Here is a 144,179-nt window from a genome sequence, read left to right as displayed (position 1 = left end):
CCTCTGGAGCTGCAGTTAGAGGCAGTTGAGAGCCGCTAACATGGGTGCTGGGAACTGAAGTCAGGCTCTCCTCTAGAGCATTGAGATATAACCACTGAATTCTCTCTCCAATCCCATCAGGTGTGTGGTATGTTTAACATTTTTAGGTCCAACTGGTGATTCAACGACCCTGTTAGGAGGTTTGGTTCACTCACCAAACAGAAAAGACAGTCATTTTCATTTTTAATTGAACAGACTAGCAGAAACAACAATAACAACACAGGTTTAGTTTCATCCCCTTCTTCCCCAAAGGATGAATTTGTTAATCTCTGTGTAAGTGGGGAGGTGTACTTGGTGAAAAGGTTAATTAAAGTACACTGGGTGAGAATTTATCATCTCCAACCTGTCCACCTACAGTAAGGAAATTTCTTCCAAATTAATTTTAAACACAACAGATGCAGATAAAGGTGTGGCTGTCAGAAACTTAGCACATGAAGTATAACGGGGTGTCAGCTCCTCCCCTAAAGGAGAGTCATTTTAGTGCCCTGATTAGTTCTACCATTAAAATCAAATGCAGAATATAATTAAGTAAATCCTCCAGCTAACAGCCTCAAAATTCCTCTAGCTGAAGGATTCGCCAGAAGGAGTAATATGCACTTTACTAAATGATTTAGACCGTAAGTTTAGTTCAGATGGGCTTTGAAGTCGGCATCCACCCACAATAGGCAGTTTGCAGCCTTTGGAAGGCAGTGAGTGGTGTGTGTGTTTGTTGTTTTTGTGTTTTGGTTTTCTTTCTTTCTTTTTTTTTTTTTTTTTTTTTTTTTTTTTTTTTGGTTTTCACTGAGCTACCTCTTTGTTTGTTTGGTTTTGGTTTTTGGTTTTGTTTTCTTGAGACAGGGTTTCTCTGTATAACCCTGGCTGTCCTGGCTCTCCCTCTGTAGATCAGGCCTGCCTCAAACTCAGGATCTTCCTGCCTCTTGAGTGCTGGGATTAAAGGAGTGTGCCACCACTGCTTAGCCCCAATACAATTCTTATTTCTACTTTTGTTCAAGTTGATTTGTGTATGTATGAGTTGATATGTATATGCCTGTATGTGAGATAAGGTTGAACATGCTGATTTAAGAGAAAGTTGCTGTGATGGTTTAAAGGAGTAACACCCCCCCCCACACACACTGATATATTTGATTGCTTGTTCACAAAAAGTGGAATTGCTTGAAAGGGTTACAAGAATTAAGAAGTGTGGCCTTGTTGCAGTAGATATAGGTTTGTTGGAGAAAGTGTGTCATTGGGAGTGGGGTTTTAAAAGCCTTTACCTGGTCCAGTCTCTCTGTCTCTGTCTCTCTCTCATCTCTCAGACTGCTGATCAGGATGTAGCTCTCAGCTATTGCTCCAATGACAAGTGTGATGCCAATGATGTTGGACTAAACTTCTGAAACTATAAGCAAGCCCCCAACTAAATGATGTTCATGGTAATTAATGATGTCCATGGCAATTGAGGGGGAAAGAGACTATCAAATACAAATATATAAAATAAAGGAGAGACAGCGAATGAATTCTTTCCCATAGCACATTTGCTTCTTCCTTTTACAGTGGTCCTCAACCTTCCTGATGCTGTGACCTTTAATACAGTTAGTTCCTCATGTTGTGGCGACCCTCAACCATAAAATTATTTCATTGCTACTTCATAACTGTAATTTTGCTACTGTTATGACTCATAATGTAAATATTTGTGTTTTCCAATTGTCTCAGGCCACCCCTGTGAAAGAGTTGTTTGACCCTTAAAAGGACTTGACCCACAGGTTGAGAACCACTGCTTTAGAATAAGAATTAAGTGAGGTTTGAAAGATGATTCAGCAATTAAGAGCTCATACCACTCTTACAGAGGACCTGGGTTTGGTTCAGAACAACCATGGCTTACAAACATGAGTAACCACAGTTCCAGGAGCTCTGCTGTCCTCTTCTGAATCCAAGGACACCAGGTATGCATGTGGTGCACACCTGTGTAGTCCAGACATCCATGTCCAGCACTTGGGAGGCAAAGGCAGGAGGATCTCTGTGAGTTTCAGGCAAGCCTGGTCTACACAGTGATTTCCAGGACAGCTAGGGACATAGAGAATACCTGTCTCAAAATCAAAAGATGGCAGTCCTGGCCGGTGGCTCTTAGATACATGAGGTTTTATATTCAGGCATTGATCATAGGGAGGTTTGAAGTTCATTAGAGCAAGACAGTATTAGAAACCCTGGAACTCCAGGCCAGCAGGAGAGCCTGTAGGTTAAGACGCTTGCTGTATAAGGCTAATGACCCAAGTTCCATCCCTGGAACCCACAGAAAGATGGACAACAACCTCCACATGCATGGCATACCAGGTGTGCACATGTACCCCCAACTCAATAACAACATGTATTTATTTCAAAAGCTCCAAGACTGAAAGAAACATGAAGGCGGACAGAGGAAATGAGCACGGAGTCCCAGGGTGCTCCACATTTAGAGACCAGGAGGAGAGGGGAAAAGAATGATGGGAAAGTAAATGGAGAAAGAACTGAGGTGAAGAAAGTACTTTAAAATTGTGTGTTTTGTGTGTGTGTGTAAACAGAGGTGACTGCAGAGGCCCAAAGAGGGCATTAGATCCCCTGGAGTCACAGGCAATTGTGAGCCACCAGATGTGGATGCTGGGAATCCAACCCAACCCAGGTCCTTATCCACAGAGCCATCTCTCTAACACCAAAGAAGACATTACTTTAGGGAGTGATTAGTACCATAGAAGGTGCTGGTAGCAGAGAGGAGACCAGGAGGCCGGGGAATCTGTTCCTGGATTGAAATGTGGTGTTTTTAGCGTGTGTTATCTTGCATGCTGTCTACTGGCCTTCATTTTTTCCCTGCCTCTTCCTGGATGTACAATGGTCTGACACACGGGTGTGTCCCTAGGATCTAGAACAGTGTCTGGTGCATGGTAAGTGTTCAATGAGTAGTCATCAAGTGTGTCTTAAATAGAAACACTGTGGAAGCTGGGTGTAGTGGTGCACACCTTTATTCCCAGCACTTGGAAGGCAAAGGGGAGGTAGATCTCTGTGAGTTTGAGGTCAGCTTGGTCTATATATCAAGTTCCAGGCCAGCCAAGACTACATAATTAGGACCTATCTCAAAAAGCAATCCACAAGACAAGGAAAATAAAATTATATTTCCAAGTTTCTCTTTGTATAAAGGAAACTTGATTTTGTCTCAATTCTTCTGCCTCAGCCTCTTGATTATAGAGGAGCATCCCAAGCCCAACTAAGATTGATTTATTAAAAATTAGGCAGGGGTTTAACCTCACTGTATCTGTAAGAGGGGATGGCTCAGTGGGGAGGCACTTGCTGCCAGGCCTGAGGACTTGAGTTCAGTCCTTTGAACCCATATGGGAGAAGGAGAGGACTGACTCCCAAAAGTTGTCCTCTGACCCCTGTCACACACATATACACTGTGACACATGCACAATTTCTCCAGCACAAAACAAGTGTAAGTAAATAAATGTAAAATGTATTTTAAAGAAGATGACAGCAATTTGATAATGTTTGACACTTAGAATGGTGCGTACCATTTAGTAGGTATTCAACATGTGCTTTGTAGATCTGAAAGAGTCACACAGATCAGATCCCCCAGCAGCATGGCAGGCTGTTCCAGATAAGTAAACCCTTGGTATAGCCAGTTCCATCTGCTTAGGAAGGGATTTGCTGTGCACCCTCCACCTCCCCAGTCATGTTTCAGTCTCATGGTTCACTCGGTCTCACTTTAAATACCAGAAGAAAACAAAAACAGAAAAACCTGAAATTTTCTGGGGTTTAGGTTTCCAATCAACAGCACTCATATGCCTTTCAGGGTTGGTTGGAAAAGGGGGCCATAATATATCTGGACCAGTGTTGCTGTTATCCTTGTTGTATAATAAAATGAAATAACTCTGAGAGCCACACATGCAAGGTGGCTCACACCTGTATTCATAGCACTCCAGAAGCTGAGGCTGGAGGATGACTAGCCTGGGCTACATAAGAAGTTCCAGACCAGCCTTGGCCATAGAATGAAACCTTCTCTCCCATCTCTCCCCTTACACTTTGTGCATAACACCTCGTTTCTTTGTTTAGACTCTGTAGCTCAAACATCACTTCTCGGTGGACCTACAATGGATAGACAGACCTCTCTAGACCTACATCTTTTTCTCAGTTATCCTGAGCAGAGTGGAGTTGATGCCAAGTCTTGGAAAGGCCACATTGTTGCAATCTTGATACTTGGCTCCAAAGGTTAACCAGGAAGCTCCCAGGAGCTCCTTTAGGTTTAAAGCCGGTAAAGAGCCTATTTTCAAGGAGATCGGCCTTTAACAAGGGGAAAAAATGTGCTGAGTGGAGATGGTTAGGAGGGGGTGGGATAAGCAGTTGGAGCCGAGAGTCCATCTGGATTATCGTTAAGCAGCCTTGGCCTGTAGCCAAGGCTTCTGAGTTAATATTTCTCCTTTGTTGTTCAGATTAGGCAACAGGCAGCCTTCTGCTAGTCTGCAGTTCTTCCTGCCCTGGACCCCAGAACATTTGACCCTGGTCTTTTCCGTTTGTAGATGGACGGAACTGATTACACTTTGGCTCTGGTGTATTGATAACCAGATATCAAGTAGGCGATGCCAGCATGGCAATTTAGGTGAAGGTATTTTGGAAATCAGCATTTGGCGGAAGCTACTAAACGTTACAAAATGCTAAGAGCTTGAAAGACAAATATCTAAAGAAAAGCTTTAAGGACAGACTTTTCCAAATAGGGCAGAGTTTGCATTAGTGTGCTGATTCTATTTTATTATTATTATTATTCCATGCAGGTTAGTATGATGACAAGGGATGAACAGCTGAATCACAGAGGACGGATATTGAAGTGTGACAGCAGGAGGGTTCTTGAGTCTGCAAGTGTGCCCTTTGAGATGACTCAAAGCAGTCATGCTGCAAACTCCCTCTTTTGTATTCTTGTCTTCACAGGGCAATAACATCTCTGCAAAGTGACTGTGCCTGATTGGCCTGTCATTATTTTTATCACATTCACTTGTCACTTCCTAATATTAGACATTGTGCTAACTGCTTTGCATATGTTACTCCCTTTTATTCCTTACTTTTGTTCCCCCTCCCCCAAACAAACAAAAACCTCTGCAGTCAGAGTTATTAACGTCCTTACTTCCTACAGAGAAAACAGCCTTAATCCCTTGGTCAGGCACAGCATCCGGAGAGTGGGCAATAAATCACCAAGGAGGAGGAACAAACACAGTTAAGGGCAACTTCACAGAGGTAAAGTGTACTTAGCTGGAATAACAGGATGCTCAGGTCAGGGAGGGGCTTTCCGATTCGAGAGCTCTTTGAATACGAAATAAACACAGGCACATTCCCATTTCCATTCACATTCTGTTTCCTTCCATGAGCTGAGTATTGTGATGGGACCAAGAATGATGAACAGATGCAGGTCGCATGCTTAAGCCTTTGTGGTATAATAAAACAGTGCTTCAAAAGCCTTTCCAAACGGGGTGATCTCCTACTTCCTTGGACATTCTAAGGCTCTAAAATCTATGTTTCTTTTCTTTCTTTACTTCGCCCACGGGTTCTGAGAAACCAAAGGTGAGGTGTTTATCAGGCCTGGGGAGTTGCCATGGCTTCCCAGGGAGAGGTGACAGGTGAGGTGTCACATCAGCAGTTATTTCATCTTCCTGCAGTAGGATCCTCGTGCACCAAGGTGTGAACAAGCATTGGCCCATTTAGGATGCTGAGACGCCATGGGAGCACAAGATGAACGGGACTGGGGTAGGGTAAAGAGAAAGGTAGGGGCCAGGTGTGAGGATCCGAAAATACCATGGGAAGAACCTGAAAGCTTTGGGGATGCTTTTTAAATGGCTTTGGTTTTTGTTATTTTAATATTACTTATAATATCATTTGTAGATGCATTATTCATTTCTATATTAATATTAAATAGCCTCACACAATATGTATGTTTTATAAATACGATTTGTTTGGGGGACTGATAAGGTCTTAGGCAGCTGAGGCTGGTCTTGAACTTCTGATTGCCTTGCCTCCTTGCCAGCTATGCCCACCCTGCCCAGACTGAAAACTGTTGCTCTTTGTCTCATAGTCATCAAATCTATTATTTTAAATAGGAAACCTTTAAAAATATTTTCTATTTTTATCTTTAATTTGGTTGGGCCATGATTTTGTAGTCTGGCTCTATATCCAGTAATTCAAAACAATGAAATATTTTAAAAGCACTTTCCTTTTTGTGAAACACTGGGCACATGGAAAACTCACCCATACTTCCCTTTCATTGGGCCACTTTACACTTTCAGGACATTTTGAAAACTTTCTAATTGATTTTTGTTTTCATGGTGCTAAGGATCAAATCCAGGGCCTTACATAAGCTATGCAAGGTCTTTACCACTGAGTTAAATCCCCACGCTCACATACTCACACACACACAGTCAGTTTCAATTAGCAACTCAGGATGGCCTGGAACTTGGTGTATTTGATAAATATGGAATAGTGTAGACTGGCCTCAAACTTGAGATCTTTCTGCCTCAACCCCCCTGTCAAGTGATGAATCTAATTACCTTTAAAGCTCACAAATGTATTAGCTTAAAATAATTTTTATAAATAAAATATACTTATTCTATAATCATTAAAGTAAAGTAATAAAACCTTGAGTTTAAAACTTATCTGGGCTGAGTGTAGAGGCAGAGGCAAGAGGATTTCTATAAGTTTGCAGCCAGCCTGGTCTTTGAACCTAGAAGTGGGCACACATCTATAATTCTAGTACTTGTGAGGTTAAGGCAGAGGTTAAACAGAATAAAATAAAACAAAACACATAGCCTTTAGAAAAGACATATCTTGTTTATATAGGCATACAGCATTCTCACAGGAATCTGAATTGAGTCACTCATAAGAAATCTTAATTGAATGCCAAATAAAATTTGGCAAAAAAGATTAATTCATTTTAGGGAAAGAAGAAAATTAATAAACAGAGAAGGGTAATCTAGAAAAAGCATTAGTGTATGTCTACCAGCCATTTGGATTCAAACAACTTACCCAGTGAAGCAGTTATTTGTGTTTACAAAATTGGAAGAAAATGTTGGCAACCTTTATTTTTCTCATGTGGGTCATCTTCTTTAATACCCTGGATGTTTGAGGGAAAACAGAACACTAGCTGAGTGTATCGCTCAAGCTTGTAATTGCAGCACTCAGGAGGCTGAAGCAGAAGGGAGACGAGGTAAAGGCCAGTGTGGAATACTAGTAAAACCCAGTCTCAACAAACCCCAAGCCCCAGGGTCAGGGGTCTCTAACCTCATTGTGTTTAAGACTCAGAAACTGAAAAGCATCCATGCTCGGCATTTTGTTCTACCTGCTACCCATCTAATACAACTAACTGGTTCTGTGAAGAACCCAGAATCACATTTTTTTCTTATTGCGGCAAAAAATGTATAAAGAAGGGGCTGAGGATGTAGTATTGTTGGTAGAATGCTTGCCTGGCCCTAGTGAGGTCCTGAGTTCTGTGTAATCAGGCGTGGTGGTTCACTCCTGTGATGCTAACGCTTAGGGAAGAAGGCAGGACCCAAAGTCTAAGCTCATCCTCGGTTACATAGGCCTGCCTTCCGTGGCACTAAATTCACTAACGATTTCATAACATCACTGCAGTCACCCAGCTGTAGCACTCCGGTAGCATCTCTGGTGGGAGTGCAGCTACAGCCAGTCTTACAGTGCTTGCCCACCAAGCAGAGAACCCTAGGTCCAATCTCCAGCACAAAACCAAAATAAAACAGCAAGGAAACCAAACATAATTTCTGTACCTGGCAATCAGGAGCCATTCTCTCTTCCCATCCTCTTTGGCCACTACTATTCTGCTGTCCATCTCCATGAGTTTGTCTGCCTCACACTGTCCTGCACAACGTCTTGGAGACCCGTTGCACCATGGACCAGAGTGTCCTTTTTTCTTTTACAAGTTGAATAACGTCTGTTGTATGTATTTCCATATTTTGTTTACCAGTTTGTCTATCAGTAGACATTTGGGTTGTTTCCATTTTTTGGTTGTTACAAACAAAAATGTCATAATTATCTAGTCAAGTCCCTGATCTCAATTGTTGTTGATAGGCACTTGTGAGTGGAAATGCTATATCAATATTGTGCCATAGGCTTAATTTTTGAGGCACTACCATTTTTTCCCCATAGCAGCTGCACTTTTACCTTTGGTACACAGACTTTTAATTTCTCAACATCTTCCCCCAATTTAAGTAAAAAATTAAATTTTATGTAACATTTGATAACTACTAAGTTTTGTAACCTCATCTGGTTTAAGATTGTTTCTTAAACAACCAAAAGATTTGTTTATTTGTATTTTATGTGTATGAGTGTTTTGCCTGCATGTATATTTGTACGGTGCACATTTGCAGTGCCCATGGAGGCCTTAAGAGGGCATCAGATCCTCTGGAACTGGAGTCCCATTGGTTGTTACCAACCATGTGGATGCTAGGAACAGAATCTGGGTCCTCTGCAAGAGCAATAAGTGCCCTAAACACCGAGCAACCTCTCCAGCCCCATGTTGGTTTTTTTTTTTTGGGGGGGGGGGGTTTCAGTGTAGCTCAGTCGGGCCTCCAATTTACTGTGTAGCCAGGGCTGTCCTTGACTTCCTGATTCTCCTGCCTCCACCTCTTAGATGCTGGGATTGCAAGTGTGCCACACTACATCTGGTTAGTTATTCTCTATGTCTGGATTTTGTGATTCATTTTAGAACAGTACAACCACTACATGCACCTTCTCCAGCTATCAAGGCAGTATGTAATTATTGAAAACCTACAGTTCATGCACTCCATATTTTTCCAACTTTCACAGAATTGAGATTACTAGTGGAGCCACATTGGCAGCAGGACCTGAAATGTTGCTAGCTCGTTTGCTATACAAATCTACTTTTCTCTGTCCTGCCCTCCTATGATTCTTGATGGCTCTGCATGAGCTGTGCAGTCACTGATGTAGTTACCGTAGAAGCCACTGGAGGGCAGCAGCTTCCTCTCACCTCTGACCCTGTTGTCATCAGGCCAGGAACATTCCTGAAGCAGCAACTTAAAGGACTTGTTTGACAACTGTACAGAAACAGAGAGCTTCTTCTTTTTCACAGTTAGTTGTCCTTGGTCACATGGGTTTTTTAGAATTCCTAGATTAATATCAGACTGAAAAAATCCTGGGGGTGAGGAGATGGCTCTGAGGTCAAGTGCTTTTGAGCAAGCATCAATGCTTAAGTGGGGAAGCCAGGCACACCAGCGAGCATCTCTAATCCCAGCTCTGTGAGGAGAGGGCTTGAGACAGGCAGATTTGGAAAACTCGGGCCAGTGACCTGCCTCAAGCAATAAGGCATCTAAGGAGGCAGAGGCAGGTGGATCACAGCAGTCTGAGGCCAGCTTGGTCTATCTGGCGAATTCTAGGCCAGCCAATGTTATGTAGTGAGACCCTGTCTCAGAACACAAACAAAACACAACAAACAACAAAGCTGCAGGGGCTGGAGAGATGGATCAGTGGGTAAGAGCACTGGCTGCTCTTCCAGAGGTCCTGGGTTTGATTCCCAGCACCCACATGGCAACTTACAACCATTCAAAACTCCAGTTCCAGGGGACCTGATTCCCTATTCTGGCCTCCAAGTGAACAGCACAAACATGGTGCATAAGTATGCATGTAAATGAAACAGTGAGACACATACAATAAAAATAAAGAAAATATTTTAAAATAAGGTTATACAGTTCAAGATGTGGCTGAGTTGGTAGAGCACTTGCCTAATATCCATCAAGCTGTGGGTTCAATCCCAAACACTTTCTAAAAGGTGGTGGGGTGGTTTATACCTGTAACCCCACTTCTCAGAGAGTTGAAATAGGACCTGGAGTTCAAGGTTATTCTTAGCTACATTGTGAGTTCCAGGCCAGTGTGATCACCATAAGATTCTAATAACATACAAAATAAACAACGAAACAGTAAGGTGGAGAGAGACTGAGAAACACTTTTACAGCCATGTGTTCACATACACATATATAAACACATGCAAATAGAGGGGAAAATGGCCCTGAGACCCTATAGCTGGCCCCTCACAGCTAGCCTCGCCACTGAGTAACAATAGTCATCAAACGCAGCCACTTGGTTGCCTTGGGGAAACAAGGCAATGCAATTGTATCTACAAGAACACAGAAAAGGACATTAAGCAACCACAAAAATAACCTGCTCTGCTAATGTGAAAGGTCCTGGTGTTCTAGAGCTTTATGGGTTGGGGCCTCCAGCTGTTACTTCCATCCTCATTCTTTTTACCTTCCACACTTCCCACATATCTCCTGCAAGTGGATGCCTGTGCAATGGCTGAGCTTTCAATGGCGATGCTTCAGTTCGCTGACTGTGCAGGGGTGACTTTCTATTTTCTCTTTTTGGTTCTTTGAGACAAGATTTCTCTGGCTGCGGTGGAACTCGCTCTGTAGACCAGGCTATCCTTGAATTTAGAACTCTGTGTCTGCTTCTGCCTCTCTAGGGCTGAGACTAAAGGCGTGGGCCACCACCTCCACTGGCTTTATGGATTACTTCTATAATGAAAAGAATTATGCCTTATAAATAATAGTACTTAATATACTCTTTCTGCTGGGTGGTGGTGGTGCATGCCTTTCGTCCCAGCACTCAGGAGCAGAGGCAGGTGGATCTCTGTGAGTTTGAGGCTAGTATGGTCCACAGAGTGAGTGTCAGGGCAGGTTCCGAAGTTACAGAGACACCCTGGGGGTAGGGCGTACTCTTTCCCTTAGAAAGAAAACTATCTATTGCACCTCTCACTTTTCCTTGGCCCCCCCCTCATTTACTCTCCAAATAGTCTTATTTTTGCTCCTGATCACATTCCTACTCCTCTTACCCCATCCTTCCCCTGTGAATCCTATGTAGAACCCTAAGCCCTAATGTGGGTTTGAGCTTCTGGCAGACACCACAGAGCACATGGCGCTCTACTAAGCTTGGCAGAAAACACTTGATCTTATCTCCTCCCTCTGTCTCGGAAAGAGGTCTCATAACTGCACCCATAACTGCACCCAGTGTAGGTGGAGCTCCACAACCCAGCCAATGGGTGCATCTAGACCTCTGACCTAGGAAACAGTCCTGAAAAACAAACTCTTCCTTTGTAATATGTGGGACAGTCCTTGGCTATGTAGCCAGTTTGGGGCCAGCCTGGGATACATAAGGGCCTGTTTCAAACAACAGAATAAACAAATCAGTGAAATTTTCATTTTTATTACATTTATGTGTGTGTGTTCCAGTGTGTGTGCCATGGAATGTGGAGGTCAGAGAATAATCTTCCCAAGTCAGGTCTCTCCTCTCACCACGAGGTTCCAGAAATCAAAGCACCTTTACTTGCTGAGCTATCTCACTGTCTATAAAACTCTTTTTTTTTTTTTTTTTTTGAAACTACAGTGGTGGTTCAAGCCTTCTATCTCAAACCTTGGACTCAGAAAGCCTAAGGCAAGAATTCAGGTTGAGTTGGAATTCAGTCAGAGTTACATAGTGATACTCTGTTTCAAAAAACAAAAACAGAACATCTAGGGAGAGTATATTTAGCCCTATTTTATATATGTGCACATTGAGCAGAAGAATAGCTCAGTGGTAGAGTGCTTGTCTAGCACATGCAAGGTCCAGAGTTCAGTCCCTAGCATGGAAAATAACCATGCCCCAAGCTTTACTCTATTGTTCACAATATCCTGAGATAGCTATCAGGGACCCCTGTGTCTTCTCTGATCCAAGCTGGGCAAAGTTGAGTCAACTAAACATTTACTCATAGTAACTCATTTCCAGAGCCAAGGGGCAAACATAAATGTTTGGTTTCTAAGCACCAGCGCGGAGGGGTCTGGAGCAGAACACTTGTCCCTGTAAGGTCTTCATAGTTCTTGCCCTCAACTCTGCCCTGTCTCCAGCTTCCACGCAAGCCTTCCTTCCAGTGAATTCTGTAGTGTCGTCACATTCTTCTAGCAACTTCTTTTCTGTGTGAGCTGCCAGAATTTATTTGTGTGTGTGTGTGTGTGTGTGTGTGTGTGTGTGTGTGTGTGTGTGTATTGTCACTAAAAAGACTTAATAGCTATCTTTGGAGGTTAAAGATGGTTTGTAAATTGTCTTTGTTCTGCATTTGGTAATACTTAGACTGAGAGAACCTGCTTTAAATCTTGGTTGCTCAAATGTGAGCCCAGTTTTAGCACTACTAGTTTCTTATCTATCACATGGTGATGACCATAGTAGCTACATCAGAGGCTAGTTGAAATGTAATATCTGTGAAATAGCACCAGGCACGTAGACAGTGAACAGATAAATATTATCCCTTCCTGTTTTCTCCCATTCCCCCCTCCCCCCGGACAGAGTGTCTCTGTATAATAGCTCTGGCTGTCCTAGAACTCGATTTGTAAACCAGGCTGGTCTTGAACTCACTGAGATCCGCCAGCCGCTGCCTTCCAAATACTGGGATTACAGGTGTGCACTACCACCCGGTTTACCTCTTCCTGTTTTTATCGTCAGTATTCTAGACAGTTAATATTATTCCAATTATGAAGGGGCTGTACACTAATAATGTTTCTTAGACAGGTTCTTTCCATCTAGTCCACAATGGCCTTTAATTTGCAATATTCTGCCTTAGCCTCCCAAATTCAGGGATTACAAGCATGTACAACTGCACCTGGCTTTTACAGAGACAATTTTCAAAAATTGTTACATTTGTTTTTGAGGGGTGCTGGTGTGTGTGTGTGTGGGAGCATGTGTCACAGCACTTTTGTGGTGGTCAGAGGACAACTGGCAGAAATTGGTTCTATCCTTCCACCATGCAGATCCCAGGAATTGAACTCAGGTCATCAGGATTGGCAGCAAATGCCCTTCTTAATTAAGCCATCTCGATTGCCCTGCAGTGGTAATTTCCAAATGTGATCCTAATAATTCTAACTCCACTTTTGAATGCAGTTGTGGGGCACACATGTGTAAATTCAGGTTTTGGAAAGCTGAGGTGGGAGGTTGAGAGTTGGAGACTATCTTGGCCTCACAGTAAGACCCTGTCTCAAACATGATCAAATAGCTGGGCGGTGGCACTTGACTTTGATTCCAGCTATTGGGAGGGAGAGGCAGGCAGGTTTCTAGTTCAAGGCCAGTCTGATCAACAGAGCAAGTTTCAGGCCACTAAGACTATTTAGTGAGACTCTGTCTCAATACACAAAGAGGGGCTGGGGAAATGTCTCAGTCTGTAACTTGCTTGCCAGGAACAGCTGAGTGCCTGAATGTGGAACCCAGCGCCCACATATAAACCCCTGTGTGGTGACATGCACCTTTAATCCCAGTGCCAATAAGGCAGAGATGGGTGGACTCCAGGAGCTCTCAGGCCAAGCAGCCAGATTGAGTGGGCAAGTGCCAGGCCCAGTGAGAGACCCTGAGAGTGGAGATCGATAGAGGAAGACCCCTGACATCACCCTAGCCTCCACACGCACCTGCATGCCACATGAACATGTGTACACACTCGAGAGACATGTAATGGGGGCGGTAACAGTCCCTTGAGAAGCCCACGTCCACACTTGCGTGAGTCTTATCTTTTCCCCGAGTGTGGAGTTCTCCTGTCTGCTAACTCTCATGATTAAGTCAATGCTAAAACTCTTTTTTGTGAGGACCAGTGAGATGGCTTGGGGTAAAGTATCTTACTGCTAAGAGTGATGACCTGATTTGATTCTCAGAACCCACATAGTAGAAAAAGACCAATTGCTGAAAGTTGACCTCTGACCTCTACAGGTACACCCATACCCAACACATACACACGCACCGAAATAAACTTTAAAAATTTGGATTGGAGAGATGACTCAGCCTTTAAAGTATAGGCTCACAACCAACAATTAATGCTGGGCAGTGGTGGAACACACCTTTAATTCCAGCACGCAGGAGGCAGAGGTCAGAGGATGTCTGTGAGTTCAAGACCAACCTGGGCTACATACTGAGTTCCAGGACAGCCAAGGCTACACAGAGATACCTTGTCTCAAAAAAAAAAAAAAAAAAAAAAAAAGAAAAATTAAAATTAATTAAATAAAAACCAACTCTACTTTAAAACAAGTAACTTGTTCTAATACAATACGGTTCTCATTAAAATCTACAGCTTTTTTTTTTCCCCTAAGAAAGGTTATATTCATTATGATTTTTTGGTTTGGCTATCATGGAGTCATTGTCAGCTTTGATAATTATCTAAGTGAGAAACATATTAATTTTTTCCTATTGTCCTATCTTGGCTCCATCACACTCTTCAGATAAATATGCAACCCTCAAATTGGCTTTTCTATTTTGAAGATCAAAATATTCACCAAGAATAGTTTCTGTTAAAAATGCTGTCCCATCTACAATAAGGGCAGCTGTCTGATAAATGCTACATCACCAAAATTAGGCTAGAATGGTTATAATTGGTTTTAAAATGAAAATTAAAGTTTCAATTATTTTCTTTCATTCAGTCAGGGTAAAGGACATTCATTCTCTTTCCCAGTTTATAAAACCATTACTGAACAAAGTTACTAAAATTTATGAAGGATAAAATGCAAAAATATTAATGAATCTATTTTTTCTTATTGTCACTAAATATTACCAAATACTAAGCTTAAACTATATGTATATTTTTTTCAAACTGGGTCATTTTCTCAGACTATGTGCTCTGTCAGGGTGGATAGTAACTTATTTCTTTCTCTGGTGTTACAAGAATTGTCCAGAACACTACTTCGCTCTATAGAGAATAATTTCTGTTGTTGTTCTTTTTGAAAGTTTCATGTGCCCAGGATGGCCCCAAACTCACTATGTAGCTGTCCCTGGCTTTGAACTCACAACATTCCTGCCTCAGTCTCACAAGAGCTGGAATTACAGGTGTGTCCAGTTCCTTATTTAATTTTTCTATTCATACAGGATCAAACAGCATCAAACTCAAGAAGAACCTTGAACTTCTGATCCTCCTGCCTCCATCCCGCAAGTGCTGGTATCACAGGTATGTGCTGACACACCCAGGTTGTGTGGTGCTTGGGAACAAACCTGGTGCAGTGTGCACACTAGACAAGAACTTTTAACAACTGAGCTACAACCTTGTTTTCCCTTCAGCTGCACCTGGATCTACGGCTGTTTAAGCCAGTAATTGTGGCTCTGCAGTTACTGTGGCCTGGCAGAACTTTTACATCCTGTCTGATCTACCTCCTCCTGACATTGGTACCAAATGTAGTTCTTAGCTTAATCTCTGTCATTCTATTTATCAGTAAGACTCAATAGTCAGAGGTTGGGGTGAAGACCTGCTAGCTCAGAGAGGTTGAGGAGCAACTAGCTGACCTTCCCTCTTCACCAGTGTCTCAGATCAGTGCCAAATCAAAGACTGCCACACTCAAAGTCTGTCTGACTTCCAGACTTCCTGTAACGATGGTTACATTCTGTCAATTAGTTCCTGGCTCTGCCTCCTGACCCAAGGTTGATTTTAATTAATTAATTAGTTAATTAATTAATGCAAATTCAGGATTCATAGTATGATCAAATATTCTGAAACATCTCCCCCCTTTTGTCAAGATAAAGAGGGAAGGCTTTAACTCTAACATAGTTAAACTATATACAATAAGATCAATTATCAGCTAAGAGTTACATTCGTAATGTTCAGTCTATTTGTATTTGTTAAATTCAGAGAAAGTACTCTATTAGCTATCCTGTCCTGATGAGTCCAAAGTTTTATCCCTAAAACACTTTCTGTAATACTTATTACCAACCTAAAATATCTTTTTAGACCTTAAACATTTTCTTAGATAAACAACTTAAGCTTTGATGTTTCTCAACCATAGAAGATTTACATCTTTAAGTTTCTTTTCTGAATTGGTAACAAAAAAAACAGTATAACTATCTAGTATTCAACCCCATCAGAGTCCTGAGAAGGATAAAATATTACCTGAGTAAACAGGAAGTGCAGAGCAAGCAACTTCCAAAACTATAAGAATGGCAGAGACAGCTGGAGGCCTGGACACTTACCCAAGGTTCCCCTGCAATGTTAGGGAATCCATCTTCAGCTCACAGCCTTGGGTATCTGACAGACTTTCCCATGAGCAGGAATGTTGAAGGACTGTCCCAACTTGTCTTGGCAAAGTCCAGCAGTCCACTTCTTTTTTTTGTCCTGCTTGTACAGTTTGGACACCACACTGTCAGTAGTCCAGGCAAGGGCAATTTATTGCCCAGTGGCTAGCTTTGCCACATTAAAAACAAACTCCATATGGAAGTTCTCCACTATCTTCTTCAAAGTAGATTGGTGGTACCAGGAGCAGACACATCTCACTGTCATGAAAAGCCTTATGTTATTAAAACTTTAAATGCCATAATCTGTAGATCTCTGAAGTGTTTGAAGAACACCTATCTAAAATATATCTCTGTTTAACCTTGAAAACATACCTAACATGACTGTAAGTTTGATTGTTATAGATGGCTAACTACTAACCTGCATTTTTAAATTATCCTAAACAGTAATAATAGCTTTCAAGGATTAGAACTTTATATTACATTGGGCTGGAGAGATGGCTCAGCCATTAAAGGTTAGGCTCACAAGCAAAAATACATTACATTTTAAAATGAGCTACACAGGTACAATACCTTAAACAAGAGTAGAAATAAATACATAATTTGTTATAACAAAAATCACCACAAATTTGTTTAAATAGACAAAAATCATGCCATTGTAAAATATTTGAGACTAGTAGTTGGTTTTGAGTTTAAAAATAGATTCAATAATCTACCCTTATCATTCCTATACCCCTCTATATTTCACTAGATAGGAAAGAAAGAAATATAGATGGAAGAAAAAGAAGCCCCCTTTGTTTTGTTTTCTTCCCTTATCATTCCTATCCCCTCTATATCTCACTAGATAGGAAAGAAAAAAATATAGATGGAAGAAAAAGAAAGAAACCTCCTTTGTTTTGTTTTCTTCCTGACCATGACTGATAACAACTTGCAACTAATCCCCCCTAAACAATGACAAACCCACCAAACAATCAAAAACGACCCACCCCACCTCTTAGGAGTGTTGGTATCATGTTCTTAAAATTACTTCCTGTTTTCTGGGGATGCCCGCATCTTTAGGGGACCCTGAAAAAAAAATTGGAATAATGGTCAGATCTTGGGAGAGCTAGCTGTATTGTTTGTTGTTCAGTCTGTGGATGGGAAAGTAAGGCTTAATTGAAGGTCTGGCTGGAGTAGTCTGTGAGGTTGGACCTTCCCAGCTAACAGCTTTGAAGTTTTCCTGAACAGTTTGTAGTTCAAAACTGATGTTTGGGTTGTGTTTGTCAGCTTAATGGCATTAGGACATACCATGTGACTTTGTTGTTGCAGAGCCCCCATCTTTTTGGAGACCTCATAAGTCACTGCTAGAAATTGTCATGATTTTCCAGGCAGTGGTGAATGCCTTTAATCCCATTACTCAGGAGGCAGAGGCAAGCCTGGTCTACAGAGTGAGTTCCAGGACAGGCACCAAAGCTATACAGAGAAATCCTGTCTTGACTCTCCCCCCACAAAATTGTCATGATCCATTTCAGAAAACACAAACATTTTAAATGCCATGTACAGCAGCAGATCTCTAAAATGTTAGAGGACCACAATCTATTAAGTATGTCTGGGATACACAAACTTAGTTCCTAATTACTTGCTTCAGATTCAAACCCAAAAACACATACAGGGAGGTGGATGAAGCTTATTTCTAAAATTAGTTAGTACTTTGTATGACTACTAATATCCTGACAGAAAACTCTAATATAGAGTTTGAGATAATCTTTTTACCTTAAACAATTTTAAAGAGTCAAAATAAAACCAAAGGATTATGAGTTTAAGAGATTAGTTGCAATAGAATAGTTCCTTAATTTTGGTTTTCTTCTGTCCCATACCAGGTGGCTCTTCTGACATGAGACAGAGATTTTGGATTTTCCTTTACTTGGGTTTAGAGAAGGAGAGAGAGCCATACTCCAACTCTAAAGCTAGCTTTGAATTTAATTAAATTGGGACCACAGAGTGTCTTTTATGTTTGCAGAGAGCAGCAGAAAACAAAAAACAAACAAACACAAAACAAAACAAAACAAAACAAAAAACAAGCATTTGGGAAAATTTATGAAATTCTTTCCTGTTGGGTGTGGGCTATACCATTAGATCAACTTACTGTTTTTCTTGGAACATTTTCTCTTGATGTTTTGTCCTTTCCCTTCAGATGTCTCATTTTTCCAGTGATCTTTATATTCCTTAGTTGGATGCCTTTTATTTTTCTGGAAAGACAAAAAACAAAACCCTGCCCCAATCCTAACTTTGGGGAGTTCCTCTTTGCCAGGCTATATCTTTTTTAAGGTAAAATGTTTTGTGGCAACAGAAAAAAGAATTGACTTTTAATTAATTTCTTTAATTTTGAAATTAAATATACCTTGTTATGTATGGAATAAATATGTAGCTATATTGATCTTCCTCTCTCTCCATATATATGTGTGTGTGTGTGTGTGTGTGTGTGTGTGTGTGTGTGTGTGTGTACATATATATGTAGACATATACTTTTTCAAGCTGAAAGTGAATTCACTTTTAGATCACAAAGGACATTTTCAATTTTAGCCTGTCTTACTAGTAATCCTGTAGAGGGTTTTTTGTTTTTTGTTTTTTCTGAGACCGGGTTTTTCTGTGTAGCTTTGGAGCTTGTCCTGGAACTAGCTCTGTAGACCAGACTGGCTTCGAACTCATTGAGATCTGCCTGCCTCTGCCTGCTGAATGCTAGGATTAAAGTACACCACCCCGGCCTAACTCAACAGACTCCTTAAATGTTATAAGCTATTGTTGTTGCCCTGGATTGCTCCCGACAGCAGAAGACAGAGAACTGAAGCTGGATCTGACCCAAAAGCCTTCCTGAGAACTAGCTGTCATGGTAGCAGAAGGTATCATGCAGGCTTCCAAGCCAACCCAGCTATGAACTACAATAATGACCACCATGTCACAATAGCCGTAAGGGTGCAATCGTGGCACACATACCTTGGCAGTAACCAGCATCCTTCTTAGTGGCCTTAAGACCCACTCAACAAGAGCAAAACCATGCCTTGTAATACAAACCTAACCAACTACTTGGGTATAGTGAAGTCATAGATCTTGGAGGAGAACCTACAACCCCTACTTTACTAAGCCAGCATGATCCCTTACTATATTCTAAATATTTATCCTTTACCTGCAGATAAGTGTAGGGCTGACCCCTCATCAAGGAAATTTCTCTTTGTTACAGACAGAGATCATTACACAACCAATCAAAATGCAGATTTGTGGAGCCCAATTCCAACGGATACATCTTCAACAATTCCTGCACCTAAGGCTCAGGTATCATTGTAAATGAGGGAGCAGAAAGATTATAAGAGTCCAAGGAATGGGGGAGATTGCTGTGAGATTGTGTCTCAGAAATTGTTGGAGACACTACACCCATGAACTCATCATCACAGCTGCCTAAACATGACCTGAACATGGATGATACCAATAGACATAACAAAGTGGATGGGAAAGACCACGAGGCTTCAACCCTAGACAAAGAACTACAGGCAAGTATGGAATGCTTAAATAGGAAGAAATACTCCTCACCAAGAGAGAGTATACAAATAGGTTATCCAATACTAAATGGTCAGTCCTGAAAACATACACATTCAAGTAACTTTACATGAACTCAGCAGGTTGTATTTATACATTTAGAAATACACATGCGCATGTAACAACTGTTAAAGAAAGAGAGGGGTTAGAGTAGGAAATGGAAGAGGAGAAATTGTATTATAGTCTCAAAAAGTTAAAAACAATTTAATGAAAAGAGCTATTTCTGAGCTTGGTGGGATGGGTCAGTGGGTAAAGACACTTTCCATCAAACTGGGCCACTTGAGTTCAATCCCCAGAGTCCATGTAGAAAGAATGGATGCCTACAGGGGGTCCTGATTTCCACACTTATGTCATTGCGTATGGTCATAGATTAGTAGATACAATTTTTAAAAATTTGAAGACAAAGCTATAATAACCAATTAATTCACAAATGGACTAACTCACTGAGAAGGGCAGAACCTTTATGGGGCAGATAATTGCCAACAGTTTGCCTTTCAAATATTATTATCAAATAAATTTAAGGATTAAATTTCTAACACATGGAATTTGGGGAACATAACTAAACCATAGTAGAGAAATTACAATAGAGCAAGAAACTTCTTGAACAGCTTCAAAATAAATATCTATACATCTTTAAGAAGAGAATAAGTAGGTGTAGGTAGACATACACACAACATATAGATTTATTATTATTATTATTAATTATCAATGAAATAGAAAGCAAGCTAGAACACCTAGGAGAACACAAAGGAACAATTTAAACAGTCAGAAAATAAAACCACCACGAGTGCGGCCATCAATTTCCAGCGAAAGGAACTCAGAATTAGGGATGGAGGTCTGTAACACATTGTTTTAGGAACTTTCACAGTGCCAGACACAAAGGACCTTCAAGGCTTCTGAGCTAGCGGGAAAAACACAGCAAAGGACCAAAAGAGAGCAGCCTTGGACATCACAGGAGCAAGGCAGGTGGGTTAGACATCAGTTACGAATCCTTATTCTGAGAGTCTTTCAAGTGCCCCATGACAGAAACCTGCTTCGCTGCCCGGTAACAAAACACAATCCACTTCACATCATGTAAGACTACCTTCCCCTGGAAACACACACTTGAATTCTTTCCAGACACTGTCACAAACAAAGATCAGAAATAGAAGTTCACGGGTGACATGTTGCTGTCTAACACTTTGAGACTGGCACACTTGGTGTCTCAGCATGTGCAAGGCTCAGGCAGAAGAATCTTGAATTCAAGGCCAGGCTAAGCTACATAATGAGACGCTGCCAAGAAAAGAAGTAGGGAATTAGGTGTGTTGTGGTGTGTGCTTGCAACCCCAGCTCCTGGTGGAGGCTGGAAGGAGGAATGGGAGCAATCTAGGAAAAAGAAAGAAATGAAAGGAGAAGAACGGAAGAAGGTGTTGGGGCCTGGGAATTGGCTCAGTGAGTAAAAGCAGGAGACGCATAAACCTGATGAGCTGAGTTCAACCTCTCGGACCCACATAAAAATCCAGATGTGAGCCAGGCGTTGGTGGCTTTAATCCCACAAATTCATGACCTAAGTTGCAAAAAGAAACAGAGGACCTGGACTGTAACTTAGCACGTTACCTATGTTAAGTTAAGCTCCAGTGGTGGTTGTGAAATTATTGTCTTATAAATGAGCAAGCAAGATAGAAGTTGGACATTGACAGGATGCAAATAATGACCATCTCATGTTTCCCTGTGAGGAACATGAAAGAGGAGTCTCCCCCTCCCTCCCTCCCTCCCTCCCTCCTTCCCTCCCTCTCTGCCACCTTTCAGACCTCTGGCTTTGAGCCCTTTTGGCTAAGAGCAAATGCAGAGGCTGTTAGTATGAGTCTCTTTCAGACCTATAATGTGAATGACCTGAGCCTCCTGGGTCTGTGTGACTCCCTAAGAAGGTACTAGCTAATCCAACAACATATATTTCCTGGTAAGAACACTGATGCATGAAAGTAAAAAAACAATTAAGCACAAAAAGAAAAGGAAAAAAGCATAGATGAATGTTCTAGTTAGTGTGTGTGTGTGTGTGTGTGTGTGTGTGTGTGTGTGTGTGTGTGTTTTGGCAACCTGACATACCAGGAATCACCAGGAAAGAGGGTGGGCCTCATGAGGGCCCACATCACATTGGCGGTGGCCATGTCTACAGAGAATTGTATCAAATGTTGACTGAAGCGGGAGGACCCAGCCCACTGTGGGTGGTACTGCCCCTGGGCAGGTGCTCTTGGCTTGTGCAAGAAAGCTAGCTGAACACAAGCAAGGGAGAGCAAGCCAGCGAGCAGTGCTCCTCTGTAGGCTCTGCTTCAGTTCCGGCCTCTGGGTCCCTGCCCTGACTTCCTTTGGGACGTAATGTGACCTGGAAGTCTCAGCCAAATAAACCCTATTGTCCTCAAATTGCTTTTGGTTTTGTGTTTATCACAGCAACAGAGAAGTAAACTAGGACAATGAGCGATGTCTTTTGGGGGAGTCGCATGAGAGGTTGAGACAGAGTTCTTGATACAGAGCCCAAGAGACTTGAAATTCATTATGTAGCCCAGGCTAGCTTGAAATTTATGGTCCTCTGCTTCAGTCTTCCAAACACTGGGAATATACCTGGCTTGTGATTTTGTTTTAATGAAGTTTTCAAGGGAGACAGAAGAGAGTTATATAACACCACAAGGAGCATTTTGTGTGTCCCTGCTGAAGCACCGCTCCATCTCTCCATGCTTCTTGTCTTACACAGCGGCCTCCTGTCTTCCTCTCCGCTTACATCTGTTCAGGTTCTATCTTCTACGCACACACTTCCTCTTTCCTGCCTCCCCCTCCAATGCAAAGCAAATGGCTCTCTATGAAGGAGTTTTGAAAGAAAACGTTTATTTCTAAAGTTAAAGCTGTAGAGAGCGTGTGCACAGGTGGAGGTCAGGGGACAACTTTGTGGTCTCAGGTGTCTTCTCACTTTGTGGTCCCTGGCAATTGAAATCAGGCTGCCAGTTTGGAAGTGTCTACCTGGTGAGCCCTCTCAACAGCCGCCCAAAAACTTTTCTTTAGAAAACACAATTAGCCAGGCAGTGCTGGTTCACAACTCTACTCCTAGCACTTGGGAGGCAGAGGCAAAAAGGATCTCGGAGTTCTAGGCCAGCCTGGTCTACAGAGCAAGTTCCAGGACTGCACAGAGAAACCTTGTCTAAAAAAACCAAAAGAAAGATAAAACATAATTACTAGAATGTGGAGAGAAGACAGAATTACAAGCAATTATTTGTGTTTGTATGTGTGGGGGACAAGTGTGGGTACCCACAAAGGCCAGAGGAGAGCATCTGATCACCCGACAGAGAACCATTCTAGGTATTAAAAGGATTGTGTGACTTGTCTTGGCTTTTGTATCTCGTTAGTGCTCAAATAACTAATTATATGTCATAGAAACTTACTTGTTAAAGCATCTTTGTGTAACTCCTTAAAAAACACATTACAAATACCTCTTTTTATTTTATATTTCTTGTGTGTGTAGGCCAGATATCAACATCAGATGTCTTCTCCAATGGCTTCTGTACCTTACTTAAGAATTTTTTTTTCTCACTGAGCTGTGAGTTCACTAATTGGCTACCCTGGCCAGGGACCCTCCCAGGGGTCCCTGGGACCCTCCTTCCTCCCCCTTTCCATTACTGGGATTACAGGTGCACTGGCTTTTTGCTGAGCCATCTTCTCAGTTCCCTTTTCTCTCTTTTTTAAAATCAAGTTGTCTTATGTAATTTTATTATGCTGTCGATACACAATGCAGAACTGCATTCCAGAATGAATTGTGCCCACTAAAGAAGAGTGAGGAAGGAGAAAGACACATTTTATGCTCTAGAACTTGGAGAAGACTGAGCAAAATCCTGTACCTTCATAAATGCCACTAATAGTGATTCCTGCAAAAAGGCATAGATTTGTGATCACAGAATGTTCCAGGCATTTTTGTAATAAACTTTAAAAAGTCAAGCAAACTTCATCAAGGCAGAACCAGTACAAAACCTGTTGGTGCACAGTGTGATGGCTTTAGGTTATTTAGTGTCAGTGTAGACCAGTTTACTTACCAAGCCAACAAAAAGGCAACCCCTTGAAGTCTTCTGGCTTAGGTAGAATAATTACCTCCTTGAAGGAAAGTAAGAGATAAGGGAATGAAGCCCTGTAAAGGCTCACAGGGCATTGTGGGGAGAAGTCTTGAGAAAAGGGATGGTACATTAAAATTCATGAGATGCCAGTTAAGTTCTCTGAATAACAAAGTGATTATTATTATGCAAGGTCAGGCTCTTCTTTCATCTTTCCATAAAGACACAAAATCATTATCATGATCTGCCACGTGTCTCTCCTTTGTTATTAGATGCTGGACAGGCTTATTAAATGTTCTGCAGTCCCTGGGGGGGGGAATGGCCTGGGTGGCAAGGAATGATCACAGTGCCCATGGCTTAGCGTGGCTCTAATTGTAAGTGCATTTAAAGCAGGGGAAAGGAAAATGAAGCAGAAGGGAACACAGAATGGCAGGGTAGGCATTTTCTTTTGGTGACAAAGAAAGGAATCTTTTCTTCATTTTACTGAGTCCTGCACATGGTTTTACCTCAGCCATTTCTGGAATACATGGCAGATAACAGGTCTGGACTTTCCTTGGTCTGTAAGACCTGGGCTATAGTTAATTTCAAAAAGGGAAGCAACATATGCAAATTAAGGGACAGTATGAACGTCGGGAGGAGAAAACCAGGAATAATTATCCTGTAAAAATGTGTATGGCCAAGGCTAACTCAGTAAAGTTCTTAGAAGACCAAAGTGAGTGCCTCTGAACCCTTATAAAAATATCCAGGCATGGTGGTGCTTTAGGGAGGCAGAGACAGTCATAGCCCACACACAGACACAGACACAGATACACAGAGACATGGAGGGAGGGAAGGAGAGAGAGAGAGAGACTCATTGGCTCTGCCATCCTTCTCTGCTTGGTAAGTTCCTGGGCAGTGAGAAATCCTGTCTCAAAAAGTACCTAAGGAAAGACACCAGAGGCTGTCCTCTGGACTCTGTATGTGTGCATATAAATGTGTGTAAGTAAGCACCCACACCAGCACCCACACATGAATGTATGTATAGTGGTTCAGAAATTTACCTACATTATAATTTTAATATGCAGAGAAATTGCTGTTTTCATTTTCTTAGATGGAACCCATTTCACTTTCAAGCTTCTGTCTGGCTCCATAATGAGAAGGAAAAGTCAAACAAACTTGTTAATTTAAGGTAACAACCCTTTTTCATTCAAAGAAGTTTCTTCCTTATGAAAATTGTATTTCCTTTTGAGTGGATGCAAAATGTTTACATTTCTCCCCCCTTGGCCCTGCTCTTGTTTACAATTATATCCAGTTGTTTACAAGGATTTGTGAGTTGATGATGAGGATAAGAGAGTCCTCAAAAACGTGGAGTCTCAGGGTCAAATACGTCTCTGCAGAAGAGTGGCATGCCTGTGGCCTGCTAGTCCTTGGTGGGTCCTCTGAAGTGTCATATATTAAAATTACACTCTGTCCTCCTCAGACACCTATACTCCAGCCAGGTACACATACTCACACATAGACGTACACACACGATTAAAAATAAAATTAAAGTATCAATCAAGAAAGTTGTGAAACTATTTTGTAATTTTAAAGTATTTGTTTATTGCGTGTAGGTGTCTATGTATGTGGATGTACACATGCCAACAAAGGTGTGAAGGTCAGAGGTCATCCTGAGAGAGATGTTTTCTCCTTCTACTACGTGGGTCCCAGGGATAGAACTCAGGTTGTTAGGCTTTGTGGCAAATGCCTTTACCTGCTGAGTCTTCTCAGCAGCTTCTGCTTTATATCTATTGATGACATTGGTCACACTACTGTGTATACATGACATGATTCACAAAATCACTTGTTAAAATGATTATTTCATATTAAATCTTAATAAACCTGACCATTCAATACAAGACTTTTAGTAATGATAAGCATAGATTTTAATGATAAGAAATACTTGTCAGTCCCATTTTTTCTTCCTATGAAGAAATTGCATTACAATTGAGAAGTCAAGGACAATACAAATTAGAATATTAAAATAATGAAAAGCAGTTGCACCACTAAATGTGCATATATTAAATATGTATAAAATTTAAACAAAACATGTGGTGCATTCCTTTAATCCCAGCATTCAGAAGGCAGAGACAGATGGATCCCTGTGAGTTCAAGGCCAGGCTAGGCTACCATGTCAGACTTGTCTTGAAACAAACGTTTAAAAAATGATTACTTCGGCTTTGCTTTTTTCCCCCACTTTCTTGATTTTGTAATCCGTGCATGAAAGTTGTTTCATTTTAAAGAAATAGTACTGTTTAATTTTTCTTTTAAATAATGATGCTGTTGTAGTTTCTCAAACCCAGCTTGCCACCTTCAGGCAACTGCAAGATTTACAGAGATCATAGCTAGTTATAAAATATTAATTTTTCATCTTTCTCAAAATTCCTTAATTAATAGTAGTTTGATCTAGTAGAATCTTTGTATTCTGTTCTGTCTTGAAGTTTTCTCTCACATGCATTGGAATTGTCTCAACTTGAAATGCTTAGTTCATTTGTTGCTAGCTACAAAAAGCTTCCCCATCGTTCTAGCTCCATTGTGTTCCTCTGATCGTCTCCTTGACAATGTGTGCTCTCAACACCATGACCACAAACTGGCGAGCCACCTTGCTGACCCCTTGCTTACTTTTAAAAGAGAAGAGATCTACATCTGAGGATGGCCTGTTTTTTTGAATCCCTTCCACTGGATCTTTTCTAACAATAGCAACAATTCCTTTTCTAGCCCACTTCTTTATCCTTTCTGTCAATCCTTGCCTCTTTGGTCACACCTTCCATCCCTCTGCTTTTTCTCAAGCCCCAGACGCTTCTATCAGAGCAAGTAAGCAAGCACAGGAGGCTTGAGTTGGGTTCTTTGCCCTGGAACACCCTTGGATCTTTGTTTTTGCCTTGGTGAGAACTGGGGAGCAAGGCCCTCACTTTACCAGTCAAACAGAAAAGGGAGGCAGAGAAGGGCAATACAGAGACTCAGACTGATATTTAAGGTTTGAAATTTGTAAATTTATAATACCAAACTTGACAATTCTTGAAATGTGACTTCTTCGGTGCCTGTTTCAATGCTCCTAAACATCTTCTGCTATTTCTCAAGTAAGTTCACTGACTAAGTCTTTTCATTTTGAGGCAGGGTCTCACTTTGTAGCCTTGGTTGATTGGAACTTGATGTGTAGACCAGGCTGACCTCAGACTCACAGAGATCCTCCTGCCTCTGCCTCCAAGAGCTGGGATTAAAGGCGTGTGCCACCATGCCTGTCCAAGTGTTTCCCCAATCATCACATAGACTGTGTCAGTGGTGCCTTGCACCATCCATGTTTTCTCTTCCTTTCACTTACCTCATTCATTCTAAGCAGTGATCAACAAACTCACCAAGTACTTTTCAGTCTGTGTTCTAATTCTTTGTTCATCCATATATAGTACAGATTCTGTCTGCTTTTTTTTTACATGATCAAACAATCCTTGTTTTAATAAAATTAGTGAATTTTAAAATTCACTAATAGTACTTTGATACTATTGTTTATACTTTCTATGAACCATGAGCCATTAGGTTCTGTTACCGTGTTGTAACTCTGCTTGTTATTATATAAATAACATACATGATATTTTTGCTTCAGGTATTGCTTTTTCTTTAAAATAGTTATGTGTTATAATGAGTGTGAGTGTGTACAATGTATGTGGGGAGGGGTAGATGGGTGAGTGTGCACGAGTGCTTTTACTCACTGTGTTCTCTAGTGGATAATAATTGGAGGGCTCTTTAACCATCACAGCAAGGATCCTATATTTTCCTTTCTTTCCTGAAGATGATGTAATCATGTTATCAGATTTTTGTAAGTCTTTACAATTGAGCACTCGGTGCTCAGAAATAGATTGCTTGGAATCAAGAATGTTTTAAAAGATTGCTCACTGAAGTAAAAGCAGCAAGGTACAATTGTACTTCCTCTTTATTTATCCCTTCTTTTGAACTTTCTCCAGATTCAAAGGTAACTAGACATATATTCAATGTTGTTGGGAATGCAGACCTTTCTTCCAAAATTCAACCTACACATTTTTGATTTTCACTCTCTGTTTGTGTTTAGTATGCTATTGTAATTTGTAAACTCAGTGGTGAAGAAGTAACCTTTCTATTAGGAATAGTCCTAAATCATTAATGGTAACATTTTACTTGGCTTTGGCTGTGAAAAGAACAGTTACTATTTGGACTCTCTGCTTTCATTTTACTTCATTTTTGGCTGATGTGGGATTCCCCTCTGCATGTTATGAATATGTATTATTACCATTGGTTAATAAAGAAACTGATTTTGCTAATAGCCAGACAGAATAGAGCCAGGCAGGCAATCCAAGCAAAGATACAAGGAAAAAAATAGTTGGGTTTGGGGAGATGCCAGTAGCCACCAGAGAAGCAAGATGTGTGGAAACAAGCCACAAGCCTCATGGTAAAATATAAAATAGTAGAAATTGGTTAATTTAAATGTGAGAGCTAGCCAATAATAAGTCTGAGCCATCAGCCAAACAATTTAATTAATATTAAGTCTCTGAATAGTTATTCAGGAACAGGTGGGCAGCAGAGAAACTTTCACTAGATGGCTCTCAATGCATGAAGTCAATTCTATAAGAATTACAAACATTGGAAGAAAATGCCTCATTTAGGTAATTCCATTTCTCACTCTAGTATTATATTATTAGTCTGATTTTGAATCCTAGCCCCCCCTTCCTCTGTCACAAAGAGAAAGCTTTGAAATTTCTTTCTCAGTGTGAAAACCAGAGAGTAGTAACATCTAATCCCATCACCTTGGCAGGCAAACCTCTGTGAGTTTAAGACCTACATATTGAGTTCCAAGTCATCTAGGGCTTTATAGTAATATATTGCCTCCCTGCCAAAAGAAAAAAAATACTTTGTCTTAAACATTTAACTACAAATTGCTTTGTAAACGGTCACCATTACTGGTTTGACATTATCTTGCTTATTTTGTGAAATAGCAGATCCTGTGTTGAGATACTAAGGTAATCAATGTCTTCATAGCCTTACTATAATTGCATATTTTGCTCTTTTCTGACATAATAATTTGAATTCCCAATAGAAAGCAGAAGGTTCTGAGATGACTTTAATGCTTTGGGGGATGCTTTGTTCTCACATTACCAGGGCTATTGCTGTAGCACTCAAACTGTTAGAAGGTTACATCTATTTGCTGTCATTCAAAATACAATGAACTTGCATTTTAGGAGTTGTTGATTAGTTCAATTGAAAAGGAGTTGATACATATACACTTTAAAACAAAGTCTTGAGTTCTAATAATCTTACATCTTTTTCAACTTGGTCGAAGAGTTGGGTTGATAGGTGAAGTGGTAGATTTCTGTTGCTTTCCTGTAAAATGGATTGATTTTAGCAGCAGGAACAATTGAAAATTCGATGACATATAATTTTATTCACACCACTTGGGTAGCTGAGGCAGAAAGATCATGAGTTCTAGGTTAGAGCTACATAATGATTGTGTGTGTGTGTGTGTGTGTGTGTGTGTGTGTGTGTGTGTGTGTAAGAGGCAGTTTTCTTCACATTTTGTTACAATTGACATTCCTTAGAGAATCAGCAGGCGTTTTAACGGAAGGACTGGTCCAAGATCATCTCTCTATCCTTTTCTCCCTTTCTCCTTTCTTCCTCGCCCCACATCCTTCCTTTCACTTCTTTCTCCCTCTCCCATTCATCCACCTCCTCTTTCTCTAAGACAGGGTCTCATTCTGTACCCTAATGATGGCCCGGAACTCATAGCAATTCTCCTGCCTCAGACTCCCAAGTGCTGGGGCCATGGATGCCAATGACCACACTTCGCTTTGATAAAGTTTATGTGTGGTACCAGGACCTTCCAAGTAGATACGTACTCTACCACTTAACTATACACCAAGTCCCCAAAGTATCTTTTATTACACACAAACCACCTCAGAAACTGTATATCTGTAGAATTTTCAGCGGGTCTGTTTCCTGGGGAATATACTTCCATTAAAAGCCAGCTTATTTCTAAAACAGATGTTATTTATTCATTTATCCTCAACAAATCTTGATTGCAACCTGCAGCGTGTACAATGAAAACTAGTCTTCTTAGCTCCTGTGGACCTTCCCAGAGACTTGGAGGGTATGAAAACAATCAAATAATTATAAATGCAGAGTTCCACGAAAGAAGGGAAACAGTGTGATAATCAAAGGTTTGAAAACCACAGAACTAGAAGTTGGCTGGAAACTCAGTAACTGTGTGTCTTCATAAGGCGACAGGATAGAGTTGCCCAAGGTCACAGTGTAGGATGGCTGCAGCTCCTGGGAAAGGGTCAATTAAAATAGTGTGTGTGGAGACAGAGGAGACTGTGGTGATGGCGTGGCACCTAAAAAGCAAATGTCGCCTTGCCTTATTTCACCCTAGAATGTTTAAAACAAACAAACAAACAAACAAACAAATAAAACCGGCGAAGCAGCTGCAGGTGTTGAGATGGCTTCGCGGCTTCGTGGCTCAGGGGGAAGCACGTGGCAGGGGGCGGGGCGCCTCTGGGGGCGGGGCTTCGGGGCCCCCAAGAGCGCGGGCCCGTGTGCGTCCAAGCGGCCGCCGCCACGTCATCGGGCAGCTCCTCCTCCCCTCGCTGCCAGTCGCACGCGCGGAAGTAAACACCCCTACGTCATCAGGGCGCGCCCTCGCCTTTCCCCTCCCATCTCCTCAGCTCGGTGGACGTGCTCGCCTCTTCTCCGGACCGGGTCTATGTCCCGGTTTCCCGCCGTCGCGGGCAGGGCGCCAAGGCGGCAGGAGGAGGGAGAACGGCCGAGAGAGCTCCAGGAAGAGCGTCCGTCAGCTGTTCGCATCGCTGACAGAGGTGCGGTCCGCGGGACGCCGTGGCAGCCGGCGGGAGTTATTTGCGGGGCGAAAAGTACATCTCTGGGTGGCAGAGGGGATGGGGAGGAGGCTCAGGCGTTCTCTTGGTCTTTCAAGCCTGAAGGCGAACTTTGCGTTCAGTGAGCACTTTGGTTTAGAGGGGGGCGGTCCCAAACCTAAGTTGTGTGGAAACCTTGCCTGGGGGTAAGAAAGTGGACCCGAACGCCCAAACGCGTTCTTTTCTTCAACAGCCTCCTCATAAAGCCTTTGTTCTCCACCCGTTCATCCCCCTCCCCTTCGCCGGGCCGCCAGCCTGCCTTTGGGTACGGTATGAAGGGAGCCCGTTTCCAGGAGCCAGTTTCCATGGTTACCCACCACTTGGCCTTCTGGGATATCAGTCACTCTGAACAGGGACCTAACTTGAACTGTGAATCAGAAGCAAATACAGGTGGCTTCTTATTCTTCTGAGAGTTGTTCTGCTGTGTTCAGGTTTTGGGTCTATTGTCTAATAAAACTGAGTTTTGTGCTTCCATGTAGGAATGCATGCATGCATGCATGCATGTTGCCTAGTGCTAGACTGACTTAGTCAAGCACATTGAGTTACACGTCAACAATGTTGAAGTTGTTTGATTTATACCAAAAAGTTATTCTGAGTTTATAAACTTTCACATGTGATTTGCACCTAGGTGACCTAACTGAAAAGTCATTAATTGATCCTTCCAATTGCGTGATTCCTTTGCTTTTCTTCTTTCAGTTTTGAGATATCGGCAGGGCTTTTAATTGCACAATTGTTTTTGTGTTGTTACAGAAGAAAAAGGATGCACATCGCAGGAGGGAGGAACGACTCCAACTTTTCCTATTCAAAAACAAAGGAAAAAGCTCATTCAAGCTGTGAGGGACAATTCTTTCCTCATTGTTACTGGAAACACAGGAAGTGGTAAAACAACTCAACTCCCTAAATACCTTTATGAAGCAGGTAATTTTATTCTTGGATAAACAAAACTTCTCTAAGGTCTAGTAAAACTATGGTAGTGTATAAATGTCCCTTTTTGCCTTACTTTCCCATTTTCCCATCCTCCCAATGTCTCCTTGGCTTTGTTTCAGGCTTAGGAATGGTTGATGACTTTTTTTTTTTTTCATTTTAATTGCTGTAATAATAATAGAAGAAGGCTGGATATGGGAGTACACACTTTTGATCCCAGCACTTGTTAGACAGAGACAGAGGCTAACGTAGTGTACTTGGTGAGTTCCAGGCCAGCTTTGGTTGTATGGTGAGGAATTTAAAAACGGATATCAGATAGATGTTAACTTCTTAGAATAAGTTTATCTTGTTTATCTTACCGACAAGTGAGAGCTGAAACAGTTGTGAAGGGAAATGATAGTTGATCTCTGCTGCTGCTGCTATTATTATTATTATTATTATTATTATTATTATTATTATTATTATTCCTTCAAAGCTTTATCTGGTAAATATCCTCAGATTCTATCAGCATTAAGCTAACAAATTACCAATAAGGTGTCTGTCTCACCAGTATGACAACATTCTGAAAAGGAACAAAATCATTTTTGCTATGATTCATTGTAAAATAAAAATTAATGGGAGGGGTCTGGAGAGATGGCTCAGCAGATGAGAGCTCTTGCTGCTTTTTTAGAATTCAGATTTTGGTTCCCAGCACCCACATGGGGCAGTGCACAACCACCTGGAACTCCATCTCTGGGGAATCTGATGCCCTCTTCTGGACTCCTGGGGACCTGAATGTGCACATTCAAATACACACATATACATTTTATACATGACAGCACATCTTTTAAACCTTAACTTTCTTGAGAATGGTCTTCGTATGCAGTTCATCCTGGCAGCCATCACTCCTGGCCCTTATATTAACCTCGTGCTACATTAAACCTAATTTGACATCTGCTAAGGCACACCAGTGTTTTACATGTTGTTTAAAAAAAAAAAGCTACTGAATATACGTTGTATCTCCATTTTCATAGATATTAAGATGACTAAAATATGTACAAAAATTTAGGAAAAGGTTGTATATTAAAATACAGCTTTACCTCTTTGGCATAGAAAAATTTAGGGAGTATGTGGAGATTTTTGGATTATAGATTTACATTTTTAAGGCAGGTGCAGTATTTATGCCTGTAGTACCAGCTACTTGGGAGGTGGCACCAAGAAGATTGGTAGAGCTTAGGAGTTTGAGACCAGTATGACAACATATTGAGATTTTGTCAAAAAGTAAAACATAAAAAAAGACAAACCTACAGAATCCTCAGCTTATTATTTAATTGTTTTTAAAAACTGAAAAAAAAAAAAAAAAAAACCTGAAACCTAATTAACTTTGTACATTTAGAATGGCTATGGATGTATATTTTTAAAATTCATTTCCTTTTATATACTATTATTAGTATATGTGTGTATAGACATGGGTGTACCATAGTGTGCATGTGAAGGTCAGAGGATCACTTTGGGGAGTCAGTTCTGTGCCACTGTGGTTTCTGGGATGGAGCTTAGGTTATTAGGTAAATGTGTTTACCTGGTGAACCATCTTTTTGGTCCCTGAATGTGCATTTCTGTTTTGAATTAATAGGTTTCTTTGTAGTATATTTGCAAACATGCTGCAGCATGTTGCTAATTTGGAGGACTTTCTTGGAAACATTCATACTATTTGTATTGAATGACCAGGAACAATTTTAATTTTAGTTCAGTAGGAAGAAACCATTGCTAACTAACTTTGCCTTTCTGTTTCTGGTTTTGCTAGGGTTTTCACAACATGGTATGATTGGTGTGACTCAGCCACGAAAAGTAGCTGCCATATCAGTTGCTCAGAGGGTTGCTGAAGAAATGAAATGCACTTTGGGATCTAAAGTAGGATACCAAGTTCGTTTTGATGATTGCAGCTCAAAGGTAACAAAGTTTTACTAGTATTACATTAGAAGTACTATAAACATGCATCCCTATCCTTTATTTTGTCTTTCTGTGGTTTTGTGTATGCACATACGTGTGGAGGTCAGAGGGTAATTTTGAGTGTTGTCCCTCCAGGGCCAGTGTGTGTATTTTGTTGTTTTTGACACAGGTTACTCACTGGCCTGGAACTCCTGAGGTGGGCTAGCTAGCTCCCTCATAAAAAGCAAATAAATAAATATTCTTAAAGGAGTAGGGGTGGAGTGAAGTGAGATATGGCCTGGGGAGATAGTTCAGTTGGTAAAGGACCTGCCTTACAAACATGAGGACTCCACAAAGAGTAAGTTGTTTTGTTTTTTTACTTTTTATGAATGTATTTGCTTGCCTGTGTGGTATATGTGCACCATGTACATGCCTGGTGCCTGAGGAGTCTAGAAGAGGACACCAGATGCCTGGAACTAGAATTATAGATTGCGTCTATCTTATGGGTGCTGGGAACTGAATCTCTCTCCTCTGAAAAGAAAAGTAGCAAGTATTCTTAACCATCTCCTATAATTCACCAGCCTGTAGAATTAATTTTTGTTGCATATTGTTAAGGCTTTATCTCTTAGATAACTGTTACTCTATTTCTTCTTCCTCAACTAGTTTACCCATTATCAAATGAGAGTAATGTCTATTTTTCTTAAGATACTCTTTTTAATTCATAAATTTCTTGACATGTTGGTGGCTTTTTAAAAAAGTTTATTACTTTAAGCCAGGCGGTGGTAGTACAAGCCTTTAATCCCAGCACTTGGGAGGCAGAGGCAGGGGGATCTCTGTGAGTTCCAGACCAGCCTGGTCTACAAGAGCTACTTCAGGACAGCCTCCAAAACCACAAAGAAACTCTGTCTCAAAAAAAAAAAAAAAGTTTATTACTTTAAAAATCTATTTTGTGTGTGTGGGTATTTCTGTCCGCATGTATGTTTGTGTGCCACATGCATGACTGATGCTTGAGAAGGCAAGAAGAAGGCATCAGATTTCCTGGTCCATCTCTTCAAACCTGGTGTTGGTTGCATTCATATTTAAACTATTTTGTTGTAGTAATAAAATCTACATAAGATAAACTTTACTATTTTAACCATTTTAAATGTATAAGTCAGCATCGGATTCAGGCAGTTTGCAATGTTAAACTATCACTGCTATTTTCAGAACTTTTTAATGATCTAAACAGAAAACTGTGCATTCAGTCCCTGTAACTTTGATCTCTCTCTATGAACATGCCTAGTCAAAGTATCTAAATGGAATAATGCAGTAGTTTTATTTTGTGCCTCTTACCATACCTTGCTGTTTTCAGGTCTATCCACTGTATTAGTTTGGCTTTTATTATTGTGATAAAATACCAGCCAAAACTAAGTTGGGGAGGAAAGAGTTCATTTGGCTTACAGGTTACAGACTGCCTTTAAGGGAAACCAAGGCAGAAACCTAGAGCCAGGAATAGAAGTAGAGGCCATGGAGTGCTGTTGCCTGCTTTCCATGACTTGCTCAGTTTGCTTTTTCATACAATCTCCTAGGACCACCTGTCCCAGGATAGTCTTGCCCATATCAGTCATTGATCACGAAAATTCTGTAGACATGCCCAGTGGCTAATCTTTGGAGACAGTTTCTCAGTTGAGGTTCCCTCTTCTCAGATGACTATAGTTTATGTCAGGTTCACAAAAACAAGCCAGCATATCTAGTTGTAGATGGAATTTCTATTCTGCTTGGTCCTGTAGCCGGTTAGTCCCAAATAAACACACAGAGGCTTATAATAATTATAAACTGTTTGGCCAATGGCTTAGGCTTATTACTGGCTAGCTCTCTTTTAGTTATAACCCATTTCTATTAATCTATGTGTTTCCACACATGGTCTTGGCTTACCAGAGAATGCTCTGGCATGTTACGTCTTTGGCGGCTTCATGGTGTCTCCCTGGTAGTTCCTCTCTGCCTTCCTCTTCCCAGAATTTTCCTTGTCTGATAGCCCAGCCTATACTTCCTGCCTGGCTACTGGCCAATCAGTGCTTTATTCATCAACCAATAAAAGAAACATATATTAACAGCATACAGAAGGACATTCCCCATCATCCAGTACTCTGTGTATTGGTGTTCTTGAAGTCAACGTAATTAACCACGTCAGCAAAGTTTTTTTAGTTTGTCTGTCATGCTGGGATAGAACCTAGGGTCTTGTGCCTGCTAGAGAATGCCTGAACTGCCACTGAAGTATCCCCGTTAGCTTGTCTGTAAGTATTTATCTTGCCACATTCCAAAGACCTCTTTTTATCTCTGTTTTGGTGACTTGTTTTATCTCAAGTCACTCTCTTAGTTCCTATTTGTTTAGGTGATATGTTTTATAGTTAACCATCCTTGTTAGATGTTTTCTGTTCCTGTTAGTGTAGACCTTGGTGGTTTGTCTGTGCATTTGGGGATGGGGAATCATTGAAGTTTTGTGATGTTACTCTGCTTTCAAATATTAGGAAACAGCAATCAAATACATGACTGATGGATGTTTACTTAAACATATTTTGGGAGATCCAAATCTTAACAAATTCAGTGTCATTATTTTGGATGAAGCCCATGAAAGGACTTTAACTACAGTGAGTATTTAAACTTTTTAATAATTAACAAGAAGTTCATTTGTTTGGAATAACTGTTTACTGTATTGAGAATTGCCTCCTCGTACATTTTAATCTTTTGAAATAGAAATTCCTTGGTTATAATAGCAATCCATTTTAAATAGATTATGGCTGGGCAGATGGCATATGCCTTTAATCCCAGCACTCAGGAGGCAGAGGTAGGCAGATCTCTTAAGAGTTTGAGGCCAGCATAGTTTACATAGGAGTTCCAGGCCAGCCCATGCTACATAGTTTGCTACATAGCATGTTTGTTGAGACCTTTTCTCAACAATCAAAAAAATAAAATAGGTTAGCTAGGCTAAGGATGTTATCTCAGTTGGTAGAATGCCTTCTTAGCATTTACAAAGCCCTGGGTATGATCCTCAAAACCGCAAACAGTGGTCATGGTGGTACACTCTCCTTAATCTCAACATTCTTGAAGTGGAAGCAGGAGATTAGAAATTCAAGGTTATCCCAGACTATACAGTTTCACACCCTGGGTTACTTAAAACTCTGTTGCAAAAAATACTCCTTGTACTTAGGAGGCAGAGGCAGGCAGATTTCTATGAGTTGAAGGCCAGCCTGCTTTACTTAGTGAGTTCTAAGCCAACCACAGCTAAACACTGAGACCTGGCTTAAAACATAAATAGATAAATAAAAAGTAAAATGAATAAATAAAATAATGAAACACTAGCATTTGTGGCTTACTAGATTTTCCTTTCAGGATATCTTATTTGGTTTACTGAAGAAGCTGTTTCAGGATAAGTCTCCTAACAGGAAGGAACATTTAAAAGTGGTGGTGATGTCAGCAACTATGGAGCTGGCCAAGCTCTCTGCATTCTTTGGAAATTGCCCCATATTTGATATACCTGGAAGGCTCTATCCAGTCAGAGAGAAATTCTGCAATTTGATTGGACCGAGAGACAGAGAAAATACTGCATATATTCAAGCGGTATTACTTAGCAATCTTTTTGTCTTTTATGTGCGTGATTTTACTTGTATAATTTGGTAATTTATCATGTTATTTTTACAAATTTCATCTATTATTGCATGTGTGTGATGTGTTGCTTGGGGGGGGGGGAGGTTGTTCACATATACCATAGCATGCATGTGTGGTAGTCAGATGTCAACTCTAGAGTTTGTTGTCTTTGTCTACCTTTATGTGGGTTCTAGAGATTAAACTGAAGTCATCAAGCTTGTGTGGCAAGCACCTTACTCACTGAGCCATCTGGCCTTCATGAATGCTAGGACTTTTGGGAAGTCTGATTCAATTTTTTTTTTTTTTTTTTTTTTTTTTTTTTTTGAGCAAGAAGATACGGTAATGGAAGAATGAGTATTTTATGCCAATATATGATTATTGTCTTTTTTGTTTTTTTCCTTTAGATTGTGAAAGTGACCATGGATATTCATTTGAATGAAATGGCTGGAGACATCTTAGTTTTTCTGACTGGTGAGCATTCTCTACTAAGTTTAATAATATCTATAATTTGTAAGCCAGGTGTAATGGTGCATGTTGCTAATTTTAGGACTCTGGAGACTGAGCAGGATGATTGTTGCTGGTTCAAAGATAGATCAGGCTACAGATTGAAGACTATCCTGGGCTATATAAGCCCATGTTCAAAAACAAAGAGGTACAACAACAGACAGTCCCACCCCAAATCTCAAATAAATAAATAAATAAATAAATAAATAAATAAATAAATAAATAAAATGATTTTGTGATTTTTTTTTTTTCTTTTTGAAATGAGGTCTTTCTTGGTGTATTGCCCAGGATATTCTGGGAGAGCAGGCACACATCACTTCCAAAAGGAAGCTTTTGGAAGTAAGAAATATGACACCAGAGTGGACAGACTGCTTCTCCTATGATAGTTTTTCATCTGTTACAGTGCCTTTTTATGATTCTCAGCTAGATAATATGTACACAGAATGCCAGGCTCACCAGTAAGTACATGTGAGCTACATCACCCTTTCATAGAAAGAACCTAACTCTGGAGAGTGTTTTTTTGGGGAGGGGGGCAGTTACTGTAGACAGAGCTCTAATTTGGCTAAGTAATCCTGGTTCTGAATATTCTTTTATTCAGACATCCCAACTATCATTTCTTTTTTTGTTGTTGTTGTTTTTTTTTTCTTTTTTCTTTTTCGAGACGGAGTTTCTCTTTGTAACAGTCAGGGCTGTTACAGAATTCACTCTGTAGAGCAGATTGGCCTTGAACTCAAAGAGATCTGCTTGCCTCTGCCTCCTGAATGATGGGATAAAAGGTGTGCACCATCACTGCCTGGCATATTTTAACTTTTTAACTAGCTGCATCCCGGCAGAAATAAGTAATTTCATTTCTGATGGCTTATTCTGCCTTGTACTAATGACTAAGGTGAGATATTTAAAACTATCTCTTCACCTTTTGGAAGTTCAAGTTTTTACGATGTACCTGAATTCAGTATTTCCTGTAGTAGTTTCTCCTATGTGTAATTCAGTCTTCCTGAAACTTTGTATGAACAACATGAAAGGTTTGAAGATGATAAACACTTTTGCTCCTATAGAAATCAGAAACATACTTCTGCTTGAATTTTGTTGTTGAGGTTGGCCATGTCTTACATGATCAGAAAAGTGATTTAGAATAACCTTAACCTAATTTTAAACTGGACTTTAAAAAGATCTTCAAAATTTGTAGTTCAATTCCTCAAGTTCTTCCTTCTTATTCCAGGCCAGTTTGAAATAGAGAAGAGTTGTGAGCTGCTTTTTCAGATGGCTGAGTCTGTCGATTACGATTATGATGTACAAGACACCACACTAGATGGCTTGTTGATACTGCCTTGTTATGGGTCTATGACAACAGGTACTCCCTTACTAGGAAAGAAAATATGACAGGCATACTGTTTAAAGATGATTTAATTTAATTCATGTGTTTCAGTGTGTGTCAGTGTATGAATACACACTTGTAAGATCCAGCTGGGCCAACAGGGAGCATTGCATACCTTTGCGCTTTAGTTACAGGCAGGTATATGTTGCTTGATATGGGTACTGGGCACCAGGCTCTGGTCTCCTGAAAGAGTAGCAAGAGGTCTTGACCACAGAACCATCTTTCTAACCCCCCTTTCCAGTGTTTTTATTAATTAGTGTATATATACAGAAAAAATACAGATCATCAGTATTTGGATCAAAAAAATTTCACAAAGTGATCTCAGTTTCTAACTCCTAGATCTTAACCAAGATCATGAAGTAAAATGTTAAGAGAACCATCATCCTCAGGAGAGCCGATTTCATTTAAAGTTTTTTCACAGTAACTTTGGAGAACCTTGGATCTCTTCAGTATTTTAAGAATGTATTTTGTGCTTTCCCAACAGAACAAATTCCTTTTGAGGATTCTTTGAAATGAGGTCTCTGTCAATACTTAGTCTGCCACTGTTGCAAAATTGGTAGAGATCTCAGGTATCTAGATATGTCTTACAGTAAGCAGAGTGGATTTCCATTCCCTATTAAGTAGCCATATATTGGCCTGCTTTTCAAGAATGATCATGTCATTGAGGTGTATGTGTGTGTTCAAAGAGTAATGCAAAGTTTTATTTGGGTATTTGGCTATAATAAATATTGTTTAATAAGAGCTAGTTTTTCTGTAAAACTTTTTTATTATTGAATTTAACTTATTAAATTAAAGGGATGTTGTGTCTGGAGAGAGATGGACCATCTGTTAAAAGCACTGACTACTTTTCCAGAGGACCCTTGTTCAATTCCTAGCACCACATGGTGGCTCACGACCATATGTAGCTCTAGTTCTGAAGGATTGAAGCCTGTTTCTGGCCTCCTTGTATACCACACACATGCTGTACACAGACATACATGTATACAAAACACCCACACACAAAAATATAATAACAATTTTTTAAAAAATTAAAAATTACATTAGCAATAGACCAGGTGCTATTTTGGAAATCTTTTGTGATAGTAGGCTCCTGATCAGAGATTAAGTAGTGTTCTCCATTTTGCATCTTAAAGGCAATTATTTTTCTTTTCTTTTTTGGGAATGGGGTGTGTGGGGAGCCCTGACTGTCCTGGCATTTGCTTTATAGACCAGACTTGTCTAGAAACTCACAGTTCAAGCCAAGGCCAAGTCTCAAGACAGACACCAAAATTAGTTCATATTATGTACACTGACTTCAATGCTACAAGGTCTTCATTGAGTTCTGTCTGGTTGTGGACCTTTGAGTATAATATATAAAGTCAACTTTTTCTGTTTTGTTTTTGCTTTTTGAGACAGATTTTTCTGCATAGCAGTCCTGGCCGTCCTGGAACTTCCTTTGTAGACCAGGCTGGCCTTGAATTAGAGGTCTACCAGCTTCTGCCTCCTGAATGCTGGGGTTAAAGGTGTGCACCATCATCACTGCTTATGGGCAGTTATTAAGGTGCTCATTATTTTCTGACTTTCATAATTGACTTTGTAACTAAAAAATTCAGAAACTATGGTAAAAAAGCAGGTGTGATGATACATGTCTAACTCCTATGACTATTTTTCTGGGGCTGTTGCTAGCCCACCTTCCCCAGCTTTGGTTCCCTCACTGAACTGAGACTGCTTCTTAAGGATTCAGGTTTAAATTGCTGTTTTTTTTTTTTTTTTTTTTTTTTTTAACCATTTTTGTTTGGGAGAGGTCTCAGACTTACTTGCCTCTTCTGTAATTGCCTGTGGAGAGCCCTTTCTAGTTCTCTCTTGCTCCTGAGTTGTAAACTTCTTGGGTCTTGTAAGTCAGTGTTCTGGCATGTGCATTTATCATCCTAGATCTTCCAACCTAGGTAAATGGTAACTTGTAGAGGTGTTCTTTTTCTTTTATAATAGTGGTACTTTTTTTTTTTTTTTAAAGATACCTTTATTTTTATGTGCTTTTGCCATGGGTGTCGGGTCCCCAAAACTAGATTTACAGACAGATGTGAGCTGCCATGTAGGTACTGGGAATTGAACCCAGGTCCTCTGGAAGAGCAGTCAGCGCTCTTAACTACTGTGCCTTTTCTTCATTCCCTGTAGAGGTGTTCTTTTACCAGATCATTTCTTTCTTTTTAACCATTGCTGCGGTGTTGGTGTATTTGTGTGTTTTGAGTTGTTCCTATGGTCTACTATTCATTTTCCCTGATTTAATTTGCCATCTGGTGCTAGTGATAAACATACCCTTCTAAAAGTATACTTCTGGTTCCACCATCATTACAAACTTTATTTCTGAGTCTATGTAATTTTCTATGTTGATGTATATATCTGCATGATGAAGTTGTTTGATTGAGTGTGTGTATATAACCGTCATTGGAGGTTTTAGTTTCTTTTTTCTTTTGAGTACTATGATGGGTAAGTTATTATTGATCCATTATGAACATAATTATAGTAGCTTGTAGTAGGACAAAGAGGCATTCAGTTGGAATTGATACAATACTGGTTAATATGTTGGGTGGTTAGATATAGTCAGACTTTTCTGTCCTTCCAGCTGCTCCCCAAATAACCACACAGAGACTTAATGTTAATTATAGATCCTCATCCAATAGCTTAGGCTTGTCTCTCACCAGCTCTTACAACTTAAACTAAACCACTTGTATTCATCTCTGTGCTGCCCTGAGGCTCATTGACCTCATCTGTGAACTTCCCATGTTGCTTCTTCCTAGTCTGGCTGGAGACTCCACTGACTTTGCCCATCTTCTCAATATTCTCTCTTCCCCGAAAACTCTGCCTTGCTATCAACCAATCAGCTTTTTATTAACAATGGGAGCAACACATTGTTACATGGTACAAAAAGGATTATTACACAGCAGATCGATGAAGAGAGTACAGATGCGTGGGATCCTTTTCCTTCCCCCCCCTTTTTTTTTTAAAGATTTTCCTTATTTTTATTATTTTCAATTATGTATTTGTGTGTCTGTGTGGGTATATGCACATGATTGTAGGTGCCTACAGAGGCAGGTGTCCACCTAGACCAGAAGTATAGGCAGTTGATTATGAGCTGCCAGATGTAGGTGTTTGGGACCAAACTAGGATTTTCTGAAAGGAAAATAAGTCTATCTGAGCCATGTCTGAAGTCCGAGGCTTCTCTCAGCTGCGTTAGCCTTATTAGTGCAGCACTGTGCTTCTCTTCTTGTTGTCTTTGTGAGTTTGGGAGATACTTTTAGAACCTTATTTCTTCGTGTTGTCATGGTTTGGTGACTCGAAAGTTTCACTTGAGTGTAAGGAGAAAGAAATGTTTCTTGGTTGCAGCTTATAGAATTGACTTTTTTGTTTATTTGTTTGTTTTTGGTTTTTCAAGGCAAGCCCTGACTGTCCTGAAACTTGCTCTGTAGATCACTGGCCTCAACTCAGAGATCTGCCTGCTTCTGCCTCCCAAGTGCTGGGATTAAAAGTGTATGCCAACCCCACCCAGTTTAGAAAAGTCTTTTAACAGTGACTCATACCTAGGTAAAATTAATGAAACAGGTTCTTATGTATCCTAGGCTGGCCTTCAGCTTGGGTTTCTTCTGACCCTCTCTTGAGTATTCGATTATAGGTGTGAAACACCACATTTAGTTCAAGATGAATATTTTTTATTTAATTCTTTTTAAATGTATTAGCCATGATAATGTCTTTTAAATGAAAATCTTAAATGTCTTCCCAGTTGAGACATCTAAAATTCTCATTTGTCAAATGTAGACAGGTGCTATGTAATACCTTCCAAAAATCATAAGAACTGGCTCTTTAGCCTGGATGGTGCCTAACAACTACTTTAGGTCCCGCGCTTCAGGAGATCTTTTTATAATCGTGTGTGTGTGTGTGTGTGTGTGTGTGTGTGTATGTGTGTGTGTGTGTGTGTGTGTTTTGTAATGTGCACATGTGAATGCAGGTGCATGAGAAGTCCAGAAGAGGGTGTCAGACCCTTTGAGCTGGAGGTACAGGCTGTTGTGAGCTATCCCATGTGGATGCTGGGAACTAAATTCAGGTCCTCTGGAAGACCAGTACTTGCTTTTAACCTGCTCTTGAACCCCATATTATTATTGTTGTTGTTGTTGTTTTGAGACTTGGCCTTATGTAGCTTTGGCTGGCCTGAACTTGCTATATAGACCAAGGTGGCTTCAAATACATAGAGATCCATCTACCTCTGCCTCTTAAGTGCTGGTATTAAAAGATGTGTGAACAACTTGAATGCAGGCATATATGCTGTAAATACTGAAAAACCTTGTTTAAATATGGGTTAAACTGAGTTTCAGACTTTTCTTTCTGCTGGCATTCTTTTAACTGTCTCACCTCAAGTTCTTGCTCTGTCACACTTCTTTCTCTCTAGTCTCTGTTTCTCTGTCTCAGAGAGGAAATCCAAAAGGTTTTTGTTGTTGTTGTTTGTTTTGTTTTCAAATCATTCCCACCTTGGAGGCAGAAGCAAAGCTTCAAATGGAAACAAGATGTATCAACTGTCCTGCTGTTTATTACAGTGAACAGCACAATTTCTGCTATATTGACAAATCATTTCAGTTGTATCTACTGGGTTGGAGTTGGCAAATAAGCAGAACATTTTGGAGGACAAATATGTCCTAGAGCTCAGATAGATTATAATCAAGGGAACTGAATTATTGACTACTTTGTTCAAGTTACTTCTATCATCTGTGTGGGAAAGTCATACCCTACTGAAATATACTTGTTGTTTCATAAATGACAGATGCTTGTATGGGATTGGAAAATTTTATCACTGAAATTACTTAGCCTTTTGGGACAGTTAGAAGGAGCCTCAAATTCCTTTAAGTAGCCAGGTGGTGGTTGCACACCTCTAATCCCAGCACTCAGGAGGCTGGGTGTAATTGACGACATAGATGATCCAACTATTCAATTCTTTTGCTTTGAAGTTTCTTGATATTTTCCTATACAGTGCAGCTACCCATTCAAAATCTTTTTTTAAGGAAAATAACTTATTTGCCGGGTGTTGGTGGCATACTCATTTAATCCCAGCACTTGGGAGGCAGAGGCAGGTGGATCTCTGTGAGTTTGAGACTGGCCTGGGCTACAAGAGCTACTTTTAAGACAATCTCCAAAGCCACAAAGAAACCCTGTCTTGAAAACCAAAACCAAACCAACCAACCAAACAAACAAAAAAGCAAAAACAAAACAAACAAACAAACAAAAACCTTACTTAGCTTTATTTTATGTGCATTGGTGTGAAGGTGTCAGATTCCCTGGAACTATGGTTACAGACAGTTGTGAGCTGCCAGGTGGTTGCTGGAAATTGAACCCCAGATCTCTGGAAGAGCAGCCAATGCTCTTAACCACTGAGCCATCTCTTCAGCCCCCATTCAAATTCTTACATACTAGAACTTGTCATTACCATTATTTCTCAACTTTTAGTTTTAAGAATTTGTTATCTGATACCGTTCTATCTCTAACAACTTACTCTGTTGTTTCAAATTAATTATCAGAGTATAGAATGTATTCAGAGTTGCCCTTTACCAACTTTCACTTATTCCCTTTCCCTTATATTGCTGTATCCTTGCTAATGTTTTGTCCCACTTTCTGTTTAACCTGTTAGGTGGGTCCAAATCCATCTTTTTCTTTATTTTACAATTAAGTCTCTTAATTTCTGGAAAGGGGCAGGAAAGAACATAGAAATACTCTCTTGTCTACTCATGAATAATTGGTTTTTTCTATCTTTAGGCTAATTTTCTTGTTTCCATATATATTGGTTACATTCTTATAGCTCACAAATTTTTCTTTTCAATATAATTGCCAAATCAAGTTTATCATCTCTTGCACTTTATTTTATATTCATGAGAGAAACAGATTCGCCCTTCATTTCTATACTCTATGACCAGAGGCACAAGCTACTACACAATATGCATTGCACTAGGGCTAATCCTCCCCTCTTAGGAATGAGTGTGACCGTACTTCTTTGGAGAAGTAGTCATTAGGTAGGTAGAAACACCTCAACAGTAAAAACTGATTAGCTGATTAATTTTTTTTTTTTTTTTTTTTTTTGAAACAGGGTTTCTCTTTGTATTTCTGGCTGTCCTGGAACTTGTTCTGTAGACCAGGCTGGCCTTAAACTCACAGAGTTCTCCCTGCCTCTGCCTCCTGAGTATTGGAATTAAAGGCACCACTGCCCTTCTAGGTAATCAGTCTTTAAGGATGACAGAGATCCTTAGTTTGGAATCTGTGGTTTAGCTTCAAGAAGTCTGAATAAGAGTATATGTGTGCATGTCCTTGCTTTTTAGTAAGTCCATACTTTTATATATATATATGTCTTTACAAGGAGCTAAAGGACATTGCTATAGGTGATCTTTTTTATAGTAATAGTAGTATATATTTTTATATGTTTAGGAAATCTGTAAAGATTCATTTTAAGTTTAATTATATGTATCTAGGTGGGTCTGTGCATGTGATCAGGTGCCTTTGGAGGCAGGAATGCTTCAGATCCTCTGGAACTGGAGTTAAAGGTGGTTGTGAGCCAACTGATACGGTGCTGGGATTCAAATTTGGGTTCACCACAAGAGCAGTAAGTTCTCTTAAGGTCTAAATCCAGCCCGGATTTAGAAATCTGAAAAGTGAAACATTAAGAAATAGTTTTATTTTTTGTTGTTACAGCTTAGATTCCAGATTATTTAAGAGGTCATGAGCTGGATGTAGTGGCATACACCTTTAATTCCATTACTCAGGAGGCAGAGGAAAGCAGATCTTTGAGTTGAAGGTGAGCCTGGTCTATAGGGCTACATGAGAAAGTCATAGAAAGAAAAAAGAAAAGAAAGAAAGAGCTACATAAGAAGAAAGAAGTGATAAAAATGCAACTTCTAATGAAAAGAAATAAGTTCTTTTAAAGCTTGGTGTTGATAAGAACATGTTTTAAACTAGTATTTTTTTTCTCTGTATATTTTAGATCAACAGAGGAGAATATTTTTGCCACCTCCACCTGGAATTAGAAAATGTGTCATATCCACCAATATTTCTGCAACATCTTTGACAATAGATGGGATCAGGTACAATTAAAAAAAAAAACTTATTTGTGCATATGGATGCTTGTGGAGGTCAGAGGACAACTTGAGGCAATTGCTTTCTTGACTTCTACCATGTAGATACTGGAGATTTGATTTAGGTGGCCAGGACTTTTCATATAAGAGCCCTTATCCACTGAGCTGTCAGAAGTTTAACAACTTCTGAAAGTTCTCTAGAAGTTAATCATTAGAGTTTGGTAACTAACCTGTTTTTTTTTTTTTTTTTTTAAACTAATTCCCTTCTCATTAGCTCAGTCAGCTGGTTCTCTGGGTTTCCCCATCATGGTCTTGACTCCTTTGTTCATATTGTCGATTCTCCTTCACTTTGATTGTACTTCAGGTAATGTCTGTCTTTAAGGTAGAGGTGTGTTTCTTGTATGCAGCAGAAGGATGGATTCTGTTTTTGTATCCATTCTATTAGCCTGTATTTTTTTATAGGTGTGTTGAGAACATTTATATTAATGGATATTAATGACCAGTGACTGCTAGTTCCTGTTATTTTTATTTTTGTTGTTGGTGATGGTATTGTGTGTTCAATTCCCTTCTTTGGGATTTGCTGCTATAAGCTTATCTATTGCCTGTGTTCTTGTGGATGTAGCTGACCTTCTTGGGTTGGAGTTTTCCTTCTAGTACTTTCTGTAGAAGTGGGTTCGTGGGTAAGTATTGTTTAAATCTGGTATTATCATGGATTATCTTGTTTTCTCCATCTGTGGTTATTGAAAGCTTTGCTGGATATAGTTGTCTAGGCTGGCATCCATGGTCTCTTATTGTCTAGGGCCTTCTGGGTTTCATTGTTTCCCTTGAGAAGTTAGATATAGTTCTGATAGGTCTGCCTTTATATGTTACCTGGTCTTTTTCCTTTGCAGCTCTTAATATCCTTTCTTTATTCTGTATGTGTATTGTTTTGATTGTTATGTGGTGAGGGAACTTTTTTTTTTTTTTTTGTCCAGTCTATTTAGTGTTCTGTAGGGTTGTACTTTCACAGACATGTCCTTTAGTTTGAGAAAGTTGTCTCCTATGATTTTGTTGAATATATTTTCTGTGCCTTTGAGTTGGATGACTTCTCCTCCTTCTGTCCTTATTATTCTTAGATTTGGTCTTTTCATGGTATCCTAGACTTCCTGCATGTTTTGTGTCAAGGATTTGTTTGATTTAATATTTTCTTTGACTGATGAATCTGAAATTCTCTCTTCCCTCTTTTGTATTCTATTGTTTATGCTTGTGGTTTCGGGTCGCTTACCCAGATTTTCCATTTCCATAATTTCCTATGTTTGTGTTTTCTTTATTGCCTGTATTTAAGAGTTCAAGTCTTGAATCATTGCTTCACTTGTTTGATTATTTTCTCTTGGTTTTCTTTAAGGGATTTGTTGATTTCTTCCAATTTTTTTGTTTGTCTTTTCTTCCATTTCTTTAAAGGAATGTTTCATGTCCTCTTTGAGGGCCTCAGTCATCCTCACTAAGTTATTTTTAGGTCATTTTCTTCTGTTTCATCTTCATTGGGATGTTCAGGTCTTGCTGTTGTAGCACACTAGTTTGCAGTGTTGCCACATTGCTCTTTATATTATTGAGTGTTGTCTATGCATCGCTTCCTCTAATCAGTATAGGTGGAGCCTATGCTTCAAGGGGTCTCTCTTTCTCTAATTGGTATAGTTGGGGGCTGTGGCTCCTTTAGGAGCAAGCAGAGCCTCCAGTGATCATTCCTCTTGTTGGAAGTAGGCCCAAAGCTCAGGTGGTCACTCCTTGAGGTTCAGGCGGGGCTACAGCTCCTGTGGACACTCCTCCCCTTGGAGGCAGGGCCACAGCTCTGGTGATTGCTCCTCTAGGTGTAGGTGGGGCTGAGGTTGTAGTGGATGCTGGCTGGGACATGGGTGCTCTTGTGATAGCTGCCTGCTCCCAGACCAATAGCTCAGGTCTTCGTTGAGGGGAGTTTCTTCTCATTTCCTTGTGAAACTGAATTATGGTGCAAGTGTCCCCCCCCCCCTTTTTTTTTTTTTTTTTTTTTTTTTTGATGTAGTCAATAATAGAGTCAGATTTTGAGTAAAAGTAGTAGAGAATCACCTGCAAAGTTCAATTCTGGATTCATAGCTAATGGGAAATTCTTTCAGGCTTCTGAGCTACATCCCTTTCTGATACTTTGTCCAGTGTAATTTATATCCTTCACTAAGTCTGACTGCCTGCCATACAAAGGCTAGATCGCAGTCTCTAAGACTCAATTCTGTTTATTCAGGGTGAATGAGTAAAGAGAAATTAATTTTAATATACTAAAAAAAACCACAATGGTTTATGAGCTGGATGATTAGCTTAGAAATTAAGCCTATATACATAGGGCTTCAGTTACCAACCCCTACATGACAACTCACAACTGCTTGTAACTGCCAGTTTCATGAGAGCAGGTCACTTTTCTGTCTTCTACAGGCTTCAGTACATACGTGCTACACAGACATGCATACAGGCAAAACACACATGCACACGTGCACACACATGAAGGCATGAACACGCATGCAGAAAGAGGCAGAGATTTAAAAAGAGGACTTGCTGTGCTTGCTGGGGACCTAGCTTTGATTCCCAGAACCCACGTGGCTACACTTCAGAACTGTGTGTACCTCCAGTTCTGAGGTACACACACACACACACACACACACACACACACACACACAAACAAAACATCTATATGCATAAAAAATAAACACTTTAAAAATGGTGCATGCCTTTGATGCCAGCAGCACTCGGGAGGCAGAGACAGAGGCAAATGAATCTCTGAGTTCAAGACCAGCCTGGTCTATAAGAGCTAGCTCCAGGACAGCCTCCAAACCCTGTCTCCAAAACAAAACAAAACAAATTGATGGTTTCTTATCCAGATGTGTTGAAGTATAGTATATCTATAATTCTAGCAGAGGCTAGAAGATCTTGAGTTTGAGGACAGTTTGAGCTACATAGTGACTACAGAGCCAGCCTTGGCCGTATAAATAAAACCTTGTATCAAAAATAAAGTACAAATAGTCACTTAAAAATTAAAAGAAAAAATAGTGATTTTTCTAAAGGGTTAGAGTAGTAGAGTACATTAACTTCTGTAATTGTATATTTGCCATACAGGCAAGGGTCTACTAGCAGTTTTATAATGTTGTTTAGTGAAATGATAGACTTGGTGCTATTCTTAACTCTTTTTTTTTTTTTTTTTTTTTTTTTTTGATTTTTTTTCAAGACAGGATTTCTCTGTGTAACAGTCCTGGCTGTCCTGGGACTCACTTGGTAGACCAGGGTGGCCTCAAACTCAGAGAGATCCGCCTGTCTCTGGGATTAAAGGAGTGCACCACCACCACCTGGCCCTAACTTAACTTTGTACCTGAGTTGTTCTACAGTGGCTTTGCTAAAGAATCAAATTTTGAATTTGTTACAACAATTCAGAGCTGAGTGTGAACCCTATTTTAATAACTTTAAAAATGGAAAAAAATAATTTTAGTACATTTACAATTTTGTATGTTTTTTATATATGGGTGTTTTGCCTGTATTTATATCTGTGCATCAGATGCATGCAGTGTCTATGGAGGCCAGAGAGCTGTCAGATCCTCTTGGCCTAGAGTTACATGGTTGGGAACCACCATGTGAATGCTGGGATTCAAAGCCTGATTCTCTATAAAAGAAGCCAATGCTCTTAACTACTGAGCCATTTCCTAGTCCCCAGTCTGTTAGGTTTTCATGAACAATTTGGTGGATTTTTACTTTGTTGGCCTTTGCTATTACTTCTTGTATGAGTACTCATCTACAAATGTTTGTGTATTTGTTTTGGATTTGTCCTTGGGAATGGAATTGCTAGATCACATGGTAATTCTATGTTAGCTTTTTAAAGAAAGGCCAAAATGTTTCCCTCACTGGCTTTACCACCATTAACATGTGAGAATTTCACTTTGTCATCAACTATGTATCATGATTCCATTTCTTGACTTTCAACTTCTTTTTTTTTAAACATTACACGTGTGTGTGTGTGTGTGTGTGTGTGTGTGTGTGTGTGTGTACATACATGTGGAGGTCAGAAGACCACTTGTGTCACTTGTATGAGTTGATTCTTGCCTTGTACTATCCTAGTTCAAAGATTGAACTCAGGTCATCAGGCTTGTTGGCATATGCCTTTACTCTTCAAACCATCTCACCATGCTGACTTTCAAGTTTTATATTTAATATCAATAATGCAGTAAATATGGTAGAAAAAAGAAAATCTGAAGTGGTTAAAATTAACAACTTTTGGGGCTGGAGAGATAGTCCAGTGGTTAAGAGCACTGACTGCTCTTCCAGAGGGCCTGGGTTTATTCCCAGCACCTACTTGGTGGCCCCCAAATGTCTGTAACTCTATTTCCAGGAGATCTACTGGTGGCCCTCTTCTCGTCTTTGTGGGCAACAGACATGTGGGAAAACACCCATACACATAAGATAAAAGTAACAGTGAGCATGTCTCCCCTTATTTTCTGGATGTTTGACTTGCTTTCATTCTCTTAGATATGTAGTGGACGGAGGCTTTGTGAAGCAGTTAAATCACAACCCCAGATTAGGGCTGGACATCCTGGAGGTGGTTCCTGTCTCAAAGTAAGTCTCTTTTATCAAGCTTTTAAATTCAAAGAACACTTAGCTGATTAGAGTATTTCTGCTTGGTTAGAATATGAGAGGCAAATTATTTGGCAAACCCACAAAACATTTTGGGGACTGTTTTTGTCTTCTTTTGTAGAAGTGAAGCATTGCAGCGAAGTGGCCGAGCCGGCAGGACTGCCTCAGGAAAGTGCTTTCGGATTTATAGTAAAGAGTTTTGGAACCAATGTATGCCTGATCATGTGATCCCAGAGATTAAGAGAACTAGCTTGACATCTGTAGTTCTGACATTAAAGTGCCTTGCCATACATGATGTCATAAGGTATGTGGACAACCTCGAAAGAAATGTGGCTAGAGTGGAATAAGCCAGGTATTTCTCAGAAATCATTTTGTACTTTTTGACTAATGTGTCCCCCTCAGGAATTAAGACTATTTCCAGGGTTGATTCCCTTGTTGCTTCCTTTTAAACTAAACCAAAAATGTTAATTTATCTAAAATAAAATTCTATATTTTAGCCATTTTAAAGTATACAATTCAGATTGTTGTTACTAGATTCATAATGTTATATGAGCATTACTACTGTCAATTTCAGAACATTTTCATCAGCCTCAAACTGATAGGACTTTTTTAATTATGTGATCTGAGGACAAACTGCTGTAATTTAAGATTGAGGAGTCTAGAAGTAAACAGCGTTAAACTATTATTTGCCTTCAAGTTTTTTGAAATTTTTATTTCAAAACTTGCATTGCTTTACTGGGTGTCTTAGTTAGTGTTTCTATGGCTGTGAAGAGACACCATAACCACTGCCACTCTTATAAAGGAAAACATTTAATTGTGGTGCCCACACAGAGTTCAGAGTTCAGTCCATTATCATCATGGCAGGGAGCATGGTGACATGCAGGCAGACATGGTACTGGAGAAGTAGCTGAGAGTTCTACATCTTGCAGACAACAGGAAATGTGACACTAGGAGTAACTTGAGTATAGGAGAACTCAAAGCCCACCCCCACATTGCCACACTTCCTCCAACAAGGCCACAGCTACTCCAAAAAAGCCATACCTACTAATAATGCTACTTCCTGCAAACTTAATGGGGGGCCAATTACATTCAAACTATCATACTGAGTTTTGATATTTTGCTCATATTTAAACCTTGGCTTAATTGAGGTTTTCATGCTGATTGCCTTTAGTGACCACTGTTTTCTTGGGACAGTCTCACTATATATATCTTGGGCATTCCTGGAACTCACTATGTAGAACAAGCTGGCCTTGAACTCACAGAAATCTGCCTGCCTCTGCCTCCCAAGTACTGTGATTAAAAGACATGCACCTCAATGCGTGGTTGACCACTATTAATTTTTAATGTAAGGCATTTGACTGTAATTCTGGTTAGAAAGTATTTTATGGAGCCAGATGTATTGGTGTACATATTTTCCTGTGTTTGAGTCAGAGCCTCACTATAGTTCTGCGAGCCTGAAACTTACTATGTAGACTAGACTGGCCTTAGCAAACCTCTTGCTCTTGTCTCTTGAGTGCAATGACTATAGACAAATGCTTCCAAGCCTGACTCTTTCTAAGCCAATTTAGATGGTTTTAAATAAGACTACAGATTTCCCCCCCCCCCCCCTTGAAACAGGGTCTCATTATGTGTTCCTGGCTGGTCTGGAACATGCTATAAAAACCAGGCTGGTCTTGAACTCATAGTGATCCAACTGACTGTGACTTCCAACTAATGATATTATAGGTGTACACCAGCACATATGGCTCAAAACAAAGAATGTAGAGGAAAACATAAAATTTAACTGTATTAATAAATTATGCCAATGGAAAAAGAAGTAACAAGCCACTGAAAGAACTAAATGACCAAACAGAAAATTTTCAGATAAATCCAGATTTAAAACAGTGTCTTGATAGATTCTCATTTAGGAAGAGGAGACTCTTGGCATTAATTCCTAGTGTATTCTCAAAGAATTACAGAGTACATATAACCAAGAGTGAATACATATTAGAAAAAATAGAAATGAACAGAGATTAATTCATTTTAAATAACTTAGTGCTGTTGTTTACATTGTTACTATCCTTTTGCTTTTTTCTTTAAATTTTTATATTAGGTATAAGGATGTTTTGCCTGCATACATGTCTGTGCATCACTTGCATGCTTGGTGTTCATGGTTATCAGGAAATGTTGTTAGATCCGTATGGAACTGGAGTGACAGATGGTTGTACCATGTGTGTTCTGGGAACTAAACCTGGGGCCTGTGCAAGAGCAGCAAGTGCTCTTAATACCTGATCCATCTCTCCATATCCCATTGCTATTTTTTGACAAAGGGTCTCATGTCTTCCAGGCTAGCTTTAAACTTGCTATATGGCTGAGCCTGGTCTTGAGATCATGATCCTTTTGCCTCAGCTTCTCAAGTGGTAGAATTATTGGCATGTACTATCAAGAGTACATATATGTAATCCCAGCACTAAAAGAGCTGAGGAAGAAAGACTGTTGGGAGGCCAGAGTCAGTGTAGGATACACAACAAAACCTTGATTTGAATAAGTCTGAAAAGGAAAGGAAAGAAAGAAATAGAAGAAAGAAACCAGGTGTAAGCCTGGTGTGGTAGCACTTTATCCTCTGAGCCATTTTTCTTGTAATTAAAATAAGGGGTCAGGAGACTAAGCATGGTTTAATTTCACCTCTTTGGAGGCAGAAACAGGTCGGTCTCTTTGAAATCAAGGCCAACCCTGAGTTACTATTAGATAACTTGAAATTTTCAGCTACTGTCAGTTGCTTTTTCTCTTTATTTAGATTGTGGGTGTATACAGCACATAGGTGTGCATATGGAGGTCAGAAGACAACTTTCAAGAGTCAGTTCTCTTCTACCATGGAATCTTGGAGATAGAACTCAGATTGTCAGGCTTGATGGCAAGCACCCTTCCTGGCTGATCCATCTTATTGGCACTGGCCTCTGCTTTGTAATAATTTAGTACAAACAGTTGTGGCCTGCAGAAGAGAAGAGAGAGTAATTGGCTACAAAGTGTGAGTCAGGTTTAAGATAGAGAGAAAGAATGGGAATGTTCCAGCAAAGGAGAATAAAAAGTGTGTTTTGAATGAGATGATTTTAATTCCAGAAATAGCAAAATTTTCCTTTTGAATGTGGACCATGGTACTAGAAGGTTTTCAGGGAGAGGAGGACTTGTAAAATGGAACCAGGGCAGGGCATGGTAATGCACACCTGTAATCCTAGCATTTAGGAGGCAGAGGCAGCTGCGTCTCTGATTTTGAGACTAGCCTGGTGTACATGTGAGTTCCAACCCAACCAGGACTATGTAGACAGAGACCTTGTCCACAAAAACAAAAAGAAAATGAAGTGGAGAAGTGAAACTTTTAAGGACATTTTTATCAAGTGTGTGTAACATCTTCTTATGAATAATCCTCACTTTCCCCTATCTCATTTAAATACTCAGGTTTCCATATTTGGATCCACCTAATGAGAGGCTTATTTTGGAAGCACTTAAACAGCTTTATCAGTGTGATGCTATTGACAGGTAAAAATATAATCTAAACATATTGTTAGTATTTTTGTTTGTTTGTAGTTATGTAGTTCAGCCTGGCCTGAAACTCATCATACAGGCTATACTGGCCTTAAATACTCCTTGCCTCAGCTTCTCAAATACTGAAATTACAAGTGTGGGCTTTTGTACCTGGCACTTTGATTTGTTATTTTAAAAAAGGTTATAAGTCTTACTTTAGACGTGGAAAGGAATGTATTTCAATGTTAATGAATTGTTTTACATGCAATTAAAATCTCTACTTAGCTTTGTTTACCTCAGTTCTCAATTACTGAACCATAAAGATGTTTTCCTGTACTAGACATGATAATGCATGCCTGTAATCTGTGATCTTATTACCTGGGAGTCTAAGGCTATATAGTGTGGCATTTGAAGCCACTCTTGAGAGTCTCTGCCTAAATCAAAACAAAACATCCAAACAACCAAATGAAACATTTTTTAAACAGCCAAACTAAAGCACTTTTTTTGGGGCGGGGGCAGGGGTTTCGAGACAGGGTTCTGTATTGCTTTGGAGACTGTCCTGGAACTAGCTCTGTAGAACAGGCTGGCCTCAAACTCACAGAAATCCACCTGCCTCTGCCTCCTGAGTGCTGGGGTTAAAGGTATGTGCCACCAACACCTGGCAAATCATTTTTCTTAATGTGGTTTCAGTTCACAAGTAATTTTGAATACCATTTCAATACCAAGCATTATGCTAGCTACGTAAAAAATGCTAGGACTTGTCCCAGGTGGTGGTGATACACTCCTTTAATCCCAGCACTCAGGAAGCAGAGGTAGGTGGATCTCTCTGAGTATGAGGCCAGCCTAATCTACACATCGAGTTCCAGGACAGCCAGAGTTATTATATAGAGAAACCCTATCTTGAACAACCCAAAACAAACAAACAAATAATTCTGGGCTGACCTGAGTTTGATCACTGGGACCCACAGAGTAGAAGAGGAGAATCATTTCCCTGCAAGTTGTCTTCTGACCCCTGCCTACATATGTGCTGTTTCATGTGCATGCACATACATTAATTAAATAAAGGAAAATGCAACAAGAAAAGGGAAAGAAAAGTAAGACTTGTGACAATAGAGGATTTGTTTTTAGGTTTTTCCCAGACAGGGTTTCTCTGTGTAATCGTGGCTGTCCTGGAACTCATAGATCCACCTGCGGCTCCTGAGTGCTAGGATCAAAGGTGTGGGCCACCATCAACCAATTGTCATTGTTCTTACCAGTGACCACAGTGTTTTATTCTTTGAATTGATTTTCTAGAGATGAGTTTAAGTAATTAAATTATATCTTACTTATTCTGAATGATGAACATTATATTTGTATTGTCCCAGAGTCCTAAGAACTTTATTTTTCTGTTAAGGAGTGGTCATGTGACAAGATTGGGTTTGTCCATGGTGGAGTTTCCTCTCCCCCCACATCTGACATGTGCAGTGATCAAGGCTGCTTCTTTTGATTGTGAAGATTTACTGCTTCCAATAGCAGCAATGTTATCTGTGGAAAATGTCTTTATTAGACCTGGTAAGCACTTTATTTTTAAAGGTTTTCTTTGTATTATATTATTTTACTCGTGTGTGTGTGTGTGTGTGTGTGTGTGTGTGTGTGTGTGTGTGTGTGTATGTATGTATGTATACAGGTGCTTGAGGATACAGATGCACAGTGCATGTGTGGAAGTCAGAAAAACTTGGAGGAGTTCCTTCTATTCCACCATGTGGGTTCTGGGAATCACACTGAGATTGTGTGGTAAGCCACCTTTATCTGCTGAGCCATCTAGTGGACTCCCATGAGCAGTTTTTTTTATATTTTGTAAAGAATTTGATTGCTAGGTGTGGTGAAACATGCCTATAATATCTGCTGTCTTGAGATACAGGCAGGAGGATCCTGATTCAAGGCCAGACTGGGCAGCTAATGTGACCCCCATCTCAAACAAAGAAAACAAGACAGACACTGTTTTCCTATGTCTTCATAGACCATTTTCTTTAGAAAAGTTTTATGTTTACAGAAAAATAAGTTTAGAAGATTCCCATTCCCTCAGCCGCACTGTTTTCCCAGTTACTAACATCTTTTATTTGTGAAGTGTGTTTGCTGCTGTCCATGCATCAGTATTGGTAGATTACTAACTAAAAGGACCACTCATTTAATTGCATATCCTATAGGTTTGTACACATATCCAATAGCCTGTATCTACAACTATAGAATGCTACAGAATAGTATTATTTGCTTAAACATCCCATATTCTCCATTTATTCATCACTACATCCTTTCCTTCAGGTTGTTCCTTGGCATTCAGGTGCATGGAAAATGTAATTGCTCACACACATTGTCACATACATACACATAAAATAAACCAATCCACTTGGCAGTTGATCTTTTTACTTTATTATTTTGCCATTTTCAGAATACCTTGTATTTGTCATCATATAGTACATAACATTTTCAAATGGACCTCTGTCATTTAAGATTTAAGATTCTTAATAATAAAAACTCTGAGTCAGCTATCCGGGGTGAAAGTTGAAGGATCAGAGAGGCAGAACATCCAGCTGCTAGAGTTCTTACCTGTACCAATGCTCAGACTAAAGGGGTAATCCTATCCTCAGATTGCCTCCTCAGACTGATTGTTCCTCAGACTGTTTCAGACTGATTCTGCTCAGACTGCCTGAGCTTCTGTCTCCTCCTGCCTTGCACACCTCTCTCTGCCCAGCCATATCACTCCTGGAGTCCAGTCTCCCATCTCCCTAGTGTTGGGATTAAAGGCGTGTAATTCCCAAGTTTGAGATCACCTTTGTGTGAGCTTTGTTTCTCTTTTAGATGGATTCAGTCTTGTGTAGCCCAGGGTGGCCTTGAACTCACAGAGATCCGTCTGCCTCTGTCTCCTGTGTGCCAGGATTAAAGGTGTGTGACAACACTGCCTGGCCTCTGTGGCTAACCAGTGTGGCTTGCTCTGTACTCTGATCTTAAAGCAAGCTGTATTTTTTTATAGCATTAACAAAATATCACCATAAATGATTTTGTTTTTTGTTTTTGTTTTGTGTTTTGTGGTATGATAGTTCATTTCTTTTTATCACTAAATGATAATCCATTCTATTATATGGAGTTTATCCAGTTATTAAAGGAAATGGTTATTTTTCATGTTTTGGCTATTTCAGAAAAAAGTTGGCAACCAGGCAGTAGTGGCTCACTCTAATACCAGAACTTGGAGACAAAGGTGGCAGGCCAAGTGCTTCTCTGAGTTTCTCTGAGTTCCTGGACAGCCAGGGCTACACAGAGGAAACCCTATCTGGAAAAACAAAACAAATTAACTAACAAAAAAGTTACAATAATACCATGATTCAGTTTTGTTTGGTTTGGATTTTTGAGGCATGGTCTCTCTATGTAGCCCCAGCTGTCCTGGAATTCACTATGTAGACTAGGCTTAACTTGAACTCACAAACATCTCTCTGCTTTTGCCTCTTGAGTTCTGGGATTAAATGTGTATAGCACCTCATCTACCCCAGTATATATTTTGTTAAAAGTATTTTCTCTTCTTCATTCCTTCCTTTCTTTCTTCCTTCCTTCCTTCCTTCCTTCCTTCCTTCCTTCCTTCCTTCCTTCCTTCCTTCCTTTCTTCCTTTCTTTCTTTCTTTCTTTCTTTCTTTCTTTTTTTTTTTGGTTTTTGGTTTTTTTCAGACAAGGTTTCTCTGTAGCTTTGGAGCCTGTCCTGGAACTCACTTCGTAGACCAGTCTGGCCTCAGAGATCCTCCTGCCTCTGCCTCTCAAGTGTTAGATTAAAGGTGTGCACCACCACTGCCTAGCTGTTCAGTACTTTCTCAAGTGTTTGATTTATCCTTTTATTGTTTTGGCATTGCCTTTGGCAGAGAGAAGGTTTTGATTTTAATGAAGTTCAGTATAACTTTTCTTTTGTGGATCTTGCTTTTGGTGCTATTCAATGAGGTCATTTCCATACCATGGCCATCTAGATTTTCTCTTAATGTTATCATATAATGGTTAGGTATATCATTTGTTCAGATATTGTAGTTTCCCTGTTGAACTGCCCGTGTTCCTTTGTTATAGATCAGTTGACTATTTGTATGAGCATTTTAAGTAGTTAGGTGAGGAAATCCCTGCCTTTGCTCTTCCCCTTCCTCGTTGCCCTGGCTGTTCTCAGTCTCTTCCTCTCCATATGAACTGCAGAGTCATTTGAAATCCACAAAAGGATTGTTGTGTGATCTGGTAAATCAAGTTAGGAAGAGCTGCCATCTTAGTGTGGAGATTTCCAACTATGTATATAATGTCTGGCTGTTTACTTTGGTCTCCATAATTCACAGAGCCTTTTGGGGGTTTACCATATAGCTGTGGGAAGGAAACAGGATAGGTGGTTTTATATTTTGTTATCCTTTAACTTAGTTGTTTGGCATAGGAAATATATAACATTCCTAGCTAAAAGTTAATTTCCCTTCACGGATAAAGCTAGATAATAAGGTGAACCTTTGTTCTTTTGTGGTAAATTAGTAATATATTAACTTGTTTTTTAGAATGAAAAGAACAGGTAGTTCAACCCTTTATCCTTAGAGTATTTCTTTCTTTCTTTTTTTATGGTTTAAATGTCCATATATATATATATATATATATATATGGTTTCCTCTTTTTGTTTCTTGATGTGTCAGTATGAAACCGTTTATTTAACATGTATTGGCTTTTTTTCCATAAGGAGCTTCAGAGTAGTCACCAGACATTGTCAACAGCTAGTACTGTAACAAGAGATTGCGTACCTCACTGGCCTTTTCTTTTGTAGGTTATGATTGTTGGGTCCAGACTAGTTTTTCATTGCTGTGATTGTAATGGTGGTACATTTTTCTGTAAAAGTACTGTGTTATTGAATCAGTTTTCTGCCTATCCCCAAATAGACCTCAATTTTAACTGTCATAATTTTGATTCTTAAAAAAAAATTTTTTTTTTTTTTTTTTTTTTTTTTTTTGATTCTTGGGCTTGCAAGATGGCACATAAAGTAAGGTATTTGCTGTCAGGTCTCATGAGGTTTTTGTTTTTTGTTTGTAATTAATTTTTTATGTATATTGGTGTTTTGTCTGCAAGTATATCTGTGTACCATTTGCTTGCTTGGTGCCTACTGAGGCCAGAGAAGGGTTTGGATCCTCTGGGATTTGAGTTACAGACAATTGTGAGCTGCCATGTGGCTTCTGAGAAGAATAGCTAATTCTCTTAACTGCTGAGCTATCTTTCCAGTACTGATGTCCTGAGTTCCACAGAATTCACAACATGATAGGAGGAGAGAATTAACTTCCGTAAGTAGTTTTCTGACTACTATATACTGCCTTGGCAAATAAGCATGCACAAACACAAAATAAATTTTAAAAATGTACTGAGTTTTTTTCACACAACTTTAATTTTTATAATATACCCAATTGCAACACTTCTCCCAGTAAAAATAGTATGTGCAATAAAATAATGTTGATTGGCTTACCTTAGGATGTATCAAGGCTAAAAATACTCTAAAAATTACTGGAGAGTGTGAAGTGGAAATCAGGAGTTGAGAGCTCTGACCTATTATTACTTAAGTATCTGATTATGAGCTTAGCTTTCTTAGACTCCCGTGTTTTTCATTTATAAAACCAGAAAGTCAAGTAAGTATAGTGGTGTATGCCTGTAATACCAGCATTTTATAAGGTAACATAGGAGGACCTCTGGGAGTTTGAGGCTATCCTGGGTTATATGGTGAATTTATGATCTTGTGTGTGTGTGTGTGTAAGGAGAAAACAAAACACCACCAAAACAAAACAACAATAGCAAACTAGGGAATTGGGTTCAATACTAATCTAACTTCAATAGTAAAGGTTAGAAAAAGAATTAGATTGGGTGACAAGATGAATTGATCTTGAAGGCTTTCATTGATATTTGAAGGCAAATATTGAATATATTGAAATGCATATACATTACTATAATTCATTGAATTTTGTGAATGGGATATACCCACATAACATGCACCCCTATCAAGGTACTGTTTTGGGCTGGTGACATGACTGAGTTTTGTCATAAGCATTTGCTACCAAGATTGACAACCTGAGTTCATTTCTGGGATTCACAGTGTAGGAGAAAAGTCCTACAGATTGTCCTCTGACCTCCATTTGCAGAGTGGCATGCTGTGCTCCACTCCTCAACATGTGAAAACACTTTTGTTTGGTATTTCAAGACAGGGTTTCTTTTCTCTCTGTAAACCCATCTGCCCTGGAACTCTGTAGACAAGGCTGGTCTTGAACTCACAGAGATCTGCCTGTGTCTGCTTTCTGAGTACTGGGAATCAAGGCATTGAGACTATCACCTGGCTGGAATTTTTTTTTTTAACATTAGTTTTGCCTTTTTTTTTGAAATTACAAGTAGAAATATACAGTATAAAGTTTTGGGTGTACATTTGGCTTTTGGTGAACATATTCCATGTGAAATTCATCTGTATTGTTTTCTGTATCTGTATTTTGATCTTTTGTTAAATAGTTTCCACTGTATGAACATACAATTGATTATAAACATGTATATTATTCTTGTTTAGTATTGTTTATGAGTAAAATATTTCAAATACAGTATCCTGAGTAAATTCTTGTGTAAGCCCTTTGTATATTTTAACTTTGCTTAGCTTAAAAAAATTTTTGTGTTATTGAGCAAGTTTATGATTAAGAAACAATCTGGAGTCTGGCAGTGGTGGCACCCACCTTTGTTCCCAGCACTCAAGAGACAGAGTTAGGCAGATCTCTGAGAGTTCAGGGTCGGCACTAGGGAGGCAGAGGCAGGAGGATCTCTCTGAGTTTAAGGCTAGCCTGCTCCATATAGTATTCTTAAAAACAAAGAAAACAGCCAAATCTTACCCTAAAGTAGTTGTAGTATTTAAAATAAATATCCCATAAACACTGTTTCAGGGAGCAGCTTGAACTAGCTGTGTATGTCCTTCTGCACATTCAGTACTGAAGAACTATTTGCATGGTACACATTGTATTATGTATTTATTTGTTTTTACTTTACAGTTTTGAAACAGGGTCTCACTCAGTAGCTCCTACTGGCCTGGAACTCTCCAACTCACAGAGATTTGTCTGCCTTTTAAGTACTGGGATTAAAGACATGAGTTGTCATGCCTGTAAAATAATGGATTTTTTCATTTCATAGTATACTAGTATATTAATCAAGAGATTAGATAGGGTCTTACTATGTAGTCATATCTGGCCTGAAACTTGCTATGTAGACCAGGCTGGCTGTCCTTACCTTCACGGAGATTCACCTGCCTTTTTCTCCAAAGTTTTGGAATTATAGGTATGTGCCACCACACCTGACTTTTTTTTTTTTTTTTTTGCTTTTCCTTTAACTCTATGTCAGTATGTTTGGGTGTGGAGGCCAGAGGTCAACTTCAGGTGCCATTCTTCAAGCATTAACTTTTTTTTTTTTTTTTTTTTTTTTTTTTTGAGATAAGATTTCTCCCTGTGGTGGTGCATTCCTTTAATCCCAACATTGGGTGGGGCAGAGGCAGGCATATCTCTGAGTTCTAGGACAGCCTGGTCTACTTAGTTCTAGGATAGCTAAGGCTATGTACAGAGATCTTGTTCCCCAAAAAAGATTTCTCACAACCTGCAACTTGCCAAGTAAGCTAGGCTGACTGGCCAATTAATCTCAAAGGTCCACCCTTTTCTGCCTCCCTAGTGCTGCCATTACAAGTGGAGGCTACCACATTTGGATTTTAAATCTTTAAATTTTGTTTATTTTCATTATATGGGTTCTGGGGATTAAACTTAGGTTCTTGTGCTTGGCCAGAATTTTACCACTGATCTTCCCAGCACTGTTTGTTTTTGTTTGTTTGAGACAGGGTTTGTATAGCCTTAGTATAGTTGGTTTAACACTTTCTATATTGACAAGACTGACTTTGAACTTGCAGAATGAAGCTGCTATCTCCGTAAGAGGTTGAGCCAGTGTGTAAATGACTATTGTAGGTGAGTTGAAGGTTTGTAAGGTAGCCTACAATTAACAGAAAAATTAGGTCATACTTTTAAGCTTCTATGGCTCCATAACCCAAGAGACCCAAGCAGAATAAAGATTAATCTGATAAAGTGCTGGATGGGGAATTTTCCCAGAGAGTATGTCAGGCTTGCAATGGATTCAGGAGAAATAGGATCAGAGTAAGTAAAAGATAAATCTGAGAAATATGTTGAGCAAAAGCAACTAAATGCCTCAAGTACATAGTGTGTGATTCCACTCATATAAAGGTTAGAAACAAAGCTGGGCCAGTGGGTAATGGTGCTTACTACTAAGATGGACAACTTGAGTTTCACTACTGGACCCACATGATGGAAGGAGAAAACTAATTCTAGCAAGTTGTCTTCTAACCTCCATATTGGATGCTGTGGTATGCTCACACACACAAAATAAATAAATATAAAAACATGTTTTTAAAGGTTAGAAACAGGCAAGACCCATCTGTGGAGTTAGAAGTCAGGCTATGGTTACCCTTCTGAGGGGAGTGGATGATAGTATTATGTGATTAGGCTTCCTGATGCTCATAATACATTGTTACACCATGTTTATAACTACCTCTTGGAATATACATTTATAGCTTAAGTAGTTTTCTGTATATTTGTTATATGTTATTATTATAAAGTTAGGGGATACTTGTAATAGAGAAGCTTAATGTATATAGAGGTCCTGTTTACCTATTATTTTGAATTCATTGTACAATGTGTAGTTAAATTGTGTATGTTCTTTCTATGTTTAGGCAATGCTTGATCATTTTTTGTATGTGTATGATGTACATGTTTGCTATGGCATTGCATGTGGAAGTCAAAAGTTCTCCCCTCCCTTTACATGAGTTCTGGGCATTGAACTTAGATCATTCATTAGGCTTGTGAGGCTCGCAATTGTACCTGTTGAGCGATCCTGCTGACTTTTGACCATTGTTTTGATACTTAGAACCCACATGGTGGAAGGAGAAAAGTGGAAAATAGTTGGCAGAGCACAAACTTATTACAGATGTTCCTTGATTTATGATGGAGGTATATCCTGATTAAATTGATCCGAAATTAAAAACATCCTAAGTCAAACATACATTAAAAACACTAACATACTTTACAGTGCTGCATAGTGTACTATGGTGTATCTGTTATTTAACTTATTTATCCTTATAATTAACTACATGGCTGACTGGGAGCATAGGCTCAATATGGTACTAGCATTGGGAAGGGATTGTTGTGCTGAATTTTGGGAAAAGATTAAAATAGAAAATTGGCGGTACAGCTTTACTGAATGTGAAGTATATTGCTTTTACACCATTATAAAGTTAGATTATTCTAAGTTTGGGACCATCTGTAATAGTGTTTAGCCTTGAAGATTGTTTACATGACATAAAGTGGACATGGAACTTTTGCCTTATATCCCTTTTAACTATGGGCTACTCTTATAATATACAATGGATTTTTTAGAATAGTAAATTCCAGATACTATTTTAAAGACAATTGAATTGAGAAAAATGGTGTTGACTATTGTAAATCTCTATCATGTGTTTAAAAGAAACATAGCTATGTTTTGTGGTACAGTTCTGTAAACCCAGCGCTTAGAAGGCAGGGGCAAAAGAATTTCAAGGCCATGGGGCTACATTCTAAATTCCAGGTCATCCTGAGCTATGTAGGGAGATACTCTGTCTTGCAAATGATGTGGGTGGGGGCAGGACATGGGATGATTATGATACTTAGAAACTGGAAGAGCTAATTTAATTCTACCCAAAGAGTGAGGCAGATTTTGTTGAACATAGTGAAAAGGAAAGCAGAGTAAATGTGGGCACTTGATTTAACAGGAAACTAAACTGTCTCTTGATTTGCCTTTTAGTTGATCCAGAGTACCAGAAGGAAGCAGAACAGAGACATCGAGAATTGGCAGCGAAAGCTGGAGGATTTAATGACTTTGCAACGTTAGCTGTCATTTTTGAACAATGCAAGTCAAGGTATTTGAGCTGGCCCTTCGTAATGGAAAATGTCACATTGATCTGCATCTCCATTATGTACTTACTGTGTATGACCTTAGACATTAAGGTTGAATGGGATGAAACTGGCCTCAAGGTATTTTTCACATCAGTGAGATTTTCAGGAGGCTGTCATGTCATTTAATTGCTATTTATTGTATATTGGTTCTCCTCTTTCCTCAGACCATTCCTAAAAGTGATTTTTACAGAATTTTTTTAGGTACTTAGATTAAATATTAGACTAAATAATGATTAGATACTTGTTAATTCATATGTGTAAAAAGAAACCCATTTACAAATTATTTTTTACAATTTATTCAGAAGACTTGACGAATTTTTTTTCAAAATTTTTTTCTTTCTTTGAGAAGATTTATTTTAGGTATATGAGTGTTTTGCCTGCTTGTATGTATGTGTATCACATGCATGCCTGGTGCCTGTGGAAACTATAGAATTCTTAGGATCCCCTGGAACTGGAGTTACTGATGGTTGTAAGCCACCATGTGGATGCTGGGAACCAAGCCCAGATTAAGTGAGGAGCAACAAGTACTCTTAACTGATGATCCTTCTCTCCAGCCCCTGATAATTTTTTTGTCAAATTTTCTAAAATGTGTTCTTGTCCAGATCTCTTCTTTTGCTTCTAGGTTTCCTTTTCGGTTTGTTGTGGTGGTGGTTTGGTTGGTTGGCTGGTTGGTTGCTCTTTTGTGATGGTCTCCTGTAATCTAGGCTGGTAGTAGACTTGCTGTATAGATGATCTTGAACTCCTAACCCTTCTGCCTTTCCCTCCCAAGTACTGAGGTTACAACTACCCTCACCCTGAGGTACCACACGTAACTGGGTTCCATTTTTTATAAAGGAAATGAAGACCTTTTTTTGTCTTTCGTTTATAGAAGGTATTTTCAAGACACCAGTATTTTTGTGTTGTAGTGGAGCTCCAGCTTCATGGTGCCAAAAGCATTGGATTCACTGGCGGTGCTTATTTTCTGCATTTCGTGTGGAAGCTCAACTTCGGGAACTGATCAGGAAACTTAAACAGGTGATTGCCGTAGTTTTCATTGTCTTGTTTTCTTGACTAGCATTTTAAGCCTGTCTATGTCATACTGAATTTTCAGTGAAGAACATTCCCATTTGTGTCGCCTTTTCTAGCTGGACACCCTCCCTCTCATGCTGCTTTGTACAGCCATCTCTGTAAAGAAGTATATCTGAAGAAATGAAAATAGTTTTAAATAGTTGTACTGAAGAATAATTGACACATATTAAGCTTCACATGTTAGGCTGGTGAGATGGCTCAGCCAGTTGGGGTACAAGTCACCAGATCTAATGTCAAGTCTGATCTCAGGAATTCTGTTAGAAGGAAAGAACCAACCCCCAAAAGTTGTCCTCTGACCTCCATACATACTTATGCTTTGTCATGGGCATGTCCACCTATCCACTTACCATGTAATGTAAAAAATTTCCAAAACATTTAACAAACAGTGTCCACTTCGCTGAGTTTTGACATCTGCATGTGCCTGTTAAGTCATTACTACAATCAAGACAATAGATCTGGGCTGGGTTTGGTGGTACATACCTTTAATTCCAGCACCTTCGAGGCAGAAGCAGGTGGATGGATCTCTGTTAGTTGAGAAAAACCTGGTCTATGTTTCCAGGCTAGCCAGGGCTCAACAGAACCTACCTAAAAAAGACAAGAAAGAAGAAAGGATAATAGTGCTGAATAGACTATATAATGCTCATGATCAGATACTCTCTTGTAAAAGAGTTCCCAATACCCATATCAGGTGATTCATAACTGCCTGTAATTCCAGCTCCCAGGAATCCTATGCCTCTGACTTCCCTCCTATACTCACCTGCACTACTCACATAGACATACACATTTACATAATTTAAAGTAAATATTTTAAAAATAATATACACACCTCCAAAAGTTTTGTTCGTGTGTGTGTGTGTGTGTGTGTGTGTGTGTGTGTGTGTGTGTGTGTGTGTGTCTGACTGTCTGACTATGTAGTACTGGCTGGCCTGGAACACCATATATACATCTTAGGGCCTCCTCAATGTTAGAGATCTGCTGCCTCTACCTCCCAAGTGCTGAGATTAAAGGTAATCCCTTTCTACTATTCTATCCAAAACCAGGATTTATTTGGTTTGGTTTGATACCACCATTCTTAGCCCTGTGAGATACCAAACAATCTTATCTTTCTAGGAAGTTATTTACTTGGGCAGACAATTACTTTCTGCAGATCTCCAGTGCTGTTTTTGAACATCTTTTCTGAACTTACTCTTTCCTGCAAATTCCAGCCACTTTTTTCTGTTCAGAATCTTGGCTCTGTTTTCTTATGAGTTCTCTGGGTGTTCCATTTGGATTTTTTCTTTTTTAAAAATAATTATTTGTATTTTATGCACATTGATACTTTGCCTACATGTATGTCTATGTGAGTGTGTCACATCCTCTGGAATAGGAGTAACAGACAGGTGTGAGCTGCCATATGGATACTGGGTTCTTAACCACTGAGCCATCTCTCCAGCCCTTCAATTTTTTTTTTTTCTTATACTATAGTCAGAACTCTTTCTGAAGACTAGGATAAAGCTTTTATTGGTATTAATTTCCTGTCTCAGGTCATCGTCCTTTTTTTGTTGCCTGATACATAGTATTCTGTCAATTCTTATTTTATATATTCTGTGTGTCTTGACTATTTTAGGTTCAAGGCTAAATCTAACCGTTCTTATATCATATTACCCAGAAGTCTTTAGGAATGTGAACTTTGAAAAAAAATTAGATTACTGAATACATATTCTTTCTACAGCAAAGTGATTTCCCAAGAGAGACTTTTGAAGGCCCTAAACATGAAGTACTACGAAGATGTCTTTGTGCAGGCTACTTCAAAAATGTTGCTCGAAGGTGAGCATTATGCTTCAGAGAGTTCATAAACACTATTGTCTCTAACTGCAGTGCTAAAATATTTAGAGATTGAAGGTTTGAAATATTTTCATAATTATCATCTGTATACAGGGAATTACTGTGATTCAAACTGGGGTACTGGAGTCCAGGTGGGATAGGAAGAGATGTATCAGTACCTAAAGCAAATGACAAGGAGTTTTTTGTAGTTTCATGTCCCCAAGTGGAGTGTAAGAGACAAACAAGACAGAGTGGCTTCCCTGGGAAAGCTTAGATATGGAGTATCAGGGCTAATTATGATGGGGAGAAGTAAGGCTGTCTTTGTGGAAGATGCATTATGGAACAGAAAACAAATCACATAAGTAAATAAATACTAAGGATAATGGTGAAAGAAGTTAGAAATACTCAAAGTTACAGGCATGGTGGTTTATGCCTGGTCTCCTGGCACTATCATCTGAGAGAGCCTGGGAACAGTGATTCCACTGTGAAAGTCAAGATGATGAGCAATTGTTCAGCATGAAGGCTATAAAAAAATAAAGGTGGTTCTGATTCTAAATCGAGTCTTTTTCCTTTAAAAGGTATTATTAGGACATTGGTGATACTTCAGTAGGGTCTTAAGATTTGATTTTTTGTAATGCATCAGTGTTAATTTTCTGATATGATGGTTGTATCATAACTAGGAAGGAGAATGATAAGCATTTGGTAATATTGGGTGAGGTATTGGGTTGGCAACTTACTATCGTGCTTTCAGGAAAAAAAAAAAAAAAGTCCTTTATTTTGTAATTTTTTGTAAATTTATTTTAGAATGAGTTTCAGGAATCTATAAGGGAGGATACAACACGTTGATCTCTTGTTCCTATTTACATGCATGGGCACATGCACATACATAAAATAACTGAAGAAATGGGAACTAACATGCTGAAGTTACTTTAGTGTAAAATATAATTGAAGGGCTGGTAAAATGGATCAGTGGGTAAAGGTGTTTGCCTTGCAAACCTGTTTAACTCAGTTTGAACCCTGGAACTGAAATAAAGGTAGAAAGAGAATTGACTCCAAAGTTGTCCTCTAGCTTCCACATATGGCAAAGCATGCATGCACCCCTGCCCACATACATTAATACATATTTGTAAAAATATAAAGCATAAACCCACCAGTTAAATCTCTTCTGTAATAACAGCTTCCTTTCTTTACACTTGTGATGAAAAAGGATGTTCTTACTGTGTAGATATTCATTAGGAGAATATGTAATTTGAGAACGGGCAAGTATTTATATGGTTCCTTTAAACCAGCTCTTGTGACATTATTGCTTATAAACTGCTCATTTTAATAGTAAAACAGGAAATCTGTTATTTTATTACTTTATTTTATTTTGGTTTTTATCCTTTTTTTTTTTTTCCCCCCTGTGAATAGATCTGTTGGCAGAACATTTTGCACAATGGATGGGCGTGGAAGTCCAGTACATATTCATCCTTCCTCAGCAGTAAGTACTTTTTGTTTGTTTATTTTTGAAATAGGGTCTCTGGGTAGCTCAGGGGACTCAAACTCTTTTTGCCTTTACCTCCCAAGTGATGAGTTTACAGGATTATACCAACTTGCCTTGCAACAAATATCTTTGTGCATTTTCATTTCTTTTTGTTGTTGTTTTTAGTTTTTTGTTTTTGCTTTGTTTTGGTTTTTTCGAGACAAGATTTAGACCAGGCTAGCCTCAAACTCACAGAGATCCACCTGCCTCTGACTCCTAAGTACTGGAATTAAAGGCGTGTACCACCATCATCTGGCTGTGGGGTTGTCTTGTTTGTTTGTTTTGTTTTCTCTTTCAGTGTCTGGGGCCTTGTACATGTAAGGCAGGAACTTTAGATCCCCAACCCTTAAAATACCTTTTTCAAAAAGATTTCTGGGGAGGGAGTGTGTCGAGGCATACACATGTGAATTCCAAAGAATAACTTGCAGGAGTCAGTTTTCTCCTTATACCATGTGAGTTCTGGGGAATGAACTCTGGTCAATTGAGCCATCTTCCAAGCTCTAATGCATATGTATGTATGTATGTATGTATATACATATATGTACACACACATATATATATATTTTTTTTAAATAAAAGGTAGACATTTATAAGAGTGTAGATATCAGTGTCTTCTCGTTTTTTATTTTCAAATTTTTACATATCTGTATTATGTAGAGTTTAAGGGCTTATGACTTCTTTTTTGTGGGAGAAAATAGGCATTCAGAGGGTTTCAGATTATTATCTTCTTGTCCTGGCTTTCCTTATTTCCTTGCTGTAATGAATAGGGCTGATCATTAATAGTTAATCTTAAACAAAATTTTTATGTTCATTTAAGCCTTATATATATTTATAGCTTCATGAACAGGAAACCAAACTTGAATGGATTATTTTTCATGAAGTATTAGTTACCACCAAAGTCTATGCAAGAATTGTATGTCCAATCCGTTATGAATGGGTGAGAGACTTACTACCCAAGTTGCATGAACTTAATGCACATGATTTGAGCAGTGTGGCTAGACGCGAAATGAGAGAAGATGCAAGAAAAAAGTGGACAAATAAGGAAAATGTGAAACAGCTAAAGGGTGAGTGAATCATTTGTTGTACTATTTTTTTTGAGAAGGGGGTTTGTTTTGTAGACCAGAGGGGCCTCAAAGTTGTGATAATCCTTTTGCCTCAGTATCCTGAATGCTGGGTTTATAGGTGCTCTCTTAACTATGAAACCATTCCAGTGTTTTTGTTTGTTTTGTTTTATGGACACGGGTGTGTGTGTGTGTGTGTGTGTGTATCTGTCTGTCTGTCTGTCTGTCCGTCCCTGGCTGTCACGGTTTTGCTATGTAGATCAGCCTGGCCTTGAGGTCACTTGAGGTCTCTTCCTCCCAAATACTGGGATTGATTAAAGGTGTGCACCACAAATGACTGGGTCACTCCCTCCTCCCCCCACCCAGTTTTACTTAGTTGGGTTTTTTTTTTTTTTTTTGGTTTGGTTTGGTTTTGGTTTTGGTTTTTTGAGACAGGGTTTCTCTGTTTTGTTTTGGAGCGGTCCAGGAACTTGCTCTGTAGACCAGGCTGGCCTCAAACTCATGGAGATCTGCCTGCCTCTGCCTCCTGAGTGCTGGAGTTAAAGGTGTGCACCACCCATGCCCAGCTTTTATTGTTTTTATTTTATCAAATTTTGTGACTCATTACCTCAGAACTTCCATTTTCCAACAGGTTTTCTGTACAATTAGGACTGTAGATGGAAGATACAAGCAGTTGTGGTGATGAAATACAATATAAAACATAATTAGCTCATATACATTAAAAGTTTTTTGATACAACTTTTTGAGGCAGAATGATGAATAATATATTTAACATATCTGGGAAATTGATGGTACGAAATGTTGCTCAAAAAGTCACAGAAGGGTTTCTTATTGAGATGGAGCTTCACCATGTAACTCTGGTTGACTGGACAATTGCTATGTAGACCTAGCTGGGCTTGAATTCACAGAGATCTACCTATTGTTGTTATCACCAAGTGCATGCATCATCATGCCTGGCTCATCAAAAAGTTTTTAAATATGGTAATCACCAGATGTTTTGTTACAATATTGTTACAAGCATGTTTTTCCGATGGCCTGGTCCTGCAGCTGCACCAGCCCCAAATATCACACAGATATATCCATTTCTATTAATCTAAGTATTTCCACATGTTCTCATCTTACTGGAGAGAGGGCTTGGGCCTCTGTTCTCTCAATTCTCCACATCTTGACCCTCCTCCCTACTACTTCCTCTCTCTAACTTGTCCCCTAGTCCCGCCTATCTTGCTTTCCCATTGGCCAATAGTGCTTTATTGCTTTATTCATTAACCAATACGAGAAACATTATTTACAGAATAACATCTCCCATCACAATATTATAACATTGTCCAATATGCTTGAATCAGGGTTAGTTTTTCTGACTGCTTGCCCTTAAGGAATATTTTTGTTATTGTTGTCCATTACATTTACTTATTTGTGTGTGTACTGTATATAAGTTTGGGCAGAGGACAACTTGTGGGAGTTAACTTTCTCTTGTCACATGGATCTTGGTGATCAAATTCAAGTTGTCATGGTTTGGCAGCAAGTGCCTTTACCTGTTGGCTCATGTACTTTTTGTTATTGTACTGGTGGTCCTAGAGTTTATGTGAAGTATACATTGCTCCATTGAGCTCAGCATCACCACTTGTGTGTTCTTTCAGCCAGACTTTTGATTAAGGAACATTTAATTCCTTTGTTAATCTTTTTTCTTTAAAAATATATTTGTATGGGTATAATGTATGTGTTCATGTGTGAACATGTGCATGTGTGGGTCAGAGGACAACCTCAGTTATTGGTGCTTACTTGAGACAGGGTCTTTGTTTGCTACTGTGTACTCTAGGCCAGCTGGCTGTGGTACTTCTAGATATTTTCTCATCTCCACCTCTGATTTTTCTATACAAGTGCATGCTACTAAACCACCTACCTAGCCCTTTTTACGTAAAGTTGAAAATCAGGTATATCTTTGCACTATTTTCAGATGGAATATCAAAAGAAGTTCTAAAGAAAATGCAAAGAAGAAATGATGACAAATCTATCTCAGATGCACGGGCGCGTTTCCTTGAGAGAAAGCAGCAGAGAATCCAGGACCACAGTGACACGCTGAAGGAAACAGGCTAAGCAGGGGACCATCCACTTCAGGAAGTAGGAAAGCAGCCAAGAAATGTGCTTCTGTTTTGCCAGTTATTTCAGACAGTACTGTCAAGAGGAAGTGGTCAGTAGCTATTCCTAGCCCATGAGCTAAAAGCCAATCAGAATTTTTAAATCACATCTCAGTACCAACAAATGACACTTTTGAAAGAAAATATTGGGTTGCATAGTCATAGGCAATGATGGTACATGAAACCAATGAAAGATGATACAATATTTTCCTCGCTTCTGTTTTGCTGGCCTTAACTGGTATCAAACGCTGTCACTGAGATATTTTGAAAGAACACTGAATTGTATTTAATCAGCGTGTATTACATTTGCATTGAAACATTAAAGATTATTTTCCTTAAATCTCTTTAGGCCTTCTTATTGCTATTAGAATAGTGTTGTATCAGGTATGTGACCATTTCCTTCAGAAGGCTAAACTTAAGAGGTTTTTACTCAGCAATACTTAGATGTCTAACCATTTAATTGCTCCAGAGCTTTATAGATACTTAAAGATTCAATTAGTAAATAAAATTGCCTATGGCAGGATTCTTTCTTAAATTAATCCTAATCCTTAAATTGATTTTTCTGGAATTATACAAATTCCTTTTTATATAAAAGTATATTGTTTAAAACAGTAGCTATAGCCATTAACCAAAGGACAGTGTATATACACAGACACACACACACACACACATATACACAAAGTTCTTTTTAACTGTTCCTACATACTTTTGTCAGCCCATGTATACAGGTGTGACAGTGCTTTCAAGCAGCCCCTCCACCAGGCCTACTCTCTTGACTGCAGCTGCTTGAGTAGAACCATTTTAACACATATTATTCTATTCCTGAGGTGGGGTTTTCAATGCAGCCAACACTTCACTAGTGTTTCAAATCGGAACCTTAAGGCTAATATCATACTCAGGCCATACTCAGCACTTGCCTACTCTTCTTGTTTACTGCCTTGTAGTTATGTGTGTATGTCTGTCTTCCTCATTAGATTATACGCTCCTTGTGGGCAGGGTCTGTGTCTTTCACCTTTGTATCTTTCATGGCACCTAGCATAGTGCTTTGCATATAGCAGTCACTCAGTGTTTGTTAAATAAAGCTATTAGTGTCACTGAAACCCATTAGATGGTATGTGGATTTATTTATTTGGTATTATTTATTTATTTCTGTAGAGCCCTATTGGCCTGGCATTGCTAAATAGACCAGGCTGGTCCTGAACTCATGAACTCAGAGTTATCTTCCAGTCTCTGCTTCTCAAGTGATATGTATACACACACACACACACACACACACACACACACACCAGCCACATGTTTTGTATCTTGTTTGTAAAAATTAAGTTGAATTTATTAGGTAATTCTATCTGTTGGTATCTAAAAAGTTTCAAGTTCAGTGGTTAGGAACTTGAAGCCTTTTTGGAAAATTGATGATAGCCCAAATCTTGCTTTTTTTTTTTTTTTTTTTTTTTTTTGCAGGTAAGTAGTGAAAATTCCTTTGAATGTTTGCAGCATTGTTGTTAATTTGTGCTTCCAGTCTTTCTTTTCAGGTATATAAGTGCATTTCCTTAGATACAGGGATATGGGTGGATTATTGGAATGAAAGCTCTTTTATAACTTTAGATTTATTTTTATCTCATGTATGAATGTCAATTTGTACATATGTCTATGTATCACATATGCCTGGTGCCTCTGGAGGTCAGAAGAAAGCATTGAATCCCCTGGAACTGGAGTTACACATGGTTGTGAGCCACCATGTATGTGCGGTCCTCTGGAAGGGCATCCAGTGCATCAGGAAATATTCTGTCCATGTTCAAATTTTATTAGTTGTTCCAAATAATCTCTCTCTGTGTGTGTGTGTCTCTCTTTTTTAAGCAGAATAAAGGTAAACTACAAACGAATTCCTAGGAGAGAGGAATTCTAAAGGGGAATATGCCTAAGCTTTTTTTTGTTGTTATCTGTTCATTTTGAGATAGGGTTTTTTTTTTTTTTTTTTTTTTTTTTGTGTGTGTGTGTGTGTGTGTGTGTATGTGTGTAGCAGTGGCTGTCCTGGAACATCCTTGTAGACCAGGCTGGCCTTGAGTTCAGATTTCTGTTTGCCTCTGTCTCCTAAGTGCTGGATTAAAGGCATGCATTACACCTCCCAGCTATTAATAATCTTTTTCCAGTTTGATATTCATCCAGGGATTATGTGTTATATTTAGTCTGTTCTTCTTCCTCTCATATTTCAGTCTGGAAAAAAAAATGTGTAGTCTTCAACTTTAAAGAATTATTTTAGAAAACAAAAGATTTGAGTAGTTATTTTACATGGTGACATTGGTTTGGATTTCTCTCCTCTCCCCTCAGACTGTGTGTGTGCATGCACACCAGCCCATGAGGAGGTCAGGGGTTGACATCAGGTGTTAACTTCTATCACTTTCACTTTACTGTTTTGAGGCAAGGTCTCTCACAGAACTTGAGGCTTATCAACTGGCTACAATGGCTGGCCTGCAAGCCCCAGACATCGTCCTGTCTCTGCCTCCCAGTGCAGGTATTGAGCTGCTACATCCAGTATTTTACAAGTGTGCTGAGGATCTGAACTCAGGTCATCATATTTGCACAACAGTCTCCCCAGCCCCACAGTTAGACAGCTTTTACTTGGATGTTACTTAAGCCATCAGAATCTCTAGGGTATCACAGCTGAAAGAATGTAGTACTGGCCCTTATTAGAGATGCTAATCTTTACTTGGTATATAGAATATATATGCAGAAAAGTAATGACTTGAAAAGACTGAAATCACAGTTCATGGAAACCAGTGGATTGGGAATTATGGAACAAAATCCTAACATTTGTTAGGAGAGAATATTACAGCTTTGAGAAAATTGTGTAAAAGTATTCTCTCAAGTTCCATTAAAAGACCTAGTTAAGGTATGAAGGTGAACAGAGGCTGAGAGTAACAGTAGTGATTTTATAGGAATTTGCTCTTAAAAGAATAGGAATTTGCCTCAAATTACTACACAAAGGAAACAGTAAAATGTTATGGTAGAAAAAGTACACGATCTGTTATTTTATTAAAAAGAACAAACGTTTTAAAATGTTCTTTTGCAAGAAAATATTTTAATGAGATTTCCAATCTCTGTCTTTTTTTCATTTTATTGTGTGCTTGTGTTTTCATATGGGCATGTATATGCCATGGAGTGCATTTGGAGATCACGACTACTAGTGGAATTTTGTTCTCTCCTTCCAGTATGTGGTTACCAGAAATGGGACTCAGGTCATCAGACTTGGGAGCAGGCATCAGCATCCACTAAGCCATCTTCACTGGCACTAACAAATTTAAATTGCAATCTTCAGTCTCTCTACGATGTTAAAATAATCCTTACTATGGTTCAATGCTCCCTTAAACTTAAAATACAAAATTTCCCCTGTGAGTTTGTTAAAGACTGCTCAAAATAATGTGTCAAGATAAAATTCCCTAATGTAAGATTACTTGGTTTTCACTTAAAACAGGAAATGGGATTGGTTAATTCAAACTATTCCCTAACATCAGATTGGTGTTTTGTTTATGGGAAATACTTACATACATACTCAGTTTTGTGGTATTGAGGATTGAACTTTGAGCCTTTTGCATACTAGGCACTCTATTACCACCAACAGACATCCCCAGCCCCTGGAAATGTAAATATTTGAGCTGTTAAATCCAGGTTTGATTACTGGAATGCTAACATAGTCTTCAAGCTAACTGGGTAAAATAGTCAATAAATATGATAGCAGTTGGAGAAAGGAAATGAGATTTAAGCTAGGTTATCTAGTAGGATTTAACTGGAAAAAAAAAAAGGATAATTAAATGTTGTTGGTTGTCTTTACTCTTTTTTTGTGGGGCCTGCCACCCAGCTCCCAAATAAATTACATGGAGGCTTAGTCTTTCTTATAAATGTCTGGCCTTTGCTTTGGATTATTTCTAACCAGCTTTTCTTAAATTATCCCATCTACCTTTTGCCTCTGGGCTTTTATCTTTCTCTATTTCTTTTCTTTCTTTTTTTTGAGGGGGGCGTTTCAAGATGGGGTTGCTCTGTATTGTTTTGGAGCCTGTCATGGAACTCGCTCTGTAAACCAGGCTGGCCTCGAAAGATCTGGCCTTTTTCTATTTCTGTATACCTCTTTTATTTTTTATTTTTCTTACTCCATGGCTTGCTGTATAGCTGGGTGGGCTATGTTGCTGGTCCCAGAAGTCCTTCCTCTCTCATTCCTTGTTTCTCTCTTCTTCTCCTATTTATTCTCTCTGCCTGCCAGTCTTGCCTATCCCTTCTCCTGCCTTACTACTGGCTGTTCATCTCTTTACTAAACCAATCACATGTTTTAGACAGGCAAAGCAACACAGCTTCACAGAGTTAGAAAAAAATGCAACATAAAAGAATGCAACACATCTTTGCATCATTAAACTAACGTTCCACAACATAAACAAATGTAGCACATCTTTAATATTCTACAACATAGGTTAACCAGAGTTAAACAATGGAAAAAATTTGTATTACTGAGAGAAACGTTAAAAAGGGTTTTAGAGTTTTTGGTCTTCATCCTGGTTAACACTCAATAGGTCAAGAAATAGTTTGAGCCACCTACTTTCTTGGTGTTTTTTTTTTTTTTTTTTTTTGGCCGAGATTATCCTTTTGTAGTATGTAGTACTTACATTCTGTCTTTGTATACCAGTGTGTTCCTCCATTTAATTCCCTTTAGAGAACTAGAATTTTAAAACCTTCCTTAGTAACGAGTCTCATCTTACCACATCTGATCTGGAGGCTAAACTAGAGAGTATTAAATTTTTATTACATATATGCTTCTTTACATTTGTGTGAGTAGTGGACGTAACAGAGAACCTTTTTATGACTCTTGTTCTTAACAGCACTGGCTCAAAAAAAAAAAAAAAAAAGTATGAAATAGACCTCTGTATGTTACTTTTCTACTACTGTGATAAAACACCATGACAATAGGCAATTTAAGGAAGACATTGACTCCTGGCCCCTAGGCACATGTCTTATGCATAGACACACATAAATTCAGGAGGAAAAGACCTGTAACAAATCATTCCCACATCTTACCTCATTGCCTTTGCATTTGCTTTTATGACTTGTTACAGGGTGGGAAAGGGAGTGATTACCATTTATTGATCAGCATGGTTAAAGCGTTTCCACAATGCTCTGTGACTCAACTACATTTAACCCAATGTTCTAAGATTACTTTGGGGGACAGTAGTTTTTAGACAGGGTTTACTCTGTAATCCAAGATGATATGGAACTTTCTATGAAGCCTAGGCTGCCCTCAAACTCAAGACTGATCCTCTTGTTTTAACCTTCCAAGTGCTAGGCTTAAAGACATGATTCACCACACTGCCTGAAATAACTTCCTCAGCTACTTCCTTCCTCTGCAAGTATCTGTCAGAAAATATGGGAGGGACTAGTTTAATGTGATCAGATACAAGCTTAGTTCCCAGAAAGCTAGTCTTGGCCTTTCACTTGGAACATACTTCGTGTTAAGGTGAATACTCATCCTAGGTCTGGTAACATGGCCCCAAAACTTGTCTATACAGTGGTTGGAGAAAAGCTTGAAAGTGAAGATCTTTAAACTATGGTCTGTTTCATACTAAAATAGTAGGGCCATCTTGTTCTGCAAATGTTTTTGTCCACCCCTCATCCCTGTTGAGGAACTTTGCCTGCAGTCTGCTCATAAAGAACTGAAACACTATGGTGGCCAATTCCTGAGACCCAAGGGATATTCATTTTCTTAGTAGCAAGTGCTATGTGTGTTCTTGCATGAAATGATAAGGCCCCTGTCTAATTCTGCTGGGATTCCTATCAGTAGCCTTAGGAGGCTGAGATATTTCATAGGTGCTGTTTAAATGGCAAAACCAGTTATCTTACTTGTGTAATTCCAAAGTGTGTCTCATGGGTTTCATTAAAATTTGAATTATAGTTGGTACAAAGCATTAGTATTGTGCTTTCAAATTAATCTTTATTGGAGGAATGCCTCTACCCTGTGACTTTTACATTATAGTTAGCTCGAGCTTTTTTTCAAAGGTCAGTTTTTTGCTTTTGTTTGTTTGTTTGTTTGTTTGTTGAGACAGGGTTTCTCTGTGTAGCTTTGGAGCCTGTCCTGATACTCTGGATAGCCCAGGTTGGCCTCTTGAACTCACAAAGATCTGCCTGCCTCTGTACTGCCCAGCCAAAAGGTCAGTTTTTCTTTCTTTCTTTCTTTTTTTTTTTTTTAAGATTTTATTTTGCCTTAAAATGAACAACTATGGGACGGCCAGTAGTGGTACACACCTTTAATGTCAGCATTTGGGGGAGGCAGAAGTAGGCAGATCTCTATGAGGTCAGCCTGGTGTACAGAGTGAATTCTGGGATAGTTGGGGCTACACAGAGAATCCCTGTCTTAAAAAACAAAAACAAAACAAAACAAAAAAAAATGAACTAAAAAGGAATCCTACAACAAGTTTTTTTTTTTTTTTTTGAGAGTACTTTAGGCTGACACTTTGAACTGCCCTCACTCCTGCTGCCTCACCTACTCAGGTTCAGATTACAGGTGTGAGCCATCATGCCTGACTATCAAAGGTTTTTGAGGCAGGGTCTCATGCAGCTCAACCTGTCGGATATAAGAAAACATCCTTGAATTCCTGATTTCCTTTCCTAACCCTCCCAAGTGCCAAGTGCTGAGATTACAGGCATGTTTGTACCACCACATCCAGCCTAAAGTGGTGTTTCTGTAATTTTATTTCCCTAGGATGGTTATAAATATTTAGACTTAGTTCCGGCATATATAATATAGGTACTGATGATAGTTTTCTTGTGTAGGTTTTGAGAAACTAGAATTCCTCAAAATAACGTACCAAGCAATGTAGGTTTTTTTAGGCACTTAATATGAAAGGGGTTGGTATTGATAATTCAGTAAAAATAGCTTCAAATTCAGACCTTGATCATTTAGCAACATGGTTTCTTCATTGGAACATCTGAAACTAAAGCCAGGGTGATGAGTCATCCACTGCAGTAGTCTGTTCCGGGTAAATGAATTGCTCTGGATAGCAGAATTTGTTTTAGGGCTTATTAGGTTATCTATTTTAAGGTAGGACCTAAAACCATGCCTTTCAGGTACAATTTAGGAAACTTAAGTTTCTAAGCCAGGGAATTGCCCTTTCTTCTGCCTTTATATGGCTGGATATTTGGATAGTATAATCTCATAATATACATCTTTTATTATCATAAATTATCTTTAAAAAAACATGCCAGTTTGGAGGGTGTTTGCTGTTTGCTATATGATGGGGTTGTCTGGAACTCTAGATCCTCCTGCGTGGGAACTCCCAGTATAGGGATTACAGGTGTGTATCACAATGCACACAGCATTGAGTAACAATGATTACCATCTGGACCATTTCTGGGGGGGGGGGCAGTGCATTAACTATTTTAAATTTAAGGTGCCTTTGCTGAGAGAAATCTGCTTTGTCATTTTAGTTGCTTTTAGTGTTTTTCTCCAATATTGTCTTTCATAGGGTGAGAGAAGGCTCTGGCAGGCAAGAAGGCAGTCCTATTAATAAGCAAAATGATTTGGGATATCACAATCTACTTTTCTTCTTCAGAAATGACTTGTGAAAACAACTCATTATTGAAATTTCTGTGTGTGATGACACAGCAATCTCAGGACTCAGTTTTTTGGTTAGCTATTCCACACCAAGTAAATAAAATCAGTTGCTTTGGAGATTCTAAATATATTTAAAATTACAGGGTGTGTATGAAAATGCAAGGCACTTGTCAATAAATTAAATTGTGGTGATCTGTTCATGATGTAGCTCTTATAGTGAGATTGAAAATGTAATTCGATTAAGTTATGGAACTTCTGTATTAAAACATTAACTCCCTTAGAATTTTAGAATCTGCACACTTCCAAAAAAAGGACTTAAACCTTTGTATTAAAACGATCATGTCAAACGTTGCAGGACAAAGGAGATTCAAGGGCTTGTCTTAATAAAGTGAGATTATTCAAACACAAAGCATCCTACAATATGGTGGCAAGGCTCTTCACAACCATCACCGACTGCCCTCTTACCTGCCAGTTTCTTCTCTCAGCCTAGGTATGAAAGACAGTGTTTGGGGTAAACACTAGAAGCAACTAAAATGACTAAGCAGATTTTTCTAGGCAAACCTGCTTACACAAAATTATCGTATATATACCCAGTGATGTCTTATGTTCTTCAGGTGAAAGGGGCATTGAAAATATTTTCTCAATAACTTTCAAGGGAATTAAAAAAAAAAAAAGATGAGAGGCATGGGATTGAATTCTATAAACCTTCCTTATATTGGTGCTATTTTGAAACATTACGTGTTACGCTTTATCAAGGGCTCTGGGGTGGCTATTAATCGCTAATGAATGCTGCAGATACCTTAATGCTGTGGGAAGCCACGGAGTTCCGGTTCTGAAGTGCTTATATTGCCCACAAGGCTAAGAGAGGCAATGTACCAACACGTACGACTAGCAGTCAATCCCTCCGCTCCAAGGAAGCCTTAGGGGTCCCTTTCACCGGCCATCCTTTGACCTCGCTCTTTTAAGACTCATAATTTGACGCTGCTCAACCCTCCAAGTCTCGAAGGCCAAGCTGATCTCTAAACACTAGGTGGAGGTGGGTCTAAATCCACCAAAATGTCCGCAGGAGCGCTCTGCAGGGCCAGCCTGTGACACGCTCACATGGCCTTCACTGTCCTTTGAGGCGGTTTATCTGAGGAACTCGGAGAGCCGGCCGGTTCTCCGGGCGTCAGCAGGGCGTGCGTCAGGGCAGGGAGGCTCGCAGCCCCGTCCCTGAGGAGTCAGCAACCACCCACTGCGTGGAACCGGGCGGGGGAGGCGCGCCGCAGCCAGCCGCACCAAGAGCGCTGCGGCGCGGCCGTTTTCCTGAGTCACCCACGCCGCGGCCTGCTCCTCAGGCTCTCGCTCTCCTCACGCCCCGGCCGCCACGCCGGCAGGGGGCCCAACCGCCACCTCACCCGCCAGGAGCCGCGGCCATTGCCCAACCCTCGCCCTCCGCTCGGGCAGCCGTCAAACGACCCTTCCCTGCCCGCATCACGTGCACCTGGAAGTGCGTGGGTGGGCCCTACAGCGCCTGCGGAAATGACGTCGGTCGCCCCGAGTCGCATGATGTGGCAAAATGTAAAAAAAAAAAAAAAAAAAATGTGGGGGGAGGGGAGGAGGGAGAAACCGGAGCCTGGGGAAAGTGATGAGTCTTAAAAAAGTAGTCCCTCGGTTCCTCTGTTTCCCCGCAGCCGCAGCAGCGAGGAGCGCTCCGCGCACTGCGTCCCTGAATTCCTACGCCCGACCGCGGCGCGGCGCTCGTGGAAGGCTACATAAGGCGGAGGGGTGAGGAGGCTGGGCGGAGTTCTGCCCCGGGATCCTTCCGCAGGGCTCAGCCGTTTCCGGAGTCTGCGCTGCTCCCGGTTCCGCCATTGCGGCTCTCCCGGCCCCTGGAGCCTCCGCCCCCGACCCGAGCTCTTTCGTCTGCCTGCCAGTTTCCTGCGTCCCCGGAGAGTATTCTGCTGAGCCCAGCCTCCCCCCCTTCCCCTTCTCCTCCTCTCCCTTGGAGAGCTCGGGCAGGCACTGCCCCGTAGTCCAGTGACAGGAGGAGACCATACCCCCCGACAGCGCCATGGCCCAGATTCTGCCAATTCGTTTTCAGGAGCATCTCCAGGTGTGTGTGGGTCCGGGCTGCTGAGGGCCTTTTTCGAGTGGGAAAGAAGGAGCCGGCGGCCCGGCCCGAAAGGATCGAGGGGAGGCCGGGGGTGTGTGTGTGGGGGGTGTCGGTATTTGGCGTAGATGGAGGAAGGGACACTGTCTTAAAAGCTTAAAGGGATATTAGACTAGGATGGAAATGACGAATCGGAGTGCAAAGGGCGGTGAGGCCAGGCCTTACGTCTGACGGCCTCTTATTCTGCTTCCTGAATTGCAAGGATTGCATATACTAGGCTAGACTCCCTTCCCATTTTACTGAGTTCATTCATTTGGGTAGGAGGTATGTGGGGGAGATTCTCGCACGTTTCTCCCGGAGCGAGAATTCTCCTTAACCCTGGCCCGATGCAGGGCTGTCACCTTCCCTTGGTCTATTCCCGTCTCCACACCTAATCTGCGCCCAGAAATTGTGTGGCGGGTGGGTTGGGGAGGAGCAACCTTTTCCATCCTCCCTCTGCAGTTCATAGCTGAGAAAGGCACCTTGGGGTAGGGGTAGCAGTGGCTGTGTCTTGTCTTCCCTGAATCTATAAGGAACCGAACGAAGGTCACTCACTGCAGGAACAGAAAGAAGATAGAATAGAGGGGCGGCTAGGGGCGGTGTCAGCCTCAGGGTGCCTGGGGTCAAGGTCCCAAGGGGAACGCGCATATTTTTCCTTTCTTGGTTTCTGGGGGGGGGGGGGTGGTGGCGTGTAGCTCTTAGCCTCACTTGGATTCTAGAAGGTAGGGAGAGTTATTTAGAGGTTATTTGTGGCATTTTGGAATCTAGCAGGTAGTATGTCTCACGGGACTGTGTGGAATTCAGCAGAGCCTGGTAGTAAATACATACCTGCTCTGAGTCAGTACCAGACCAGTAGATCTGTAACTGGCTTCTTTTTAGTAGGTTGGACGCCCCCCCCCCCCCATGCCCCCAACTGTGCGTTATCCTGGAGTCAATACACCATTGTCTAACCTGGCAGCCTGCCAACGGTTGACCTAGGCAGGTGACCATTGGAGGGCTTCGCTGAATTAGGCTTCTTACGAACTGCTGATTTTCCTGGTTCACTTGTCCTGACTCTAACATTATTCATTCATATCAAGTTACTTACACCCCCCCCCCCCAATACCCCCGTAAAGAAGCCTACTTTCAGGTCTATCTTCTGAAGGGCCAATCTCTGGTCCAGTGCAAACAATTAATCTGTTTTGGCAAGAAGATCACAATTTTGCAAAAGTCTGAAAAATCACAATGCTGGTCAAGAAGTAAAATTTTGTCCTCATTTCAAACTTGTTTTGGGTCCCTGTATTAACGAATATGAAGAGTTAGTGCCTTCGCATTGTTCCTGGATCCTAGTGGACAATGGACTTGTCTGCATTAAAGTGCACCAGAAATAAATATCTTTTGGCAAGCATGCTTATAAACCATACACAAGAGAAGCAAAGGCAATTGCTAGTCGTTTCACATGACCAGTGGTTTGCCCCTTGGTAAATCTTGTTTGTTGTTCATTGGTGATTTGAGTAATAGTTTTTCATTTTTAATAAATACAAGACAGTAATTGTTGAATGGTTCTACAGATTGGAATCCAAACATGTCCCTAAATAAAATAAATTTACTGCAGGTGTGACATGTGAGTAACAATTTCTGCAAATAATTGAAACTGTTTCCTTCTCAAATGTGAAGATTTTGAATATTTACAAAATAGCTTTACAAGTATTCTTGAAGGTCTCTGACATTTGTTTTTTTTTTTTTGTAGGATTATGTTCCATTTTAAGCGTGTTTGGTTGGTAGGATTCCACTCCAGTAGATAGTGATCAATTGCACCAAAAACCCCAGTCACCATTTTCTTCAAAGATAATGTATTCTCTGACCTCAGGTTTTTATTCCCTCTTTTTCCACACAGCATTGTAAAGGATATTTTAGTTGTCATCTTAAGTCTTTGATTTCCAAGCCTCTGCCATTCTGCAGTAGAAATAGAAAACAGTTTTCTAAAACATAGGAGAAGAACTGGAAATGAGGAACCAGAGAGTGTAGACTTGATTTGTGAAACTTAACAGCAAACTCAAGTTTATTTTAAACTTTTTTTATAAGAATGTTGCAAATAAATGGCTATTTATTTTCATGAAGATCTGTTACTGAGGCTTGGAACAACAATCACATCACATAAATGTTAATATTTTATGTAGTGAAGGAATTTTTGTCAGAGTTGCAGATCTTGAAGGAATTATAGGCTGCAGAACTCAGAAAGTTTACCATCCAACAAAACCCTGTTTAAAAGAAAAGAAACCACCACCACCAACAACAAAAAAAACCCACTGTCTGAAATTCTCAATTCATGTCATATGAAGCATCTTTACAATTAGCACATCCTGTTGAACACTCGGGTACTTTTAGTTTTCATTTACAAATCTCCCCACCCTGTTCTCCCTTTGATCTATAAATGCAATTATGCAATATGTTACTGAGCTGAATGGTAGGATTCTTGCTAAAGTTTTGGTTTTCAAAAAGAAGACAGTGTTTTCCTGGGGTGTAATGTATGCTTACGTAAACTAGGAGAGCATATCACCTGGAATTACACTTTAGTCTACCTTGGAAAGACTTTCTAAACTGCAGACATTTTTTTTTCCCCCAGAATTTTCCTAAATCTTAGTTTACTCAGCTTTTAGGAGTTTAGCTAGTTTTAATGAAAATATTGTGCTCTTATTGGGGAATACTTAAAGGTATATAAAACTATAGGTCTCATTTTAATGCGCTGAAATTTGTAGTTTGCTGTTGGGACAATTGTTCTGACCACAGCTGGGGATTTCTGTCTTTCTTTAGGGACACAGTGATAAATGAGGACTGGAGAGTGAAGAGAACCCAGATTCTTGAATATCTGTTGTATGTTGGGCCCTTTCCTGTCTTCACTCGGTCCTTGGCCCTTTCTTTCAGTACAATGAAGAAAGTGAGGCTGAAGGTAGTACTCAGGGACCATAGTCCTAGTCAGAACGGGATCTGTGTCTAGGAGTCCTAAACCAGTAATTTTTTTCTTTCCCTTCCCTTCCCTTTTTTCTTGACAGGGTCTTACTGTGTAGCTCTGTCTGGTCTGGAACTCACTATATACCAGCCAGGCTAGACTTGAACTCTCTAAGATCTACTTGCCTCTGGTTCCAGAGTGCTGGGACTACAAGCATATATACCATTGCACCTAGCCATAAATCATCTATTTTTGAGACAGTGTCTTGCTGATGTTGCATAGGGTAACTTCAGACTCAAAATTCTCTTGCTTCTTAGCCTACTTAATGCCGGGGTTCTAGGCCTGCTACCATGCACTGCTGCAGTGATTGTTTTTACGAGATGCTATGCAGGGACTGTAGAGATGCCTCAGTGCTTAACAGTGATTGCTACTCTTAGAGCACCTGGGTTTGGTTCCTAGCACACAAATGACAACTCAAAATCATCTTTAACTCCAATTCTAGGGGCTTTTCTGACCTTTGAGGACACCGGGCATACTTGGTTCACATATGTATATGCAGGCAAAATGCTCATGGCATAAAATAAATAAAACTATTTTTTTTAAAAAAGAGCAAGAAGCTGCACAGATTTCCTACTGCTTTTGTTTCCTGTTGGACTTTGGCCTTAGCTGTTTAAAGTGTGATTAGTGATGTGATATAGTGAACAAAGGAGGGCTGGGGTTGGTGAAACAAGTGCTGACTAACGAATGTGAGCCACTTTTGCTTTAAATTGTGTGGTAGGTGGAATTCATGTTTTATTTAACTCATTACACTGAAAATACTATTGTATCATGTAATCAGTATAAAATTTGCTATTAAGGTATTTTACAATTTTTGAACATTTGGATTTACTTTAAAATTTTATTTAAAGTGGGTATTTTGCACCCATACATCTGGGTCTAGACCTTATCTTCATTAGAAGCACTTGATATGTATTTAGAGATTATATATTTTATTATTATAAGGAAATCACATTTGCACACCTAGATTATTTTACTTTTTTTCTGTTCTGATTTATTTTGGTTTATTATTTATTTTTTCATACAGGGCCTTACTATTTTGCCCTAAGTAGTTTGGAACTCATGTAGACCAGCTTGCCTCAAATTCAAAGTGATCCGCCAGCCTCTGTTTCCCCAGTACTGGGCTTCCAAAGACATTCTCCACCATGCCCAGCTTGCTGGATTTTCTGCTAGTTGACTCAATCATCAACTATTATTTGATTTGAACTAATGTGAGTCACTGTATTCAAGTTTCAAGAGCTCAATGTGAGGTATTGGCTGTACATATGAATAATACAGATTGCATCTTGGATTCTTGTCTCATTTATAACCATGGGTGTTGTCTCTATGTAGGGCTTTTGAATATCTGAACATTTGATATGTAGGATTTAATACAACAGTGTTTTTAAAAATTAGTGATCTGAAATTGTCTCCCTCCAAATCTATGAACTTTCATTGTATGACTTTGTTATAGTTTTAATTGTTGTTCATTGTGCAGATTTTTTTTTTTTTAGAAACCTCATTAATCACATCTAATAAAAGACACATGGAGTACTAGCCAGGCCGTTATTAATATAATTACCCCCCTCCTCTCTTTGAGGCAGTGTGTCACTGTATAGACCAGTCTAGTCTAGAAGTTGGTATAGTCTGTATTCAGAATGATAGCAGCCTGTGCCCCACCATTCCCTACTGTTGTTTTGTTTTTTGTTGTTTATTTGTTTGTTTTAGAATAGGGTGTCCTTGGTTGTGTAGTCAAGAAGACTGGTCTCAAGTTCATGGTCTCCTATGTCTACATTCTTAAAGGTGGTAATGGTGAAGTCAATATATTCACCGAGGTGGAAAATATGTCCATAGTTGATAGTCCTTTATACTAGAATGAATTCATTTTACATATATTGCCATACTAACGCTACATGAAATCCTATTTTGTAAGCCAGTAACAATCATACCTCTAGGTGTCTACCATCAACTCATCAACTCTAATTAATGTTATAAATTGTAGGGATGGCCAAAAGCTTGGATAATTGCCCTCAAATTTGAGCTACAAAATCAAACTCCATTGACTTTTACAGTTATTTAAATACCTATTACATACTAAAAACGTGCTAAATGTCTTATGCTCATCCCCTTGGATAGTTGGGATTACCTTCCTTAACAGATGGTAACGTTAAAGTTACAAAAGTAAACTTAAGGGGCCACACAGATAGTGATTAGATTTTAATATTTATACTTTCAGTTTGTCAAGGTGCTTTCGTCAATTAATAGTCTATGTAGTTTTAACTGCAAAAATATCACAATTAGGTCAGTGAGGTGGCTAAGCTGGTAAAGGCACTTTGCGCAAACCTACCTACCTGAATTCAGTCACTTGAACCTGCTGCACTGACTTCACAGAGTAATTCTTTTTTAAAGATTTATTTATTATATATACAATATTCTGTCTGAAGGTATTCCTGCAGACCAGAACAGGGCACTAGATCTCATTACAGATGGTTGTGAGCTATCATGTGGTCACTGGGAATTGAACTCAGGACCTCTGGGAGAAGAACAGTCAGTGCTCTTAACCTGTGATCCATCTCTGTAGCTCCTCACAAACTAATTTATATCTATATCTAATGCACAAAGTTGTCCTTTGACCTCCATGTACATACCATGGCATGCGTATGCATGCACGCGCACACACTATAATAAAATTGAAAAAATATGTCACTATTGCTTGTTCTATACTGAGGGATTCTTTAATTCATGCATTTAGTAGTGTTGCTTTTCATGCATTTCAGTGTTTGGTCTCTCTCTCTCTCTCTCTCTCTCTCTCTCTCTCTCTCTCTCTCTCTGTGTGTGTGTGTGTGTGTGTGTGTGTGTGTGTGTGTCTGTTTTCAGTGCCCTCAGAGCCCAGAAGAGGGAGTTGAATCCCCTAGATCTGGAGTACAGACATTGGGAAGTCACGCTTAGGATGCTGGGAATTGAATCCAGGTCATCTAGAAGCGTAGCTAGTGGTTGTTCTTAACTACTGAGCCATCTCCAGCCCCAGTAGTTTTAGTTTAGGTGGTTTTGTTTTGAAGATAGGGTCTTTTCTGTGTATGTAGACTAAATACCCTTGAACTCTTAGCTTCCCAAGAGCTAGAATTACAGGCTTGTGCTACCATGTGTGGTGGCATAATTGCTTTTTTTTATGAGCCAACATTTTTTCCTTACCTTTAAAGGGATTTTCTCTAAGTTCTTAGATAAAATATTAAAAAAAAAAAAAAAAATAGGGTCAAGTTAACTTGTGACCAGGATTATCAGTATCCCTCTCATAAGGAAGAGGTTTTGGGACCCTTTCCTTAATGACAGCGTGAGTGTGTTCCATTCTGAAGCCGCTATTGTCTATTTCACTATATGTTCATGATTTTTGGATTTATACTAATGCAAAACGAAGTGGAAGACATTGTACTTGAAGACCAGGGAGGGAGGGAGGAGTAAAATATGCTTGCTCAGCTTGAGTGTCGTAGGGATAAGAAGGGAAATGGTTGCAGATCTGTAGGGTTGTTCTTTGGAAGCAGAACTGCCAGCTATGTTAGTATTTCCTGTTCTGACTTAATAGGTAATTCATTTTTGTTTGTTTATTTGCTTTTAAATTAGGTTACATAGGCTTTCTTTTCTGGATATTTCTGCAAGAATAGGAGCCAAACTCATTAAAACCACATTTCATCATGCTATGAAACTTTAAACTGCAGTGTACAGTTCTGAAAATGCCAGTCTGGGTTTTATTTAATTGTGTCAGGGTTTTAGCTCAGCCCCACTTCCTCATTTATTAGTATACTTCTTGGCAACTGTGATGTTAGACTGTTGTGTGTATGGCATAATATTTAGACCTTGTAAATATTAATCCTTCTCAACTCCCTTGGAGAAGTGTCTTTTTACTTACTCAAGGTACATATGTTGAAGGAGAAAACTGCAGTCTGCCCAGTTATCGAAACCAAGATCTTGGAGTTCTGTCAAATTGTTCCCAGTTTTCTATACCTGGACTATTTCTGGAGTAGGGGAGGGAAGAACCCTATGGTGATACATACCAAAGAGTCTTAGAGATGACAGTGTTTTGATAATCTTCATCTATTGAAATGGGGACTCTCATAGTAGATGAAAAGTTAACAGTTGTTTTCATTTATTTCTGAACTGTTGGCTCAAAAGACTACACATGTTCAACTTGTAGAATTTATAAATGTATAGGCTTATAGAACTTGGAATGGACCTTAGTTTGAGGATTATGAATCAGGTGAAAAGAACCCTGTAAAGGGTACAAGGTTTATAAAACCCATTCTTTCCCCATTCTGCCGTAGTCTGTATTTGGGCATAGTGAACTGTACACAAGATGAATTTTTGTTTGATTTTTTTTTTGGAGGATGGAGTTCAAGACAGGGCTTCTCTGCATAGCTTTGGTTGTTCTCTAACTCACAGAGATCTGCCTTCCTCTGCTTCATGAATGCTGGGATTTAAGGTATGTGCCACTACCACCTGGCTGTTTGTTTGATTTTTAACCATAAAGCATCTTTCAGGAAAGAATTTATTAGGAGTCTTACTGAGGACCTGCAAGTTGGCTCAGCAAGAAAAAGTGCTTGCTATGGAAATCTGATGATGCAGAAGTCCCTGGAACTCAGGATGGAAGAAGAGAACCAACTGCACAAAGTTGTGTCCTCTGACTTCCACTTGGGTGTCATGGCACATGCTCAACCTACACATTGTAGATAGTAGTTAGATTTTTACAGTAAAAGAGCCTTGTTGAGCCTGATATGGTAGCAAGAGGAATATTCCAAGTCAAGACCAGCTTGCCCTGTATATTAAGTACCAAACCAGCCATAATTATATAACAAGACCTTGATTGGAAAAACAAAAGCCTGCATTAGTTACTAAACTTCTCACAGTTACTTATTTAAACACCAAAATATTATTTACAAAAACTACTATGTGCTTGAAATCACCTGTAGTTATATAAGGCTACTTTATACGTCTTAAAATTTCTGGTAATTTATATCAGATAATTTATATTCTAAGACAAATGGGAAGAAATTCCCTGATATGCACATAGGAATTTGAAGCATGTCTAAAAGTTTAGTGGTTGTACCTTAATAGAGTAATATATATATTATATATGTACATTATATTAATATGTAGTATATGAGTGTTTTGCCTGCATAGGAGAGGAAGAGGGTGTTGGATTCCCAGGAGCTAGAGTTAAAGATTGTGAATTACCAAACAGATGCTGGAGTCCTTCTGGAAGAGCAACCAGTGATCTTAACCACTGAGCCATCTCTCCAGTGCCACCATAATGGATTTTTTTAAAAGTAGTTGGAATAGAGATGATTTTCTGGTACTAATAAAAGCACTAGTTAAAAATATTTATGAAAATCATTATCTGTTGATTTTGTGGCTATTGCAGAATATATGAGATCATGTAATTTATAAAGACTAGACATTTATTTGGCTTATTCTGGGAGATGACAAGTGCAAGAACATTGTTTTGTGTTTGAGGGCCTGGTTACAGCATTTGGCAGAAGGTATCACATGGCAAGAGGTTAGTTGGCTTGGACTTGTCTCTTATACAGCAGTGTTACCCCCATCTAATCTTTGTTACCTTCTGTGTGTGTGTGTGTGTGTGAGGGAGGTGTAGCTGTGACCAAGATATCTGTGAATATGACCTGAAGAAGGCAATGGGTTTTGGGGTTTCAGTTTGTGGTTGTTTGGGTGTATATGCTTGGGTAGAAAATTATGGCAGTGGGTATTTCCTCCTCATGGTTGAGGAGGTTCTCCGTGTCATGATTGCTAGAAGCAATCGGATGATGTCCCTCCCACTCAGGTCTCCAGAATTCTGACATAAAGCAACCAGGTAGCTAAGGACCAAGTAACTCGACACATGAGCCTGTAGGAGACATTTCATATTCAAACCATAATGCGCCTCCAGAGGCCCACCATTACTGACAACAATATGATTTGCATATGGTTTGATGTTTTAGTTTCCCACAGATGAACTTTGGGGGGGGGGGAATGCATTCAAAGCATAACAAAGAATTATAGTTTCTGAAATGTGATGTGTAAAAATATTTTTCAAGTTGCTTTTTTTTTTAAATATAAATGGGGAGCAGGTAGGTTGGAGGCCAGATGAGGTCCCTGAAGCTGGAGTTAGAAAGCACGCAATGTGGGTGTTGGGAACTGAACTCTTGTCACCTGGAGGAGCAGGAAGCACTCATCCTCTGCACCCTTTCTCCAGCACAGGTTTATTTTTCATTCATATATAGAAAGTCAAGTCTGCCTAATCTGAGTTTATATTTTCAAAGGGGTTAAAAGCTTTTGCGAGTGAATGCAGTGTGTATGTGTGCTCATCCTCTGGCAATAAAACCCAGGGCCTTGCCCCTGCTAAGCATAATCTCTTATTTCTGAGCTAATGCCCTAGCTCTTTTTTTTTTTTTAATAAAATTCAGAAAACCATTTTTAACATGAAGATGCTTGTGAACCGCATTCGGTGCTGTGTCTGTGGCAATGTTTTGGAAACTCAGCACTCACTGTAATCTTGCTATGGGGCACTGAGGCAAGATTTGAGTGTAAGGTCAGGCAAGAATTTACAGGAATACCCTATTTCTGAATAAATAAGCATAAAAATCGAAGGAGTAGTGCTTAAATGTGACATCACTTAGGTGTAAATTTTCAACATTTTCATTGCCTAGCATGGAAATTACTCAACAATCGATCTTCCTCTCATTTCTTCCATCCTTTGGCAACTGGTAATCTGTTCTCTGTCTCTAAGGACTTAATTTGTGGCTGTTTTATATAAATGGGATCATACATTATGTTTTGTCTGTGTGTTTGGGCAGGAGGAACACAGGATTTTGCAATGTAGCCCAATCTGGTGCTAACTTGGCCTTTTCCTATCTTAGCCTCTTAAGTGCTGGGATTACAGACATGTACCACCATGCCTAGCCAAGAATATGTTGCATATTTAGGAATTTAAGTAACCAAAATAAATGGAATAAAGGTTATTTTTAGATCATGGAAACAAGCTCTGTTTATATGAAGGAACCAAGACTGGTTTGCTAAACTAAAACTTATTCTAAGCATTAAGGATATTCTCTTTGACCAAACAAAAACAAGATTTTTATTTATTTATTTGTTTGTTTGTTTGTTTATTTATTTGAGACAGGGTCCCTCTGTATGACCCTAACTGGCCTGAAACTTGTTTTGTAGATGAGTCTGGTCTTAAACTCAAGTAGAGGTCCACCTGCCTCTGCCTCCCAAGTGCTGGGAGTAAAGGTGTCATCACCACACCATGTTCTTCGGTTTCTAAACCTGTTTCAGTGACTGTAATTACTGAAATGGCATTTTTCTTTCTCTTTTTGGAAAATATGATCTATAGTCTGAATACAAGTTCCTAAAAGCCTGAAATCTGCTTCTCCCTCAATTTCCTCAGTAATAATTAGTGACAAAATTACAGTTTAATGAAAGTAAAAGTTTGATACAAAAATTATACTTAAAATACTGTATTGAAAATGGACATGGGGACACATGCTTGTAATTCCAGCATTTGGGAGGTTGAGGCAGATTTCAATTTTAGGCCAGGGTGAACTACAAATTAAGATACCCCTCCCCCCCCCCAAAAAAAAAGAAAAGAAAAAAAGGAAGGAAAAAAAGTTTCCAAGTAATAGGTGCTAAATGAAGGCAAACTATTTAGTGATTGTACTCTTGTTTGAACTCCCTGAAATGCTAATATTAAGCACTTTTGATATAGCCTGCAACTCTTCATGTTAAATGCCATTTCATTCATTCATGTTAGCTTGACATTTGTGGCATTTGTGCCACAAGAAGGTATTTCAGTAATTAATCTGTAAAATCTGGTATGTAACTTGTACCACCTGGTAAACTGGTTATGCTATAAATTAATAATTCAAGAAGAAAATAAATAGTACAGCATGATATTGATTTATTTAACTTAATTCTTATGTGCATTGGTATGAAGGTGTCAGATCCCCTGGAACCAGAGTTACCGATAGTTGTGGGCTGCCATGTGGGTCCTGGGAATTGAACCTAGGCCCTTTGGAAGAGCAGCCAGTGCTCTTAACCACTGAGCCATCTCAGCCACACCCCTCCCCCAATATCTAATTTCTTTTTTGTGGGGGTTTCGAGACAGGGTTTCTCTGTGTAACAGCTCTGTGGCTGCCCTGGAAACTAGCTCCATAGATCAGGCTGGCCTTGAATTCACAGAAAGTGCTGTAGGATTAAAGGCATGCCCCACCACTGCCTGGATCTAACTTCTTAACAGATCTGTTAGCATGTGATAGAAAATTGGAATGAGGATGTGCAGCAGCCTACTATTGTGACCTGAGACTCTGGCTAAAAAGTCATGGAATTATAACATAGAAAAATGGTTTTAGATAATCATACCAGGAAGCCCTAGTGTTTGCCCAGCTGTCCCCGTAATGTTTTTGTACAATCCTGGGAACTGAGCCCAGGGCCTTTTGCTTGCCCTTACGCTACCACTGAACAACAGTCCTGTCTCTGCTTTTGAGGGTCTTTATGTTGGCACTAAATTTTATCTTCTTGAGCCCTTGTAGTAATCTCCCTTCTTGCCTTTGGTGTGTTCTTTGCCTACATTTGTACAAGAAAGGGCATAATCTTGGGATGCCATTTACATCTTCTAAGTTTCAGGAATAAAAACTTTCCTATATCCCTGGAGCTTGATCAATATTTCATCTGATTATTGGATTTTATGTTTTTGAAATTGTTAAATTTAAAATTGTTTTAAATTCTCCGTCATGTTTCAGGTTAACCAGGGCCATACAGAAAAACCCTGTCTTGAAAAACCAAACCAAATGAGACCAAAAATTCCTACACATTAAGCTGAGCATTGGTGATGCATGCCCTTAATCCCAGCACTTGGGAGGCAGAGACAGGCATATCTCTTGAGTTTGAGGCCAGCCTGCTCTATGGAGTGAGGTTCAGGGGACAGTCAGGGCTGCCTCAAAAGAACAAACACAAAAACATGCCAACAAAATCCCCAGTCAGTAGTAGGTTATAAGTATGAAAATTCTTTAGGTCTCTAAAAGACTCCTGTGCTGTCAAAAATAAATGGCTCAATCCTTGTCTCTGGCAGTGGTTCTTTGCTTGATTGTATTAAATTTGTAGTTATTGCCAAAAGTCAAAAGTTCTCTCAAGAAATAGTGATTCCTTCAAAGACTCACCTGGAGTAGAAGCAAACCTGTATGTTTTAAGTGTAGGATCAGCAAAGGTTAAAATTGTTGCTTGAAATTTGTGGAGCCAACAAAAACAATGGCTGGTATCCTGTTGATGGAATAAACCAAGGAACGCTGCATTCTCAGCATTCTTCATTTCCTGCAGACTACAGCAACTGCAGTTTTTGACATTCTTCTTTCTAGTTTCCAGGAAGGCCCAGTTTCCAGTGAAGTGACAGCTCAGCATTTTTTCTGTGTTTAGTTCTGGTGGAAGATAGAGGATGTTTAGTGTTTGCAGAAGAAATTAGGCTGAATGAAATACTTAGACTAGGTAGGAAGTTAGCCAAATCTTGAAATGCATACTTAGAAATACCTGTACTGGGGAAGTAATGGTGGAATACTGGTTATAGATGTAGTACCTAAAACTTCACCTTTTAAATTCATGACTCCTACTTAGTGAGTCCTTCTGTGCTACAAGAATTAGCAGAAGCAAACATACATAGAACATTGAGAAAATAGGTTTGTCTGAAATGCAGTAGCTCATGTATACTTGCTGACGTTATCACTGTTCAGAGAAACAAGGAAGAAGGTTCTGAAAAGTGTGGTGCTAAGCACTAATTGTGAAACATAAATCTTAAGTAATGCTGTCAGAAACACAAGCTTTCATGTATTTCAGTTTTCAGCTGATGTAGCTGCTCCACATGTGCTAGGCATTTACTGGGACATATTTTCCTTGTGTGTACTTGTAGAGAAAATGATTTGTGATTCATTTCTTCCTGTCTGATCAGATGTAAGAACTGCTGGATGGGTGAAGCAGAGCAGACTTATTACTCAGTAGGCACAAATACAGTTGCAAGTGTGGTTTTATTTGGTTGTGTTCCTTGTGCTAGCATTTTCTTCTGCGTGTATATTACCAGATTGCATACGTTTATGGTTCATGTGGTCCTTTAACAGTATTTCCAGTTTTTGACCAAACTATGTATTCTGGCACTGGCTTACCTACACCAAGTAACCTGGTTCCTTGGCTTATCAAGGTTTTGTTGTTCTGTTCAAGAAAACAAGAGCAAAGCAATTGTCTTGGTCAAGTTTACTTAGGAAATGGTAGAATGACATTCAGACCAGTTTCTTTCAGAACAGTCTGCATCAAAAAAAAAAAAAAAAAAAAAAAAACAAAAACAAACAAACAAAAAAAAACTATAGTTCTAGAGCTTGGTAACGATAAAGATAGAACTCCCTAAAATACAGTTTCTGTATGGTGCGGTAAATTAGTACATGGTTATTAGAAAATGGTGAATTAACAGATGGTGGTTATCTCAGGTCTTGCTCAGATTTATCAGTTATTCCAAAAATGTTGACTATATCAAAAGATAACTCAAACAACAGGTTGAGTTACATTGAGTGGCCCTACTTGTCTTTAGGTTTTTAAAATCTAGAATGTGCTGTACTTTTTGGAAAGGTACAGTTGTATATAATTTTGTGAAGTGTTCCTCAGTTTGGGCCTATCAACTATGTTGTAGTGATTTGGGTTGTCTTATTTAGACAGAGTATCACTAAAGTGTTAGAAAACATATGCTGTCAGTTTGATGCATTGTTTCTGATACAACTTGATGGAAGTTGGAGCTGAGTTTTCTGCACCACAAATTTCCTTTTCCTCTGTAATTACCTTCTAAGGAAGATAATGTTGAGTCTACAAATTTCCATCACTCCTTAAAAAATCCATTAGTTTTATCATCCATTGATTTTTTTTTTCCCCCTCCTCCCTGAAGCAATTAGTGTGATGATTGTACTTAAAGAATTTTGTCCGTCCTTCCACATTTTGGAGAGTGGTTTACTATGTAGAAACCCAGGCCCCAATCTTGAGATCCTCCTGTCTTAGCCATCCACGCACAGATATTACAGGCATGTACCAGTATACCACACCCTACATGTTACCACTTTTAAAAATTGGCACTTATGTATTTATTTGTGTTATACATGCCTGTGTGTAACATATATATGGAGGTTGGAGGACAATTTGTGGGAGTGGGTTCTTCTGCTTTGTTGATCAAAGACTCAAACTCAAAATACCAAACCTTGGCAAGTCTTGCTGAGCCATGTGACCTGTTCACTTTACCACTTTTTAGTTAGCTTTCTTCTGTAAGAAATTTAGAAATAGGTGCTAGCGAGATGGCTCAGCACTAGGAAACTTTGTCTGCTCTTCCAGGGGACCCACATGACACCCAAATGGACATAAATGCAGACAAAACACAAGTGCATACAAAATAAAAATAAATAAAACATTTGAAAAGAGAAAAAAAGAAATTAAGAAATAACAGCCCTTTTAATGTGCATGAGTGTTGTGCCTTCATATAGGACTGAGCATTAGTTGCCCATCGGGTGCCTGTGGAGACCAGAAGAGGCCATTGGAATCCCTGGAACTGGAGTTATATATGTATGGTGTGAGCCACCATGTAGGTTCTGGGGATTGAATCCAGGTCCTCTAGAACAGCCAGTGCTCTTAACCACTGAGCCATCACAGATTTTCCTTCTTTTTACCAGTTTTGTTGTTGTTATTGTTTTTTTTTAATGTCAACTCCTGGATTTTATCTTTTCATCCAGCAATTATCTTAAAAATTTATTTAAGGGGTCTTTCTGTGTAAGAAGGTTCTAGACATATCAGAATAGCATGTTAAAGATCAGTAGAGGGGTGGAGCGATGGCTCAACAGTTAAGAGCACCTGTTGTTCTTGCAGAGGAGTTAGGTTCAGTACCCAGTACCCAAATGGTAGCTCACAGCAGGGGGTTTGATGCCCTTGCCCTCTTGGGACTTCTGTGGGTACCAGGCACATACTTGTCACACAGACATACATGCAGGCAAAACATTCACACACATAAGAAGAAAAAAAAAAGCTTAATGGTAATGTTTTATTTGGGGAGCCTAAAGATGAATTTTCTAAGGTAGCTTGGAATTGTGGGGAATGGACAGATCAGGAAAAGTGACTGCTATTTGTTTTCAGTAGCTGGGCTTTGAACCCCGTGGCTTGAGTCAATTTGTATATATCAACAAGGAAAAAAAAGTGGAATGCATACTTTCCACTTTCCCTTCTTAGTCTTGAGTGTTTTAGTATGAAAGAAACTTTGAAACTAACCTCATGTAAGTTTTAGCATTTCACATTAAATTCTCACAGCTCTGAGAATAGGTATCGTCATTCCAAATGTTTGAGACGAAGAAACAATACACATATATTAACTTGTCCATAGTTATTTTATTGGAAAAACCAGGGCTATAACCAGAAATTGGGCTCTTTATGAGGATTCCAGGGATTAATTTTAGATGCCATTTGAACTTATAACCAAATTATGAAATTTATTGTAATTGTTCACTTGAATGATAGTAGCTTTGCTAGCTTCCTCTCCCAGCACAAGTATTAGAGACATTTATTAGTTTTGATAGAAGACTTTAGTAGTGCTGTTCTATATGCTATTAAAAAGTTAAATAGGGTTACTTAGCAGGAATATGTGGCATGGCTTTGAAGGTTCTGATTTTTTGAAATTTAATAATCAAAATAGCAGAATTACAAGTATTAAAGTACAGTTTCCTTCTAAGAAAGAAAAAAAAAAAAAGACATGGGACCACATGCTTGAAATCTCTCAGGATGTAGAAGGGTCGATGCCCCCCCACTGTCCATTCAATGCCATTCTGGAGCATACAATTTGCTGTAGTACAACTGGGCTACATAGCAAGGCTGTCTTAAAACACAGAGAGAGGGAGGGACGGAGGAAGAAAGAGAAAATTTCAGGGTCTTGAGTAACATTCTGAGAACCTACTAGTTGTTATCAGTGTAGTGAAATGAAATTCACACCCACAACCTATGAACAGCTGAATCAAGCAGATAATGAAATGCAATGAAAGGCAGTTGACTTGAGCTGGGCCCACAGTTCTGCCATGTTGTAGTTACTGGTAATGTCTACTGAGGACCTGATGGTATTTTTTTTTTTTTTTTGGTAGCATTTCACATTAAATCTTCACAGCTCTGAATGTAGGTATTGTCATTCCAAATGTTTGAAATGAAGGAACAGTACACAGATATAACTTCTGAATGGTTATTTTAGTGGAAAAACTAGGGTTTGGACTGTTTATGGGGAATCAAAAAGCAGTTAATCTTAGATGCTACTTACCTTATAATCATAAAATTTACTGTAATTGTCTTGAATTAAGGAAATGCTCTCTAGAATATGGATGATTTGAAATACTTTATCTTGCTCCTATAGAATCTTAGACTGAAGTGCCCCCTCTCCCAATTTTATCCAAATTGAAATGAAGAGATCATAAAGAAAACTTTTTTTTTTTTTGTAAAGACAGGGGCTCTCTTTGTAGCCCTGGCTGTCCTAGAATTTGCTCTGTAGATCAGGTTGGCCTTGAACTCACAGAAATTCACCTGCCTTTGCCTCTTGAGTGCTGGGTAAAGGTGTTCATAATGAAAAGGTTTGCATATTGTTTATAACTGGGTAATTTCAGTGATTAAAGGCATGAGCCATCAATGCCTGGTTTAAGTGTGTTTTTAAGCATATTTAAACATTTTAGTTTCAATTTAATTCACTTGCTACACACACAAACTTAACTCATGCTGTCTATTACACTCACTTTTGCATGCTTGCTCTTTTGTTCTCACTCTTTGTCTGTCTGTCTCTATCTATCTCTCTTTTTTCTTCCTGGAATAAGTGTTGTGATATAGCCCAGGTTGGCTTTATACATAATGATCTTGTGCCTCAGCCTCTGAGTAAGTGAAAACACAGGTAGAAGCTATCAAACCCAGCCTCTTGGAGTATTTTCAAGTTCTTTCATCATCATTCCTAAAAAAGTCAGTCATGTGACTCATTCTTGAGTTTATGATGGATTTCCCATTGCCTGTCCTTGTTCTCGTTTACTTATAAAAATACCCTTACCTATGCTCCTTGACTAGACTAAACCCCTTACTAACCAGACTGAGCTCTGAATACTCAATTTCATGCCAAAGTACCCTGGGGATGTCCTTCTGTCAACACATTTCTCAAGTCAAACTGTCAACACATTTCTGGTTTGTTTGTTTGTTTGTTTGTTTTGTAAAGACAAATACTACCTTTTCAAGAGGGAACTACCAACCCTCCTACTCTTTAGCTTTACTGTCTTTGATAACAGTGGCTTCTTGACTTGGAGTTACCTTTGAAATTGGAAGGATAGGAAAGGAGTCCTTTTCTGAGTTCAGTTAGTAATGTCTGGCTTATATTATCTCTATGTAGCTCTGGCTGTCCTGGAACTAACTCACTTTGTAAACCAGGCTGTTGTTGAACTCAGAAACCCACCTGCCTTTGCATGTGCCACCTCTGCGTGACATCACTTTTTAAAATATCTATTTTAAAAAAATATTTTAAAGTGTTATGTGTATGGATGTTGGCCTGTCTATACACTGTGTAAATTCTAATACCCACAGAAGCTAGAAGGCAGCATCAGATCCATTGGAACTGCTGTTGACAGATGGTTGTGAGGTAACATGTAGGTGATGAGAATCAAACCCAGGTACTCTGGAAGAGCATCTAATTCTCTAAATGCAGAGCCCTCCAGCCTATTGTTCAGCTCTTTTGAATGAAGATCTCTGTAGTCTGCTGGTCTTAAATTCCTGGCAACCCTTGTGCTTCGCCCTCTGTGCTGGCATTGCAGGCTGTCTATCGGTCGTTGTGTCCTGTTCCTTAAATTATTTTGTTTTTAATTTTACTTTCTGACTAACACATCTTACATAATCCTGCATTTTTCAGAAACCAAAGAAATTATTAAACAACGATATCTGAAATTCAAAAGTACAGTAGGTGAAGAAGGCTTGGGGTAGAGAGAAAGAGAGTCATATAATTCTCATGGAGTAATTTAGAAGTATGCTGTGTTTATATGTGTAGCTATGTGAACTCTGAGCCATTGGAATACTTTTTCCAACTATTGAGAAGGAAACTATCACAATTAATCTTTTGAGAAATTCCAATGGCCCTCTATCTGAAAGACGTGTATTCCTTAGGAAAGAGGTGGATAACTTGGTTTTCCTTAGTTTGTCCAAAGAAAAGACTTCCTCTCTGAATTCCACTCATGGTCCATTTTGTACATGTGGGGACAACTTCCATTCATCTTTCTCCAGTTCTGAAGTTAAAAGTAGAAGCTGGATGGTAGTGGCACATGCTTTTCATCCCAGCACTCGAGAGGCAGAGGCAGGCAGATAGGTCTTTGTGTTCCAGGACAGCCAGGGCAACACAGAGAAACCCTGTCTTGACCCAAAAGGTTAATGTCAAAAAGAAGTGAAAATTAATTCATAGTGTTTTATTATAACCACATTCATTATAAGTTGCTTATTTTATAGCTTGTGAATTAGCCTGGCATTGCAGCATATCTTGAGCTTATTTTATAAAGCTAGTTAATGTTCTACCTTAATGCCATTAATGGTTAGATAGTTGCTTGGCTCTTTGCTCTCTGGTGCTGTGTCTGAGTTATAACTACATTTTATAACTGGTTATACCAATAGTATTTGAGGAATTAAAGGGAAGTGAAAGTAAAAGAAAGCTTCTTAAGCTCATTCTGGACCTTGTTCAGATCCTAGCCTGTTTTATTTGTAGCAAAAGAGTTTGATAAAAGAATTCCATAAAATGCAGCTGACATTGCTCAGCCAGCACAGTGAAGGGAAGATGGGGAATGATCTGGCCTGGGCTAGTAGAGCCAGCCCTTCAGGCAGTCACTTTTAGAAGGATTTAATCACCCAGAGATTAATGGAGATCTTTATAGTCACAGGTGATTTCTGTACTCACACACTAGTTTTCAAAGTTGTACCATCTGTAGAGCCACTGTTTTTGAGCAAATATGTAGTGTCTACTATTTATATAGAGTGAAAATTCCCTTATTTTATAGTTTCTTTATGTAGCCCTGGCTGTCCTGGAACTTTCTCTGTAGATCAGGCTGCCCTCACATTAAGATCTTCTCCTGCCTTTGCTTGGATTACAGGCATATGCTACCATGCCCAGCTGCTTAAATTTTTTTTTAATAATTTATTTTTATTTTGTGTGCATTGGTGTTTTGCCTGCATGTAAGTCTGTGTGAGGGTGGTGGATCCTGGAGTTAGACAATTGTAAGCTGTCATGTGGTTGCTGGGAATTGAACCTGGGCCCTCTGGAAGAGCAGTCAGAGCTCTCCAGCCAATGCTTAAATTCTTCAGTAGCTCTTTCACCTATAATGTAAGTTCAGGATTCTTAGGAGGTAAATTTAGCTTGTCAAGCAAGCAATTCTTGCCTCTCTGTATAATCTTGCCTCCCTGCTGAAGCCTTTCTTAGTTTATATGTTCCATGCTATTTTAAGTACTTGTAGCTTCCTTAGACATTTGCACACCCCCATGCATTAGCACGTATGTGCTTCTCCTGGAGAGAATTCTCTAGACTGGTTCCGTATAAGTACTGATTATATGGAGGCATTTGACAGAGCCACTCCTGTACAGTCTGTTTTGACTTTTTACACAACATGGCCTTGTTTGCTCATTCTAGCTTTGTTTTGAGAACTCCTGACATTTTACATCTTTTTCTTTTTAAAATACCGTTCTGCCTTAAACTACAGATCCTCAAAGCCTAATGGAGGGTGATAAATAATTGTGCTAAGTTAGTGTGGATAGCAGAGGGTGGGCCCAATAGTTAAAAGATTTACAGTTCACCAAGAAACATAATGGTCATGAATCCCTGAACCCTAAACACCAGCACTCAGAAGGTGCTCCTCCTTTAGCTCCACATCTAACCTCTGTAGTTGTAATGTGGAGGTTAACCGCAGCAGTTGAATGCCACATTATTTTTAAGACAATGAAGAAAATCTGTTATTTTCCCATTCTTGTCACTGTTGGTCTTGCATTGATGATGCTTAAGTTAGGATTTATACTGATGATAATATGAAAGTCAAATTTTACTTTCACATTTGGTAACATGATCTATATTTCTTTTCAGCTCCAGAACCTGGGTATCAACCCAGCAAACATTGGCTTCAGTACCCTGACTATGGAGTCAGACAAATTCATTTGCATTAGAGAAAAAGTAGGAGAACAGGCCCAGGTGGTAATCATTGATATGAATGATCCCAGTAATCCAATCCGAAGACCAATCTCAGCAGACAGTGCCATCATGAATCCTGCCAGCAAAGTGATTGCGCTGAAAGGTATAAAAGATTGTGGGTGGTTTTCTTGTAATTCTTGTATGTATTTTATGTAAATACAGCTATTGGTGTGCTCATTTTCTTTTAGTATGTTGAGTAATTTAATTAAATCTGTAAAGCTGCAATCAGTCCTGAACTTGAGTTAGCATTCATGACTTTTACATGGAATGTTTCTGTGATATGTCTTAGAATATATGTACTTGGAAAATCTTTGTTTTAGGATAAATACATTAAAGTTTTATATCTGATATGATGAAACAAATAAAAGAATTTCTGTATAAGAGAATGAAGGTAATATTCTATAATAAGTCACTTCAGAGCTTATTGATGATCAGCTTCTCCAGTCTGTGCCTTTCTATACTATAGGCTTCTTTTAACTTAGATTATCAAACTTCTAAAAATGGCTTGATTGACACTGGTCTGAGAGGGTAGGGGAGAATGAGAATGAATGAATACCAAGCTTTGGGATCAAGATTGTTTGCATTTATTCAGACTGCACATTTTTCTTTGATTTTTATTTATCTATTTATCTATCTTTCCATTTATTTCTTTACTCTCTTGATTATTTTTAGCTGAGTCTTGGCTCTGTTCCCTGGGTTGTCTTTAACCCTCTTGCCCAAGTCTCTTGAGTGGCTGGGATCATAGGTGGGGCCAGCTAGGCCCAGCCAAACCAACTTGTTTCCAAGGGAACTATACTGCCTGTCAATTGAAATGGACTTAAATAATCTCATATTATCTGAGAACCTATTTTGTTTTCCTTTGAACTTTGGAATTAAGGTAATAGAGGAAAAGAAGTTAATAAGAAAACTAGGTGTCAAACTACTGGACCCTTGAAATGGCGTTTAAAATCACCTCCTTTTCCTGTTTGTTTTAATTAGGGATTAAACCCAAGGCTTCACATGGCAGGTATGCAGATGGTTACCACTGAGCTATTATGTTCCAGCTCTTGTTTTTCTTAACAATAAGAGGAAAGAATTCAGATTCCTAGTGATTTATAAGTGTGGATGAGTTTTTAGAGGTGCTGAAGTTTTAACCACTCTTTCCTTCATATCATTTAAGCTTTAGGGGCTTGTTTTGGCTGCTTTGATTTGGTGGGATAAGTCTCTGACAGTAGTCCTGGCTGTCCTGGGATTTGCTGTGTAGATGAGGCTGGTTTCAAATGCATAAAGCCCCACTTGATTCTGCCTCCCTAGTACTTGAATCAGAGGCATGCATCACCATGTTCAGCCCCTTTAATCTCTAACAATACAAATGTTGAATAATTCATAGAAATGATCAGGTCTAGAAGTATTGAGAGCTTTTTGACTTTGGGGAGTTTTTAAAGGATTCTTTCTATAACATTTTATTTGCTTATTTTGTGTGTTTATGTGTGAGGGCATACTTGTGAAGGTCAGAAAGCAACTTGGAGAAGTTTGTTCTCTCCTACCATGTGGCTCCTGGGGATGACTTGGCAGCAAATGCCCTGCTGAGCATCTCATGGGTGGCCTCGATTTGGGAATCTTTGAATAGATTTTATTCTGGAGCATCACTAAAAGTCGAAAATTAGAGATCCTAGCTTTCTGGTTTTGTGGTATAGGTTTTGGAACGTTTTGGAGTGTCAATATTTAACCTAGCCTACTGGCTGGGAAGTAAATGGTGGACAGGTTGGGAGCTGAGAATAGAATTGTCAACAAATCATCAGAATTTGTTTCAGGTAAAGGTTGATCTTATCTTCAGGAACCAAATGTTTTGTGACAGCATACATTTTGCTTCTGTCTAAAAGTATACTACATTTTAAATGTCCTTTATCTTCCTTAAATAATTTGAATTCAAGTGCTTAGCATCCATCACACTTCTTTTTAAAGGGCATCAACTAAATTTTGCCAAATTCTTTTCTATTTTTAATGTTACTGTTATCTTATCACATTTCTTAATGCTTTCTTATGTGTGCAGATGGTGAGTTACTTTAAATTAGATTGTGTTAGTCATTGTCCTGTTCTATAAAAAGAATAATTGAGAAATTTTTATAGCTTTGTAAAATAGTATGTTATACTTTGTGTCTATTGGTCTATATCATAGCTGTTATCCCTTGTTCCCTTCCCCAGACCCTTAAACTTACATTTTCCAGCCCCTTTTATGTAAAATAGAATAAAAGTCTAGCTATCTGGAGGTTGTAGGATGCAGCAAAGAAAAGCAAATGCTTACAAAATTCTGCTTCCCTCTGAAGCCAGTTTAAACTTCATGCCTTCTTTTTATAAACAGGACTATAACTTTCACAATTTCTTGAGTCTGGTTGTGGTTTATAAACTGTGTGGGATGGGAGTCCTATATACTTTGCCTTATAGAAGATGGTTTTGTTATGTAGTAAGATGGGTTGTGGTACAAAGCCCTTAGGCTTTGTCTCCTACCTACCCTGTCACCCTCCCACTCTGACAGCTTTTGTCCTTTTGGAGCCAGATTCTCTGTGCCTCAGGAATGGAGTTATCCTCTGTCTCTGAGAACTATTCTTCATAGCATAGTGATAGCTGTGGGCTTTGACCACTGTTGATGTCAGTGAAACCACCCTTTCGACAGTGACCGGTTTCAAATGACAAGTATAAGCCTCTGCATCTGACTCTGGACTTTTAACATTCAAGTCAAATTTCACCTTCCTTTACTAAATGCTTGCTGTTTTAACTGGATGAAGCTTGAACTTGTTTTCACCTCCAGTACATTAACAGCATCTGGAACCATCCTCCCCTGTCTCCCTTTCCTTTATCCAGCACTTCTACTTTCCCTTTGTATCTTAGACCAGTTCAATGTAGCATGCACTGTGATGACACAGCAGAGTTGAAGTACAACTTCTTTTCAAAACGCAGTTTCCACAAAATTGAGTTGGATGAGAGATGACTGCATTTTAAAAAGTAGATATTTCTTCCTTGTGTTCCTATTAGATCTGCTTTGTCTTATGTATATACAACTACCTGAGTTTTTGTGTGGACTAACTATGTAATGAAAGTTACAGCTTTGTTTTTTATCACTAAGAAAGCTGTTCCTTAGTCTCATTTTCATTTGGGATATAGAATCCTTTAGAAGTCATGTGTTTAGAGTGTTGCAGACACGTCCTTAAGAGGTAAGAGTTTTGCTTAAGGTTGTAGATGTAGATAGGTTTATTTGGTCTCAGCTGTTAGCTCCTCAGTGGCTGTAGCTCTAGCAGTATGACTCCTGTGTGTAGTTAGTTATTAGTCTTAGGATAGAATCACATCATTTGGAAGTTAAGGGCTTGTCTAGGTAGGTATCCATTCATTTTGAACTTCCCCTGTTTTCATTATTCTTTAATTCTGTATTTAGCTGCAAAAACTCTTCAAATATTTAACATTGAAATGAAAAGTAAAATGAAGGCCCACACCATGACTGATGATGTCACCTTCTGGAAATGGATCTCCTTGAATACGGTTGCTCTTGTTACGGATAATGCAGTTTATCATTGGAGTATGGAAGGAGAGTCTCAGCCAGTGAAAATGTTTGATCGTCATTCTAGCCTTGCAGGATGCCAGATTATCAATTACCGTACAGATGCAAAGCAGAAGTGGTTGCTTCTGACGGGCATATCTGCACAGGTAACATTTTTTTAGTTTTTGGTAAAGAAGTTGTTCAAGGAACTGTTTTGACATACACTTAAGTTTGGTCTTTAAACCCAATATTGTTGAATTTGACTGATTTTTTTTTTTTTTTAAAGACTTTTACCTTTTAAAAATAATGATTGCTGGCTTAAATTTTCTGACTTTAAATTGTTGGCATAAAATTTCACTACTCTTACCAGTTATTTTGATTTAGAATTTATTGTGGAGTTATTGTGTTGCAAAGTGAATACTTCTGTATTGTTGTATTAAGGTAAAGAGATGATTAAATGAGGTGTGTTTTATATATTCACATTAAGCTTTTTTTATATATTCATATTAAGATAAAGTTTGGAGTTAAACTTTAAGATGTATCAGCTTGACATTGAGAGGCTCGGTAACAAGTACTACTGAAGATGGCAAAGTATTATAATTATTTCACAAATTGAATCTGAGATCTAGTGGGTCTCTAAAGTTTATTTATTTATTTTTTGATCCTTTGTAGCAAAATCGTGTGGTTGGAGCTATGCAGCTCTACTCTGTAGATAGGAAGGTGTCTCAGCCTATTGAAGGACATGCAGCTAGCTTTGCACAATTTAAGATGGAAGGAAATGCCGAAGAATCAACGTTATTTTGTTTTGCTGTACGGGGTCAGGCAGGAGGGAAGGTAAGTTTTGTCTGGTAATTATTTTAGTGAGTCTGTTTTGCTCTTTACCATTTTAAGTTCAAAATAGTTATCTTTATTCTTTCCTAATATCATAATATTCAGATTTGTGGTGACTGACAAGTGGTATGTATAGTTATACTTGTGTAAAATGATAGCATTCTTTTAATATTATTTCCTATTCTGCCATCTGTGGATCTTACTTTTTTAAAAGTGCCTTGTTATATAACCTAGGCTGGCTTTGAAGTCAGTCCTCTTGGCTCATACTCTGACTGCTGGGATTGTAGATCTTTATACCATTGTGCCCAGCTTTGACCTCTTTGTATTCTTTGTTTTGATTGCCTTTACCAAAGGCTTTTTATTGGTACCTTTCACTTTATTCTGCATAGACTCATTAGCGTTGCTAAAATACCCATTTATGCAGTACATGTCTACAGTCTGATTCGTTAAGTATTGCCCAAGATGAGGTCTAATTTCGTTAAGTGCTGTCCTTTTTAAATCCCCTAGGTGACTTGATATCGATGGAATGGACAGCAGCTTAAGTTGGAGAGTCTCATCCCTAGCTGTACATTGAAATTACCTAGACAGATTGAAGCACTTTGTGTATTAGAATTCGTAGTTGAGGACAGCAGAAACAAGGTCTGGTTGATTAGAGTATAAAAAATTTATTGACAGGATACTGGATCCCTGGCAGTAGCTAGGACAGCTGTATCACTAAATGTGGGAAATGAGAAATGAGGAAAAAAAAAAAAAAAAAAAAAAAAAAAAAATGGGTAGTAGTCAGGGTTCCAGCTAGAAATCATGTTGGGCTTTTGTTAATGCCTGTGCTGCTGGTTGCCTGGTGACTCGGTTTGCTGCTATTTTTTTTTTTTTTTCTTTTCTTTTTTTTCACTGCCACAGTAGACTGACTCTCCCTCAGTCTTAAAATAACCTGGTGTCCTGAGGTCCCTCTTTGAAGTCCAGTATAGGCAAAGTCACATGACTTGCATCCTAGTTCTGAGAGATATGGAAAACAACTGTTTGCTGCTTCTGAAATGGAAGACTGGCTCTACTTGCTGCCAGCTTGTAGAGTACTGTCCTCTGTGTCCCTGAGTCAGAAAGACCCTAACTTTGTCTTTGTTTTACACTTCTCCACCCCATGTCTCCCTAGTAAGTAGCTTTCAAGAGTAAAGAAAGAGATTGGAACTGGTTTGAATCCTAGCCCTGAGGAGGCTCAAGTGATTCTGCTGCCTCTACCTTTCATGTAGTCCTAAGAGTGTTGGAGTTACAGATGCATTTGGCTATTTTACATGGCTTCCAGGGATTGAATTTAGGCAGGTGATCAGGCCTATTCCATAATTGCTTTTACTGCTGAGCCATCTTGTCAGCCCCAACATGACTTTAGAGTTAAATAAACCCACTCCCTATCTTTATAATTTTGCCACTTCAAGAATGGTATATAGTCGGTTATGGTGGCACATGCCTTTAATCCCAGCACTCAAAAGGCAGGCAGATCTGAGTCCCAGGCCACCCTGACCTAAATATTGTTTCCAGGCTATCCAGGGCAACATTCATTGTAAGACCTTGTTTCAACAGCAACAAAAAAAAAAGTCATACAGTAAATGTGTGACTTTGAGATCAGCTTCCTCCTTGACAGTTTTAATTTATGGAGGTGTATCCCACAGTATAGATAGATCAAATACAGTTCACTGGTTATAACATGTTCTGGTTATTTGCATTTGGGGGGCTTCAAAAAAACTTGTAATGACCAGCTGATAAATGATGTAGATTGATAGTAATTTTCTTTTCTTTGAACAGTTGCATATCATTGAAGTTGGTACACCACCCACAGGGAACCAACCCTTCCCAAAGAAGGCCGTGGATGTTTTCTTTCCCCCAGAAGCACAAAATGACTTTCCTGTTGCAATGCAGGTATTTCATCAAAATAAATAGACTTTTAAAAATCTCAATTTCAATCCTGTTTATAGTTGATCAGAGTGGTATTTATAAGATTATTGTAAAATAAAAATTATAATAAAACTTGGTAAAATAGCACTTGTATTTTCATGCAATAAGTAAACTGGGTTATCTTTAAGTTTTCAGAATTATGTTCTCTTTTGTCATTAAAATTTCATTCATACTCTTGTGTTTTATGTTTGAGCTTTGGATATCCCACATGTAAAATAACAAGCTGTAATGAAGGAAACCTTAATATTACTTTAGCATTTTTCCTGCAAGTTTCATGCCAAAGTTTTATAAAAAGTGCTTATTTTCTCTTCAGATAAGTGAAAAGCATGATGTGGTGTTCTTGATTACCAAGTATGGTTATATCCACCTCTATGATCTTGAGACTGGCACATGCATCTACATGAACAGAATCAGTGGAGAAACTATCTTCGTTACTGCGCCTCATGAAGCCACCGCTGGAATAATAGGAGTCAACAGAAAGGGACAAGTAAGAGAACCTTTACCTTAAGCATCTAAGTAACACATTACCATGGGTGTATTTTTTTCAGAGGTAATTTTGGGTATCAGAAAAGAGTACATCATGGGGGAAGGCAAAGAGAAGAAATGAGACGAGGGTCAAAGGATATAAAATAGCTGATATAAGTTTAGATATCCGTTCAAGGTGAAGATTAAAGCTAATAAAATTAGGGTATGTGTGTTGATGCATTCATGTGCTAAGTACATACAATTTAAATGAATAAAAAAGATTGTTACATAAAATCCATCATGGGTTGCATGCCTTTAAATCCCTGCACTTGGAAGACCGAGGCAGGAGGATTTCTGTGAGTTGGAGTCCAGCCAAGGCTATATAGTAAGAACCTGTTTCAAAAAACATAAAAGTAATAAAATAATAATAAGGTAGAAAGGTTGTTATCTAATTTCTTTTTGTGTTGACTCTATTTTTAGATTTTATAAATCATTATTGTTTTTGTTAAATATGCTGGGTATTTTGCCTGTATGTATGTCTTATGTATCATAGGGATGAGAAGAGGGCATCAGAATCACTGAAACTGTGGAATAACAGTTGTAAGCCACCATGTGGGTGCTGGGAGTCAATCCAAGGTCCTCTGGAAGAGCAGCCGGTGCTCTTAGCCACTGTGCCATTTCTCCATCACCTATATTTAGTTTTTATAAGAAATTTCATCTTTAAAATAAAAGTTTTAGCACAAAAAAGTATAAACACTACAGTGTATAATTATAAAATCTTTTCAATACTGTATCATAGGAACTGTTTGGTTTTGAACCAGTTAGGTGTATATATTTTTATTATCAAAAGAAGTAAATTCTCTAGGACAAAAACTGTTTTGGTTCCAAATTCGACAAACTCCCTTTTTTAGGAGTTTCTTTCCTGTTATCTCCAAGACAGGATCCATCAGCTACAGAGATAAGAATATATTCCACTTCTTCCTAAGTATTACTGAATATTTAGTGTGAGATGGTCAATGTTAAAGTACCCATTGTGGTGTCTGTAAAGTTACCCAGTTGGGTAGGATATCATCCAGTTGATAATAGCTGTTCTGAGTTTGAGACATTGACAATTCAACTAGCAAGTGGTTGTTACTCTGTGAGAGTGTTGTAAGAAATAAGAAAAAAAAAATTCCAGGGCAGATTTTATTTTCTCAGATGGTTAAGATTCTTAAAAGTTAGCATTATATTGCTTTTGTCGTTTACTGCTTCTCCTTTTAGATTTGGTTTTGTTTTTTCGAGGCAGTGTTTCCCCATCTCTCTATGAAACAGTTCTGGCTGTCCTGGAACTCACTCTATAGGCCAGGGTGGCCTCGAACTCAACAGAGATCCACCTGCTTTTGCCTCCTGAGTGCGGGATTAAGGTGTGTGTCACCACCGCCCTGGCCCAAAGGTGATTTTTGAAAACAGCATAGTTCTCATCTATATATTCAGGTGTATGTGTCTCTCATGGGAGAAAAAAGTCTAGAATGAAGTCGGTTAGGGATGATTTGATAATCAGGAGCTATAGAGCTCTGGGAGTGCTTTCTTTTCCTGCTATTGTGCTGGTTGTTAACCTAGAGTTCCTTCTGTAATTTTGCCATAAACTGTAAGCATAGATAGCAAAGGTTCTAGAAATAAGTTATCATAGTAGCAAAACAAGCAAGTGTCAGAATTTCACAAAAGTAACTTGATTACCTTTGTGACTTAGTCTAAAAAGATTTAACACAGTCTGATTCTCTAATCATTAAATTTTAGGTTCTGTCAGTTTGTGTGGAAGAAGAAAACATAATTCCTTACATCACCAATGTCCTGCAAAATCCTGATTTGGCTCTGAGAATGGCAGTACGCAACAACTTAGCTGGTGCTGAAGAACTCTTTGCCCGGAAATTTAACGCTCTTTTCGCCCAAGGAAACTACTCAGAGGCTGCAAAGGTGGCTGCTAATGCACCAAAGGTAAATAGTTAGGAAATTGAAGATGCTGTGATTGAGAGGTTGTTAATATTCTGTTTCTGATACTGCTAGAAGAGGAACAAGCTTTCAGAGTAACTAGCCGCTTTACAGTATTTTTCCTCTAATAGAATTTGATAATTCTCAGTGTCTCTAGAATTGATGTTTAAAAGCTCAGAATCTTAGAAAGGATATGTAGCTATGGACCTATGATGGATATAGGTATAGCTATATCGAGTTAAGTACAATGCTGTTTGGCCTCATAAACGATGGCTGTCTATTTTAATTTGGAAAGTTAATCACTAAACAGATGCTCTTGAATTTGTAGTCTGTAGAGTTGTCAGAAAAATGAGCTGAATTTACTTTCATAAGCCTTTACATTGCTTTATGTTGAACTGAATTAAAAACCTTGCATTCCTAACCGTGTTAATTAGGAAGTTTGTACTTAATTGAACTTGATTTAATGACTAGTGGTTACCATTTCATGATTATGTTTATCCTTTTTTAACTTTTTAAAAAAATTTTGAGATAATGTAATTATATCATTTTTCTCTTCCGTTTACCTCCAGACCCTCTCATGTCCCTCCTCATTACTCTCTTTCAAATCCATACCTTTGTTAATTCTTGTTACATACATACATGTATTTGGACCTATCCCTAAATACATAAATCCAACCTGCCCAGTCTGTAATCCTACTTGTAAGTACATGTTTTCAAGGTTGACCATTAGAAAGTAGATAACCAGTTGATGTACTCTTCCCTGGGAAACCTATTTATGCTTATTGTTTTCATGCATCAACATAATTAATTACCTTGGCATGTTTCTGATTTTGAGTAATTTTTATGACACTGAGCCAGTGATATGACAGACATTTATTGAATCTGTACTATGTGGTGAATATTTGGAAGGTGGAGTTAGTAGGTCAAATATGCAGTTCAGATTGACTAGAGACCTATAGGTTTAGTAGTGTTATTGGGCCACTCTGAGATCTTTAATATTTCTTCTTCTTAAAGGGAATCCTTCGTACTCCAGATACCATCCGTCGATTTCAGAGTGTCCCAGCTCAGCCAGGTCAAACTTCACCTCTACTTCAGTACTTTGGAATCCTTTTGGACCAGGGCCAGCTGAACAAATATGAATCCTTAGAGTTGTGTAGACCTGTACTTCAGCAAGGGCGGAAACAGCTTTTGGAGAAATGGTTGAAAGAAGATAAGGTACTTTAATTTATATTGATACACTTTTCCTTTGATTAAATACCGTGTCAACAAGTTAAAATTGTTAGTTTCCATCAGAGTATCTCCATCTGTTAATTGTTGCTTGTGGAAATAGAGCAAGAAGAGACCTTGCCATTTTAAAGCAGGATTATTGCTTGCTAATTAAAACTGGTAGCTTAGAAGTGAGTTACTATTTTTTTGGCCTTGGAAAATGTTCACATGAGATGCTTACTTCAGGCACAGGCATATTTGTCAATATATCCGACATTGCTCAACAAATGATCTTTCTCATCCCTGCCTCGTAGTTCACACACACACACACACACACACACACACACACACACGCACACGCACGCACGCACGCACGCACGCCTCTTTCTAAGAATTTATAAACTCATCAACATTGTAGTTTTTGATGTTAGTGAACATACTTGAGTATGCAGGGAGAACATGTTATATAAAATGTAAATTCACTCATGTGTTTACAAGACAGCCAAACAGACTATATTTGATGTAGTGAGGTAGTATTTGACAGTGATTTAAGAGTGTTATGTGGAACAGGAAATATAGGAGCCTTATAAAAAATATTTACTAGCTTTTTGTACTGTAGAATTTGTGTTTTTACATCTTGCACTTTTTCTTTATACTGTTTTGCAGAACAAATTTTTTTTATATTCCTGCCAGTCCTGGAACTTGCTCTGTAAACCAGGCTGGCCTCAGAGATCCACGTGGCAGAGCACTTTTTTTTTTTTTTTTTTTTTTTTTTTAATGTAGAAGAATGACTGAAAAGCAAGCAATAAATATTATTTATGGGGCGACAAACAACTTCTAAGCAATTTGTCATTATTTTTATACAGTTACATAAAAATTCTTCCAACCTAAAGTAATAGTATTGAGTGGCCATGTTTCTTGCCATTGTCGCGAACTGAAGTAGCACGCTTATAGTGGATTAAACATTTCAACTTTAGTGTGTATTAGTACAGTCTGGATTCTGGAGTCTTAAGTTCTTGTGTCTTAAACTGGCTTCTGCTAGTCTTGTCTTATAGGATACTAGAAAATTTTACTTCAGACTTGAGAGGCTTGGCCATATACTATTTTCTACTAAAGAATAACTGCGCTAACACATGTATGAGAGCTATTCTAATTTCATAAGATAACAGGATAGGAACAACCAAGATAACTAAATTGACCTATATAATATGGTGTGTGTGTGTGTGTGTGTATGTGTGTGTGTGTGTGTGTCAGTGTCAGGCTGTCCTCAAATTCACAGAGATTCACCTGCCTCAACGCAGAACTCTTAGGAAAGAGACTTGAAGATTTATTTGCTGTATACTACCTGGAAATTTTTTAATTTGAGTATATTTGAATTTGTAAATTTAGTGTGTGCGCGCCTTACTATCTCAAATCCTAAAATTTAAAGTAAAAGATGAACTTTATGCTCTTGAAATGTAACAGTTATAGCTTAGTTTAAAAATTACCCCTAGAGTTTTAAAATTGTCCTTACATAAGTAAGGGTCATTTAGCTCAATTTCTAAAATTAATTAACTTATTTAGAGACAATGTGTCTATTTGGAGCATAGGCAAGTCTTGAACTCCTTCCTTAGCCTCCAAGTGTTAAAAGTGTTAATATTACAGGGTAACTGACATTGTCAATTTTCATTGGCAATACTACACCAAAGGTTTTATTATCTGGGGGCTAAAGAGATAACTTAGTGGTTCAGAACATACATGAGTTCAGTTTCTAGCACATGTGTCATGGTTCACAACCATCCCCAACTCCACCTCCTGGGGATCTGATGTCCTCTTCGGATCTCCATGGGCACACCTCAAATAGAAGAACTTGTGATATTATTTTTGAGAAGTTGAAAATGTAGTAGTTAGATGTATAAGATTCTGCAATAAAGAAAAAGTGTATTCTTAACAAGGTAGTAGGAAATTCCTAGAAGTGAAGTCTTGGTGGTTGTCTTCCTTGATTAAGGAGGAATTCTGAAGAACTGTACACTTTTAGAAGTTTATATTTTTTGGAAAATGAGTATCTTCTATATGAGTTATATTCATAGGGAAGTAGTACCAGCTGCTTGTTTATGAAACAGCTAATGGATCACTAACCAAATTCTCTTTCCTTTGAACAGCTGGAATGTTCTGAAGAACTGGGTGATCTTGTAAAGTCTGTGGACCCGACGTTGGCACTTAGCGTGTACCTCAGGGCCAATGTCCCGAATAAAGTCATCCAGTGCTTTGCAGAGACAGGTCAAGTCCAGAAGATTGTTTTATATGCTAAAAAAGTGAGTTCAGTGGGACAAATTATCTACACAAATTCATTTAAAAACAAAAGCTTTAGAGAAATAAGCCTTAACTTGCTTCATTTTTGTTGGTTAATTTCTTTGAACTTAAACAAATTCCTTAACTGTTGTATGTAGAGTCCATAAATATTGTTAATACATGAAAGCAAGTACAATTCTAAGATAGCAGAGCCATGTTAAAAATGTGTTAGTATAGTTTTTGAAATGGCCGTTTACTGACTAAAAGTAATACAATTATATAATCTAGGCAGATATGTCATCATAGAGGTCTTAAATTATAATGTTTTATACTTATCAGTTCTGTCAGTAATTTTTATTGTATCAATAACTGTAATTGCTTTAAAAATGAAACTTTGTGGCATGACTGAAGTATCTATTTGTAGGTTGGATACACTCCAGACTGGATCTTTCTCCTGAGAAACGTAATGCGCATTAGTCCAGATCAAGGACAGCAGTTTGCTCAAATGCTAGTTCAGGATGAAGAGCCTCTTGCTGATATCACACAGGTAATGTCATGTTAAAGCTCTGTAGTTCATAGAGATGGAGCTGTGCAGAGTCTGACTCTTAAAAACTTAAAGTAAGCTAAACTTTCAGCTGACAAATTATGTGTGCTTACAAGGATAAACCCTGAATATCTTATCAAAACATGCTATAGAAAAGTATATTTATTATCTCATATGTGTTAATAAAAGCACAGGTGTACCACGGCCTGTGTATGGTGGTCAGGGAAAAAACTTTTGGAGTTTTTCTTTCCTGCCACATGGCTGGACTCAGGGAGTCAGGCCTGCATAGATATGCCTCTATCCACTGAACTGTTTAACTGGCCCAGTAAATATTTTTAAAATAATCACCATTTTGATTAGGGAAGGATATATGAAAAGTCATATATGTCCAATGATAAAACATAGTGATGTCTGCCTTTGGTGAGGAAAGAAGGGCGTATAGAGAAGTGTAAGCTAATTTTTCATTGTGTTTGATTTTTTTCTTTTAAAGTTATTTTTAAACCATTATTCAAAGTAACTGTTTTAAACAACTTTTATTTTAGCTTTAGTTTGTTTTGAAACGAAGTCTTACTCTGTAGCTCTGTAAGAGCCTGGAATTCATATGTAGACCGTGCTGTTCTGGAATTTCCTACCTCTGCTCCCTGAACAGTAGCATTACAGATGTGAGCTTGTATACTCATACACCTAGTTTCTCCAATAATTTAAGTACGAAAGTCAGGTTGTTTAAATAATATTCTCTAAAGGGGAGGCGGTACTGGAGAGATGGCTCAGCAATAGGGAGCCCTTGTTGCTCCTGTAGAGGACCCAAGTTTGATTCCTTAATTTAAGTTCCAGGAGATCATGATGTTCTTCTGTTCTGGTCTCTGAGCACCACACATGCATGTGATATATATGCATACATACATGCAAACACTCAAAGGCACATATGAAAATATGTGATATCTTCATATAACAAAATAACTAAATATCAAAAAATGTTAAAACTAAGTAAACCTTGAACTTGTATTTTACATTTTTGTTCATAAAAAGATCATGATGATTTTGTATACATGTTGACAATAATGTTTTGGGAATTTTCAATTTTTTATTAATGTAAAAACTTGAGTTTTAGAATGACTTTTTCATACACACAATTTGTTCATATTTTCCCCCTAACCCATCCTCTGGTCCTACCCCTTTTCCTCCTTCAAAATTATCTTCAATCTCCTGATTTTTCTCTTAATAGATTGTAGATGTCTTTATGGAATACAATCTAATACAGCAATGTACTGCCTTCTTACTTGACGCTTTGAAGAACAATCGCCCCTCTGAAGGTCCTTTACAGACACGATTGCTTGAGATGAACCTTATGCACGCACCTCAGGTATGTGTTGTTGTCTTACTTAGGGTTTCTGTTTCTGTGATAAAACACCATGAACAAAAGTAACCATGGGAGGGAAGGGTTTATTTCATCTTAAACTCTTCACTCTGTCGCTGAGAAGTCAGGGGAGGAACTGAGGTGGAGGTCATGAAGAACACTCATTGGGTTGTTTGGCCTGCTTTCCCAAGTAACCCAGGAGCACTGACCTGTCCAAGGATGGCACTTTAACTGGTGGGCTTTCCCCTCCTCCCCATCATTAGTCAAGAAAATGCCCTACAAGCTTGCCTATAAGCAGTCTCTTAGAGCCACTTTCAAAGTTGAGGTACCCTCTTCCCAGATGGCCTTAGCCCTGGTCAAGTTGACATGCAAACTGCCAGCATAGTTGTCATGCCTCCACTCCTGTTCTTGTGATTGATTATGCAGAAGTTCCGATTTTTACTGAGTTTGAGATGTTCTTTATGATGAAAATTTAGCTAGCATTCAGTATTGAATTGTAATGTCTTTTTTGGGTGTTGTGTATGATGTAAAGAGGAGGTAATACAATCTCATCCTGTCTGTGGTTTTCTAGGTTGCAGATGCTATTCTAGGGAATCAGATGTTCACCCACTATGATCGGGCTCATATTGCCCAGCTGTGTGAAAAGGCGGGCCTACTGCAGCGTGCATTAGAACACTTCACCGATTTGTATGATATAAAGCGTGCAGTTGTTCACACCCATCTTCTTAACCCTGAGGTATTTTGTTTATCTGTTAGTTGTGATTAATTGGTATTAATTGGCACTGGATGATAATAAATTATTAATTCATTTTTTTCCTCCTGCTAGTGGTTAGTGAATTACTTTGGCTCTTTATCAGTTGAAGACTCCCTTGAATGTCTCAGAGCCATGCTGTCTGCCAATATTCGTCAAAATCTACAGATCTGTGTTCAAGTGGCTTCTAAATATCACGAACAACTATCAACTCAGTCTCTGATTGAACTCTTTGAATCATTCAAGAGTTTTGAAGGTAATTAGGAATATAAGAATTGGTAGTCAAGAGAGACATATAATCAAGCCTTTGGAAATTGTCTTTCAAAAAACTATGGGACATTGCCTCTGCTTGAGATCCTATGGATACACAGTGTAGAAGACCATCTGCTTGAATATTTTATGAGTGAATCAAAGGCAGAATTTGGGATAAAATATGTATTAACTCTGTGTTGTGTAAATGAGAATACTGATGGCTAGTTACATTAATCTTTCATGCATAGATCTGGTTCTTTAAATAGCAAATAGTTCTCCTAAAGGCATTTTGTGGTTTGATAGGTTGGTACTGCAGGTGCTTAGTGCTGGGTGATTGCTCAATGTGGCAGCTGCCTGTGTGTGCAAAATTTACCATAATCTTTGACTTTGACCCACTAAATCACAATAGCATCCATTCTAGTAGTTGTACTTATTTAACCACTTGTTAGGGGACTCTTAGCATCATTAGCTAAATCCTGGTTCCTCCTTAATCTTTTCTCTATCTTTGTGGTATTAGTGCTCTATGTAGAATGGGTAGACTAGGAGATTCTGTAAGTTACTTTGGTTTCTGTGTGCTAACAATATGTTGAATTTTTTGTTTAGCACAGTAGCTACTGGCTACATGTAGCTATTTAAAATTTTTGTAGTCAGTCTAGCTGAACTTGTGGTGAGCCACAGAAGGTTACTGGCTGAAGCAGAGAGTCTAGGTGAGAGAACCTGTCATCGCTACAGAAAGTTCTGAACAGCACCACACTAAATTCCTTTGAAATTGCTTTGTGTCTTCTCTTACTTACATGTGGGAAAGCATCTGATATATGATACTTCATTTAAAATCTCTCATATGGAATGTGGTATTTGTTTTGTGATTGGTCTCTTAACTATTTGGAAATTTAAGGCCAAGCATAGTGGTCACTTGCTTGTATTTTAGCTATCAGAAGATGGAGATAGGAGGGTCAACTTGAGCAAAATCCTCTCAAAAAACAGAAAAGTACTTGTAAACAGAATTTTCTGTTTTGTGGGGTTTGAAACTTAGGTCTGTTTTATTGAACAGGTTTCTGGATTAATTTGTATTCTTACTGGACTTTTTAAGTAGTCAACTCATCAGGGACATTTTCTGTAACAATGGCTTCTAAATCTTAATTTTAGTTCTGCCATTCTTAAAAGTGTCCATATAGCCAGGCTTCGTGGCATGTGCCTTTAATTTCAGCACTTTGGAGTCAGAGGCAGGAGGATCGCTGTGAGTTAGGGGCCAGCTTGATTTACACAGCAAAATCCAAGACAGTCTAAGACAGCCAGGACTATATAGAGAGACACTGCATCAAAACACCAAACAGGCCAGTCAAGGGTACACAGTGAGACCTTGTCTCAAAACAAATAAGGAAAGAAAATGTGCTTATGTTGCTTAATTTCTATTGTTTTTGTCTCTTTAAGGTCTCTTTTATTTTCTGGGATCCATTGTTAACTTTAGTCAGGACCCAGATGTGCACTTTAAATATATTCAGGCGGCTTGCAAGACTGGGCAGATCAAAGAAGTGGAAAGAATCTGCAGAGAAAGCAACTGCTATGATCCTGAGCGAGTTAAGAATTTTCTCAAGGTAGGTGGCTTTGAGCTGCATGTTTGTGGATGGTGAAGGGTCAACAGTTCTACAAGGGTTCAGTCATGCTTGGAAATATTTTCCTTATACTTGAACATTTTAGCACTCTCAAATTCTGTGCTGGCTTATTTTTTTGTCTAAACTTCATACTCTGTGGTTTCTAAAGAAATAAGGAAGGAAATTAGTAAGTAGTACTTAAGAACTACCAAAAAAAAAGAAGGAAAAACAGTTTCATCTTTTGAGAATTTCCCTTTTTATATATACATATTTATATAAATTTATATATAAATTTATATATATATATTTATATTTATAATTTTGGGTCTCAGTACATAGCCTGGGTTTTCCTGGAGCTCACTATGTAGACAAGACTAGACTTGAACTCAAAGAGATCTCCCTCCCTCTGCCTCCGAAGTGCAGGCATTAAAGGTGTACACTTCTATGCCCCCTGTTTAAGAAAAACATTTTTTAAAGTTGTTCCTCGTACATTTTAGAACACTTAGATTTTTCCCATATGGTACACACAGGTGTAATGCCAACACTTGGAAGGCAGATCTCTTGAGTTCAAGGCCTTGTCTTGAAATGAGGGAAGAAGGTAATTATCCTGACCTCTAGTCCTTAGAATACTTTGATTTCTTTTTCTTTTCTTTTTTTTTTAAGCCCAGTTTTTATTTTATTTTAATTAGTACCTTGAAATTTTTCTGTCTGGGTAGAGTGATGTATGTAATAGGTAGTTTTGTCCTTCTGTCATGTAATTCCCAGGGATCAGACTCAGATCATCACGTTTTTAGCAAACACCCTTATTCTTTTAGCCATCTTAATATAACCCCCTTTCTTTTTTTTTTTTTTTTTTTTTTTTGAGAATGTAGTCTCACTTCACAGTGTTTAGGCTGGCCTTGCTTCATTCTCCAGAATGCTGAGGTTATAGGTGATGAACCACATGCATCATTCCTGTCTTAGGTTTCTTTTCTTCTACTATCCCTTGGTCTGTTTAAAACCATTATTTATGTTTTCATTTTGTGTTGGTGATGATGTTCCTGTGCCTAGGCAAGCACGTGGAATTCAGAGGTCAGTTCTTGGGAATCAGTTCTTTCTTGTATCATGTGGGTCCTGGGTCTAGATCTCAGATTATTAATCTCAGTGCAAAGCATCTTTACCTCCTGAGCCATCTTGCCAGCCCCTCACTTAGATTTTTTTTTTTTAATCGGTTTACCTTTGGTATCATTTTCAGGATCCTTCATTGTTGCTAAGAAAAATCCAGGTTTACTTCTAGCATCAAATCTGCCTAAGTTTAGAAAAGAAAAACGTTAATCATGTTTAATTCATGAATCAAGAGGTGTCAAGGAAACTTAGCTTTGTGACACATGGATTCTGTTGGAGAGAAGTAAAGACTACCTGTGATGGAGTAAAGAATAATACATTAAAGAAGGTTGTTTTAGAAGTGTAGTTAATGACTGTTAATTTATTTAATATTTAACTTTGCTTGTTAATATTATTCTTGGGCCTACCAGTTATTTTATGGGGAAAAATAACAATTTGTAGCTGTCTGTGAAAAAAACAGGAAAACTATAAAACCCACAGAATACCACTTGCCCACTATCACACACATATGTAATTACTTTTGTCTACTGGAAGAGTTCTAGATTGAGCAGATACCATTTTTATATGAGAATTGCATTTCCTACCTCTCTATTACCACAGTTCACAGTTCTATTGGCTAGTTCTCTTGAATTCATCTGGGCTCTGTGTTACAAAACTGAACCCATATGGATTTTAATGTAACAAAATAGTCAAAATGCTGAAATTGTCTTACATTGTACAATGAAAGATTAATCTTTATAAGTCATATCTTAGCACATGTGACTTTGCTGGGAAGCCTAGCAAGCACAATAATGCTGAAAATCAAACTTTCTAGTGTTCCCAAGAAACTTCCCAGATGCGAGGAGTTGTTGCTCTGTGCTGCTTGTGTACCCACACCATCTCACAGGACAAAGCTCGCTTCCCCCTAAGTATCATCACTACTTCTGTTTTTTATAATCAGATTTGTAGTTGAATTTATTAAACTCATCTTTTAATTTCTCTTCAGCCTTGGGAAATAATGTTTGAATTATCTTTTATGTTAAAACAGAAGTAAACTTAACCATTACAAGTTAAGTATGAAACTCTCAAATTTAAAAAACAACATTTATAGCTGGGTGGTTGGTGATGGTGCACACCTTTAATCCCAGGGACAGTAGGAGCTCTGTGAGTTCAAGGCCAGCCTGATCTACATACAGAGTTCCAGGACTGGCTCCAAAGCAACACAGAAAAACTATGTCTTAGAAAAACAAAACAAAACAAAAAACCCAGACAAAAACAAAAAAACATTTAGCTGGGCAGTGGTGGCACATACCTCTAATCCCAGCACTTGGGAGACAGAGGCAGGTAGGTGGATCTCCGAATTTGAGACCATCTTGGGCTACAGAGCAAGTTCCAGGACAGCCAAGGCCACACACAGAGACCCTGTCTTGAAAAACTTTAACAAACAAGCAGAAATCTCAAAATTTAAATCAGATATGGGAAACTGTAGTGTGGAACTATCTTTAGACCAAATGGTCTACTCCCTTTATCTTACTTTATACCATGCTTTGTCTCCTGGAATCGCCTAAGTCTTCCTGGGTGACTCATTGTTACTTGCGTGTCAGAAGCTTTGTATCTGCGCCAGACTGTTTTTCTTTAAGACCTTCATAACTTGTTCCTTGAGCTTCAGCTTTCTGGTCAAATGTCATGAGAGGTTTTTCTCAAGTTACTGGACCTAAAATAGAAACTCCTAGGGCTAGGAAAACCGCTCAGTCAGTAAAGTGCTAGCCATGCAAGCATGAGGGCCTGAGGCAGATCCCAAGCCCAAGTGAAAATATTGGATGTGATACCTCATGCTTCTAACCCTTGGCAAAGTGGATCCTTTGGTGAGCTCCAAGCCAATGAAAAGACTGTCTTAAGTGAGGTGAATAGTGTTTCTGAAGGCCTCTAGCTTCTACATTACATGGACAAACCATAGAATATCTGTACCAGTTCCTCTTGTGCTGCTTCATTGTCCCTTTAATACCCTCTGCTCTGAATTCAGGAAGCTTGTCTCTCCTCACTCTGGCAGGACCGTTTACTTAAGAGCCTGATACATAAGCACTCAGCAAATAGCTGTTACCTTCATGTTATAAAACACCTCTACATGTGTTTATACAGTTCCAGTTTTTGTCTTAAAATGGCTGCTAAGAATAATAATGGTTAATAACTTAGTGAATAATTAGAAATGTATAGATAGCATGGGGCTGGAGAGATGGTTCACTTGGTAACAGTGCTTGCTGTCTTCCAGGGGAGTCAAATACGGTTCCCAGTACCCATGTGTCGGATTGCTCACAAACTACCTATAACTCCAGGGGCATCCAATGCTTCTGGCCTTTGTGGGCTCTTACATGTGCACATCACCATACACATAGTTAAAAATAAAATATTTGAAAATGTATGGCATTAGTTTTATGCATGTTGTGAAGGTTCAGACAGACAAGAAAATGCCAAAGTTCTTGTCAAGAATGAATTAGCTAAGTGGTCTGCTTGTATATTATTCCACTAAGTGATGAAGCTTGTGTTTGATATGCACAGAGGATTCATGTGATACACTGAATTTTTTAAATTTTTATTAAGGAGGGAAGATTGGCCTAGAAACTTTGCATTTGTAGAAGCAGACATCTTTTCTAGAAACAATTGAGGCAGCTGTTATAAATACTGTTTTCGTTTTTTGAGGTCCTCATTACATTGACTTAATGTGACTGGCCTGCAGTTGAACTTCAACTTCACATTTATAGCCATTTTTAGTTTTTCAGTTTACCTTAGCTCACAAAATTTTCAGAACCTCTCATGGATTAATCTTCATGTGATTTTATAATTGGGTAGCTAGAGCCTAATCTTAACCATTTTAATTGTCTGGGAATGTTGCTCCGTGGTAGAACACTTTTCTATCCTAATCCCAATACTGGGGGGTTGGGGGGGGCAAAGACAAAAGAACCATTTTATTTTAACCTTAAAAAGAATTGGCTACCACTGGGAAAAGTCCTATCCTTCTTAGTTTCTGTTTCTTTAGTTAACTCTTAGAGGAATCATTTATTGAGGGATGTGTCACTGTGTATAAATGAATTCCTGATGGAAACTGTTGTCTTTTGTGCTGTACCTTATGTCTGTGGAATATAACAGGACATGTATCAGGTAATTGCCCCACACAGGTCTTACCCTTCCCTGTCTATAACACCTGTCAGTCTATAAGTAGGACTGTAGCTTCGTCTTTGTAATGGTGAATGCAATTGGCAATTTAAAGATGTCTTTTCTTTAAATTCTTTGTTGTGTTTAATTCATGGCCATTATCACAGTGTTCTTTGTAGACTTAATTATAGTTGATTGTTAGAGCCTGGGAATATAGCTTGTTATTGGGGAGGGCTAGAGAAGAAATCATTAGTTTGAAACAAATGTGAGCATTTGTGCCACCTATTTGAGGATAGTGACTAAACCAACTGACAAATTCAGCTGAATTGTATATTAATGAAAGTCCCAATGTAATGATATTAAAACCTGTGTACTTCTGCTGGTGGCACACAAATTTTAATTTCTTAATTTTTTTTTTTTTTTATTATTATGGATGTATGGGAAGGGCATGGTGTTTGCTTATAAATCTAGGCTTTGCTTAGTAAAATATATTGAAATGGGATTTACTTTCAGTTCTGGGGTCATTTCTTTTAACAGAAGAATCACATTTATATGTACTTCTCTCTCCCATCAGCACAGAAAGGATTCTCATATTTTAGTTAATGCAAGAGGAAAATTGAAGCTTCTTTTTTTTTTTTTCCCCCTTTTTAGGAGGCAAAACTAACAGATCAGTTGCCACTTATCATCGTCTGTGATCGATTTGACTTTGTCCATGACCTGGTGCTGTATTTATATAGAAACAACCTTCAGAAGTATATAGAAATATATGTCCAGAAGGTAATTTTTTTTTGTACTTCAATAATTGAAACCTTATCACTACAGTATTCCAAATTGTTCTTAAAATTTTCTGCCCAGTAGGAATGGTCTGCTAGAGTAGCTTTTCATAATTTTTTGTTCCAGCACAATCTTTCTGTTGATGAAAATTTTACATTCATGCCAATGTATGACAATCGAGAACAGAACCACTGTAGTTGAACAAGTTTTAAAATCTAGGAACTAAACCCCAAGTTCGTGTCTTAAACAGTTTTAGGTTTAGGTATTGGAAACTTTACCTTTTAACTTTAAGATGTTTTAGCTGTTGTTGGTTTTGTTCTTAGCATTTTCAGTACTCCTTAGGTAGAACTAATTAAGCAAACCAACATGGGAGACCATGGGGGCAAGTGCTCCCGATGCTGACCAGACTGTGGGGCCTTTCTAAGAGCTGGATTTGTTCTAAATTCCTTCATCTGACTAGAAATTTAGATTCACAGTTTATGGGCTTTAAAAAGAAATGGTCTTTTAGGGTTTTAAGTCAGTTTTTGCTTATTGTTGTAATGATGTGCTTTTTATTTACTCTTTTTGAAACCTAGGTAAATCCAAGTCGACTCCCAGTGGTTATTGGAGGGTTGCTTGATGTTGATTGCTCAGAAGATGTTATTAAAAATTTGATTCTTGTTGTGAGAGGTCAATTCTCTACTGATGAGCTTGTGGCTGAAGTTGAAAAAAGAAACAGGTGTAGTACTATTTTTTACACATTACCACAGATGAACTATATAGCCCTGGGTAGTTTAGTAACAGTTGTCATATAGCTGACTGATGTCTGAAGATGCTCAACAGCTGATGGAAAGGTGACAGGCTAGCTTTCAGAGTTGAAATTGGATTCCCCCCCCCCCGAAATGTGACTATATTTCTATAGTTATGAGAAGATTGTGCTGTTTGTAACTTAGCATGTTGGGGCTTTGTTGTTTTCACTAGATTGAAGCTGCTTCTACCTTGGCTTGAGGCCAGAATTCATGAGGGCTGTGAGGAGCCTGCTACTCACAATGCATTAGCCAAAATATACATCGACAGTAATAACAACCCAGAGAGATTTCTTCGTGAAAACCCCTATTATGACAGTCGTGTTGTTGGAAAGTATTGCGAGAAGAGAGACCCGCATCTGGCTTGTGTCGCTTACGAACGTGGCCAATGTGACCTGGAACTCATCAATGTAAGTGCCGCTTACTGAGCATGTGCAGAAGCAGCTGTATCTCTTTTAACTGCTTGTATTTTTAATTTAAAAAATTTGAATTTCTGTATGATTTTAGGTATTTTGGAGTACTTCTGAGCAGATAGGTGCTTCTTTAAAACTTTAATTAGAAATAAGTAGTAAACATAAATGTGCCCAAAATGTTAACCTGTTCTTGTACATTGTCATACATACCTGAACATAAGCATTTTAACAATGTTACATATCTCATGGACTTGTGCTTCTTTGGGCTCTATTTTCTAAGAATGGAAAAAGTTTTTCACATAGATACTAGCTATAGTCATTATGACATTAATAGGTACTTCGAAGAATCTTTCAATGTTGTCAGGTTTTTTTGTGTAGTTTATGATCATAAAATTATGTCTTCTCTTTAGTGTTTTTTATTATGAACCAGTGTTTAGAAATGTACTTTTTGATGATGAATACCTTTGGTAAAACTTTATTTGTAGTCTGTTAAAATTTTTATTGGTGAAATAAAAGCCAAAATTTCCATTTCTTAAAAATGCTTTTAAAAAAAAGATTTATTATGTATATGGTGTTCTGCATGTATGCCTGCAGGCCAGAAGAAGTCACCAGATCTCATTACAGATGGTTGTGAGCCACTGTGGTTGCTGGGAATTGAACTTAGGACCTCTGGAAGAGCAGAGCAGTTAGTGCTCTTAACCTCTGAGCCATCTCTCCAGCCCCCAAATTTTTCAATGTGAAATGAACAACTAAGTGGCTATTAATAAATTCAGTGTTACATAATTGCTATTCTTGCCCACCTTTCAGGGTCTCATCATTGAGTAAGAAGCTCTCTTTTCATTAAAGCTTCTCCATACTGTCATTTCCCATACACACTCACAGATGCCAAACCATACTCAACCCCTGTGGATTTGTCTGTTCTGTATGTTCTATAAACTGTTTAATCTTTTGTGCATGTGTATGTAGATGTCAGGAGACAACTTGTGGGAATCTATCGTCTCTTTCAATGGTATGGATCCCAAGAATCACACTCAGATCATCAGCCTTGGTGGCAGGTGCCTTTTAACTACTGAGCCATCTTGCTGACCTGTGTACATTTCATATAGATGTTAGGCAAATGTGATAACCACTACATTAGGGAAGCTTCATTTCATATGGATGTATAGTCTCCTTTACTTTCCTCTCATGCTGTGCTGGGATAGCTACCTGGCCAAACGTAAAACATATTTCTCATTTTGAATTACCCTATATCACTTCCTAGTTTATAATCAGATGAGCACACTTTGTGGTCCATGCACATGTCCTTTTCTCCCCTACTCTGCTTAGCCTCAGTGAAGCTTCAGCCCTTTCTCCTGATTATCAGTTATGTGTTAAGAATTTAAGTGTAGAACACTGGGCTGGAATGAGCATGGCCCTGGGTGCAATCCCCAGCATTGGGAAATAGAAAAATTCTGTCATATTTATCAGGCAGTATTCTTTTTTTTTTTTTTTTTTTTTTTATTTTTACATATCAATCCCAGTTCACCCTGCCTCTCCCTCCCATGCCTCCTGACCATTCCTTCCCCACTCCACAGGGAAGGTGATGCCATCCAGGAAGGATCAACAAAATCTGTCAAGTCATTTGGAGTAGGGACTAGGCCCTCCCTCCTGCCTCTAGGTTAAGGGAGTAACCCTCCATGGGGAATGTGCTCCCAAAGTCCTTTTGTGTACCAGGGACACATCCTGGTTCCATTGTCAGAGGTCCCTTAGACCAAGCAGTATTCTTATATTCTTGGATTCATAGATTCTTGTTTATTCTTTGAATTATAATCCATTACTGTTTGTAGTTGGAATTTTCTTTGGCCACCAACCAGTGCCCAAATAAAGAAACAAAGACTTATATATTATAAATGTTTGGCCTTAGCTTAGATTTGTCCCTCTATGTCTTTTAGCTTAATTTAACCTGTTTTTATATGTGTACATTTTGCCTTGGAGCTTTTTTACTTTCATCTATGTGTCTTACTTTCCTGCTTCATCCTTGTTTGGCTGGCTGGCCCCTGGCCTCTCCGTGGTTGATCTTTTTTTTTTTTTTTAAAGCCTAGACTCCTCCTCCTACTTACTCTATCTGCCTGGAAGTCCCAGCTATACCTCCTCCCTCACTATTGGCCATTCAACTTTTGATTAGATCAGTCAGGTGCCTTATGTGTAGGCGAGGTAAACCAGAAACACATCTTTACATAATTAAAGAAATGGAACATATCTTTATATATTTTAACGAATATTCTGCAACATAAGCAAAGGTAACATATCTTTGCAGAGTTAAACAAATATTCTGTAACAACTGTTGTTTCTGTTGAAACTCAGATTGACACCTGATTGTTTCGGTCACTTCATTTCTGATAAACAATAAAACTGACTCAGTGTGTAACTTTCCCAGCCTAGAGTTGCTTTTAGGGAAGGATGCCATTAATAACCAAGTTCTGTACTGGAGATGTAGTTGCTTCTAGAATCATTTTAGTGATCAGATCTCTTGCCTTATGTATGTACATATTTTCAAAGATTTTTGCATATGAGTACACAAGTGTATGGAAAAGTAAGTGTGCAAGAATAGTTAATAAACACTGAAAGAAAACTTTAAAGCTAACCAGCTGTATATTAAAGTATAATATAAAGCCAATAATCTAAAGTGATTCAATACTAACGTTTTAACATCAAAAATAAGCTGAGTATGGTAGTAGAGATGTCTTTAATTCCAAGATATGAGAAGTTGAGGCAGGGTGATAGGCATTTGAAGCTCTGCTACATAAGACCACCATCTCAAAAAAATAAAAACGTAGACAGATGCAATAATGGGAGGCTTTTTTAAAGCTTCTAAAAATTCTTTTTTTCCATTAAGTTTCCATGAGAACTTCTGATTGACATCCCTAAGAGATTATATAGAAGTAATAGATTTCTTACAAAAAGAGTTGACATGATTGCAAATGACTTCCAGTCATCTGTAGTCTTATTTTTTGTGTTGAAATTATTAACCCTTGTTATTTTCATTAGGTTTGCAATGAGAATTCCCTGTTCAAAAGTCTTTCCCGCTACCTGGTCCGCCGAAAAGATCCAGAATTGTGGGGTAGTGTGCTGCTGGAAAGCAATCCATACAGAAGACCACTAATTGATCAGGTAAAAATGGCAAAAATGGTTTCCTCTCATTACATACCGAGATAAACTCAAGTGACTCATATTTAACTATAGCAGAAAGCAGAAGTTAAAGAACATTAAAATTGTGTTACATAAATATAAAATTATACACAGATAGATATACATTAAATTTAAGAGAAGAAATCTAAAAAATGTTTATATTAAGTTCATCATCATCAAAAGGAAATAAATTAGGATTGACTACAAATTATTACCTGCCTTGTTGACTAAATTAAGACATTTAAAACATGTCTTCACGTAGGTCAGGATACAACGAGAATTAATGATATGTAATACAAAAATCCATGTGATTTGGGGGAGGGATTATGATGGCTTATGTCTGAAGTCTCAGCACTTAGCAGTTTGAGTTCATCATGAGCTATGAATGTATCATGAACCTGTCTCCATTTCTTTTGTAAAAGTCCAATGGAGATGGTTCCATTGACAAACATGACCTGAGTTCACATCCATCCCTAGCGCCCACAAACAAGCTGAGATTAGGGGTCCCTGTATTTAACCCTAGTGATGGGTAGACAGACAGGAGGATCTCTGGGACATCCTGGTCAGCTAGTTCAGTCAAAATTGGTGAGCTCCAGCTTTAGGGAGGGACTTCTGTGAAAAATAGAGAGTGACCGAGCAAGACACCTGGTATTAACCTTTGATACATGCACCTGCACACATTCATGCACACAACCACAGGAATAGTACACAATGGCACACAAAATGCCCAAAATCAGTCATAGTGAATCTAACTAAATAACCACAGTTTTAAGTTTTTATACCTATAAGATATTGTAATCTCAAATTGTAAAGTGCTAGTTACTGCAATGCTTCTTAAATTCTTCTGATAGACAAAGAGGTATTTCACTTTGAAGAATAGATTACTACCTCCAAGTTTTTTTACTAACCCTAGGAAGCATTTCCAGGGCACATTCCCAAGTAGATACAAAACTTCTTTGCAGTCATCATGGCATCTGGGCATATGAAAGTAGCCAAAACTAGAGTTACTTATTTTATAATCTGCATCTACAGATTTTAAAATAGGAAGCCATTAAAGTAATAGTGGTAAATGTCATTGGGGACAGTGGTTTATCAGCAGAAAGTAAAAATTACCTAATTGCTAATGTTAACGTAATTATAAATGTGGGTTCATGTTTGTGTATAAAGATAGTTGAGTAGTAAGTTAGAGGTAGTTTTTCTCCTACTTGGGGTTTTCTAATAAGAAGTTATTTAACTTATTCTTACTAGGCCATGTCTTTTTAAAAATACCTTGATTTTTTTTTTCCCCCCATAACTATTCGCTGTGTATCGTAGGTTGTACAGACAGCCTTGTCTGAAACTCAGGACCCAGAAGAAGTGTCAGTAACTGTGAAGGCTTTTATGACAGCAGATCTTCCTAATGAACTCATTGAACTGCTGGAGAAAATTGTCCTTGATAACTCTGTATTCAGTGAACACAGGTATGCTGGCAGAGAATTGCACTGGCTTTCTGCTCAGTTTTTCATTGCAGCCTACTAGTTTGGGGAAGGAAGAGAAAATAAAGATTAGAGGCAGTTTTCTGAATTGTTACTCTCCTAATACTGGTACCTCTTCTTACCCTTTCCCCTGAGACTAATAACACTAGTGCCATAGTGATATTCCTTATCACGATTGTGCTTTATGAACATTGTGTTTGAATGTCTTGGTTTCTAAAGGAATCTGCAAAACCTCCTCATCCTCACTGCAATTAAGGCTGACCGAACACGTGTTATGGAGTATATTAACCGCCTGGATAATTATGATGCTCCAGATATTGCCAATATTGCCATCAGCAATGAGCTGTTTGAAGAAGCATTTGCTATTTTCCGGAAGTTTGATGTCAATACTTCAGCAGTTCAGGTAATCTTGAAATTAGATAGAGATAATGACTTGATGCAAAGAATGCATTGTCTTAGGGTGGTGTGCACAGATTGCTATCACAGTAGAATAATCATAAAATGCTGTCAGTGTAAATGTCTTAAGATACATTTCACTGTAACACTAATTCAAAAATGTTGCCCAGGTCTTAATTGAACATATTGGAAACCTGGATCGCGCATATGAGTTTGCTGAACGCTGCAATGAGCCTGCTGTTTGGAGTCAACTTGCAAAAGCTCAGTTGCAGAAAGGAATGGTGAAGGAGGCCATTGATTCTTACATCAAAGCAGATGATCCTTCATCCTATATGGAAGTTGTTCAGGCTGCCAATACTAGTGGTATGACTTCTAATCCTTATGTCTTTGAGACTTTAGAAAATTACTAAGCCAAACACTTAGATATCTCAACTTTTGTGTAGAGGTTAGATGCTTCTTGTTTACTTATGAAAGCTTTCAGCCTAGCATCTAGATCCAGCTAAAGACTGACCACATTGTGTGAAGTTAGAAGGTCCATGGAGGTTAATTTTATATTGAGGACTGATAAAATCCTAATACAACTCTGATATGTAACTTTAAAAGAAGCATGTAGGGAAGGTATCAAATATTCTTTGGTAGAGTTTTCATACTTTCAGGTATATTCATTTTTATATGTTGTTCTGTGTGATGTTTCTTTGTAAAGGGAGTTAAACTGGTGAAGTTATGTATACTTGCCATCCTAGTGTTGAGTAGGTTTTTCTGCCAGCCTGGTCCCACAACTACGCCAGCCCCAAATAACACACAGAGATGCTGTATTAGATATAATTCTGTTGGCCTGTTACTAGCATTTCTTATTGGAGCTCTGTCTTAAATATTAACCCATTTCTATTAATCTAAGTATTTCCACGTGGTTTTATCTTACCAGAGAGAGGGTTCAGCATTCTGCTCGTTCCATCCTCCATGTTGAATCTCCTCCCTACTACTTCCTCTCTCCTCCTAGTCTCCTAGTCCCACCTATCTTGCTTTCCTACTGGCCAATAGTGCTTTGGCCAACTCACTAACCAATACAAGAAACATAATTACAGAATGATAACTCCCATGATCCTAGCACTTGGGAAGTTGAGGCAGGAGGCCTTATTAAGTTCATGGACAGCCTGGGCATCATCATAATCATAATTGTATATGTGTGGGGGGGGGGTTTCTTTAGTGGGATGCTTGTATAGAGGTGCATGTAAAGGCCAGAGGACAAACTCTATTTCCTTCCTCCCCCCCTTAGACACTATCTACTTAAAAACAACAACAACAAAAAAAAAAAAAAACCAAAGGTCTCTTGTTGGTCTGGGTATCAGTAAGCAATTTGTACCAGCTGGCCAGCAAGCATAAACATAACATGATATGTATGCTCTTAAGAAAGAAAAAAAAAAATTGACAAGGGGGCTGTTAATAGCAGGTCTTATGTATTTGGTTGAGATATAAAATAAGGATGCTAATCTTTTGGGCTTATTTGTCTCTTTATTTAGGAAACTGGGAAGAACTGGTGAAGTATTTGCAGATGGCCCGAAAGAAGGCTCGAGAATCCTATGTGGAAACAGAATTGATATTTGCCCTGGCTAAAACAAATCGCCTTGCAGAATTAGAAGAGTTCATCAATGGGCCAAACAATGCTCATATTCAGCAAGTGCGTTTCTTGTTTAAATGTGTGTGTATGTTTAGTGGGATTTTGTATGTAGGTGCATGCAAAGGCTATTTTCACCCCTCAGACACTATACACTATCTGCTTAAAAAAAACCAGACAGGGTTTCTTGTTGTCCTGGGTGTCACAAAGTAATTTAGGCCAGCTGGCCAGCATTCCATAAAGGATTGATCTGTTCATGCATTAATGCATACTATCATACTTGGCTTTTTATGTGGGTGGTGGGTATTGAACTGGGTCATAATGTTTGCAAGGTATGCATTTCCAACTGAATTACCTCAGTGGCTGTACATTTTAAACACATGTAAAACTCAATGATTGAGCAACTTTTATCATTTTGGAAGAATCAAGACGTTAGTGCTAAGAAATTAAATTATCCTTAGGAAAGGCAGAGTGTGTGTGTTCATTTTGTTTGTAATTTTGGAGATGGAATCTCTCAGGTGGCCCTGAACTTGTTCCTACCTCAACTTATTGGGTGCTGGATTACAGCATATGCAACTGTCCCTGTCTATTCCTCAGTGTAAAGATATGAACTTGAAAAAAGGATTGAGGTGAGACCTTTTTACTGATCATGGATTACCTTTTCCCCCTAGGTTGGTGACCGTTGTTATGATGAAAAAATGTATGATGCTGCTAAGCTGTTGTACAATAATGTTTCTAACTTCGGACGCTTGGCATCTACCCTTGTTCACCTTGGTGAATATCAGGCAGCAGTTGATGGTGCTAGAAAAGCTAATAGTACTCGAACATGGAAGGAGGTAATTGAAATCCAAGTTTGAATGATGACTTAAGATTCTGTTTTAAAATTCTATTTGTGCTATTGAGTTGAAATAACTGTCTGCATTTATATTTGGATTCTCATAGTGGAAAATGTTTATTCTAGGTCTGCTTTGCCTGTGTAGATGGGAAAGAGTTCCGTCTTGCTCAGATGTGTGGACTTCATATTGTAGTGCATGCAGATGAATTAGAGGAACTTATCAACTACTATCAGGTAATGAACACCAGGCCTTTATATGAATTGATACCTTTCTATCAATATCCTCTACTCTAATTGCACATTTCCCTTATTTAGGATCGTGGATATTTTGAAGAACTCATCACCATGTTGGAGGCAGCCTTGGGACTAGAGAGAGCTCACATGGGAATGTTCACCGAACTAGCTATTTTGTATTCTAAATTCAAGCCACAGAAAATGAGGGAACACCTGGAGTTGTTCTGGTCAAGAGTGAATATTCCTAAGGTAACAATCTTCACCACTGTGAAGGCTGATAAAAGGAGTCCGGCTTGCATCTCATGCAACTGGTCTTTGTTACACAGGTTCTGAGAGCTGCAGAACAAGCCCACCTTTGGGCAGAGCTGGTGTTCCTGTATGACAAGTATGAAGAGTATGATAATGCCATAATTACCATGATGAACCATCCCACTGATGCATGGAAGGAAGGGCAGTTCAAAGACATCATCACCAAGGTATATACCCTCAGAGGTATGGGCTGTGGAAGGACAAGGCTCATTGGGGAAGAAATGGCTTTTAATGCATGGGTTTCCTCCTATTTTAGGTGGCCAATGTGGAACTGTACTACAGAGCAATCCAGTTTTACTTAGAATTCAAGCCTCTGTTGTTGAATGACTTGCTCATGGTGCTGTCTCCACGGTTGGATCACACTCGAGCAGTCAATTATTTCAGCAAGGTAACAATTTTAAACTGAACTACATAGTGAATATTCATAGATCTTCAACCATGGCTACCTTTCTGACAAACTTTATTTTAAAGGTTAAACAGCTACCACTGGTGAAACCATATTTACGCTCAGTTCAGAACCACAACAACAAATCTGTGAATGAATCACTGAACAACCTCTTTATTACAGAAGAAGATTATCAGGTAAAACCTTTGCTTCTTGTAAATACTTAAAGCATGGTTTTGATTAGGTATATAAAGTTGGCTTTAAACAGGTTCTATAGTAAAAATTAGTGTTACTCTTACATTTATAAAGAGCAGGCATGTTGGGTGCCTGGGCTTTTTCAGTTAGTCCATAAAACTTACTTGTTGTTAAGTGAACTTAACTGTTTATTACTTTTCTTGCCTAATATTTTAGTATTTGTCTTTTAAACTTGCTTTTGTGAAAAATAGCACATAAGTAGAAACTGTCTACGTTAAGCTAATTGCCTTTTTTTCTTTTACTTGTTGTTGTTGTTACTGGAACTTGCCTAGTAGTCATATAGTACAGGCTTGCCTCAAACTCAGGCTTCTGGATCAGCATGATTTTCCTTTAGGCTTGGAGTGTAGTCTGTAAGGCTGAATATCATATAATTTTATTAATAGTTTCCTGACATCATAAGTTATTGTCTGTATTACATATTGTCCCAGCTTCATAGCTATTCAAGTTAGTATCAATACTGGAAACTTTGAAGGAAATTGCACTTTCAGAAAATTGTACAGTACATTTGAGGATTTTATTTATTGTTTTAGAAGTAGATGGAGAAGATTAGTATCTGAACATAGGTTACAACCTTTGTAATCTGATGATTGAATGTATGTTGTTATATATATGCTGTCATCTAATTGCCTCCATTGAAATGAATTGTGAGAAAGAAATATTAAAGTGAAAACCTTCCGTTGACTTTTGAATGGTTTTTGTCTTAATCTTAAGGCTCTGCGAACATCAATAGATGCTTATGACAACTTTGACAATATCTCACTTGCTCAACGTTTGGAAAAACATGAACTCATTGAATTCAGAAGAATTGCTGCTTATCTCTTTAAAGGCAACAATCGCTGGAAACAGAGTGTAGAGCTGTGCAAGAAAGACAGCCTTTACAAGGTTGATGAAGTGGGGGTGGGCTGCCCTAACATCTCAGATGGTATCCTACAATTGTTAGTTTTATGGGTGTGAGAATTAGTGGTGTAACTCCCTTTTGTGAATGTGGTCTTTAAGTCAGTGGGGGTGGGGATTTATTTTTGTTTTTGTTTTAACTTCCAGGACTGGTTTAAGTCAGCATGTCTGTGTAAACCTCTAACCTTCATTGTTTCTTTGAATAGGATGCGATGCAGTATGCCTCTGAATCTAAAGATACAGAATTGGCTGAAGAACTCCTACAGTGGTTTTTGCAGGAAGAAAAAAGAGAGTGCTTTGGAGCTTGTCTTTTTACCTGTTATGATCTTTTAAGGCCAGATGTTGTCCTGGAAACGGCATGGAGGCACAATATCATGGATTTTGCCATGCCCTATTTCATCCAGGTCATGAAGGAATATTTGACGAAGGTAATGATACTCAGAAGTATATTAAAAACTGATAATCTTGAGAATATATGCAATTTTACATGCATATTATTTTCCATTATTTTTCTCTAGTATAAATTATTTAGTTGGTCATAAAATGTTCCTATTATGTAGAATTTTTCTTAAGAGCTGACAGATGCCATGACGAGGAAGGGAACACAAGCTTGTGTCATTGTTTGCCCTCTGTATTCTTAAAGTGAATAGCACACTCTGTTTTAATATTTGATATCTTTTAAAATAGCATTTTAAAATTAATTCCTATAACTCAGATTTCCATATATACTTCTATAGATTCCCTTTGTTTGGTTTGGTTCCTGACTTCATGTCTTTACCTGTTTCCCATGGGGAAGCTGCTAATCATCACAGATTTTTTTTTTTTTTTTTTGATAATCAGATACCTAATTTAAAAATACAATAGGAAATTTGCAATTACCCATGTTTCCTAAGTACACATTAAATAAACTGAGGATACAGCCACCTTATAAAATTTACTGTTTGTCTTAGCATCTCTGTTTTTTTTTTTTTTTTTATTTTAGAATAGTTTTTGCTTGTCCTGAGTTACTAACTATACATAGAAAATTTAAATGATATTAAAAGATACATTTTATCAAAACAAATCAAGTCTCACTTCTGATCTCTTCAGCTTGCCTGAGTACAGGTGGGGAAACACTACTAATAACCCCCAGGGTAGGAAAAATTTTCCTTAGGGGACCACCTACCTACATACCTCAGGTTGTACTTAGATCTTTTTTTTTTTTTTTTTTTTTTTTTTGAGGGAATAGTCTTTTATATGTAAGTTCAGTTCAGTGTGATTAAAAGAGTTACCCACATCTTAGCCACCGGGGAGCCAAGCTTCTTTTCTTATGCATAATGCCACCTTTTGAGACCTGGCTGCTGTTAACCTAAGTGCTATCCATTACTAGCCATTAAGCTGCTTCCTTTCACACTGACTTAGCATAAATATTTCTGCAGTGAGCTTTGAAGTTAAAAAGGATTCTCAATTTTGCTTCCGTTTGCCCTTCCACTTTGCTCCTACCTTTTTTAGTGGGTACATGTTTCTCCCCTGAACCTTTGTTGCTGATTCTACCTTTTTATGCTCAATATGGAATTTGATTTTTTTCTAAGCTGCACCTTCTGAATTCCTTTGCAGGTTGATGCAATAAAGGAAAAGGTGAAAGTTGATTCTTTTCCATCTTTAAGTCTGGAGGACTAAGTCTAAGGAATTTGCATGATTTTTTTCCTTTTCTACACTGCTGCTGCTGCTTTCCCCCCCAATAAATTTTCACTAAGCCTCTGCAAGCCCCTTGAAACATAACTATAATAGAGCTGTAGGACATTAGTAGATGTTTGCTACTAATCGGCTAATAGGCTTTAGGAAGGGCAGGAGGCTAATCAGTAGTTGGTTCACAGTCTCTCTTTACTATATTATTAAAACTGAGCATGGTGAGTTTCAATATTAATTCCAAACTATCAGGAAATTTCTTTTCCCTGTCAGGGTATCTGGACCATAGTAGGACTCTCATAATATTTGAAATAAATTAAAACATCTTCTTTTTTGTTTTGTGAGCTTGCCTGACAGTTGTTGAATTTATTTATATCTGTATGTACACGCCCTAAGAGGCTTTTGCAGTTATGTGGGGCTTTTTTGTTTGTTTGTTTTCTGGGGTTTTGTGCTATTGAAGGACTGTGATCCAGTTTCTGATCTCTTGATTCTTACTAATTTTTTTGCTGAAAGTAGATACAAGAGATACTAGCTGCTTCCGAAGAGACTTTCCTCATGTTTCTCCAGGTGTCCAGTTCTCATGGTGCTAGTCCATTTTTTAAGAGGAACCAAAACCTTTTCAATCATAAGAGAGCCAAGCTTGCTGTAACTGTTGCTAAGCAACATGGATTGCTTATGTTTATAACAAGGCAATATTAACACCTATCTGTCATAAGGCATGCCTTAGAACTACCTAAAATGTGCTCTCTTGTTGATTACTTGCCTCATCATCCAAGAATGCCAAATTTAGGCACCGTTTGGTTGCTGCTTTCTTCATTGGCTTGTTTTTGCCCCGGTATAAATGAAACAAACTTTAAAACTTATGCCTGGTGTAAAATTAAGGCTAGAAAGGGGTGGGGAAGTAAAGGAGTGTTAAATTTAAATGAATTTGGGTGGGGTCAATGCCTTTGGGATTCTGTTGATCAGACTGGAGTCACCACTGGAACTTAGGGCAAACCTGAGTAAAATGCATTGTGTGTGAGACCCTTCAGCAGCTAGTAAGCAAGACAGTTAGAAAGCGTGTGTGTGAAAAATGGGTAATTGAACTGTAGTGTTATGCATTGTTTTAAATCAAGCATGTACAAGTCATTGCAATTACATCATACTACTCCGAAACATAGAGCATTGCTGTGGGCTGTGTGTGTTTCTTGAGAGCCTGTATGGCACCAGTCATCTTCAGATCTCACTTCTTGCTTCAGTACTTTTGCCTTTTTTTCATGCACACATACACCGAAATAACTGACTGCATGTTAACTTTTACTCTGCAGCGTATTGCAGTCTTTGTGGAAAAGCCTTTTGCATTTTAGTTGATTTTCAATATTACCAATGGAACTGATTTCAGTGACATGACTGTTTAATTTTTCTTTTTAAACCCAAGGATCAGAAACTTTTGTTACAGCTCTTAACAAAAGCTTATGTTCATAAAAGCCTTCTCCAATTTTTCTTTTTTTGTGCAATCTAAATTGGGCTATTAAACAAAAATTGGATGTTCCTTTGCCAGAGGCTGTCCCACTATATAAAAACATCAACATTTTTGCTTATGTTGGTGTTTCTCCTCTGGAATTTGTGTTTTTCCCCCTCCCTCCTTGCCTACGTCAATGACTAGGCATTTGGATAATGCTGGCTCTTCTAGTCTCCCATGTGTTTCTGTAGCAGACCTGTCTTCAACAATATGTGTCTGTTTACTTGAGTGGTTTTTTTTTTGTTTTTGTTTTTGTTTTTTTTGGGGGGGGGTTCCATTTTTTTATTTTTCCTTGAAAGTCTGGAGATGTATTATGCAGTGCTGGGTATTTTGGTTTCATTTTTCTTCTTAATCTTAGAAATTATTTATATACAGGTATCTATGTTTCCTGTGTAACTTTTGTAAATCATTCTCACATATTAGCTAGGTTAGCAAACCCCAAATGATCTGGTTGGCATAGCTGTGCTCTAAATCCTACAGATGAATAATTTTCCTTGTAAATTTGGATGCCAAATAATGGGTATTTCACATGGTCCTTACATTCCATGGTAGTCTTTAATTTGATGTTAGGATAATTTGTAACATGATCATAAACACTATAAAATAAAACAATATATAGAAGCAAACCACCACCCAGGGATTCACAGTGAGACTGTCTTTTTCCTCCCCTGCCCCGCCCCAAAAAATCACAAACCCTGGAACAAAACAAAGCAAACACATTTTCCTAGGGTAGACAACTACTGAGGCTAACTTCTCAAAAGTCCTTTAACAAGACTGGATTAGACCCAGATTGCTTTTAACATGGAATGATTAGTGTAAGTATAAAACATTGTCTTGAGCTGTCTCAGCAAAGACAGGCATTTGCTGCCAAGCATGACACTTGATTCTGCCCCTGGGGCCCACATGGTAGAGTGACAAAATCAACTCTACAGATTGTTGTTTGACCTCCATATGCATACTACGGGACATGCTTGTCTTCCCTGCCCCCAAGTAAATACATGTAATTTTAAAAATTACAAAATAATACTATCCTAACCTTCTGTGCCTGTGTGTACACTGTAAAAGTACTATTTTAAGTTTTCAGTAGAACACAGGTCCTGCTTTAGCATTTTAAAAAGATCTAGTTTTTACCACTTTTCCATGAATCTACATGTCTGCTCATGTGCCTGCCCACACCCTACCTCTCTGCATTGTCATTTGGAGGAATACATGAGATTCCTCTCTACACTCGACATTAGCACATGTTTAGCCTTAAAAACAGTACATAGAACACTGAGATTTGAAGTTTAGTAGTAAAGAAAAACTGGCTCAGATGCCAATTTTTAAATACAGTTTAAAATACAAGTAATAGGCTAGTGTAAAGGCAATGTGAATATATGGTGCAGAAGATTCTATAATGCCAGGATCCTGTTATTTTTCTCAGAGTGTGTCATAGACTTACTGAATGGAGTTGTGTTAGCCTCATAGGGAACTTCCATCTTTTTCAGCCTCGATTTCTAGAGAAGAAAATACAAGGGCTGAAGAAGTGGTTTGCCAAAGCCCCCACCTAGCTCTTAAAAGAGCTGAGTAGTAGCTATCATGCCCTTCACTCATACACTGAGATCGATTAACTATCTGATATTGCCCAGTTTAACTAGTATAGCGTAGCCATTTGTTTCTTTGGCTTCGTTGAAAGTAAAAGCTTTCTTTCCTCTCAACGTTGCAGCCAAATCAGGCAGTCCTAGTTAACCTCTTAGAGATATGTACCATTAATCTTTGCATTTTGTCTCCGGCAACTAAGAAAAATGATCTTATTCAGTAAGATTGAAAACGGACCTCCTTGAAACTCATGTTTTAGTCTATAAAATAGAAGCCTCAGCGGGAGCTGTGTATAGTTGTTGAAGCAGCTTATCCTGCTCAATTACTTAGACTCTTTTCACTTTTTTTCAAACCTATTCCCCCTGGGAAGGAAGTCTTGATAGTTCGTGAGTTCCTTACCACCTCTGATATTGTGTGGTACACTTCCTTCTCACTTTCTGCCTTGCTCAGGCTGCATCCCAGCATTCCAATCTTAGCCTGGCATGAGCTCTTATGCATTTATAAACCCCTCCTTCCTGAGGGTTATAACAACAGTGCTGAAAACCACCCTTACTGAAGTATGAATATTGATGTTGAATTTGACGGGGCCTGACAATGTTCGTGCCAGTCTGTTTTGACAGAATTTAACAAACTAAGGCTTTTCCACTCTCTGCCATAAACCTAAGTTTGTAATGCTTTTGAGGTTCTAACTGACACGACCTGTTTTTCTCTAGGTGGATAAATTAGATGCTTCAGAGTCATTGAGAAAAGAAGAAGAACAAGCTACAGAGACTCAGCCCATTGTTTATGGTAATCTGTCTCTTTTTAAGTTAGACTCTCTCAAATGTAGTAAGCTTTGAAAGGGGCAAACGGTTTGCTGAGTTAAGGGATAGCCCTCCCAACTATTACTGTTTACTCCTGAGGAACATTTAAAACACTTTTTGATGTTATCCACTCTGATAATCTTCCTTGCATAGAATATCTCAAAAATAGTCATTAAAGATGGCCTGGGTTTTTTAGTTGCCTGATTAATGACTGGTCTGTTTGCACCTAAGTCACTAAGAAAGAATTAACTAACAATGGATTTGGTTTTTAGAAGAACCAATGTGCCATGGCTGTCTTTAGTGTGCTTTGCATAAAGAATGCATCCTCAATTTAAATCTATCTAGGACAGAAAATGGGGGTTGAGTTTCCATTTGAGAACTTGCCAGAGAGACCATCCAACCTTAAAGTAGTTATTTAAAGCAGTTTTAGCCTATGTGGGTTGAATGATTAAAAGGAGTATGATTAAAAGTTTTATAGGCTGGTCTGTTTTGGAAGGAAGTATAAAATTATGGCCATTTTGTCTCAGGCAACTAAGGAAAATGACAATATAGGAATCATAATTATTATTTATTATTATTTGGAGGGATTTAAGGGACAGGATAGTTTTGATGAAGGGCTGGGTAGACCTAAAATGTTACATGAGGTTTGACATATTTGAAATCGAAAAGGAAAAAAAGATAGTTGTGGTTATTTAGTAGGTGTCCACAGACTGCTGGGCCTTCATGGCATTTTTAAGTAGGTTAAACTAGGGTTAGAATTTTCCAGATAATCCAGAGGTGATTCTTTGGTAAATCAGTATCCAAAAAGAAACTTGTTTCCAAAAGACAATTTTGGTTGTATTACAAGAAGGGACACAAGGAGTCTATTCTGCTAGGAGAAAGCTTACATTCTAGCAGGAGATGATTTGGAGGGCTAGGGAGGTGTTGTGTTTCTCTCTCTAAAAGTTCTTTACATGTCATGTTTTCTTTATGTGGTCAACAACTATTTCAGCTTCATCAGCAAGTATTTGATAGAAGGTATATACATTCCCATGTTTTTCATACCTAATGCATTGCATATTTGAATGTGTCTTTTCTATTGCTGTTTCTAAATTAGCGCTGGATTCTCTGCTAGAACATATTGGGTTTCATTACCATCCAGATGTTTAAAATCAGAGACTTAAATTAACTTTAACAACTTGTAAAGTTTTCCTGTGCTAAAATTTTAGTCACTAAAAGTAATGTGTATTATGTGATAGGCTTATTGGCAGATGTATGGCCTGATAATGTCAAATGTGCATGTGTTACTGCTTTAAATATAGGGTGTTGTGGTCGTTGGCTTCTTTTAAGCAGGAACCTTCTCTCAGGGTGAGACTTTGTTCCAAACTGGGACAGTCAAAAGTGCCCCACCCAACTTACTCAGTGGATTGTGATTGCACTGCTAGAATGGGGGAAGATAACAGTGCTATATCTGGGTGCTAACAGATTCTCCTCCTCTTTGTCACCTTTAGGTCAGCCCCAGCTGATGCTAACAGCAGGACCCAGTGTGGCTGTCCCTCCCCAGGCACCTTTCGGCTATGGTTACACTGCACCACCATATGGGCAACCACAGCCTGGCTTTGGGTACAGCATGTGAGATGGAAGCTGATGCTGTAGTCTCCTATTTTCATACTGAAGCATCGTCTACCCACTTCTCAGTTTATAAACGGGGAAACAGGCAATGTGTTCTTGTAACCTTTATTTCATGAAGGACTACTTTTTTGTTTCTAACTATAGACTTGGATCGCCTATATTAAAACCTTATTTTCACATTCCGCATCATTAGAACTTCTTTTCAAAGGGGAATAGTATTCATGTGGGCTTTTTTTCTTCCCCTCATTCTTTGAAGAACTGCTTACTATTCAATCTATTGTGAAGAACCTGATTTGCACTCTGTAGTGTTTAAAGAAACAAAGAAACTCTAATATTGAATCTCTTAAATTCAGTGTATGTAAACAGCTTTCAGTATGTATTGTCTAAATGCATTTAAATCTTTTATTCAAAGAAAAGCTAAAGTGAAAATACTGGTATGTGACCATGCAAGACTGTCAATGCCAACAAAGACAACACTAATCAGCATATTCTACATTGGATCACAGCGCTCTCCGATTTATTTGAAAAATGCATACAGACAACTTGCCTGATTTTTAAATGAGCATAAAAGGCCCTTTAACCTATGCAGGTTTCCCCACTGTGCATATAGAAAATGCTAGTGTTTTGCTCACTTCATGTGTAACAGGTGCCCTCATGTTGTGCTGTATCCTGTGCTTTTTCTGTGGGACCATTCCATTCAGGAACAGAGCACCATGATTCCACACGTATGTATTTACTAACCCTTCCCTGAGGTTTGTGTATGTTGGATATTGTGGTGTTTTAGATCACTGAGTGTACAGAAGAGAGAATTCAAACAAAATATTGTTGTTCTTCAGTTATGTTTGTGGATTTGAAATTACTCCAATTTAAAATAAATTACTGGACTGTGGAAATAACATGTAGAATTGCAGTTTTAATTAAATACATCTCAAACCAGAAGAATGGTGGTTTTCATAGTTTCATACTGGATATTGCTAGAGCATTACAGGGAGGCATAGAGGGTAATTATGAAAAAGACATGCATTATGTCATTCGCATGTCTGTAGTTAAAGTATATACAGAAGTCTTAAAGGCAGTGGGCTCCAGAAGTCTTAAAGGCAGTGGGCTCCTTCTCATGATTGCATCATTTTGATCAAGTGGCACTAAAGGTTTAAGAATTTTCACCTAACTAAATAAATCCTGTAACATTAACTTGAAGTAAGTATTTTTAAAAATAATGAGCATGGCATTTCTTATCAAGAGCTTATTAAAGTATACCAAATTTAAATCTTTTGCCGTGGCTAGGAATATTGAATTTATATCATCGTGACTTAATTTTCTAGTTGCATGGTTTATTGCCAGCTTATTTTGCTCTATAACTCTCAGGCACATTACCTAAGCTTCACAGATAGGGTTTTGTTTTTAATAGAAAAACGTTAAAAACATACATACCCATAGAAAATTAGTATTAATATAAAAGTCATTTGTGTTGTCATAGTGAAAATGTGGGCTCTTCGGGCCAAAGCTACACTGTGTTCCCAGATTTCTATCTACCTGGTCCTCATCATAAAGAATCAAGTATACCAGTCAGTTCTTGACTTTTCCTGAACTGTGGAATGATGCTATCTTTTTCCCCTCAATAGAAGCAATTTGGAATAACATATTTTACACATATGGGTGTTTTGTCTATATCTATGTGTGCCGTGTTCGCACAGTGCCCTCAGAAGCCAGGGCTCAGATCCTCTGGGACAGGAGTCACCCCGTAGATGCTAGGAATTGAAGACTGAGGACCTACTTTATTTTCTTCTTGTTTCATTGAAGATTTTATCCCCAACTTCACTGTTTTAATCATGTACTGTTGTCCTGTGATGCCAAGTTGCCTTTTAAACCATCCATATTGGGCAACACAAAAAGTGAACCTGCTGATGTGCCAGCTAGTCAGCATGCTGCTGGTGCTACTTTCTTCTCTGTATACTAAGTGCTTCGCAGAATTACTGGGCAGATTTTATGTGTACGGGTGTTTTGATTTCATGTATGTTTGTGTACCATATTCATGACTGATGATCCAGCAGGCCAGAAGAGGGCATTAAAAACTCCCTGGAACTAGAGTTACAGATGATTGTGAGTCACCGTGTGGGTACTGGCAACTGAACCTGGCTCCATTGTTCTTAACTGTTGTATGCTCTCTCCACCCTATCAGCTTTTTTGATTCAGGGTCTCCATTACATAGTCGTGCTGGCCTTCCTCGAACTTGTGATCCTTTTTCCTTAGCCTCCTGCATGTGGGGGAGGCTAAGTATGCAGCACCTGTCAGGTTATCTTCGAATCATAAAATGGCCAGCCAAGGAGTGGGCTCTGGTATGTGTACCACAATGGGTGGAAGGTGAGTTAATAATAAACTGTTTGAAACCACAGATCTTTACTAACATTACTCTACAGTTTATCACTGGGGTAGGTTCTAGACTAGGAAACTGAAAACTGTACTAAACAGTTCTTACTCTAAATGTTGCTTGAACTAGGAGGAAATGGGGGAGAAATTCATGTGACAAGCTATCTAATTTTGTGATATAGAAAAATAACTACTGCATGAACAAATCTGTGCCAGTGGTTAACAACTGTTTAATCACGACCACATTAGTGTACAACAGTAAGTAGCATTTTTTGATCTTTCTCTAGTGCAGCCAGCATTTCATTCCAAGTCATATCTGCCAAACTACTATAGTTTAGTTGGTCAGTGGCAGTAAAAAACAAAACAGAAACATGCATTTGCTATATGGAACAAAGGAGCTCTTGCCTAGTGTATGAAGCCCAAAGTGCAGTTCCTACCACCGCAGTCTGGTTTCTTTTGTACTGCTATGTTAAGTT

The 144,179-nt window shown here is 38.7% G+C and overlaps 2 protein-coding genes across 3 annotated transcripts; both read left to right on the top strand.

Annotated features, from left to right (window-relative positions):
- The first annotated feature begins 30,348 nt into the window (after window positions 1-30,348).
- On the top strand, window positions 30,349-72,853 carry Dhx40 (DEAH-box helicase 40). The gene is made up of 18 exons (XM_051187772.1): window positions 30,349-30,541; window positions 31,349-31,516; window positions 33,306-33,451; window positions 35,938-36,057; window positions 36,800-37,027; window positions 37,459-37,525; window positions 38,778-38,909; window positions 45,925-46,024; window positions 50,531-50,617; window positions 50,757-50,939; window positions 54,071-54,151; window positions 55,530-55,687; window positions 64,013-64,127; window positions 65,070-65,178; window positions 66,944-67,038; window positions 68,446-68,515; window positions 69,393-69,621; window positions 71,573-72,853. The coding sequence occupies exons 1-18, from the start codon at window positions 30,430-30,432 to the stop codon at window positions 71,710-71,712; spliced, it is 2,340 nt and encodes a 779-aa protein (XP_051043729.1). The 5' UTR covers window positions 30,349-30,429; the 3' UTR covers window positions 71,713-72,853.
- An 8,258-nt stretch (window positions 72,854-81,111) lies between these two features.
- Window positions 81,112-142,232, top strand: Cltc (clathrin heavy chain). Of its 2 annotated transcripts, XM_051187577.1 has the most exons (33): window positions 81,112-81,436; window positions 101,605-101,812; window positions 105,119-105,387; window positions 105,893-106,054; window positions 107,849-107,962; window positions 108,312-108,485; window positions 110,240-110,437; window positions 111,446-111,646; window positions 113,779-113,931; window positions 114,333-114,455; window positions 115,678-115,815; window positions 116,381-116,545; window positions 116,636-116,816; window positions 118,244-118,407; window positions 123,289-123,414; window positions 123,987-124,129; window positions 124,372-124,606; window positions 127,637-127,759; window positions 129,092-129,237; window positions 129,472-129,655; window positions 129,819-130,011; window positions 131,169-131,326; window positions 131,935-132,099; window positions 132,225-132,332; window positions 132,414-132,581; window positions 132,659-132,808; window positions 132,898-133,029; window positions 133,113-133,223; window positions 133,993-134,163; window positions 134,382-134,603; window positions 135,772-135,792; window positions 139,636-139,711; window positions 141,216-142,232. In XM_051187577.1, the coding sequence occupies exons 1-33, from the start codon at window positions 81,395-81,397 to the stop codon at window positions 141,338-141,340; spliced, it is 5,049 nt and encodes a 1,682-aa protein (XP_051043534.1). In that variant the 5' UTR covers window positions 81,112-81,394; the 3' UTR covers window positions 141,341-142,232. The 2 variants fall into 2 exon arrangements, with proteins under 2 accessions (XP_051043534.1, XP_051043609.1); XM_051187652.1 differs by lacking the exon at window positions 135,772-135,792 and having other exon boundaries at window positions 81,113-81,436.
- Window positions 142,233-144,179: the final 1,947 nt, after the last annotated feature.

The sequence above is a fragment of the Phodopus roborovskii genome, unplaced genomic scaffold (assembly GCF_943737965.1).
Source record: "Phodopus roborovskii unplaced genomic scaffold, PHOROB, whole genome shotgun sequence".
Taxonomy (NCBI): Eukaryota; Metazoa; Chordata; class Mammalia; order Rodentia; family Cricetidae; genus Phodopus; species Phodopus roborovskii.
The sequence above is the reverse complement of the archived record's forward strand: the minus strand, read 5'-3'. Positions and strand labels throughout refer to the sequence as shown.

Excerpts from the sequence above, each read along its gene's own strand:
- Dhx40 (XM_051187772.1), top strand. The coding sequence starts at position 30,430 with ATGTCCCGGTTTCCCGCCGTCGCGGGCAGGGCGCCAAGGCGGCAGGAG. Across the intron at positions 50,618-50,756 it reads GAGGTGGTTCCTGTCTCAAA|AAGTGAAGCATTGCAGCGAA; the intron begins GTAAGTCTCTTT and ends CTTCTTTTGTAG. Across the intron at positions 64,128-65,069 it reads TTTGAACAATGCAAGTCAAG|TGGAGCTCCAGCTTCATGGT; the intron begins GTATTTGAGCTG and ends TTTGTGTTGTAG.
- Cltc (XM_051187577.1), top strand. The coding sequence starts at position 81,395 with ATGGCCCAGATTCTGCCAATTCGTTTTCAGGAGCATCTCCAG. Across the intron at positions 123,415-123,986 it reads TAGAAATATATGTCCAGAAG|GTAAATCCAAGTCGACTCCC; the intron begins GTAATTTTTTTT and ends TTTGAAACCTAG. Across the intron at positions 129,238-129,471 it reads TCTGTATTCAGTGAACACAG|GAATCTGCAAAACCTCCTCA; the intron begins GTATGCTGGCAG and ends TGGTTTCTAAAG.